Source organism: Xenopus laevis, chromosome 1S (genome assembly GCF_017654675.1).
Source record: "Xenopus laevis strain J_2021 chromosome 1S, Xenopus_laevis_v10.1, whole genome shotgun sequence".
In the NCBI taxonomy this organism is placed as follows: Eukaryota; Metazoa; Chordata; class Amphibia; order Anura; family Pipidae; genus Xenopus; species Xenopus laevis.
Genome location: NC_054372.1, coordinates 169123501 through 169267679, shown reverse-complemented (window position 1 = coordinate 169267679; position 144179 = coordinate 169123501). Strand labels below are relative to the sequence as shown.

General features: G+C 39.7%; 1 protein-coding gene across 4 annotated transcripts; it reads left to right on the top strand.

Annotated features, from left to right (window-relative positions):
* Positions 1 to 49205: 49205 nt before the first annotated feature.
* On the top strand, positions 49206 to 141201 carry LOC108707243 (versican core protein). Of its 4 annotated transcripts, none has more exons than XM_041580485.1 (16): positions 49207 to 49655; positions 58342 to 58417; positions 77622 to 77999; positions 78102 to 78276; positions 79320 to 79447; positions 86562 to 86855; positions 93006 to 94349; positions 101707 to 105698; positions 107133 to 116250; positions 117244 to 117360; positions 117924 to 118037; positions 122610 to 122768; positions 122902 to 122984; positions 136465 to 136609; positions 136982 to 137164; positions 138028 to 141201. In XM_041580485.1, the coding sequence occupies exons 2-16, from the start codon at positions 58348 to 58350 to the stop codon at positions 138156 to 138158; spliced, it is 16431 nt and encodes a 5476-aa protein (XP_041436419.1). In that variant the 5' UTR covers positions 49207 to 49655; positions 58342 to 58347; the 3' UTR covers positions 138159 to 141201. The 4 variants fall into 4 exon arrangements, with proteins under 4 accessions (XP_041436421.1, XP_041436419.1, XP_041436420.1 ...); XM_041580486.1 differs by having other exon boundaries at positions 101707 to 111149; positions 112584 to 116250; XM_041580484.1 differs by having other exon boundaries at positions 101707 to 116250.
* The last annotated feature ends 2978 nt before the right edge of the window (positions 141202 to 144179 follow it).

Below are 144179 nucleotides of genomic sequence, written 5' to 3'. Positions count from 1 at the left end.
CACCATATACGCAACAAATATAGTACAAAACTGTGTTGCATACAATAATATTGGTGTGTGTATGGCCACCTTAAAAGACCAGTAACATAAAAAAAAACGTAAAAAAAAATTTGCTTCTACTTAATGAAAAAAACACACCACTTTAAATTCGCAAAGTCTTTATTAAGAAATGACTTACTGATTATCTGCTTGCGCTTAGGGTTGCCACCTTTTAAAAAAAAAATTACCGGCCATGGTGGGTGGCGGAAAAGAAAGGGGCGTGATGCAAAAAGGGGCGGGGCCAATGAGGGGTGTCTCAAAAGGGGCGGAGCCCTGGGGAGTAGCATCACAAAAGGGTGGGGCCACGTGGAGTAGCATCACAAAAGGGGCAGGGCCACCGCCCGAAGCCGGCGCAAATTTAAGTTTTCATCGGCAGGCAGGGGATTTTGTAAATGGTATTACAAATTACCGGCAGCTACATTGCAGGTAAATTTGTAATACCGGCCCTGGCCCTGGCAGGTGTTTTACCGGCTAGGCCGGTAAAATACCGGCCGGGTGGCAACCCTACTTGCGCTCCTCTTCAGAAACGGCGACAGGGAGACGATCCATTGTGCGGCGCTCAGGGAGGAGAAATCAAGTGCCGCACGATGGACAGGGCCTGTTTTCCCTTCATGAATACATCACTTGCTCTGCTTATCAGCACTATATTTGTGCAGGTCAGAAAGATTCGCACACTGAATATGGATAAGAGCGGAGTATTTAATTTACAAAAAAAAATTGCTTGTTTTTTTCGTACTGTGAATGTGCATAACAGCTTTTTAAATATGGCAAAAAATCACAAATTGTGAATATTTTTTCACATACATGATTGAGTTACGCCACAACTTTGGTGGAGGAGAAAATATTTGCAAAACAGTTTTGCAAATTGTGAATTAAAATTACTATCAATGCTATTTTCACCACACAGCAACCTCGCACCGTGGCCTCACTCATGCAAACACCTGTCTCATTTGCAAGCCATTTGCGAGAAAGACGGACACAGCAGTGCAATATTTTATTATTAAGGAAAACATGGACAATACAACCATTTGCAAATAAATAAATATGTGCTGCTTAAACTTTATAACTGACCTCCTTTGTGTTTTAGAGCAACTATCCAAGGAGGAAAAGATAGTTACTTAAAGGAATACTGTCATGGGAAAAAAAGAATTCAAAATGAATCAGTTAATAGTGCTGCTCCAGCAGAATTCTGCACTGAAATCCATTTCTCAAAAGAGCAAACAGATTTTTTTATATTCAATTTTGAAATCTGACATGGGGCTAGACATATTGTCCATTTCCCAGCTGCCCCAAGTCATGTGACTTGTGCTCTGATAAACTTCAATCACTCTTTACTGCTGTACTGCAAGTTGGAGTGATATCATCCCCCTCCCTTTCCCCCCCAGCAGCCAAACAAAAGAACAATGGGAAGGTAACCAGATAACAGCTCCCTAACACATGATAACAGCTGCCTGGTAGATCTAAGAACAACACTCAATAGTAAAAAACCCATGTCTCACTGAGACACATTCCATTACATTGAGAAGGAAAAACAGCAGCCTGCCAGAAAGCGTTTCTCTCCTAAAGTGCAGGCACAAGTCACATGACCAGGGGCAGCTGGGAAATTGACAAAATGTCTAGCCCCATGTCAGATTTCAAAAATGAATATAAAAAAATCTGTTTGCTCTTTTGAGAAATGGATTTCAGTGCAGAATTCTGCTGGAGTAGCACTATTAACTGATGCAACATGTTTTCCGATGACAGGATCCCTTTAAATATATCTTCTAAGTTAATCTTCCAGTAAAATGAACTCCTCCTTCTTTGAAAACCTGAGACACAGGTAACAATTCACACTAGTGTATATATGTATATATAAAGAGTTCTTCCAGTAGTTATGTGTGGGTTGAGAAAAACTCAATCCGCACCGACCTGAGCCTGCCCGCACCCACCTTCTGCCCTCTATCAATAGACCTGCACCGCCCCGCTAATTATGTCACAAAGCCACAGGGCGTAGTGGGCACTCACCTATAAAGCTGGAAGATAGAAGCCTGCAGTGTAAGGTTGGGGGCAGGGATAGCAGGCAGAAGAGCTCAACCCGAATCTTCCCGCGACCCGCAAGTGGTGTGCCAAGGTCTGCCTGAACCCGCCCAACCCGCCAGTACTGTGAGTATCAACACGAACCGCGCAACACTATCTCCTAGGTTAAGGGAGGGGAAACAGTAAGATAAAAAAAATCAAAACAATGATCCATTAGTATGGGGATTTGTTAATTAAGGGAACAAGCACATCACATAATTAGAAGAAGCCTATTTACAGTATTTGGTCCTTACTGGACATGGGGGTATATTACTCCTTGAATGAGACAGAAATGTTTAATTTGTCATTTATATCAACTACATGCCTAATTTATAACTTTAAATATTTCAATGTAACTGGCCTTTTTAATGAATATTTTATTATCCTATTTTTATGATATTTTACTCACACTTACTTAACCCTCCGTACATTGGAAATGCATAGACATGCCTCCATCAACCAAGTGAATTTACAGTGTTATTGTACATGAGCAGGGGCAATGGGGATCCTCCACCGTGGGAAACACGCTCACTGACCAAGGACTTTGCATCAAATAGAAACAGAAAATGATAACGTTGGATTCCCTTTTCATCAAGGAAACTACAGACAAGATTTCCATTAGATTTCAGTTTACAAAACACCAGACAATGTATGATTTGCTGTATGAGAAGCGAGAGGAAGACTCTGACTGTTAATCCTACACTGGAGAATCTCCTAATGACTGTTTTGAAGGTACCTTTGGCTTTGATGCTTCTGTTGTCTGTGTTGCTGTGTTTATTTTGGCCTTTGATAAGATAAAAAGCTTTCAACTCCTATAAAGCAAAAACCATAGAAAGCCATCCCGCCCAGTGCCCCACCAGCTGTATCTACACGGTAAACAGAATGATTTCATGCGAGATGACTTAACTACTACTATTGCCCAGGTGTTTGGAGGCCTTCATGAGTTTCCCACCTCCAGGAACACAAGTTGTTTTTTTATCTCTGTAAATCTCTTTCACTTGACTCTGCTTGTGTTACTAGTTAAACCTTTAAACAATGGCTTTCATGGCTTGAATTCTTCTCTGTGCAATTGCTCTAGTAAACATTGCTTTGCTGCTTAGGTAGAAAGAACTGTAACCACATTGGGCAGAAATGGAAAGGCCCAATGGTTAAACTGCTGAATATTTCAGGAAATGACCACACACATTGATGACTAAATTGCACTGATCTTATTAATCAGCCAATGAAGCAAGAACCTCAATGGAGGTGGGAGGGAAGTGAGGATCAATATCAGCCAATGGCCCAACCATGGCAAGCAACAGACCTCAGGTCTTATTTATGAATTTGCCTAGATGGACTTAAGGCTGTGCATATATTGAAGCTATTCATTAAAGGTAATATCCTCAAAATACACTGTTTACACATCTACATTGTTGCACTGAGCGCTCGTTTATTCTAGTGCACCTGTTGGCTCAATGAAGCCCTGTAGTCCCATGACCCCAACTGCATCGATTGGGAGGGGAGGGGGGAATAGAAACACATATTAAAACTGCTTTAAAACCAAAATCTAGAAGTGACACCATCCCCACTTTTTAGTTACAACATGGAATTATGGCCATTTCCATTATTCAGTGGGCAAGTAAAACCTGTCCCAATCTTTCAGCGCAACTGCACTGAGGCAATTACTCTTTTTGACAGAAGTACCTTTAGGGCAGAGACAGCCGAGAAGATTTGGGGAGATTGTCGCCAGGCAACAAATCGCCTCTTCTTCAGGTGACTAATCTCCCCAAACTGCCTCCTCGCCGGCTAGAATCTAAATCACCAGCGGGATGGTGCTCAGAGTGCTTCGTTTTCTGAAGTCGCCTGAAATTTCCTTGTGAGGCAGTTTGTGGAGATTAGTCGCCCGAAGAAGAGGCAATTTGTCACCAGACGACTAATCTCCCTGAATCTCCACCTGTGTCTCTGCCCTTAATGAATGTAATGTTTTGCAGGGATTTATGCACAACTGCAACTGTGCTAACAATCTTAAATAACTCCTTAAAATTTGTGCCTGACCAAATTGGGCATTGAAGTGGGGGTCAAACCCTTTGTGCGTGTTTTTACCTTTTTGAACCTTTCGCATTCTGAACTCTCTAGAACCAACCTTGCACCATGTTAGTAACCAGCGAAACTAATGAGATTTTGCTCTCAAAGAGGAGACCAGTAAATGCTTCTTGCTGATTCTTGCTATGGGTTACTAGACCTGATGCACACTGTGCTTTTTCTTATTACATTACCCCATCCATTGCAGGAAAAACTTAGTCCTTTTGTAAAATGTATAATGAAGCAACAGAATTCTTAATGAATCAGATAAAATTGAGCATAGGACTGGCCAGATATTGGATGACTTTGACGTAGTTGGCCAGCTTAAATATATTGCAATATATGGACAAACAATCCCTGTTTTGTTTAGGGTTAGGCTATGGACACACATGCGAATTCTCGATGCGGTCCGTGTCACGGTTTTTAAAAATCCGACAGATGCGTGTGCCATTGCCTAAGCTTGAAACCACTAGCATATTTAAGCAATGGTCGGCTTTTTTTTAAAGACCACAATGCAGACCACGACGAGACCACGGCTAGAATCCGCACGTGTGTCTGTGCACTAAGGCATTTTTTAGTAAATGTCTGAAATGTGTTGATAATGGGTTGAGTGCAGAGGACTCTTGTATTTGTCTATATGTATTTTGTGGTCACAGCCTCATTGCACCCCCGCCTAATGATTTTAAAAATTAGTGGTGAGCACAACTTTCCCTTGTTTGTTATAGTTTATATATAGTGAATAAAGTACCCTCTATTGTAAAATATAAGGATATTATAAGTCACCGAGAAGTTCCATGACCATATAAAAAGCACGAGGCTCAAGATCGAGTGCTTTTATACAGGTCATGGAACTCTGAGGTAACTTCTAATATCCTCATATTTTCCAACAAGGGGTACTTTGTTTATTATAATACACAAGTTTTAGTGAGTCACGTGATAGAAATGACATCACTACTTATAACTGATGACATCACTAGTCATCGTTTATAAGGATATAATTTACAAGATATTCATGGCTCTTGTGTTTTATATATATATATGTAACTAGCGGATAGGGATGTAGCGAACTGCCGATTTGGTGTTCGCGAACGCCGTTCGCGAACACCGGCAAAAAATGCGAACGTTCGCGAACAGTTCGCGAACTTCGAACACCCGCTAAAATCGTTCGAATCGAACGATGGAAGGATTTTAATCGTTCGATTGAACGATTTTCATTCGAATCGAACGATCGAAGCATTCGATCGAATGCTTTTCATTCGATCGAATGCTTACAATCGTTCGAACGAATGGAAATCGTTCGATTTTTAGCGGTCGAAGGAATTCGAATGGTCGAATGGTCGAACGATTTGTATTCGAATCGAACGCGAACTCAAAATGCGAACGTTGCGCGACGTTCGCGAACATTCGGCGGACGCGAACGGTCGAAGTTCGCGCGAACAAGTTCGCCAGCGAACAGTTCGCTACATCCCTACTAGCGGATGGGTTTGTCGGTGTATCTGCTCTGCTCATTAAATGCTAATTCTGGTTTGGAGTCCCACTGTTGCTTCAAATACGTGTTTAAATCCTTCTTGGAATGGGGTGACACTTTGTTGCTCCCTAAAAGCTGAAGCAGAAAAATTGAGTGGACCCCCTGTTATCCCTCATGAACCAGGTCATTAGAATTTATTTACACTTGGACATGACTTGCATTAGAAATCCTGATAGTAGGGAAAACCCTTTGAGAGCAGAGAGAGGTCTGTCAGGGATCAGATAACAGAGTTTTCATTTGAAAGATGATTATTATGAGAAATGTCATAGAAGTGTAAAGAGACTCACAAATGAATTTTCCCCTGCTAAGCTTAATGGAGTGCAGGTACAGTGATAGTGCCTACTCTAGACTAAGTCTCTTTGTTTTTATTTCTTTTATACCATGGCTACAGTACTGACCCTTGTATAAGAGAACCTTCCTTCTATGCTACGGTATTCATTTAACAATTCTATGCTTCATTATACACTATTCACTCTAAAGGCGAGCAATACAACAGTTATATACAGTCTAAAATAACTAGGATAAAGATGTAATCTGGAGCAAATTGCTTAGTGCATGTGAAAGCCAATTTTCTGATATAAAATGGTTTAATGCCAATCATGCTCAACCCATATTATAAGAATATACTCAAACAAGCTGATTTATATAAAGAAATGCTCAAAAATACCTTGCTATAGTCACACACACATCTCTCTGGTTTCCTGGAAAAAAAAGACATTATCGTACTGAGCTCCCAGTGTTCCTGCATGTAAAGCTTTTATGACTTTCATTTTTTTCCTTTTTCCTAAAGGACCTGAACCATTTCTTTGCTAATGCAATGATATCCGATATCTTAATGCTGCCTTGGATCAGAGTGCAAGCAGACAGATACTATGAGATAAATGAGCTGATAATTAGGAGGCGGCTTGAAAACCATTATTTGACTCTAAAAATGTAAAAATAGGTATACGGTTTATGATTTTTCGGTTTTGTGTCTGGTTTCTTGCTGGTGAGAGTACAGGGATCAGGCTGACTTTGCTGGGAGCTGGCAGTTGAATGAACTCTGATGCTATTTCATTGAAACAACGAGACATAGAACCTATGAATCACACATGAAATCATGGCAAGCCATTTAACAAACAGCACTCATTAGCAAAGTTTAAAATACTAAAAATGTAGTCAAAGTGCTTGTTAATTATCATCCTCTTTGCATGATATCTGATTCCTTCATTTTCTTCCCAAAGCATTTGTAATGTATTTTATCCCAAAACCTAGAATGTACACCAAGGTCCTGGTCACGGCTCACGCTTCCGTCTATGGCAGCCGCCTTTTGCTTCGGGAAGAGCCCTCCACTACTTGGATTCCACCAGGTATTATAGTAAAAGGACCAAAGGGAAATGTCAGACAAGGGAACCGAACGTGTACTAGAAGGATGGGGAACAGGAAGCATCAATGGTCAGGCCAGGTCTGTACAAATCGGGTAGATCAATTTAGAATCAGGATACTGCAACATAGTCTGGGTCACAGTCCGGGGTCAGAACCAACAGTAGCACAGTATAGAATCAGAGTCTAAAGACTGGTCAGTAAACGGGCAGAGGTCGGTACAGGCAGTGAAATAGTCAGGGACAGGCAAAGGTCAAGGAACAAGATCTGACAAGGAACTATGGAAATAGACCTATGTTGGGCAGCTTGCATTTGGCGCTCGTAGCAAACCCAGAAACTATGCAAGCATGCGTCATTTATGGATTGGCGTGTGAGGGGAGTAGACGAGGTGGCCTTCCCCACTGCACTACCACTGGACCACTAGATATTCTGACAGCATCTTCTCCAACTTGGCATGCCATGGTCTATATGAACTTCCATTTGGTAGGCCTCTGTATATGTATGTATATATAAGTATAGCATGCTGCTGAGGTTTGCAAGCTGGATCTGGTCCTTAGGCACAAGGCAGTGAATAGTACTTATGTGCAGGGTCAGGAAAAACTCAACCCGCAAAACCTTATCCGGCACCGGAACCTAATCCACAAAATGTTACCATTGTAGGTCCCATGCTCCACTGGAAACAGTGAATGAGAGTTTTTCCCCAGTCTAACTCGCAACCAATCATAAGCCACAGTGGTTTGCCAAATTTCAACCCAAACCTGCCCTACTGGTGGTCAACTCATGGGTCACTGTTGTTCTTGGGTCAACCTGCACATCACTAATGCACAGTAGGGTTCCAGCTGGAAAGTCATTTAAGATAATAATTATTATTACTATTGAAACGCCATAATTAACAGGGGGTGCAGAACAAAGGCTGGGCCATATAGTAGGGGTTGAACTACAAAAGTAGGGGTATGCTGGATTCAGTTGAATTCAAGTGCCTGGGCAAACTGAATCAGAACCCTTAAAATTGCTTGATCACATGGAATATTCGGCCCAATCGTTTGTGAAGGATTGGGTATTCATCTAAATCCTGAATTATATTTGGTGCATTTAGAAAAAAACTTGTGAAATACTATATTTACAAGTATATTTATTTATTTTTTTAATTATAACTCTATTTTACCTTTTACATTGTCACTATGAACGAGGAAAAGGCAAAAACAAGCGACAGTTTTTCCAACTGGCGGCTGAAAATAAAGTGAGAACATTAGAACATTTTCTTTTTTTTCTCGCTTCTTTTTTTAATACAATAGAAACATTTAGAGCAAATACGTGACACGCCGTTTGCTCATCTGACTTAACAAGGGTGTCAGTTGCTTACATTTAACATGGCACATTTGGTCCTGAAAAAGGGAGTGCCCACATGAGAGGACCTGTCACATTGTAAAAGTAGTGTAATCATTCAACGGGGTGGAAAACACTTAAAAGTTCCTTAATTTATTCTTTCTTTTTACATTAACCAAACACATAAAAGCTTTACTGTATCACACATAAAAAACCTGAAAGCTGAGAGAGTTTTGCTTGAAAGGAACTTCTGGGTGATCCTCTGCGGAGATTTAGGTCAAACACAATTGATTGTTTGGCTGGATGTGCAACATGCACTTGCATCACTATATTTTTTGTGGGATTTAGCCATTTCCAGAATGATAACTTCATGGTCTGGGAATCTGGGGAAAGGCCAAGGATATAAGGGAGTTAGACAATATGAGTCCAGCCCTGGATCTAGGTGGGACACAGCTGGATCATGACATGACTAAGTTGTGGTTTCTCTCGATGGGATTACATGTAAATATGGAGCAGCTGGACAGTTTCCTTGGCTTGAGACGGCAATAATATAAAAATAGGTTTCTGCAAGTAAACCTGCAAACACATAAAACAGGGAAGTCAGCTGTTTGAGGAAACAAAGGCTTTTCTTCTGACTTGTCAGGTTGAGTCACATAAACAATGTTCTCTTTTACTGGCAAGAACCAATGCCATGTGCAGGGTATATAATAATAATAATAATAATAATAATAATAATAATAATAATAATACATGAATTGGGAGAAAGTCAGCTGTTTAACAGAACAAAGAATATATTTTTTTGGAACTCAAAGCATTTACATTTTCCTTGTCGAAAAACTGCCAGATGCCTGAAGAGAAATCCTCAATTGCCCCTACAACAAGGGAACATAAACTGATTAGTTTGCTCCACTCAGTAGTTTACAGTGTGTACCTGTTTTACCACTGTCCCTGGATAAGCTCAATGTTCCCCTTTATTCTCATACTCAAACAGTTGTTCCCGGGAAGAAATGCAGGAAAATCAGATAGAACATTTTCTAATAGATGTTGTATTTGATTAAATGCAATTTACTATGACAATATAATTATACCTTTGGTACATTGGCGCAGGATCTATTCGTATGCAGCGAGTTCGGTTTAGTGCTTGCATTACATTGGTGGTCTTGATCAGATGTCTTTTAGCTGCGGAAAGTGATTGCTGGGGACATGTGTTCCTGATAAAGCATACAATTCAGTCAAACAGAAAAAAAAACCCACTCATTTAAATCTGGAACATATTTCCCTATTGTTTGCGGCCTGAATTAAGAATAATATTGTTGCCTATGCTGGATTTGCACTGCTTTGTAGAAAGGATTTGTCAGGGTTAAGAGGCTGGGGTGGTCAGTCAAGTTGTGCAGTGTCATATTTTACCACAATTTTCATTTCCAATAAACCTGTTTTGATGTGAATTTTGTGTGCATCACTAACCAATAGCGGCCATTATTTACCAACACCTTGAGCATGTGGTGCAAGGTGGCTGCTGAGTGCTTGGATATCAGTGGTGGAGTGGAGAAAACTGAAGCATGTACTGGGTGTATTCCAAACTGTGGAGCATGTATTGGGTATATTCCAAACTGTGGTGTAATTATAGAGGAAGCAGACCCCACGGGTGGGTCCAGGGAACAAGCGGGTCTGGACCATGGGTTGGACCCACTCCCTGCTGCTCTTCTTCTTTAAACAGCTCTGGACCCCTCCAAAGATATTTGTGTGCCGGGCTGCTTCAAAGTGTTATTTTTCATTCCAAATGCATCAGCAATTAACTGTAAACACAAAATGGAACATTTAACCTATATTTACCATAAGCTTTAAGCAGGGGCACAGGACCAGTTTGCATCCAATCATGTTCAAGCTCCCTTTGCACTCTAGCACAAAAAGAATTTTGCTGTATCCATTCAGCCATGCAAGTTTCAAAAATATCCTTGTCAGTCAATGAGTAAGCACCACAAATCTCAATCTATGTGACCATGACATTACACTTCATCATATAGAGCAAAGTGGCCTTCTTCTCAAACCTCACCCTACCTGGATTTTAGGCTGCTGCTATAGACGTGGCTCTGTTTCCCCCTCTGAGCCCACTGTTTTGAAACCACTAACTTAAAAGGTAGGTGTGGATTTGTATAGTTGTTGTAGTGTGCTCAGTAATATTTTTTGTAAATGGAAAACACTTTTATGGCTTAGAGATGGGACTTATTTTGTGCATTCAAATTTGTGATCAATGCTGATTTCTTTCTTTGGAGGGACACCCATAGACTAGTAGTTTTGTGTGTATAATGCAGGTGCCCACAGTTCATTTTTACTCACTATAAATAAATTCCAGGAAGTGCCTTCATCTCTGCTCTAGTCTTTCCTATCACAGCCTCACTCCACTTTCCAAACCACATCATCCAATGGGTGAAGGAACATTCTCCCAACCTTTTATGGCCCTAGATGTCATTTTGCAGGGATGAGTTAGGGGTGTCCACTGTCAATGCTATAAATACAGCAACTGCAGTTTGTAGATTTTTTTTTTAATAATCATGACAATTCCTTTTTAGGTTACTGAACCAAGGTGCCATTGTTCTGATCATGTGACCACGCGAGGGCCATTTACTCCTCAGATCTGACATGGCTGCTCCCATGCAGATATATACAGTAAATCTCCTTATGTAGAATAACTTATTCCGATGTTTTTTCATTCGTCCATGCAACATGCTGTTTAGAAGCACATGAACTACAGTTAGATATATATATAGGTAGCAGCTATTGTGAATTGTACATTACAGAGGAAAAACTGAGGTTTCTATTCCCTCCTGCCCCCGAGCTGTTCCTCAGGCTTATTGTCCCCAATTGCTAACCGTGTTCAGGGTTATACAGAGACATAACAACATGTATTTATGTAGTAAACACTGCCCTGGAGCATTTACAATTGAAACTCACTGCTAAGCAATAACACCCATGACTCATATAATGTTACGTTATCTAAGGAAGTTGGAAATGAAAATGTGATGCAGATAGCTGATGTTTCATTTAGCATTGTGCAAAGATGCGTCTGTCAACTGCTTGTCATCGCCCATTGTATGTGCTGCACACGGCTAACTCCATATATCACTGTCACCTCTTTAAAACACACGGTGCCCTCTATACCTCCAGCTAATTTTTATCAATGCCATAGTAATTGTATACGTCACTAATGACATCTGGTTATAATAAAAGAAACACTTGCTATGGCGAAATTCATGTAATCTGGTGATAGGATTAATAAAAGTGTTGATGTGTGAAATACCGGGGCTATAAGGAACGCAGAAGGGTGAGTTCATCAAAAGAACTAGCCCTGGCCTTGCTGGTTGGTACTATACTGTATTACCCATCATGCCATCTGTATACGGCGTAAGACAGTTCAAACTTTAATAAAAGGTACATAGTCAGTAAAGAGAACATTTTAATGTATTTGAATCATCATGGCTAACTATCTATTTTATTCTTATGCACAATACACCTACAAAACATACAAATACAGCAACATAAGGTACGCCACTTACATACCCCCTGGTCCATAATAGTTCCTGCAGGACCTTAGTAGTCATGTTTGCTCTAGAGCAGGGGTCCCCAAACTTTTTTACCCATGAGCCTCATTCATAAAGAGTTGGGGAGCAACACAAGCATGAAATATGTCCCTGAGGATACCACATTAGCTATTGTGATTGGCCATTTGGTAGCCCCTATGCAGATTGGCAGCCTACATTAGGCTCTGTTTAGCAGTACACCTGGTTTTATGCAACTAAAATGTGAAATATTAAAAAATTAAGCACCTGCTTTGAGGCCTCTGGGAGCAACATTCAAGGGGTTGGTGAGAAACATGTTGCTTGGGAGTCACTGGTTGGGAATCACAGCTTTAGGATTCATCACCCCTGTGTATAAGACATCTAGGTGGTGTACTGCTCAGCTTAGGGCTGGTGCCATAGGGGAAACCTGTACACAGAAATTCTGTAGAAGGGTCCTATGTAACCTACTAATACTTTACGCAAAGATAACTAACCTGCGGCCTTTATGGTGTCAGTAGACACTGGAGAGGTTGAAGTGCAGCTGGAGGGCCACATTTGGACATAATTGTTAATAGTATAGTGTTTTATATTTTATTGGTATGTGATTAAAAAGAATGCGTAGGTGCTTAGATATCAGTAATTGCTCATCTTCTTATATTTAGCATAGATTTTGTGGCCAAACAGTGGAGCAATGACAACTTTATTATACTTTTGACTTCATGCAGCTATTCCAGGCTTATGCTCGTTCTGTCAAATGGAGCAGGAGACACATGGGGATCCTGGAGCAAAATATTATTTCTACTAACTGCTAACAAGCCATTGTGGGAACGTTATTATGCCCTTTAAGTTTTAGCATATTTGGGGAGACATAGTGCCCAATATTCCTGGCAGTTGAGTGGCATTAATTACCAATTAATTAATTACCAATTAGCTGAGTGCTTCCTTATTGTTTATTAATTACTAAAAAAATGATACTAAAAATTTTTACAGTTTAAAATTTGCCATCTTTACAAAAATGGTGTGTTAAGTTCACAGAATAGATTCATTTCTATTCATATCCACAAAATCAGGTCATAGCAACAGAACTAATCGTTCCCTATACTAAGTTCCCTATACTTAGATCCCCAAAGTATTATTACATGGTAACATACAGTATTTTCAATCTACCTCACGCGGAAACTTCAGACGACTTTGGAAAATGAAGCGCTCAGAGTGCCATCCCACCGGAGATTTATATTCTAGCCCGCGAGGAGGCAGTTCGGGAGATTGGTCGCCCGAAGAATAGGCGGTTTGTGGATGGGCGAATAAATCTCCCCGAATCTTCTTGTCTGTCTCTGCCCTAAGAGAGCTTTTAATCCTATATGTGTGCAGAGAGCTGTGAATGACATCTGACCCCTGTTTATCACCACTCAAGAACCATTGTGTTTTAACTTGTATCCTACATAGTTTATCTGTTATCTGCTATGCAAAGTGGGTTAGGGTCCTACATGGCTGCCCCTGTCTTATTTATATCAATTGCAGGCAGGTTTATAATCATACAATTACATGTTTTCTTACTAAGCAGCAATGGTGGTTACCACAAAGTAAAAAAATTATATTCGCAAAAAACGGTTACTGTGACATACATTTCAGACTGCTGGAAATCCATCCAAATTCACCACTTCTAATTTCCATAACTCTGCTCTTCAGCTTATTCAAGGGCAGTGTTTTTACATTTTAATATGTAATACAATTGTCATGTATTTTGGGGTTATTAGCCCTTTAATAAATGCTCTTCAATCTACAATTCATGGACAGGGATAGACAATGTGCGTGTCCCTCCACTAAATCAGGCTTACTGAGACATGGCAATTTATTATCCGTTCTTCCCATTACATGTTCTTCACACTGTTCTTGCCAGCAACTTCTTCTCTGTCTGATTCCCAGCCTTCTTCTATCTGTATACAGGAAACATCTTTTCTTGCCTTGTTCTTGTACAAATGAAATTTATGAGTAGTGCTGAGGGTCACAGAATCACATGACACTTCTTAGCATTCTCTTTATCACTTGTTCTGCAGTGCAGATCAGAAGAAACAATAAATATCTAGACCACCTACTCTGGTTTCTAGATCCTTGTTTAGTGACATTGGTGCATCACTAGCAAATAGCGTAGTCCATTAAACTACATTTGGGTTATAGAGCTGAACTTTATACTGAAACATATTTAAGACTTTAATGTCACAATGATTTCTCCTTTGGTTGTCCCCAACACTCATTTCTACACTTTCCCTCTTTCTGTCTTCACTATGCACATGCTCGGCTCTTTCACATTATTACTGTGGCCCCTTGACAGCTAAAAATGGGCCAACTCGACTACAGAAATGAATCAAGATACATACTTATGGGCACATTACATTTCTCTAGTTGTAAATGCTTTCCCCCTTACAGTGATGCAAGGATTGACTGATTTCAGTCTGCCCTTTGGGTCTGTACCCAATGGAGAAGACATGAGTGCTAAACACAGAAAGGTTTTTGGTTTTGCTCAAGATTTTGCTGCATTTGGCATTGTTTTTTCCTTTGTCAGGGCTACAGACCCAATAAGCAGACTGAAATATATGACAGAAATAGAGCAGAGTCATGTATTTTCTATAGAAATTAAGTCTTCCTATTGTAAAACCTACCATCACTATCATATTTCTCTGATATAACTCATTCCTGTTGCTTTAACCTTTATTTTAAAATATAAACATCTACTATGGCTTTGGACGTCATTTGTAGCAAAAGGGAAAGTTGTGCTCACCACTAAACAATTTTAATCTTTTAGGCGGGTGTGCAATGAGGGTGTCACCACAAAATGCCTACAGGCAAAGTCAAGAAAGCTTTTGCACTCATCCATATCAATACATTTTGGAAATTAAGATATTTTATAAAGCTACTAAAAGTCCCCTCGTCTTGAAACAGAACATGGACTGTTTTTCAATATATTTGAAGAGTAACAGGTAGAAGCAAATATTTCTGTGGGGCTCTTCCTCACACACTGCAGTTATTGTTTCCAAGTCTTTTAGGCTTCCTCATGGGTGCTCCAAGCCATTGCACACAGCATTCCCTCAGTCACTACCCACTAGTGTCCCTACACATGGCCAATACCACCTGGGGAACTACCTCACACTATCCGATGTCCTTAGCAGAGCACAGGTTGATCTTTCCAGCTATCCTGTTTATCTAACCTCTTATAGGATCTGCTTTCCACTATCTATACTTTGTTCACAGGTGTTCCATTTCTCTGACATCTCTAAGGTTCATCCTTTCCTTAGGGAACAGGGGTTCTTACTGTGACCTTATGCTCCAAGCTCCCCAGCAACATCCACCCTTTCTTGAATCAGAGTCTGAAAAGGATGAGTCATGACCTCCCCCCATTACTTAAATAAATGATGAAAAGAAACAATTCACACTAACCCTGTGACTATAGAACCCACCCCTCCTCCAGGGCATAGGTTACTACTAGGCTACTGGGATTTCCTGAGCCAATATGGGAAATAACTCATTCTCTCTTCCTGGACTCCATCCTAGCAGGAGGTGGATTTACAAGAAGGTCTGAGGTGGAGGTGGAAGGCCTTAGTAGAGGAGACCAATTCAAGTTTAAGGTAGTCTAGTCATTAGATAAGTTGGAAAACATGAACCCTCCGGACAATGTAAATGCAGTACATAGTAGATTATGCCTTGGCACACTCCTGGAAGTTAAGTAGGTCATCTAGCAATAGCAACATCTGCTCCACTGATGTAGCTCTCCCAGGTGACTAAGGGACATTTTTCTGGAAAGGGACTATTTCTACTTCCTGCTACTGGTGATCTTACGCCTTTGCAAGTTCTATCTCCTTACAGGTAAAGGTGATTAACCCTCTAATTGCTTAACTGATACCATTTAATATTTCCACTATTTGTTGTACTCAAGGCAGTACCCATGTTTTGTTCAATAAATCCGCTTGATGGGTAAGAATCTCCTGTGTCTATTCAATTTCTGAAGCAATTTTATTTGAAAGTTACAGCTTCCATCATCCTTCCTCCAACACCATTGTTAATAGCCAGCTGAGGGTGGCTACAGGCCGGCGTCTAAGATAAAAGAAGGGAAGTTATTTGACACTCCCCCAACCCCCCCCCCTTTTTTTTTTTTACATATTGCACTATATTCAAGCTGGCCAACTACATCAAAGTCAATATAAAACAGGAGAATTCATAATAAATCAGATGTAAGTGTAGGACTGGTCAGACAAGGGATAACTTTGAAACAGTTATCCAGTTTGAATATATTAAAATATATGGAGAAACCATTTCTATTTTGTTTAAAGGGGAGGGCATTTTAGTGGCTTTATGCACAAAATGTTTTAATGTCCTAGATATATTGATATGGGTCACTGGAGTCACTTCATTGACATTGTTCCTAATTTGCACATAAATGAGAGCTAGAATGCCATAGTAAGAATTCCTATACAGGTGTAGCTTTGTTTTGTGGAGTTTATTTAAAAGAACAGTAACACCAAAAAATGAAAGTGTTTTAAAGTAATGAAAATATCATGTAGTGTTGCCCTGCACTGGTAAAACTGATCAGTTTGCTTCAGAAACACTACTATAGTTCATATAAACAAGCTGCTGTGGAGCAATGGTGGAAATTGAAAAATGGCTATATGGCACAGGTTAACTAATGGATAACAGATAACACCATTAGACAGACAGAGCTTATCTGCTATCTGCTGTGTAACCTGAACCTTTTCTTCTTTGAATGGCTGCCCCCATTGCCACACAGCAGCTTATTTATATAAACAATAGTAGTGTTTCTTAAGCAAACACAGCAGTTTTACCAGTGCAGGGAAACACTGCATTATATTTTCATTACTTCAAAACACTTTTATTTTTTGACGTTACTGTTCCTTTAAGAAAGTAAACATTCTCTCAATGGGGGTCCCTTATAATATGAAGGTTACCATTGTTTGAATTCTCACCTACAATATTCCCTGGAACAGTAGGCAAGTATTATGGTAGAGCCTTACGTATGACATGTTTTGGCCAACCTAATCAATGTATTGGATATGTGCATTTACATAAGTTCTTTTTAACATTGTATTAATATTAATCAGTATAGTTAATATTATATTATTGACCAATAGGAGAATTGGGGCAGCTGGGAAATTGACAAAATGTCTAGCCCCATGTCACATTTTAAAATTGAATATAAAAAAATCTCTTTGCTCTTTTGAGAAATGGATTTGAGTGCAGAATTCTGCCGGAGTAGCACTATTAACTGATGCGTTATGAAAATTTTGATGACAGGATCCCTTTAAGGAATGTTGGCCTGGAACATAGTATTTGTACCTGGATAGAGAACTGGCTAAAAGATAGACTACAAAGAGTGGTGGTAAATGGAACATTTTCTAATTGGACCAGTGTTGTTAGTGGAGTACCGCAGGGCTCTGTACTAGGTCCCTTGCTTTTCAACTTGTTTATTAATGACCTGGAGGTGGGCATTGAAAGTACTGTTTCTATTTTTGCAGATGATACTAAATTGTGCAGAACTATAGGTTCCATGCAGGATGCTGCCGCTTTGCACAGTGATTTGTCTAAACTGGAAAACTGGGCAGCAAACTGGAAAATGAGGTTCAATGTTGATAAATGCAGGTTATGCACTTTGGCAAAAATAATATAAATGCAAGTTATACACTAAATGGCAGTGTGTTGGGAGTTTCCTTAAATGAAAAGGATCTAGGGATTTTTGTAGATAACAAGTTGTCTAATTCTGGGCAGTGTCATTCTGTGACTACTAAAGCAAATAAAGTTCTGTCTTGCATAAAAAAGGGCATTAACTCAAGGGATGAAAACATAATTATGCCTCTTTATAGGTCCCTGGTGAGGCCTCATCTGGAGTATGCAGTGCAGTTTTGGACTCCAGTCCTTAAGAGGGATATAAATGAGCTGAAGAGAGTGCAGAGACTAAGTGCAACTAAATTGGTTAGAGGGACGGAAGACTTAAATTATGAGGGTAGACTGTCAAGGTTGGGGTTGTTTTCTCTGGAAATAAGGCGCTTGCGAGGGGACATGATTACACTTTACAAGTAAATTAGAGGACATTATAGACAAATAGCAGGGGAACTTTTTATCCATAAAGAAGATCACTGTACCAGAGGCCACCCCTTTAGACTAGAAGAAAAGAACTTTCATTTGAAGCAACGTAGGGGGTTCTTCACAGTCAGGACAGTGAGGTTGTGGAATGCACTGCCGGGTGATGTTGTGATGCTGATTCAGTTAATGACTATAAGAATGACTTGGATGATTTTTTGGACAGACATAATATCAAAGGCTATTGTGATACTAAGCTCTATAGTTAGTATAGGTATGGGTATATAGAATTTAATCAAAAGTAGGGAGGGGTATGTGTATGGATGCTGGGTTTTCATTTGGAGGGGTTGAACTTGATGGACTTTGTCTTTTTTCAACCCAATTTAACTATGTAACTATGTAACTATATATTGCGCAGTGGTAGTGTGTCCAGTTCCACATGGCTATTTAAAAAAAGCTTGTGACATCAAAGTCACTATTAGGGCCAAGTGGCCTTCTGGTTTGTAAATGGAAGATAAACTTCATGATATATAAAGAGGCTTATCCTCATGGAGCCCTTGGCTAGATCAACAGCTTCTGGAAGAAAATGGAAAACATTTTTTTTCAAAACGCATCAGTTAATAGTGTTGGTCCAGCAGAAATCTGAAACCAGTTGTTCAAAAGAGCAAACAGATTTCTTTATATTTAATTTAAAATTTAACATGGTGCTAGACCAGTTTATGTTACCTATAAGTGTAATTGTTTAGCTGTCATTTTTTGAAAAAAAGACACACATCCATCAAGTTCATCCTTTATAGTCTACTATATACTGTATAAACTGCATAACTGATCCAGAGAAAGGCAAAAAAAATTGCCTTAGAGGGGGGGGGGGAGAAAGATTCCTTCCTGACTCCAAGATTGGACTAGTCCCTGGATCAACTTGGACTATGAGCTATCTCCCATAACCCTGTATTCCCTCACTTGCTAAAAAGCCATCCAACCCCTTCTTAAAGCTATCTAATGTATCAGCCTGTACAACTGATTCAGGGAGAGAATTCCACACCTTCACAGCTCTCACTGTAAAAAACCCTTCTGAATATTTAGATGGAACCTCTTTTCTTCTAATCGGAATGTGTCAGCTGGAAAGACCTACTGGTATATAAAGCATTAGAGAGATTATTATATGATCCCCTTATATATTTATACATAGCTATCATACCATTGTTACTATTTCATCAATCAGCACCTTAATCTACATATTTTACAAATTAATTTACAATTAATCTACATATTTTCTGCACATTTTTACATTATGCATTATTACTATTTATGGTAGGGCTTGCATTTACAGATTTACAAATACAGATGTAAAATCTTACAAATGGTTGAAATATAATTCTAATGGCTGTGGCATTAGCATTACTACCGACATCAGAACAGCATATCAATGGGTTATCCCCCAATTTCTTTCTGTATTGGGAACTTAACTCTGGACTTGTCGTATTGTGTATCAGTCTCACCTTGTCACTTTCATATTTCAAGAAGGCTGCAGTGCTATAAATAATGGGATTTTACCCAGAGTCCCACCTAAGAACAGTCTAGGCTTAGAAAGGTTAATAGAATGACCAAAGAATTCCAGTACCTCACCCATAACTTGATGTTTGGCATGGAGAGCTGGAATGAACTACATATAAATGAATCAGATCTACAAATTGTCTGGCTGTTATGACGCTATGAATCAGCCTTTACTTTCATATCCTTTTTCAGTAGAGTTTCCCAAAACAATTTACTACCATACCCTTTAATCATGTTATTTTAGGCTTACAGATATACAGCGGATATCAAAGTTTCACAACCATCAGCTGATAAAAGACCAGATGCAACTGGAGCTGCACAGAGAAGAGAGGAATTTTCCAACCATGATCCATTTCACATAAAATAGCATATGAAGTATAGTAAGGTCTGTGGCAATTACAATGTAGCTTTTGCCTCTATGTATTCATTTGCTTTGTTCTGGTGCCACAGCTCCGCAATTATCACAGTTTAATATGAAATCATACGGATTCATATAGCAAACTTGTGCAAATATATTGATTTATGTCATGTGCTTAACCCAATGAGCATTAAAGGGACACTAATGGGGTTATGTAATAAAAGGCACTAAGGCTGCCCATGTGCAGTAGCATATAGTAACCAATCAGCATGCAGAATTTACTGGTAATCTGTGTAAATACAAACATTTTATTAGTTGCTATGGATTATTGCTCCTGAGCATACTTTGTGCCATGTATTTCATATTGGGGTAAGGGGCAAATGAATCAAAATTTGCACTAGGAAACATCATAGATTCCTGGTAGTTTGAATTATCACATACAGTGGCTGAACTATAGAGGAAGCAGACCTCGTGGTCAGAGAGGGGCCGGACCATAGGGTCCACTACCTCTATATTAACACTGCCGAAAATATGCAACACAAAAATGTTGTGCACACTGGGCCCCTCTGAACGGTTTTCTGCAAGGGGGAGCTTTATAGTTATGCCCTGATAACAGAAATCAACATTTCCCCAACTAAGGAAGGTGTATTAATAAACTGATACTTTTTCAAACCTTTTTAAATGTGCCATATTGAATAATGAATACATTTATTCAACCGCTTTGAGCAGTTCTTCTCTATAGGGTGTTATTGTTGAGCAGCTGCACTGAACTCTAACACCAAATGAGTCCTTGACAAAACCCTGGCATTACTTTAAATTATAGGCAATGTCTTGTTCTGGATTCTCTTGCTTAAAAAACGATACCTTTACCTCTCTTTATCTAAAGACTGACAAATAGTTAATGAGGGAACTGGTGATAGAGCAAAAAAGGTGCAAATGCTAAGTACGAATTGTCCCCCTTGATCAAAAATGACAAAAAAAAAGAACCATCAGGCCCCAAACTGGCAGATGCTTTACCACATTTCCCTAACCTAAACTATTTAAAGACACAAAGCAAACAAGTGTTTGTGGAATGGTTATAAGCCCACCTGCTGTCATTGTGTAGATGCACTGTGACATTGAATTACTTGTTGCATTCAAATACATTGCTTGTCAGGGCCACACAACCTTTCAGATCTTGAAATTAGGATTTAGGAGAAAGTCTAATACACAGGCCAAAGTCCAATAGTGAGGAATCTGAAAGGTTAACAAAAGCTTGAGGTCTATATGTAGGAACAGGTCAGGGCAGGCGGCAATCAGAGTGGTCAAGAACAAGCAAGTAGTCAGGAACCATGAAAATATAATTTATTGCACCAAGAAAATTTAATTTTGTGCGACAAGGCAGTGCCATGAAGTCAGAAGCTTCACACCAAAGGTGTATTGATTTCACTAGTTAGGATGATTAAAACAGTATCTCAAAACTTCATTAATCAGGTACCATACAGTACAATACAACACTATTTCCTCAGACTCACAAAATCCAGAAATTCCAGTTGAAAATCAGACAAGTGTCAGGCTTCGAAGCATCGCTTGCTGCACATGATGGAGTTGGGGAAGGAGGAAGTCGTGCGGAACAGATTCTGTGCGGTTATCTAGGCCCCCAGAAAGAGATTCACACAGAAATGTATATAAATATTTACGTTTCCTCCCAAGAGGATGTTAAATGAATCAGCTGCTTCTCTAGTATGAATTGCTAGTGAATGGGTCTCATATGGTGTATGCAGAGAACGGTCACACAGACATTGAGGCTTATTTATAAATCTGAGGAATAGGCAGCCAATAAATGTAATTTTCTGCTTTGCGTTCTGCAGAGCCCATTGGCATATAATGGCTCATGCTCATTCACAGGTGCAGTTGCATGTAAAAACTTTTGTGATTGTGTCAAAATGCGCTCCTTGCACTTCCTAATAGTTGTGCTCAGCACCGCTCACACCTTGCTGCCTTCTGTACCAAAGCTAGCACTGCTCCGCCAATTAATGCAGGGAAAGCCTGGAGCTACCGCAACACCTCCTTCATGCCCAGCGTCAATAGGTGCAAAGACACTTGAAATCTGGGGAAAATGCTGCATTGTGGGATAAAAACATGGCTATTATGCTCAAAGTTTTGCGCAGTGCACTTGTGCACATACACGTGCCCTATAGAATGTGGTATATTCAAGAACTTTTAATCAGCTGCTCAAGTCTAGCAAATTAGATTTAAACCAACATAGTTGGTAGATTTTCATAGAATCCATGATTACTTAACTTGCACTTTTTTTCCCTAAAAGCTGTAGTGGACTTTACCAAGTCACTTCCCATACATATATGACATCTTCAAAAAATATCCCACTGTTTACAGTGTCTTCCGTCTCTAAAACTATCTGAATGCCTTTGTCATTCTCAATCATGAACCACCTGCAATTCTTCAGCTGCTTCAACAGAAAGAATTCTATTGGCAGCCTCCCAAATAAAAAAAAATGCATTCTCCTACACTGACTACTGCTTTATCATCAGGGATGTAGCGAACTGCCGATTTGGTGTTCGCGAACGCCGTTCGCGAACACCGGCAAAAAATGCGAACGTTCGCGGACAGTTCGCGAACTTCGAACACCCGCTAAAATCGTTCGATTCGAACGATCGAAGGATTTTAATCATTCGATCGAAGGATTTTCATTCGAATCGAACGATCGAAGCCATTCGATCGAATGCTTTTCATTCGATCGAATGCTTACAATCGTTCGAACGAATGGAAATCGTTCGATTTTTAGCGGTCGAAGGAATTCGAATGGTCGAACGCGAACTCAAAATGCGAACGTTCCCAAACGTTCGCGAACATTCGGCGGACGCGAACGGTCGAAGTTTGCGCGAACTAGTTCGCAGCAGAACAGTTCGCTACATCCCTATTTATCATTTCCAGTATTAAAGGAAAACTATACCCCCAAATGAACACTTAAGCAGCAGATAGTTCATATCATATTAAGTGGCATATTAAAGAATCTTACCAAACTGGAATATATATTTAAGTAAATATTGCCCTTTTACATCTCTTGCCTTGAGCCACCATTTCGTGATGGTCTGTGTGCTGCCTCAGAGATCACCTGACCAGAAATACTTCAATTCTAACTGTAACAGGAAGAAGTGAGGAAGCAAAAGACACAACTCTGTCTGTTAATTGGCTCATGTGACCTAACATGTATGGTTTGTTGGTATGTTTGTGAGTACAGTGAATCCTACGTTCCCAGGGGGCGGCCCTTATTTTTTAAAATGGCAATTTTCTATTTATGATTACCCAATGGCACATACTACTAGAAAAGTATATTATTATGAAAATGGTTTATTTACATGAAGCAGGGTTTTACATATGAGCTGTTTTATGCAATATCTTTTTATAGAGACCTACATTGTTTGGGGGTATAGTTTTCCTTTAAATGGAAAACAGGGATGTCCAGTCATGTGCCTGTGGGCTGCAGGAGGTCTTCCAAAATGGTTATCAAGCCACCTACAGAATTTCATAGACTTCTAATTTGGTGGTTTGGTTTTAGTTGGATTTGGCCCACACGCATCAGGACCTTGTTTAGAGTCAGCCCTCTGTATGAAGAATATTATCACTCACATACCTACAAAGTCTTGCATGATTTGAAACAAGTGACTGTAACAAACGAGATCCAGGTCCAATAGCATTCACAAGTTTCATGGTCCACACACTGGGCATTGTCTGTAACACAGGCTTAACTTCAGACCGTTCCATCTATTGATCCACATAGTGATTGGTGTGACATCTGTGCACTGTGGTCACATGTGGATATCTTGATACATGAGATCTCAAGCCAGGTGCCAGATTGCTAAACAGATGTGCAATTCCAGTTTTTGCTGGCTTTTGGCATATCTGAGGAGCCCTCTGCAGTAACTTTAGAACAAATTTTTGGGGAAATAATTGTTTAGGTGCCATCCCGGTAATTTTGATGAATGGTTTTCATGCCATTTGTGAATCTGTGGCTGCCTGTAGCTCAATGTGTAAATATGTTTTACCTGTGAAAATGCATTATGGGTCATTAAAGTCTAATCTGTTCATATTAGTATTTAGGATAAAAAGGCAAATTGGTTGTTAAATCTTCTTAAGATGGTCACCCCAATTACCGATTAGTTAAAAAGATTGCAAATCTTCTAGACCAATCTTTTTTACACATGAGCCACATTCAAATGTAAAAAGAGTTGGGGTGCAACACAAGCATTAGAAAAGATCAAAATAAGGGCTGCAAAATAAGGGCTGTTATTGGCTATTTTATAGACCCTATGTGGACTGGCAGCCTACAGGAGGCTCTGTTTGGCAGTACATCCGCTTTTTATTCAACCAATACTTGCCTCCATGACTGGATTTCAAAAATAAGCACCTGCTTTGAGGCCACTGGGAGCAACACCTAAGGGGTTTTTGAGAACATGTTGCTCACATGCCACAGGTTGGGGATCACTGTTCTAGACTAATTTAAAGCAGTTCTTTTATTTTTCAATGGATTTGTATATAACCTGGGCCTGGGATTATGGCCTTTAGGTAATACTAAATAGAAATTGCCATTTTAAGAACTAAGGGCCACCCCCTGGGATCATACAATTCACAGAGCACACACACAGGGAGACCGGCAAAGCGGCGCATGTGCAGTTGGAGCAATTTGCCTGTTTGCAACAACTACGTATGCGCCGAAATGGACGGAAATTGCCGAAACGCCAGAAGAAGACATGAAGACCCGGAAGATGGCTGTGGTGAACTCTGATGCCTGAATTTGCACCAATGGCTAAGGAAATAGTTGGGCCATTTTCCCAGGGGGGCAGTTAGGATGGGGATAGGATGAGGAGGGGGGGGTTTACATTGGGTGGGGGTAGGGTTTATTTGGTAAAGTGTTGAATTTTCCATTAAGTATTCATTCTGGGGATATAGTTTTGATTAGAAACCATAAGTGTAACGTGGTTGGCTTAATAGAATTGTTTCATTGTAAAACAACACAGTTCCGGAGTCTTTAGAGCAGTGATCCCCAACCAGTAGCTCGTGAGCAACATGTTGCTCTCCAACCCCTTGGATGTTGCTCCCAGTGGCCTCAAAGCAGGAGCTTATTTTCGAATTCCAGGCTTGGAGACAAGTTTTGGTTGTATAAAAACCAGTTGCACTGCCAAACAGAGCCTCAATGTAGGTTGACAATCCACATAGGGGCTACCAAATGGCCAATCACAGCACTTATTTGGCACCCCAAGAACATTTTTCATGCTTGTGTTGCTCTCCAATGCCTTTTACTTCTGAATGTTGCTCACGGGTTCCAAAGGTTGGGGATCCCTGCTTTAGAGGGAGTAACAGTTCAGTAAGAAACCAAACTGCTGGAGTTAATTCTCCTTATTATCTGTGTCACTAAGGGGCTTGCAAGTGACTTCCCATTTGCATTAATAATATTTAGCCCATTGTGTGCAGAGTACTGTGGGAGTGAGTGATCATCTACATGTCTTTTCTCCAGGCCAAAAATGCACACTCTCCCACATGCTGGGAAATACATGCTTTTGTCAAATGGAGTAGAAAATCTGTAACGAATTAACTAGAACAAGCTGAAGTCCAGTCGGAGCATTAGACCATTTGTAAGTCTTGGCGGTCTTTACATGTTACTATGGCAATTAGAGTAAATTGGAGCCATTTATATATTTCACAAACTGCCAATTACTTTCTTTCTAGTACAGAATAAAGCCTATCAGATTAATGACTGAAAATTTAAAGGCAAATGAAAAGGAAAGGGGAACAGTCAAGGAGAATTGCTTTGGCCCTAGGCTGGAATGAGATAGAAGGTGCAGGTCAGTTCCCAGAATACTAATGAAATACAATAACAGTAACACCGTGTGATATTACAGGTACAGTTTCATATAAAATATATTTATATATTTCCCAACTATCTATCTATCTATCTATCTATCTATCTATCTATTATCTATCTATCTATCTATTTATCTTTCTATCTATCTATCTATCTATCTATCTATCTATCTATCTATCTATCTATCTATCATCTATCTATCTATCTATCTATCTATCTATCTATCTATCTATCTATCTATCTATCTATCTATCATCTATCTATCTATCTATCTATCTATCTATCTATCTATCTATCTATCTATCTATCTTGCACCAGAGAAGCAGAAGTTACAGGCAATGTTGTCCGAATGATACTAAATTTGCCCAATGAGCCAAAAAAATAAATAAATAAATAATAAAAAAATATATATATATATTACCTTATATTTTTCTAGATTTTACACCATCTTTTCTTGGTCTATCCTTACATTTTCTCAGACTTTATGCCATGTAAGCATGGTTTCCCGGAAAAGGTAAAATTGGGGTTCTACTGCATATAAATTGATATATACAGGTATTGGATTCGTTATCCGGAAACCCATAATTCAGAAAGCTCAAGATTGCAGGAAGGCCATCTTTCACAGACTCCATTTTAATCAAATAATTAACATTTTTAAAAATGATTTACTTACTCTGTGTACTAATAAAACAGTACCTTGCATTTGATCCTGCTTAAGATACAATTAAGCCTTATTTGAGGCAAAACAATCCTATTAGTTTAATTTCATATTTAAAATATTTTCAGCAGACTTGAAGTATGGAGATCCAAATTATGGAAAGACCCCCAGGTCCAGAGCATTCTGGATAACAGGGCCCATACTTGCATAGGGAATATTGTGCTCCTACTGAAAAATATAGACATCATAAGTCAATGAGGAGTTCCATGACCATATAAAGGCAGAGGGTGAAAGGGGTGCTTTTATACAGTTCATGGAACTGCTAAAAATCATTAAAACATTAAATAAACCCGATTGGATATTTTTGCCACCAAAATGGATTCAGGCAGCTTAGTTACCAGCTTAGTTACTGTTTTATTATTACAGCGAAAAAGGAAATCATTTTTATTAATTAGAATTAATGGGGCGACCTTTTGCTCTGGCGAATGGACGTTACGCCGCAAATTCACTAAAATGCGGATTTTACTGAACGTTAGCTCTTTCGCACAGTTGCCTTCGCCACCGCAGACCAGGCAAAGTGCTAAAAAGAAGCAAGATCTTTCTCAATCTTATGTCACTTACATTATATTCTGTGTGCTGAAAATGCATTAAAGTTCAAAAAACGCTGGCGACTTTTCCTTTTTTAAAGCGGGATTGCCTGCAAAAGTCCTGACTTACTTTTTTGGGTAAGCGGTTTTCTCCACAAATTTTATAACATATGGAACATTTATTTTACAGGGGGCTCATGTATAGGACATTATATTAACTCTCTTGTCTTTATTAAGGTTCTCTGGACATGTGTAATATAAACCGGTAACAAACCATTTGCAGCAACATTTATAGTAAAGACGTCCATACTAGGGATGTAGCGAACGTCGGAAAAAAAGTTCGCGAACATATTCGCGAACTTGCGTCAAAAATGCGAACGGTTCGCGAACGTCGCGAACCCCATAGACTTCAATGGGAAGGCGAATTTTAAAAGCTAGAAAAGACATTTCTGGCCAGAAAAATGATTTTAAAGTTGTTTAAAGGGTGCAACGACCTGGACAGTGCCATGCCAGAGGGGGATCAAGGGCAAAAATGTTTCTAAAAAATCCATTGTTGACACAGCGCTGCGTTTTGTGCTGTAAAGGGCAGAAATCACACTACATTTCTAAACCTGTGTAATAAAATGCTTTAAAACGTCCGGCGTCTACATGCCAATCAAGTCGTGTAAAAGTTACAGCCTGTTCACACGCAAAGACGAAACGCGGTGCTTACTGCAACGCAAAAAGACGCAAAGAGCTTTAATGAATGATACCGTCAAGTGAGCAAATAATAGTTTTTAATTACTAGTTGCTTGTCACCTCCAGGATGTTCGTCCTGTTGGTGGCAATATTTCTGTAGTGGTGTGTTTAGCAGTCACCGTGCTTGTGCGCACGTGTACGGTCAGGCAGAGGTAATTCAATGTACAGTGAAGCGAACCAAAAAACACTGATTCTGCAGTGTGGGCCCAGTTTTGGTCTACTTTATTGATCACCTGCGGTGACCATAAAAGATGCGATTTTGCCACTGTTGCAGAACCCTGAAAAATTAGGCATGTGTACTTTCCTGAAAAATTATGTTTTTTTGTCGCAGCCACTGAACCAGAAGTCCAGAAACAATATGCCATATAAATGCTGAAAATATTATTTTTTTTTTGTGGCAGCCACTGCAGCACAGAGGCCAGAAAAAATATGCCATATAAATGCAAACAATATAAATTTTTTTTTGTCGCAGCCACTGCAGCACAGAGGCCAGGAAAAATATGCCATATAAATGCTAACAATATAAATTTTTTTGGTCGCAGCCACTGAAGCACAGAGGCCATGAAAAATATGCCATATAAATGCTGAAAATATTCTGTTTTTTTGGTCGCAGCCACTGAAGCACAGAGGCCAGGAAAAATATGCCATATAAATGCTGAAAATATTCTGTTTTTTTTAGTCGCAGCCACTGAAGCACAGAGGCCAGAAAAAATATGCCATATAAATGCTGAAAATATTCATTTTTTTGTCACAGCCACTGAAGCACAGAGGCCAGAAAAAATATGCCATATAAATGCTGAAAATATTCATTTATTTTTGTCGCAGCCACTGAAGCACAGAGGCCAGAAAAAATATGCCATATAAATGCTGAAAATATTCAATTTTTTTGGTCGCAGCCACTGAAGCACAGAGGCCAGGAAAAATATGCCATATAAATGCTGAAAATATTCTGGTTTTTTTAGTCGCAGCCACTGAAGCACAGAGGCCAGAAAAAATATGCCATTTAAATGCTGAAAATATTCAATTTTTTTGGTCGCAGCCACTGAAGCACAGAGGCCAGGAAAAATATGCCATATAAATGCTGAAAATATAAAATTTTTTTGGTCGCAGCCACTGAAGCACAGAGGCCAGGAAAAATATGCCATATAAATGCTGAAAATATTCTGTTTTTTTTAGTCGCAGCCACTGAAGCACAGAGGCCAGAAAAAATATGCCATATAAATGCTGAAAATATTCAATTTTTTTGGTCGCAGCCACTGAAGCACAGAGGCCAGGAAAAATATGCCATATAAATGCTGAAAATATTCTGTTTTTTTTGGTCGCAGCCACTGAAGCACAGAGGCCAGAAAAAATATGCCATATAAATGCTGAAAATATTCTGTTTTTTTTGGTCGCAGCCACTGAAGCACAGAGGCCAGAAAAACTCAGGATTTACCTGGATTCAAATTAAACCAGTAGGGTTTGCACCCTAGTTTGTAACGGTGGTGGAGGGAGGAGGACGCTAAAGGACAGCTGTATGTGGAGTCATGAGGCGTGCAGAGAAGGACAGCTGCATGGGGAGTCAGAATCAGAAACTCAGAACAAGTCTTCCGGCGTGCAGTAACCCTCCGAGATCCACCCCTCATTCATTTTAATAAAGGTCAGGTAATCCACACTTTTGTGACCTAGGCGAGTTCTCTTCTCAGTTACAATCCCTCCTGCTGCACTGAAGGTCCTTTCTGAGAGGACACTTGAGGCGGGGCAAGACAAGAGGTTCATGGCAAATTGTGACAGCTCTGGCCACAGATCAAGCCTGCGCACCCAGTAGTCCAGGGGTTCATCGCTCCTCAGAGTGTCGATATCTGCAGTTAATGCCAGGTAGTCCGCTACCTGCCGGTCGAGGCGTTCTTTGAGGGTGGATCCCGAAGGGTTCTGTCGCTGCCTTGGGCTGAAAAACATTTGCATGTCTGACGTTACAGAGTGGCCAAAGTGCTTTGTCCTTGCAGGTGCGCTCGTGGCAGGATTACTGGCACCTCTGCCCCTGGAATGTTGATGAGTTCCTGAAGTGACATCACCCTTAAAAGCATTGTACAACATGTTTTGCAGGCTGGTTTGTAAATGCAGCATCCTTTCAGACTTGTGGTATGTTGGTAACATTTCTGCCACTTTATGCTTGTACCGAGGGTCTAGTAGAGTCGCGACCCAGTACAGGTCCTTCTCCTTAAGCCTCTTGATACGGGGGTCCTTCAACAGGCATGACAGCATGAAAGACCCCATTCTCACAAGGTTGGATGCAGAGGTATCCATCTCCGCTTCCTCGTTATCAAGGACTGCATCATCCACGGTCTCCTCCCCCCAGCCACGTACAAGACCAGGGGTCCCCAAAAGGTCACCACCAGCCCCCTGGGAAGCCTGCTCCTGTTGGTCCTCCTCCTCCACAAAGCCACCTTCCTCCTCTGACTCCACTTCTGACACCTCTCCCTGCGTTGCAGCAGGTGCCTGGGTTCGTTCTGGTGATTCCGACCAGAAATCGTGCGCTTCCTGCTCCTCGTCACGCTGGTCTACAGCCTCATCTGTCACTCGTCGCACGGCACGCTCCAGGAAGAAAGCAAAGGGTATTAGGTCGCTGATGGTGCCTTCGGTGCGACTGACCATATTTGTAACCTCTTCAAAAGGGCGCATGAGCCTGCAGGCATTGCGCATAAGCACCCAGTAACGGGGTAAAAAAATCCCCAGCTCTGCAGATCCAGTCCTACCACCCAGTTCAAACAGGTATTCGTTGACGGCTCTTTGTTGTTGCAGCAGACGTTCCAACATGAGGAGCGTTGAATTCCAGCGAGTCTGGCTGTCGCAAATCAAACGCCTGACTGGCATGTTGTACCGCTGCTGAATGTCAGCAAGGCGTGCCATGGCTCTATTGGAACGTCTGAAATGGGCCGACACCTTCCTGGACTGCCTGAGAACGTCCTGGAATCCTGGGTACTTTGAGACAAAACGTTGTACTATTAAATTCAGAACATGTGCCATGCAGGGCACATGTGTTAAATTGCCCAGTCTCAGTGCTGCCAACAGATTGCTTCCATTGTCACACACCACTTTTCCGATCTTCAGTTGGTGTGGGGTCAGCCACCGATCGGCCTGTGACTGCAGAGATGACAGGAGTACAGATCCGGTATGGTTTTTGCTTTCCAGGCACGTCATCCCCAAGACAGCATGACAACGGCGTACCTGGCACGTCGAATAGCCTAGGGGGAGCTGGGGGTGCACAGGTGTGGAGGAGGAGGAGGACCCAGCAGCAGAGGACGAAGAAGAGGAAGAAGACGAGGTAGAGAGCGAAGGAGGAGTAGAGGTGGTGGCAGAACCGCGTGCAATCCGTGGCGGTGACACCAACTCCACTGTCGTTGTTGAGCCACACATTTCCTGCTTCCCAGCCATGACCAAGTTCACCCAGTGGGCAGTGTAGGTGACATACCTGCCCTGACCATGCTTGGAGGACCATGCGTCAGTAGTCATATGGACCTTTGGCCCAACACTAAGTGACAGAGATGCAGTGACTTGGCTCTGCACATGGTGGTACAGGTGTGGTATTCCCTTTTTTGAAAAAAAATTGCGGCTGGGTACCTTCCACTGCGGTGTCCCAATTGCTACAAATTTGCGGAAGGCCTCAGAGTCCACCAGCTGGTATGGTAAAAGCTGGCGGGCTAAGAGTGCAGACAAGCCAGCTGTCAGACGCCGGGCAAGGGGGTGACTCGCAGAAATTGGCTTCTTACGCTCAAACATGGCCCTCACAGAAACTTGGCTGGGGGCAGATGACTGGGAATGGGAACTGGTGGTCAAGGTGGAAGGCGGAGTGGAGGGTGGTTCAGACGGGTCAAGGACAGCAGAGGTAGAGCAGTAAGATGCTGGACCAGAAGGAGGGTGGCTTTTAGTTTGCCTGTTGCCTTTGAGGTGTTGCTCCCAAAGTGCTTTGTGCTTGCCGTTCATGTGCCTTCGCATAGAAGTTGTACCTATGTGGCTGTTGGGCTTCCCAAGACTCAGTTTCTGACTGCACTCATTGCAAATTACAACGCTTTTGTCAGAGGCACACACATTAAAAAATCCCACACTGCTGACCTTTTTGAGGCTGGCAATCTGGGGGTAAAAGTAGAAGTCGGCGGCGTTGGCGGGTGCGTTGGCCGGCTGACCACAGGTGCCGATACATGTTGTTGCCCTACTGTTCCCTGCGAGCTGTCCTCCCTGCTTCTTCTAAGTCTTATTCTCCTCCTGCCTCTCTGACTCTCCGTCTCTCCATCTGAACTATCCTCCTCTTGCTCTCTTCTACTGGGCACCCACAAAACATCAATCTCCTCATCATCATTCTCCTCAGATGCATCAATTTCTTGCTCACAGAAGGAAGCAGCAGCGGGGACCTCCTCGTCATCACTCATTATGTCCATCTCTGTTGTGTTCTCTGCCAGAATTAAATCTGGTGTAACGTCCTCATCTCCTTCATCTTCTTCTGCCAATAATGGTTGCGCATCACTCAGTTCAAGAAACTCATGTGAAAATAACTCCTCTGACTCCAGTGAAGAAGGGGCGCCGGTGGTGGAGGAAGTGTTACGTGGGGTGCCCATAGCAGTGGAGGATGAGGATGTTGTGGTAAAGTTAGAAACGGTAGAGGATGGGGTGTGCTGTGTAAGCCAGTCAACTACCTCTTCAGCATTTTGGGAGTTCAGGGTCATTGCCTTTTTAAAACTGGGCAATTTCCTAGGGCCACAGGATAGCATAGCAGCACGGCCCCTAGTGCCTCTGCGTGGCGGCCTGCCTTTGCCTGGCATTATTTTTAAAACAAAAACAACAACAACTCAGGTGGTGTTTCTGGAGACGGTATTATTATTGATATTTAGACAAAATGTGAACAAGCTCACACAGCTAGATGGGAGTTGTTTGAAAATGAAGAAGAAGAAGAACACACTGGGAAAACAAGGCCTACAAGGTCAACGTATACACTACAGCAGTGGTGGATACGGAATATATTATTGCTGCTTGAAAAACGTCACTCGGGTGGTGTTTCTAGAGACGGTATTATTATTGATATTTAGACAAAATGTGAACAAGCTCACACAGCTAGATGGGAGTTGTTTGAAAATGAAGAAGAAGAAGAACACACTGGGCAAACAAGGCCTACAAGGTCAACGTATACACTACTACAGCAGTGGATACGGAATATATTATTGCTGCCTGAAAAACGTCACTCAGGTGGTGTTTCTGGAGACGGTATTATTATTGATATTTAGACAGAATGTGAAAAAGCTCACACAGCTAAGTGGCAGTGGTTTGAAAATGAAGAACACACTGGGCAAATAATGCCTACAAGGTCAACGTATACACTACAGCAGTGGTGGATACGGAATATATTATTGCTGCTTGAAAAACGTCACTCAGGTGGTGTTTCTGGAGACGGTATTATTATTGATATTTAGACAGAATGTGAACAAGCTCACACAGCTAAGTGGCAGTGGTTTGAAAATGAAGAACACACTGGGCAAATAATGCCTACAAGGTCAACGTATACACTACAGCAGTGGTGGATACGGAATATATTATTGCTGCTTGAAAAACGTCACTCAGGTGGTGTTTCTGGAGACGGTATTATTATTGATATTTAGACAGAATGTGAACAAGCTCACACAGCTAAGTGGCAGTGGTTTGAAAATGAAGAACACACTGGGCAAATAATGCCTACAAGGTCAACGTATACACTACAGCAGTGGTGGATACGGAATATATTATTGCTGCTTGAAAAACGTCACTCAGGTGGTGTTTCTGGAGACGGTATTATTATTGATATTTAGACAGAATGTGAACAAGCTCACACAGCTAAGTGGCAGTGGTTTGAAAATGAAGAACACACTGGGCAAATAATGCCTACAAGGTCAACGTATACACTACAGCAGTGGTGGATACGGAATATATTATTGCTGCTTGAAAAACGTCACTCAGGTGGTGTTTCTGGAGACGGTATTATTATTGATATTTAGACAGAATGTGAAAAAGCTCACACAGCTAAGTGGCAGTGGTTTGAAAATGAAGAACACACTGGGCAAATAATGCCTACAAGGTCAACGTATACACTACAGCAGTGGTGGATACGGAATATATTATTGCTGCTTGAAAAACGTCACTCAGGTGGTGTTTCTGGAGACGGTATTATTATTGATATTTAGACAGAATGTGAACAAGCTCACACAGCTAGATGGCCACTGGGCAAATAATGCCTGCAAGTGCACTACTATTGGTGCACTACTATGAAGAACAGCAAACAGCACTGGACACCTTAAAGAACAGTAAGATAAGTAAAATAAAAAAAAAATTATATGTATATTAAAAAAAAATATATTCTCGGGTTGGTGCTGCTGAACTACTAGGAGCAGCACAGTAGCACACCAGTCCCACTCCCCAACACTGCTAGACTAATAGCACTTGGCTGTTAAAGTAGCAAAGTAAAACAACAAAAAAGAAAACAAAAGCAGTCCTTACAAGGACTATTGGGTTATTACAGCAGTCAGCAGATGAGATCAGAAGAGATCAGTGCCCACAGCAGGCAGCTACATACAGAGCACTGCAGTAGAAGGTAGATTACTAGCCAGCAAAGCTACCCTAAAATGTCCCTCAAATCCCTGCAGACTTCTGTCCCTCCAATACAGAGCAGTATCAAGTAGATTACTAGCCAGCAAACTTACTATCAACTGTCCCTCAAATCAGTGAAATCACTAGCAGCTCTCTCCCTACACTAGCTCTTCCAAGCACACACAGGCAGAATGAAAAAACGCTGCAGGGCTTCAGTTTATATATGGAAGGGGAGTGGTCCAGGGGGTGTGGGGGTGGTCCAGGAGGGAGAGCTTCCTGATTGGCTGCCATGTATCTGCTGGTCTGGGGTGAGAGGTCAAAAAAAAGCGCCAGGTAAGGCGAACCCAAAATGGCGAACGTCGCGCGACGTTCGCGAACTTGCGGCGGACGCGAACAGCCGATGTTCGCGCGAACAAGTTCGCCGGCGAACAGTCCGCGACATCCCTAGTCCATACAACTTTAAATTTCACACCCTATGCAAATTGACCTAAGCGCAAGATCACTAGCGAATTTTCACTAGGCACAAATGAATGCTAGCGCATCTGCTCGCACAGCCGAAGTAACGCTATCGAAAAGTCATCAGCATTCGACGCCTGGGTCGAATCTTCTCATTTTAGTGAATTAACGTATTCCTAGTATATTTGCGCCTGACAAAGTGGTCCAATGGGTGCGTCGCTTACTCTGGCGACAATTCGCCCTTTAGTGAATCTGCCCCATGGGAGATGTCCTTCCTGTAATTCTGAGATATCTGGATAATGACTTTGCAGAAAAGGGATTCCATATCTATTGCCTCTCATGCACTCACATCTCAAAACTGCACAAGTTCATATGTTAATATTAAAGGGATCCTGTCACCAGAAAACATGTTTTTTTCAAAACGCATCAGTTAATAGTGCTTCTCCAGCAGACTTCTGCACTGAAATCCATTTCTCAAAAGAACAGATTTTTTTATATTCAATTTTGAAATCTGACATGGGGCTAGACATTTTGTCAATTTCCCAGCTGCCCTTGGTCATGTGACTTGTGCCTGCACTTTAGGAGAGAAATGCTTTCCTTCTCAATGTAACTGAATGTGTCTCAGTGGGACATGGGTTTTTACTATTGAGTGTTGTTCTTAGATCTACCAGGCAGCTGTTATTTTGTGTTAGGGAGCTGCTATCTGGTTACCTTCCCATTGTTCTTTTGTTTGGCTGCTTGGGGGAAAAGGGAGGGGGTGATATCACTCCAACTTGCAGTACAGCAGTAAAGAGTGATTGAAGTTTATCAGAGCACAAGTCACATGACTTGGGGCAGCTGGGAAATTGACAATATGTCTAGCCCCATGTCAGATTTCAAAACTGAATATAAAAAAAATCTGTTTGCTCTTTTGAGAAATGGATTTCAGTGTGGAATTCTGCTGGAGCAGCACTATTAACTGATTCATTTTGGAAATTTTTTTTTTTCCCATGACAGTATCCCTTTAAGAAACTGTAGGTTTCTGTTCCTTATCTCTGAGAGGCATCCTTACAAAGAACTAGAATGTATAGCCCAGTCAGTTCCAACAAATACATTTTTGTTTTGCATAATCAATGGAATATGTTGCTGTGTTAATTTTGAGGGAGACTTCCTGGTCTTTGTTGCAAAAAATACACACGTTGCTAAGTGGAGCTGATACGTAAAATGACCCTTCTTTGAACAAAACTTGAAATAATGACTTAGGCTGGAAGTCTTATTTGTATATTGCCATGGTAACAGAAAATAATCTGATGACATTCTTCACAATGCATCTTTTTTCTCTATCCAGCCATGGAAATGTGTAGAGTTCAGGAAAGTCTTTACTATCACACAGATGATAACAAGTTGCCTGTATGTAATCAGAATCACACTAAGGGTCCTGTTTATAAAAATTCAACATTTTTACTGTGAAAATTGTCAAAAAAAGTGCAGTCTTTAAGTTTTTCAAATTCAAGTTGTCTGAACTTCAATTTTTAAGATAAAAAAAACACTTCAAGAATTCAAGTGAAAAAATTTGGGAAAAAAACCTGGCAAATGTGTGCAACAGTTTTCCTGTTTTATTTTGTAAATATGCACGAGATCGAGAAATGTAGTCATTTTTGAATTTGAGGGTTTTTTTTTTAATGATTCTGCCTCTCAAAAAGTTGTGCAAAAAAGCTCAAATGGAGTTGCAAAGACTGCTCTAGGCCTGACAGCTGACCACTAAATGTTATCTGCTCATTAGTTGCTATGCGTTACTAGACCTTAAGGCCACTGGGAGACAAGGTTGGACTGGCCACTGGAATATTGGAAAAAATCCCGGTGGGCCCCAATTGGACCTGTGTGTCTACCCACAAGCCAGCCAACTTCAGCAAGAATCAAACAAAATCAAAGATGGAACAAACAGTCATCTTTAATTCCTCCATGGAGATGTGGCTTGATTCACATTTGGAAGTAAGTAGCTGCACAGTGGAGTGGTGGAACAGAAAGGAGAATGAACTGTACAGGTAGGGGTGGGGATTCAGTGTGGCGGCTATATGATGGCCCCTAAACTTAGGTACCTGGTAAAAGGTATGGAAAATCTCATCTATGAGGAAAGACTGGCCTGTTCACACTGGAGAAGAGGCGCTTAAGGGGTGATATGATAACTATGTATAAATATATAAGGGGATCATATAATAATCTCTCTAATGCTTTATTTACCAGCTTTCCAGCTGACGCCCATTCCGATTAGAAGAAAAGAGGTTCTGCCTAAATATTTGGAAAGGGTTTTTTTACAGTGAGAGCTGTGAAGATGTGGAAATCTCTCCCTGAATCAGTGGTACAGGCTGATACATTAGATAGCTTTAAGAAGGGGTTGGATAGCTTTTTAACAAGTGAGGGAATACAGGGTTATGGGAGATAGCTCATAGTACAAGTTGATCCAGGGACTGGTCCGAATAGACTTGAAAGCTTTTTTTAGACATTCTCAAATCTACTGCTGAAATTCTGATACATTTTCCTGAAACAATTACAACCTTTTTCCAGAATTAATTTGGCTCATTCCTATTTCTTTTTTCTCCATGTTCCCCTTTTTTTTTTCATCCTCCTCCTCTGATCAGTCCCACAATATTTCATCTATTTTATCTCTTATGTTGTTAGTTAATCTTTCAGGCCAAAAAAACTTCCAAGTATGTTCCAAATCCAATTACCTAAGCAGAAAAGAAAGGAAACCCCCCACTTTTTAGTGCAAGTGGGGCATTTATCCGATACAAGCCTATGGGGAATATCAGCATCCCAGTAAAAAAAATTTTCTCTTGGCAACAATGACGAATACAGGAACATTTCCTGACAACTCAATTTTCCCTAGGGATAGAAAGTAAAAAGAAAGGGATCCTATTCCCAGCCTGTGATAAATCTGCCCCAGGAGTGTATTATACTCTATAAATCCCTTAGTGAAATTGGCACATGGTTAGATTTACTGAGTGACTGCACATTTCATTTTAGGCATATAAAGCTGAAGAGGGAAAGGGAAATGTTAATATGTTGCTGTTGCAATTGCAATCTGTTGCATGTGCTTGTTACTTAATACAGTATAAAGTGTTACCGTATTTTATTCACATACGTGCTCAGTCACAAGCAAAATAACAGCTAGTTCCATTTATCTGATATTCTTTGAAGGTTTATAAATCTGTTATTCTCAATATTGTTCACATACCTGTTTAACCATTATTTCATGAATATCATTTGCTTGTTTCTCATCCAAAGTTCCTTGTAACCAGCATATCCTACAACTCTTTGCCTTCTTCTTCTTCTTCTTCTGACTCTTTCCATCTTTCAAATGGGGGTTAGTGACCCCATCTAAAAACAAAAGCACATTTATTTTTATTGCTGCTTTTTGTTACTCATCTTTCTGTTCATATTTACGGTAGATCAGATTTTGGATTGGATTTGGATCCTAGCAAATTATCTCAGAATATCATTCTCTAGTCTACATCATACTAAAAGTTAACTCAAAGATGAACAAACCCTTTAAGTTAAGGTTCAACCAAGCAGTTTGAAATAAGGAACCAGGTCACCAACTCTGCATGGCCAGGGTGTGTCTATCTAATACAGTTAGATGAAAATCAGATGAAAAGCCTCTATACATCACATTTTATATTAGAAACGTTTTTTTTTTAATTTTGCACAGACTATCTATTTAAACAGTTTTTACACTGAACAATTCCTTTAACATTAATGTGGCCATATATGCAGAGACAGCAACTTTTTATTCACAGATCCGAACACACACAATTTTATTCAATGGGGAAAGTGCCCCTTCTTTTATTTGTTTATATCTCCACCAACATCAATTTTTCGGGGGGTACAACCCTTCATCAGGATTATTCCTGATGATATATCCTGGGGATACATTTGAGGGCTCATTTACAAACATTACCCAGTATGCAAGTGCAAAATAAGGCTGTAATTTGGCATTTTTTCCATTTTGCACACTGCCATTTTCCATTTTGTGCCCTGTTTTTGTAGTGCAGGGACCTGAGGCTCCTTTATTCCAGCACTGATTGTGTTAGTTATTGCTGTATTTTTGAGGGGGAGGCGCCTAGGCACATCAGGGCCCTGTCATAAAGCTGCACCTCTTGATGTTGCTCTATGCAACAAACGCTAGAGTTTTGTTCCAGCAAAGAGCAGAACCCTTAGGGCACAAGTAAAAATGGACCAGCCATTTCATTCATAACGTCTTGCTATTCTAATATACTTTGAACCTATTCTTAAAATACTCTCTTGCTGCCAATACATTCCTAACCTCAATATCAAACAAAGCCGCATTCTTGCCTCCTGCAAGACTACAACCTCAGCAAATCACAAGCTCAGTAATGTGGCTCAGAATACTTGGGCCCTGGCTGCAAGCTTCATTGTACAATCTGCCAATTCCCCTCCTTCCGTGAGTCCGACAAAATTGCAGTATGTAGCAGCTCAGCCATTTCTAAATGCACCGTGTGTTATAAGACATTGTCCACAGAAGCGAATTGTATTTAATCAGCCAAAATAAATAGCTGAAATATAAACAAATCACAAGGTAGGAAACAAATATATGTTAAGTAGAATTACCGACATAAAACAAACGGGAAAGAGGTCCTACTGCTCTGCCTGTAATAAAGATTGAGGTGAGCTTGCGTGCTAACTGCATATCTCCCAACATTTTGTAAATAAAAAGAGGGACAAAAAAGTTGCCACACATAGTGCAGGGGAATTTTTTGACTACGCACATTTTGTGGCCACACCCCCTAATTACCATGTTCATTTTACAAAATTTGTCAGGTTATGAAAGTTTGAACATATTTCTGTGTTTTTTTTTCCAGTTTTTTCCAGTTACAGTTTTAGTAATGAAGGTGAATTGGCCTTTAAGCTGTGAGTCTAACTTTTCCCAAGGGACCTGTTATCTTATATTGTTACAATTACTTATATCAAAATTGTTACAAAAGTATCTTATATGCTGCTCTGGCTGTTCTGGGTTCTCAGCCAAAAGCCAATTAAGTAAGAAACTTTGTTTCTTTTTATAGCTGTTCAGTGCAGAGAAAAATGAGGGACTGCAGGTTGAGCTGTCAAAAGAGGTACGGTCCCTCTAAAAACAGGACAGTTGGGAGGTATGGTTAACTGTGCATGTATATTTTTTTTAGTCTACTCAAATGTATTTTGATTTTAAAAAAAAACCATAATTTAGAACCTGTGTGTAATTTACTCAACCTGAACCAGCAAGTGTATTTTTTTTAGTTGTAATATTGGTGTGTGGGAACATCTCAGGTCATTTTTCCTGGTCATGTGCTTTCAGAAAGAGTGAGCACTGCTTTCTGGCAGGCGGTTGTTTCTCCTACTCAATTTAACTGAATGTGTTGTAGTGGGACCTGGATTTTACTATTGAGTTCTGTTCTTAGATCTACCAAGCAGCTGTTATCTTGTGTTAGGGAGCTGCTATCTGGTTACCTTCCCATTGTTTTGTTGTTAGGCTGATGGGGGGATATGGGAGGGGGTGATATCACTCCAACTTGCGGTACAGCAGTAAAAAGCACGTCACATGACTGGGGGCAGCTGAGAAACTGACAATATGTCTAGCCCCATGTCAGATTTTAAAATTTTATTTAAAAACATATGTTTGCTCTTTTGAGAAGTGGATTTCAGTGAAGAATTCTGCTGGAGCAGCATTATTAACTGATGCGTTTTGAAAAAATTATTCCCCATGACTGTATCCCTTTAATGCATGTGCATTACATATGGGTGCCTCCCTGGCATTTCACATTACGAATGGGCTTTGGTTCCTACACAGAGAAGGAAAGCACTTTATTAGTGCCTGTAGGCATTGCATAGTTCCAAAGTAAGGCAGACTTTATAAGTTGGTTCTGCCTTAATACAGCACTGCTGAACCATGCAGCACTGTATTCATTAGAAAGGAGTGCAAAGACATGCCCCTATGGGTGCTAAGCACAGGGCAGAGTGAAATGTGCAATGTGATGGTTTAATGATGTAGTTCAGACCAAAATAATGTATTCAGGTACAGGCACAATGTATCGCAGAGAAGCAGTGGACAAGTAGGTTATTGGCCTGTATTTCTTAAAGGCCAAGATCTGCCCCGTCTGGCCCTAGCCCAAAGCCTTGCCCCATCACTTCCCCATCAATTCTATCAGCCAAATACAACGGCAGATGAAACTATAGTTAGGGCAATTTTAGATGTAGCACTTTGTTGCCTGAGGGAGATTACTTCCAGGGGGGGGGGTGACAAAACATGTGAAAATACACTGTAATCCAGAAGAATGATAATCACGACATGTAAACCACTTTACCTGCGGTCATCTGGCTAAATTGTAAGAACACTCCTTCACCTGAGGGCAACAAAGCATTATGTCTGACATTGTCCTAAAACTGTCATTTACAAACTGGAAGGCAGGGAGTAAAGTTCATAAAATATCTGCAATCTGCCACTTTGCCTTGTCCTTCCAGCTTCAATAAATTTGTGCAGGTCTCTACACTTAGTATCACAGCACATAGACCTGTGAACACCCCCCTATAATACAGCACTGCCTGTGTTCAATAACACTGTATTCATGAGAGGGGGACTTATAGGTTTCCCGCCTCCTACAGATCTCCTAACTTGCCAGGGAAAGAATTAGATTATTAGTACACAACCTCATTACTACCCCTTAGTTGTGACTGTTTCGTAAGCAGAAGTCTGATATGCAGGGGGATTAGATATTCATGGATTATTTTATTACATACTGAGCACAGACCAAAAGCAGAGTAGCTTCAATTTCCCAATTTGCCCTGTTTATATCAAAAAACAACTAAAGCCATTAAAACAAAAAGATATGTTCAGCAGAAGGCAATTCACTAAACTCATCATATTAAACTAGGGAATATACTGTCCCTTTGAACAATAAAGCACTATGCCACAGAATAGTTAATGAAAAGCAATGATGTATGCATTAAATAGAATTGTGCCAAGTGAGAAGCGTTTGTAGCACACAGTGAAGTGGCGGTTACCAATAACACTGCATTGCTGATGAAGCCTGAACTGCTATACCGTAAAGATAACGATATCTGTATTTGTAGTTTAATTTCTGAGCAGTTATCTCATCTCCTGCCTATCTGACCTGGCTCCACACAAAAGCAAAACTGCTAATTGGCCTTGAACTCTTTTCCATGGAAATGATGAAAAAGCAGAGTCACTACAGTGAAGCATCAAACCTTATGACTGATCTTGGCCGGGCTCTTTGGATCTTTGTTTCACTGAGTCAGAAGACTAAATGATTCTCACTTCTTTCCTGCCCCGTGTCTCTCAACTTATACTCCCTTATTTATGGGTTATTGTGAAGCATTAACTCATAGAACATATCCCTAGAGATCTGTGCGGGTATTTTAGAGAGTATAATAGAGTTTCTGTGGACTAGGATCCTGTCGTCCAGCTTACAGTACAGTATGGTTACAATAATGTGTGTTTAGTAGATAGAGGAATACAGATCTATGGTAGATTAGTATCCAAATGAAGCATTTCAGTGTTACTGTAACTGTTCATTTCTCTTTATATAAAATGCCAATATAGAACAACTGAGAACAGGGGTTTGCTTCCTCTATACAACTATAGAGGACTTGTGTCTGTAAGTTACCCTCCCATTAAAGCTGGCAAAAGATGTAAAGATTTTTAAAAAGATCTTTTCATTATCGTGAGACCACAATTATCTCTAAACGATCGTTTAAATGTACGATCAACTAAAAAGACCATTTCAAGCAATATTGCCAGGAAAACTAAGGGGAGCTGCCTGCTTGGCCCTGCAAACATAGATAGATTGCACTGGGACAGATCATTTTTTAACCTGGCTGATCAATTTTCCGACAGATGTTGGACGAAAAATCGTAAGAAGGATGCATGATCATTTGATTCCCACTTCCTCACGAAAATGTGACGGATTGGTTGGATTGCACTGCAATAGATCGTTCACCAACGAAAAATCTTTGTGTCTCTGGGGACCTTTAGACTGTGAGCCCTACGGGGTAGGGTCTTCCATCCTCTTGTCTCCTTGACACGGAGCACTTAATCTGTATTGTAATTATATTTTATATTTACATGTTTTGTATTTCTAATAATGCACTTATGATTGCAGTGACCCCTTGGTTGTTACTACTTATTTATTATTCTGCTTTACAGTGCTTTGCACTCAAGGAGCACTATACAAATAAAAATATACATACAACTGCTATGGGCTCCAGGAGGTATAATCACCGACTGATGAGCACTCTCAATATTTGTTTAGGAAAAATACCCTACTCCCAAAGCTTGAAGGTGGAGTCTGCTGTAAATTTCTGTACTTTTAGTTAAGCCACTGTTTGTAGCACTTAATAGCATGATATGAAACCCCTTGTTTTGTTCCTTTGTTCCTCTGCAGTTACATGGCTCAATTTTTTACTGTAATATAGAAAATCAAAGCAAAACCATACAAGTATGTAGATATATCTAACTAGAAATCTCTCGCTCTATATATATTGTCAGGGATTAAGTAGCTGGGATCAGCCTTCTGAGGGTAAAGCAGCCACGGCACAATCACAACTCAGGAGAGTGTAATCTCTTTTCTGCAGTTTATTTTCACTTTCAGCAAATAAACAAAATAAACAGTTCAAAATGATGGTTGATCCCAATGTTATCAATAGGGGAAAAAAGAGATAAATATATAGGAAGGTTGGTATTTTTTTCAAGAAAAGGTGGCAACCCTACCTCTAAGGGTAGAACTTCATGGATGTTTTTGGCTCGATCCAACACAATGCGACAAAACGCCAGCGTCAAATCGCATGCGACGGAAATAAGGTAAGTGAATGCATTGTCAGTTGGTGTCGCAGTGTTGATCCGACGCGACACGACTGTTCGGATACAGAGGCCTGCGTCTGCATCTGATTGTCGGATTGCGCCAAAAACATCCGTGTAGTTCTACCCTTAGTGATCTTTCCCCAGACTGGAGCTCTTCCCACTCTGTCTTGAGCTGCCTTCTTAATTATTCACCCGATATGCCTCAGGACACCACAAAACATCCGGGCTGGACAAGCAGTCCCGGAACCATTCTATTAGGAACCTGGGACATAAATAAGCTCTGTCCTGGACTTTCCCAGGTATCCTAGTAGTGACCCAACCACAATATATATATATATATACAGTTAGCATAAATTGACACATTGGGAGACATAGGAGGAAGGTGGCGCATCAGACTTCGCAGATTTGACCCTATTTGTTATTGAAAGTAGCACTATGCTTTTCAGTTGCTGATGCAGTAGGAATGCTAGCACACCTGATATTTTCAAGGGACAACAAGTTGGCCATAAGTGTTACTGTCCCCATTTTTATACAAACATCAACCCATAAATTAGGTAGTTATGACCTTGTTAACCTCACAACCAGTGGCTGTTGCCATCTTGCCCTGTTACACCTACTCTCAGGTGGTCTATTTTATGCTTTTGCTGCCTTAGTTTTGACACAATATCAATTTTTTTCTCCCAACCCATCTAGGTCCATTCTAGCACTTCCCAGAATTGTCAGCTTTGCAAAATAAACATTAAAAGGGTTGTTCACCTTTAAATAAAAATCTAGGGGCAAATTTACTAACCTCCGAAAATTCGCTAGCAACGGCTTTGCTCACATTGCAACACTACGCCAGGCGTAGATTCGCCAGGGCAACGCTAATTCCCTAAAATCCAAAGTTGCGTCCAGGGCGCCCAATGCTGGCGAAGTAGCGCTAGCGTTACTGCGGCAAGTGAAGCGAAGTTGTGCTAGCATTGGCTAATTTGCATACGGCGTCAAGTTAAAGTTGAATGTACATATATGTTGCAGAAAATACATTACATTACACAAGCCCGGGAAACCTTAATAAAATAAAAAAGAGTTGTTATATTGCCCTATACAGTGTATAGTTTATGTGCTATATGTTAAGAAATGTAGGGGGGAAGCCGGGTACCCCAGAAAAAAATTACGATCTTTTGCAGCTTTTACGTTCAGTAAAATGTGCACCTTAGTGAATTTGCGAAATAACGCTCTTTTGCCAGAGTGAATCTTTGCCTGGTGTAAGAGTGCAAAGTAGCACTAGAGTCTATCTCCTTCGCTAGCGAAGTTACGAAGTAACGAAATGACGTCACGCTGACGAATTTTCTCTAACGTTAGTCACTTCACCCTTTAGTGAATTTGACCCTTAGTATGATATATAGAGGGATATTCAAGAACATTTGCAAGTCTTTTTCATTTTTTATTATTTGTGGTTTGCGGAGTTATTTAGTGTTTTACTCAGCAGCTCTCCAGTTTGCAACTGTCCAATTTACCCTAGTAACCATTCACTGATTTGAATAAGAGACTGGAATATGAATAGGAGAGGGTCCAAATAGATAAATGAATAATAAAAAGCAGCAATAACAATAAATGTGTAGCTTTACAGCATTTTGTTTTTTTTTAGTGTGTACATGGACATATCAATTTATGCCACCCTAGAGATTGTACTGTAACAGTATGATGTGCAACTTATCACTCTGTATTCTGTACTGGCCAAAGAGTGAAACCATAAAAAGTGCATTTTGTTTAAGCAGAAACAGCTGAGAAAAGAAATCAGCGAGCTATGCTGAGTGTTAGTGCAGCCCTGCGCTCTGGGGAATGAGCTTTCTGTTTTAAGATCTCTGCTGCTTCCTTGTGTTCAAAGCAGAAGCGCTCTCAGCTCTCCCTGCTGCTCACCCATAAACCAGCAGCCTCTGCAGCAACCAACCCACAGAGCCAAAATACAGAGATCATTTTGCCAATTCCCAGTGGGAAACAAGAGCAGGGGACTCCATAGAAATGTCTTTACAGACAAGTAGTGGACTTGCAACAGTATCCCCTCTGCAGTAGCTTTATATTGATCACTATAATTAAGAAAGGTTGATGATAACTCACACTGGTATTCATCAGCAGCAGATATCCAATATACGGGTACAAAATATGCAGAAGAGAGAGAGAGAGAGATACAGGAGAGAATGAGAGAGAGAGAGAGAGAGAGAGAGAGAGAGAGAGAGAGAGAGAGAGAGAGAGAGAGAGAGAGAGAGAGAGAGAGAGAGAGAGAGAGAGAAGAAACAAATGGATGGACAGAGCGATGGTCCAGGTTAGGAATAACTGGCCAAGAAACTTTTTAGAACAAACTAAAAGGAAGAGAAATCTCAGGAATAACTAAAAGTCTTTAACAACTGCTTATGATTTGTAACTGGTGTCATTGCACCCTTGGGTGTCATAACATAAACACCCATGCCAGACTGGGAGATAAATCACTTTCACTTAAGCAGCATTTCTACATAGTCCAGGACCCCTGAGCCCCCTGCTGTCCTTTCTCAATTTCCCATTGAATGAGATTGTGTGTGAGCCAATGCTGTAGGTGGTCTGACGTTCAGTCTGCTATCACAGTTGGTTGCCCTCAGTCCACATGGGTGGCTATTGTTATATGTCTTTCAGTAGCTCAGTGTCTGGCATCTGACAAAATCGTCTTCTCAGCCTTGTTATGAGCAAGTTATGAGCACTAATACACGTGTGAGTGTGTCCCTGGGGAAGGCCATTCAAGGTAACAGAAACGTTGCAGTCATAAGAAATATCATGCAGATGCTTTGCAATCAGTCGGAATAACCACAGGCCCCTCTCCATGGCAGGGTATTGTTTCATGGGAAAGTGAGCCGTGTTTTCTTTCTTCCAAACAACTAACTTGTAATTGGCTTGTGGTTAATGATTGCCTGGCATGGGGCACCCTGAGCATAACTTCATCAGCATGTGGTGTCTATACACAATCATTCTCCCCCTATAGTGGAATGAGGGAAGCGATGCCACAATGTAGTTGATATGCAGCCTGTATAATGATGCATTGTATCCCAGGTACCCAGGGAAGGGATATTTATCTCCCTGCTAGAACATGATCACAACTGCTTGCTTAACCTCTGGGTGCACCTTCCCATTCCAGCCCAGTCTTCTGGGAAAGGACAAAGGGACTGACACTGTAAAGCTTTTATGACTCTGTGAAAAAAAGAAGAATGTGTTGGACAGAATACACAGTGGCTACTAAATCAATTTACTTGTTTACAGTTTTTATATCCACCCTTCACAAGGTGTGAGTACAATTACTGGATATTATCAGTCAGTTGTATAGAGACAGGCCAAGGGGGCTCCCCATGAATAATATAACCCTAAAGCAAACAAGCAGTCCTTATCTCTGCCTTCTCTCTGGCCAGGAGAGAGCTTTTCTACACTTTCCATCTGACTTGTCTCTCATGAATGAATCCAAGGCGATTACAGGAGGATCCTGGCTCCCTTCCCAGTCCTTCTCTTTGTGGTTACACAAAACTCTTCTTTTTTTCTTACTACAAGCACATGGCTTATCTAGGTGACAGCTGAAAAGAATCATATTTCATTAAAACCACATTAGGTGGACAGGCAAAAAAAAAAACTTTTTTTTCTCATTCATCCTTTCATTCATAAGCAAAGGTGTTAAAAATAACATAAATAAAAAAATAAAATATGTAAAGTGTCAGAGAGGGCAAGCAGAGCCATCATAGGAAGCTCCAACTCCTGAACCATTATCTTACCAATAAGGCAAAGTTGTCAGTTAATAGTGCTGCTCCAACAGACTTCTGCACTGAAATCCATTTCTCAAAACAGCAAACAGGTTTTTTTTATATTAAATTTCGAAATCTGACATGGGGCTAGACATATTGCCAGTTTCCCAGCTACCCCCAGTCATGTGACTTGTGCTCTGATAAATTTATAATTCCACTTTACTGCTGTTCTGCAGTGATATCACCTGTTATATTGTAGAGTGAATTATTTGCAGCGTAAACAGTGTAATTAGAAATAAAAACTACATCATAAAAATCCACACAGAATCCTTTTAAGCTCTGGAAGAGGATGAGCAGGGACAAGAATTTGGCTAGAGCTGAGCCTTCCCCAGGCTTTAGTTGGACAATGCTTCTACAATTGATGATCAGGGATTCCCAACCGCTCCACTGAGTCATAGGCTTACTATAAAGAAGTTCCAACGGCCACCTGTTGTTGAACTATATATCTCAACAGACAACCCACACATCACTTATGACTGGGGGTGCTGCCAGTTGCAGCACAACAACAGCTGGGGGGGGGACGCAGGGAGGATATTGATTTTCTGTAGAGAGCAGAGAAAGTTCCCCACGAAAGAGTGATAACACTATGGGGGATGCTGGGAGTTGAACAGTAGTAGTAGTCTTTAAGAGCCGAAGTTCCGGGTTTTAACCCGGAAATTCGGCTCCACTAGTACAGAGAGCGCCATTGCGTTTACTGAACTAGCGATACTGCCCCCTTAGACCCGCTACTACGCTAATTTTTAAGCGCGGAGCCCCAGAATCGGCGCTGGTAGTAGTAGAACAACTGCTGTAGTCAAATGATTTTATGGATTAGCCAGAGGTATTGTCTAGAGTCTAGTGCAGTGATCCCCAACCAGTGGCTCGGGAGCAACATGTTCTCACCAACCTCTTGGCTGTTGCTCTCGGGGGCCTCAAAGCAGGATCTTATTTTTTAATTCCAGGCTTGGAGGCAAGTTGTGGTTGCAGAAAACCAGATTTACTGCCAAACAGAGACTCATATAGACTGCTAGTTCACATTGGAGCTACCACAGCCCTTATTTGGTACCAACTCTTTTTAAAACTGAATGTGGCTCACAAGTAAAAAAGGTTGGGGACCCCTGCTCTAGTAAATATGTAGCATGGGGGGAATGGTAATAGGATAATAAGTAGCCCTGGCTGAATGTAGCTAATAAATTGTTTATTTTTATGTATTTGTCACATTTCTGAATAAAAGCAAGTGAAGCCCCTGATGGGCATCCATTTCTGGCACCATGTGTGTCCAAAGAGGAAAGGGTGAATTGATAAAGCCCTATACACTAGAGAGAGAGTGAGAGAGACACAGGAAAGAGAGGGAGAGAGACACAGGAGAGAGAGAGGGAGAGAGACACAGGAGAGAAAGAAAGAGAGAGAGAGAGAGAGAGAGAGATACAGGAGAGAATGAGAGAGAGAGAGAGAGAGAGAGTCAGGAGAGAGAGATACAGGAGAGAATGAGAGAGAGAGATACAGGAGAGAATGAGAGAGAGAGAGAGAGAGAGAGAGAGAGAGAGAGAGAGAGAGAGAGAGAGAGAGAGAGAGGAGAGAATGAGAGAGAGAGATACAGGAGAGAATGAGAGAGAGAGAGAGAGAGAGAGAGAGAGAGGGGAGAGAGATTGTAAGAGACAGAGAGAGAGAGAGAGAGAGAGAGAGAGAGAGAGAGAGAGGACAGGAGATAGAGAAAGAGCTGTGAGCGGACTTATTGGGCCACTCGTTATCTGACAAGGTGAGAAGCGAGTGGTCCTGGTGCCGATGTCCTTAGCTCTCTATTTGGAAGCTCTAGTTCCTTGGCGTGAGGGAGGGTCGCTGAGCCCTCCTCTTGCTTTGCAGCCGCCCCTCCTTCCCTGCCCGCTGACGGTATAATGATATAATCATGAGGGGTGTCACATCCCGCATTTGAACTTGCAGCCAAACGGGCTCACTGATTCCTCCTGCACAAGACTCAGCAGAGACACAAGACTCAGCACAGACACAAGGACTCAACACAGACACTTCTGGGAATCAGGTGCCCTTGTACCACTGGGACTTTGTATAGAGCTGGGGCAAGAGCCTGCGGAGAGGATCCCCCCTCAAAAAGCATCCCCCCTCCAGTCTGGGAATATTACTCCATCAGCCGCAAGCAAGTCTGGGGGAGATTTCTGTATGTGGATTGGATGCAGCTGCACCGCTAGGTCACCTTAAAAGGTAAATTCATTGTATTTCACTTGTCCGGCAACTCTGTGCTTGGTACCCAGGGGCACCACAATGTGCAATTCATTCACGCACATTTTATCATGAAAAAACTCACAAAATATAAAATATGAGAAAAAGTCACCTGGGCACAGGTTCTGAATGAATGATCTGCTCTGTCTAATAGTTGGTCGGGAAGGAGCGCACGATGTGGCTGATTGTTGTGCCATTGTGAGTGAGGGACAGTGTAACAATCATATTGTAATAAAGAGGCAGTGAGTGAGGGACAGTGTAACAATCATATTGTAATAAAGAGGCAGTGAGTGAGGGACAGTGTAACAATCATATTGTAATAAAGAGGCAGTGAGTGAGGGACAGTGTAACAATCATATTGTAATAAAGAGGCAGTGAGTGAGGGACAGTGTAACAATCATATAGTAATAAAGAGGCAGTGAGTGAGGGACAGTGTAACAATCGTATTGTAATAAAGAGGCAGTGAGTGAGGGAGGGAGTGAGGGCTGGGAGAGGCGATGACATGTCTCTGTGCTGTTCCCCATCAGATAACAGGCAAGAGATTTGTGTTCTTGGAAAGCGCTTTCCTTTCTCTGTCTCTGCGCAAAGCTGCGCTCACATTGCTTTTGTCCAACTGCTCTGGGGAGCACAAGGCTGATCTGCAGCCACAAGGAGCCTGGCATTGGCACAGCTAAACCTCAATGTTAGATGTCCCTTAATTGAGCACAGCTAAACCTCAATAGCAATATTAGTGTACCCTATAAGTTTTGGGGGATGGGGGCGATGCCCTCTTCAACCCACACCATTCAGTTTATTTTCCATTGGCATTTATGTCCTGTGTTTGGGAGGCTGGAAAATACAAAACATCTTATTTATTTATTTATTTGATATTCACGTTCCTAGCTAACGAATTTTCCAAGACAAGGCAGGTATTAACTGTTTATTGTGCCAAGGGCAGAAGCAGTTGATCATAATCAGGGAACTAGCGCACAAAGTAACGTTTGAGCCTTGGTTATAAGGTGACTTTGCCCTTTGTGCGCTATTGGACCGTGCGCAGCAGGCTGCGTATTTGCGCGGCCACAGAACTTCCCAAATGCCCAACACTTTTACCAAGTTGGAAATCCCCCCCCCCAGCTGCAGAAATTGAAGGCATTGTCCATCCATCTCGTTAGATGCTCCTAATTAACATGCAGGGGCTTGTGTACATGATGTACAGCTGGGGGGTCACTATTCACTTGGATTTCAGCGCAAACTCAAACAAGTGAGTGATTTATAGGGGGGTTAATGGTTTACACCAGACAAGCAGAAAAAAAAATAAGATAGGGAAAAAATCATAAACTGCGACAGGATTGAATGGGTTGATTGCTGCAAACCAACCTCCTGCTGTTGCTGCTGCTTCGTTCTCTTTCCGTCTAATCACCGATATCTCGAGCAATGTGTTTTATGGGAGTCACAGAACGGATGTATTGTTCTCCCTCACTCACACCCCTGCTAATAGGATGTCTAGGAATGCGCGTTGCGAGACGTTACACACTGCGACCTCTACCGGCCACGCGCGGGATCGCTTCTGCTGCATCGCCTCCTGCCCGTCAGGTTTCTCTTTACAGCGCACGAGGTTCGCTACACAGTCACACCCCCCTTTTGTGTCGTATCGTGTTGCACATCATTCACGTGTTCCATCGGGCGATGAGGAAGGGGACCCCTCCATACTTTCACATAAATTATATATATATACACATACCTTTACTAACTATAGAGTTTAGTATCACAATAGCCTTTGATATTATGTCTGTCCAAGAAATCATCCAAGCAGCGCCGATTCATACCTAAGCGCCGCCTGAGGCGGCTCCTGCAATGCCGCCCCCCCTCGCTGACTTACTTGTCGGGAGGGGAGGCAGGAACACTAATGCGGAGAGCGCAATTGCGCTCTCTCGCATTAGTAAAGCCGAATTTCCGGTTTAAAAACCGGAAATTCGGCTCTTAAAGGTGCAGGAGCGGCTTTTTGCCGCCCCTAGAAACCGCTTTGGCGTTGCCGCCTGAGGCGAGCGTCTCAGCTCGCCTCATTGGCGGCGCGCCCCTGCATCCAAGCCATTCTTAAAGGTATTAACTGAATCAGCATCACAACATCACCCGGCAGTGCATTCCACAACCTCACTGTTCTGACTGTGAAGAACCCCTGCCAGGTCCGGACTGAGAATTAAAATAGGCCCTGGCATTTCAGGTACACAGAGGCCCAATCAGCCCACAAAGAAGCCCAAACAGCCCCCACCATGCAGCCCACAAATAGTGACTTTCTATGGCACCTTATAGCAGCCCCTCTAGCATTTGCCAGAACCCATAGATTGCCAGTCCGGACCTGCCACCTATGTTGCTTCAAATGAAAGTTCTTTTCTTCTAGTCTAAAGGGGTGGCCTCTGGTACAGTGATCCACTTTATGGGTAAAAAGGTCCCCTGCTATTTGTCTATAATGTCCTCTAATGTACTTGTAAAGTGTAATCATGTCCCCTCGCAAGCGATAAAACAACCCCAACCCTCATAATTTAAGTCTTCCATCCCTCTAACCAATTTAGTTGCACTTAGTCTCTGCACTCTCTCCAGCTCATTTATATCCCTCTTAAGGACTGGAGTCCAAAACTGAACTGCATACTCCAGATGAGGCCTCACCAGGGACCTATAAAGAGGCATAATTATGTTTTCAACCCTTGAGTTAATGCCCTTTTTTATGCAAGACAGAACTTTATTTGCTTTAGTAGCCACAGAATGACACTTTCAACATATATTGTTATGTTGTGGGCCCTAAAATTAATTTGCTGTCGGGCCCCGGAGCATCTAGCTATTCCACTATATAACAAAACCAGGCAATACACTAATAAAGGAAAAAATATAGCAAGGAGAAGTTCAACTTGAGATGAGCGGAATGGGCAGGGCAGCCCATGGGCGGGGACCCCCATTATTCAAAATGCATTGTCCAACCCTCCAGCTGCTGTGGGCTTTATTCACTGATAATGCTTGCAACTGCAACAGATACTTACCTGTCCCTTGAATCAAAACCCGCCTACAATGAGTGGGTCGCCTCCAGCAGTGCCATGTCTGTGCCTCGAACCAGCTGCCATTCACCTAAAGATCCCTATCCATATGGCAGGAGAGGCAGGCACTTCAGCTTGGCCTCTAGGCCAGTGGAGTAACTAGATCTTACTGGGCCCCACAGAAAATTAATTTAAGGGCCCCTAACATGTCCAGAGGTTGTCTTTTTTACCAATATAGGTTGAAATTTGGCCTCATGGGGCTCCGTACCCCCCTGCATCTGCAGGGTCCACTTCCTCTGTAGTTATGCCCCTGCTCTAGGCTATCACTTAGTTTGTTTTAAGTGTAAGGGTCAGGGCACACAGGCAGATTCGGGGAGATTAGTTGCCCGGCGTCAAATCTGTTCTTTTTCGGGGCGAAAATATAAATTGCTGGTGGGATGGCACTCGGAGCGATTCATTTACCGAAGTTCAGGGGGATTAGTCGCCCCGAAGAAGGGGAGATCTGTCGTCGGGCGACTAATCTCCCCGAATCTGCCTGTGTGCCCTGACCCTTAGAGAACATTTGGGTTTAAGATGGGGTCAGTGACCCCCATTTGAAAGCTGTAAAGAAAAAAAAAGAAGGCAAATAATTTAAAAACTATTTAAAAAAAATGTGTGTGTGTTGCCTAGGTAACTGGGACCCTAGCAACCAGACTGATGAAATTGCAAACTCGAAAGTTGCTGAAAAAAAAGCTAAATAACTCAAAAACGATAAGTAATAAAACATGAAAACCAGTTGCAATTAGTCTAAGAATACTACTCTCTACAGTCTACTAAACGTTAATGTAAAGGTGAACAACTCCTTTAATGCATCAGGAAACCAGTTCCCATTTGCGCAGAGAGACTGGCTCCGGTTTCAGGGGATTATATCCCATGTCAGCCTATTACTTATGTCATTATTATTAGATTATGTCAGGCGGGGGCACTGGCAGCAGAGGCGAGGGGTGGTCCAGTGGGTTGGCGGGCGAGTCCTGAGTGAGAACGATAGTCACCTCCCCCACCAGACATGATCCAACTGAGTGTGAGTGGATGGATCTAAGAGCAGTGCAGAACAAACTCACAGAACTCCGGCTTTGCCTCTCAGCTCTGAGCTCAGCGGCGTCTCCCCCTCTCCGCTGGGGCTCAAATAACAAAAGCCAGCTGTTTCTATGAGCCACGGCAAGGGCGGTAACTGCAAACTCACTTGGGAGGGAGGCTACAGTCTATAAAAGCTACGGATAACGGCCAGGGAAAATCCGCTGTATTATCCATCGCCACGTGTACTGCGAGAGCTGCCGGAGCCAACAGCCCTGTGTAGAATCCACATTTAGGGAGAATAACCCGATGGATCGACTCTTTACTCAGTTACAAGCGTGTGTCTTACGCCCTCCTGCCTTGATTTTATTCCCAATACCTCTAACAAGTTCTTTCTACCTTGTTAACCTGAAAAGTGTACCCACGTGATCAGCAGAGAGTCTGCTATTGGCACAATGTCCAGACATCCAGGAAGGGCATTGGCCCTGGTCCCCAGTATCCCTTGTGAGGTGAAAAGGTAGACAATAGTCAAAGGATAGCACAAGCAGTATATCCAGCATCCCTCACAGGAATACTACAATTGCAGTTACACAACTGGAAGTACTGTTTGTTGGACACCCCTAATTTATATCCCCACCTGACATATGGGGGCCCCTACAGCAGACGAAATGTAATACTGCTCCCCCTAATTATAGACTTGGTTTCTGGCAGCATTTCTGTATCCCATGCCACTGCCTAAACATGTCACTTTCCTTCTGAAGAGAGACATGAATAAAACTCCTTCTAGGAGACCTTTTTTTATTACCACCCGCTCAGAGGAAATGGCAAAGTCTGACAACTGATTATTGTTAGAGAGCAGATCCCACCATTCCCAGAGGGGGGGGGGATTGGATGTGAAGACTGGAGCAGAGGAGGGTGTCATTACCAGCTAAAGAAGGGATCAGAGATCTCCTCGCCAGCTCTATTGATTATAACTAGTGATGCAGCACTAGGCAATTCTCCTGAGCCATTGAATCAAATAGCTGCCCAAATTGCTTTCCTGTTGGATCAGCACCAAAAACAAATCAAATGTTTGTGTTTTTCTAAACAAATGTGTCTGATACCATCTGAGCACTCTGTGTAAGTGATTGCGGGTTACTAGGTCACTGATAAAATTTACTCCGCTACATCATATCACAATACACAATGAGAAAGAATAAAATTCTTTTTATGCAGATTCCCCTGGGATTCCCCCCTGACTTGAATGGATTCAGTTCTCAAGCTAGCCTGGTCATATCACCTTGACCTTGAGAAAAAACCATCTTATTGGAATTTGAGCAGTTCCTTGTTTTTCTGTGATATCTCTATGCTCTCACAATGGTACCACCCTTTTACACCCATAAGTCCTTAAGCATACCTCCCAACTGTTCCGTTCCGTGGGACAGTTCCGATTTGGACAGCTCAGCCTGCAGTCCCAGATTGATACTGAAATGTCCCGACTTTCTCTTTGATCTCCTGCTCTGAACAGCCAGAAAAAGATCAACATTTCTAAAACTTAATTGGATTTTGGCAGAGAGCCAAGAATACGTGGCAGGTGCACTTGGATAATTTTGTAACAATTTGAGATAAACATAGAAACAATTGTAACAATTTAAGATAAGCAGGTCTCTTGGGGAAATGGTGACTTGCAGCTTAAAGGGAAATTCACCTTCATTAGCAAAAACACATTAAAACCACAGAAATGTGTTCAAACTTTCATAACCTGCCAAATTTTTTAAAATTAACATGGTAATTAGGGGGTGTGGTCACAAAAATGGGTATGGTCAAAATAATTTCACTGCTCCTCTTTCTATTTGTATGTATTTATGTATGTATAACTTTATTTGTAAAGCGCTGTAAGGAGCCACAGCACTGTACAGTGCATAAAAGTACAATATATATACTTGGGAGAGACAAATCACATAATAAATATATACAGAATCATAGGACAAACAGCGTAAGTGCTATGTGATAAGAGACATAGTGGGAAGGAGGTCCCTGTCCTGTAGAGCTTACAGTCTAAGTGGATGGGAGGCTAACATACAGGTACAAATTGGAGATAAAAAAGTGCACAAGGTAAGGCATAGTCAGTAGGGACAGGACTATGCTAATGTTCTAGTGGTCTAAAAGGTAGACTTTTTTCTTGAAGAGATTAAGAGAGGATTCCTTACGGAGGAATTCAGGGATGGAATTCCAGGTAAGGAGCAGCAAGATAGAAGGGTTTGAGACGAGAGGTGGCAATGGATGTGGATGGTGTGAAGAGAAGGTGACTCTGAGAAGAGCAGAGATGACAACCAGAAACGTATAGTGAGACAAGAGAAGAAATATAGTGAGGAGCAGAGGAGTGAAGGGCTTTGAATGTTAGTAGAAGGGTTTTACATGCTATCCTTTGCTTAACAGGATTTTAGTTGGGGTTGAGCAGGTTCCATTTTAGGGGAGAGCAGAATGATCCTGGTAGCAGAGTTTAAGATTGATTGGAGGGGAGATAGATGGGAGTCAGGAAGACCAGTTAGGAGGTGATTGCAATAGTCTAAACTGGACAAGATAAGGGCATGGATTAGTGTTTTGGCTGTTGTTTGTGAAAGAAACGGGCGTATCTTGGCTACTTTGCTGAGGAAGAAATGACAGGTTTTAGCAGTATTATAAATATGATTAGAGAAGGAGAGGGACTGGTCAAAAACCCCTAAGCAGTGTGCTGAGTTAACCGGGTTAATAGTCATGCCATCAATAGTAATGGTGAAAGGAAGAAAAGGGCTTGGTTTGGGTGGAAAGACCGTGAGCTCAGTCTTGGCCAAGTTGAACTTGAGGTGGCCAGGAAGAGATAGCTACTAGGCAGTCTGCTATCTGGGTTTGAACGTCAGAGGTTAGTGAGGGAGTGTCTAAATATATCTGAATGTCATCAGCATGCAGGAGGTGATATTTAAGGCCAAATGAAGATATTTCCAAAATGTTGGGTGGTATCTTAATACCCCATTAAAGGCGGCTTTGGAAAACAAAGAGCTCCGATTGCCATCCCACCGGTGGGATTTTTTTTCATTCTAGCTGGCAGGAAGGCAGTTTGGGGAATTAGTTGCCCCAAAGAAGAGGAGACTTGTCGCCGGGCAACTAATCTCCCCGAATCTGACCGTTTGTCTTTTCCCTTAGATGCCATTTTCACTCAAAGGATTTCCTCTACCCCCACCTTGACCTATCTACCTTTTTTCTTCTGTTCTTCCCACATCCCTTCTCCCCTCCCCCTTTCTTAACTTTTATTTCTCTTATGCTCTCCATTCCTTTCACATCCCATATATTTTACATCCAACACCACTCCCCATTTCCTTTTATGTCCTCTCATTCCTTACATAATGCGGCAGATTTATCAAGGGTTGATGCTTTTTTTGGGTCAAAACTCTCAAATTCGAATTGTGAATTATCCAAACTCAATTTCGAGATTTATCATACTCTGGCCCTTTAAGAACTCGAAATCGACTATTACATATTAATCCAACATTTGCATATAGATGGCACACATTTGATTGCATGAAGGTTCCTTACCTACAATGTGCAATGTAGTTCCAAGTTCCAACTTGAATCTCCCTACTGTGGATCAGGGATTCCCATATTTCTTTACCCGTGAGTCACATTCAAATGTAAAAGTTGGAGAGCAACACAAGCATGCAAACATTTCCTGGAGGTGACAATTATGGTCAGTGTTTGACTATTGGTAGCCTCTATGTGGACCGACAGCCTACAGGAGGCTCTGTTTGGCAGTACACCAAACTTGCCTCCAAGCCAGGAATTCAAAAACCTGCATTGAGACCACTGAGAACAACATTCAAGGGGTTGGTAAATAACATGTTGCTTGTAAACCACTGGTTGGGGATATCTATTGTACAGTTATATGGTGAAATATAAGTGATTAATTCACCAATAAATTTTCCATTGTCAAAATAGCTCCCACCTGCAAGAACAAGATAGAGGTGATGTATCAATGCAAAATCCTGTGGAATTTGGAAAATGACTATGCTGGATTGGGAAACAGTTGGCCATTTTTACAGCTCATCGGTATTACTGCCTGGGTCTCACGCTTCAAGTGAAATAAAAATACACAGGCCTGTTTTTTGCACACTTGTACTTCCCACACAAACGTTTTTACAACCTTAACACTTCACAGCTTTGTTTTGACAGTTACATTTGAAAGAAGACACCTAAAATGTTAAGCCACTAAATACTTGAAGTGTCAGAAGAGGCACTTGATCATGAATTTTCTGGCAACACTCAACCATTTGTTTAGTTTGTATGTTAAATTATAAAACACTTAAACCCTATTAGCAAAGGTGCTTTTACTCATACACACTACTTACAACTTGATGCAGTGCCGTGCGCTATTTCAGCAAGCTCTGATTTAATGAGCGCAAGTGCAAAGTGCATGGACGCAAGGTACCTTGGAATTAAATTTAGCATTGAGCTCTTTCACTAAAGCTAAGCAGAAATTCCAGGAAAAAAATGTTGCATTGTGGAGAAAAAACATTTATCATTTGCAACTGTTGTTCTGACACTTGTTTGTAATACAGTATATGCTAATACATTGGTCCATATTTGTTTTATTCTAGGTCAAGATGTTACTAGAAATAAAATATATATTTTGGATATGCTCAGCATTTTCCCTTACAAATGCATTCCGTGCAGGTGAGTAATGAAAATTCCATTATTATATAGATGTTCCGTCTAAATAAATGGAAGGGTTTTTTTATAGTGAGAGCTGTGAAGATGTGGAATTCTCTCCCTGAATCAGTTGTACAGGCTGATACATTAGATAGCTTTAAGAAGGGGTTGGATGGCTTTTTAGCACGTGAAGGAATACAGGGTTATGGGAAATAGCTCATAGTACAAGTTGATCCAGGGACTGGTCCGATTGCCATTTTGGAGTCAGGAAGGAATTTTTTCCCCCCTTTGAGGCAAATTGGAGAGGCTTCAGATGGTTTTTTTTTTTTGCCTTCCTCTGGATCAACTGGCAGTTAGGCAGGTTAAAGAAAGTTAAAAGGTTGAACTTGATCGACGTGTGTCTTTTTTCAACCTAACTGACTATGTTACTATGATGGAAGGGATTGGTGGAGTTACCTTTTATGGCCATGGATTTTTTTAGGCGAAATCACAGCAAAGATCTGTGTTTGACATACAGAATGCTGAGGGCAGCATACATCTCAGCTACATACAATAAACCCCACAGTAACCTAGGCCTGTTCTTCCTTTTATTTTATATTATATATAGTCAGTTAAATATAACTGCATTGCTTCTTTTGTGCCCAGACTATCTATTCGCTACAAATGAATATGTAATTTATATTTAGAAATGAGAAGTGCCTTATGCAATGGCCTAAAGCCAACTACTAAACATGTTTGCTGCAGTGAGCATTCCTCTAAACCTTGGGGGTAATATAATAATTAATGACTTGCTAATTTTTTTTTATAACTCATAATAACCAATCAAAGCAAGCTATGTACTTGTTCGTACTCCACTGGGAAGGGGGGGGGGGCAATTAAGGGCCTGGAAGTGGTTAGTGGCATAAGTTCAGGGGCCCAGTCCCCTTTAAAAAAAATTTGTGGCAACAATTAAATTGCAGATTACCCACAATCCCTCTGTGCATTCTGTAAGGTATGTATCACCAGGGTGCAAAACACTGGTACAGGTATGGGATCCGTTATCCAGAAACTCATTATCCAGAAAGCTCAGAATTACGGAAAGGCCATCTCCCATAGACTCCATTATAATGAGACAATCCACATTTTTTAAAATTATTTTCTTTTTCTCTGTCATAATAAAACAGTAACTTGTACTAGATCCAAATCAACGTGAAATCAATCCTTATTGAAAGCAATACCGGTTTATTGGGTTTATTTAATGTTTACATGATTTTCCAGTAGACTAGACTGAAGATCCAAATGATGGAAATATCCGTTATCCAGAAAACCTCAGGCCCGAGCATTCTGGATAACAGGTTCCATATCTGTATTATTCATTTTAACCCTGTGTAAGCATAATGTATACTATTTTGCACCGATAATAAACGCCACTTTCCAAGAATCACGCTATTGAACGGAGCACCAGTGACAAATTCCCAAAATATATAAAATGAATTATACTTTATTGTCCATTTAAAAAACACGAATATGGATTTGGATGTTCACTGGAAGTTTGGTGTATGTTTAGCACAGGTTTAAGCCTCAGCCAGTAAGTTGCTCTCACGTATTTTATAGGTTGTTGCTTTCCAAGAATCGCTAGCAGCAGCAGAGTGATGTCTTGAAAATGATTTAAGAAACAGAATGGGGTGTAGACTTCTATAGAAATGGACAATTAGCCACTGGTTCAATTGCTGGAGTCTCAGCAATTACCAACTGCTTTTAAGTTATTGCCAGGAAAAGCTCTGGCATTCTCTGGCCTTTGGAAATGAAAGGAATTGTCTGAGACTAAGGTAGCAGGCATATTATCGCTTGTTTCAAACCTTTCATACTTTTTCCATCCTTCATTACACACTCAGCAGGTCAAAAGGATTAGTTTTGGCTCCATATGTGAAGGACATGGCAGAAAATGCGAAGAACCATAAAACTTTTAAAGATACCGTTTGAAAGTGTACCTGTCCAAGCTTGGGTGATTCTGCAACAATTAAAAACATTATTGGTGGCTAGGAGAAATGCTAGAGTGTCAGCTCAGTGAACCAGAAAATGATAGCAAGAATGATATTGCAGTAATCGACACACTATGCCGTCTCCTTTAATATATATTTTGTATATTCAGTTACCACATTTTATAACATTGTTTGTATCTTCACTGACCATGTAACCTGCACATAGTGAGGGGGAATCTACCCTAATAAATCATAGATTTTAGGCCAGTGCCGGATGTGTCACCTTTTTGCTACAAGAAATCTGGGTCTCGTTTTCTTATTGCTGCTGCCAAATGGATGAGTTCCAGCTGAGGTACTGGCTCATGAATACCATTGGCATTGTTCCCCAAAAACATTTAGTTGTGGCTAGGAAAGTGCTGAGCTGGCACCATCAGTTCCTGGCTTAAGGCCAAATATGTACAGTATATTGGCCAGAATGGGATATAGTTTTGTATGTAAGAGAGGCCCTCTCTGAACTTTATTGGGGCAGGAGCTTGCCTGCAGAAATGCCTGTCCAGCTCCTCACTAGAGTGTAACCTACCAAATAGACCCTGTAGCTAGGTAACTGTTTCGGAACATTTTTTTTAGGACCCCTTCATGTATGGAGTTTAAGTTAAGGTTAAATTTGTCCTTTAGATATTACACATATTTTATGGTTAAATACCTTGTGAAAAATAAAATAAAGTAATGCTGTCTGCATTAGCGGTAGATCCTGCTGTGGGTGGCCATGTTTTGTTACGCACATGTGTTTAATGAGAGAGTCTACCAGTTGACATCACATGCGTGCACATCATATGCAATCTATGGGCATATTTATTATGCTGTGTAAAACAAAACAAAAAGTACTACAACTTCGAATTTACTTTGACTATTCGATCATTCGATAATCGAAGTACTGTCTCTTTAAAAAAACTTTGACTTCAATACTTCGCCAACTTAAACCTGCCGAAGTGCTATGTTAGCCTATGGGGACCTGCCAAAGCATATTTCTAAGTTTTTGGATTGCAAAAGAAAATCGTACGATAAAATCACTTTTCGAAATACGATTCGTATGATCGTGCTACGATCGGAATACAATCATACGATGAATAAAATCCTCCGACTTCGAATTCGAATGTCGGAGGATTCTATTCGATGGTCGAATTTCGATGTATTTTCCACTTCGAAATTCGACCTTTGATAAATCTGCCCCTAAGTCAACAATATTATTTCTTAAGTTTATTTCTCAGTGTCTGTGCAGCAACCTTTCCCATTCCCAAAAAAGCAACTTAATGTGTTAATTTTTTCTTTAATCCATATATAATGACGTTGCTTCTATGTGCTTTGCTTTCACTAATGGACAATACGCAAAGCTGCAGACATTAACATGAATAGATGTTAAGAGGTGATAATGGACATTACATTAGTGAGTCTTTTCTCTTTGTGTTGTGCTGCTAAGCCCTGTCTGTTCTCCATCACGATGGACCCTATCTGTCTTTTATGTCATTTGATATCTGTTATAGTTAAACAATGCTTTTGAGTATGCTGTGTGGATTTACTATGGCACTTAATTTGGGGGAAGCGCCATCAGTTGAAAAGGCAGACGTTAGTTGAAGAAAAGCTCCTTTCAACCCAAATTTGAAACACTTGCCCTCCTTGAAACCTCTCTTCCAAATGCAAATACCCAGACAAGGAGTTTTTTTTTATTATCTTATAGTATATTTATGTTTGCTCAAAATTATTTGCTTTAATTACATTTTTCTGTTGGTTAAAAAAAAGAACATTTTATGTTCTTGTATGCTCAATTCATTCATGTAGATATCTTTTGTCTAGGACGATCTATGAAGATTTTCATTCAGTCCAGTTGCTTTAGACTTAATTCTACTAGATACTGTTTGCATAGGACTGTCAGTGGTCATTTTTGGATAGAATTATTCTTCTAGTTGTTTGTTGGATAAAAAGTTAGCTTAAGGGGTAAAGTTCCATTACGCAGATACCCCTGTGCTCCACAAAATGAATAAATTAATCCCAGGGAACCATATTGTGTTGATCTCCATCATGGACTATGGGAATCACCATAATTTGTCAACACTATTATTCACAGAAAGGATTTTTCCACTTGTGACATTTCCCATAACAATAAGGGACACCAGCCATCTCACTGTAACTATCCATCTCCCCAAAAGTGAGCTATAGAAAATGTTGCGTTAATGCCAAATCAATGCATTATTGCCAGTATCTGGGCACTGGTGGGTCCAAGCTATTCTTGGTTCTATCTTATGTCAGTGGGAAACAATCTGTTTTCATGTAGCGCCTAAAATTCCTGTTAACCCTTAGGGATTAGTGATTCCAATTTAACTAGACTGAGCGAGATAAGAGTAGGAAACCAAATAAACAAAATGACATTATTGGGAAGTCTGCAGTATTCATGTCAACACTGCCCTCTAATAAAAGCTCTTGTTTAGCCCAATGGGAGGTCTGGTCACCTTACACTGTGCCCACCTGCCTCTAGGAAACAGAAAGTTATACAACATAATTTATGGTTGGGTAGAAAGTAATGGTTTATAACATTTGCTTTCTTGTATGAACCTGTAATGGTAACTATTCATACTCTACTTTATTGGAGATAGAATAATAATATACTCTGGTTTAAAGAGCATTTTTCTGCAGAAACATGATTTTGTCTATTACAGGTTTTATATCAAACAGCCTCCAAAATAGAAGCATTGTTAATCCCTACAGTAGCAATTCAGCAGATATCACTCCAGGACTAGTTATGAGTGGTAAAGTTAAGATGAGGTGTGCAGATGGAATTTCAATTAGCTTGCTATTCAATGATTTACAGAGAGCCAGCATCAAGTAATTGATCCCTCAGTACCTAATGCCTGCTTAACATGCTCCTCCTTACTGTATAGTAGCCTTCACCACAATCCATCTGGTAAAAAACAGTGAGGCTTTGTTCAATTTATTACCTACAACACCAAACCCCAGTTATGCTCTTGTTGGAAGAACTCTTTCAAAGAGAAAATGACAGAATAGAACATTTTGAAGTGTGAACATTCACTTTCGAGTTGCTTTATAAGAGTGAATGGCTGTGGTTTTTTTTTTTGGTTAGAGACTAGGGATGTCGCGGACTGTTCGCCCGCGAACTAATTCGCGCGAACATCGACCGTTCGCGTCCGCCGAATGTTCGCGAACGTCGCGCGACGTTCGCCAATTTGGGTTCGCCTTAGCTGGCGCTTATTTTTGCCCTCTCACCCCAGAGCAGCAGATACATGGCAGCCAATCAGGAAGCTCTCCCTCCTGGACCCCCCCCACACCCCCTGGACCACTCCCCTTCCATATATAAACTGAAGCCCTGCAGCGTTTTTTCATTCTGCCTGTGTGTGCTTGGAAGAGATAGTGTAGGGAGAGAGCTGTTAAGTGATTTGAGGGACAGTTGATAGTAACTTTGCTGGCTAGTAATCTACTTGATACTGCTCTGTATTGTAGGGACAGAACTCTGCAGGGATTTGAGGGACAGTGAGTTTAGGTTAGTTAGCTTTGCTGACTAGTAATCTACCTTCTATTGCAGTGCTCTGTATGTAGCTGCTGTGGGCACTGCTTCTGATCTCTCATCTGCTGACTGCTGTAATAACCCAATAGTCCTTGTAAGGACTGCTTTTATTTTCTTTTTTGTTTTTTTTACTTTGCTACTGTAAGAGCCCAGTGCTATTAGTCTAGCTGTGTTGGGGAGTGGGACTGGTGTGCTGCTCCTCCTAGTAGTTCACCACTACCAGCACCAACCAGAGTCAAAATTGTTACAAAGTATCTTATTTGCACCTGTTAGCTGTTCTGAGCTCTCTGCGAAAAGCTAATTAAGTTAGAAACTGTTTTTTTTCTGGCTGTTCAGTTCAGAGAAAAGAGGGACTGGTGTGCTGCTCCTCCTAGTAGTTCACCACCACCAGCACCAACCAGAGTCAAAATTGTTACAAAGTATCTTATTTGCACCTGTTAGCTGTTCTGAGCTCTCTGCCAAAAGCTAATTAAGTTAGAAACTGTTTTTTTTCTGGCTGTTCAGTTCAGAGAAAAGAGGGACTTTCCAGTACAAAAGAGGGACAGGGGGTTGAGTGGTCAAAAGAGGGACAGTTGGGAGGTATGCAAGTGCCACCTAGCTGTGTGAGCTTTTTCACATTCTGTCTAAATAACAATAATAATTCCGTGTCCGTAAACATCACCTGAGTGATGTTTTTACAGCAGCAATAATAATATATTCCGTACCCACTACTGTATACGTTGCCCTTGCAGGCATTGTTTGCCCAGTCTTTAACCAAGTGCCACCTAGCTGTGTGAGCTTTTTCACATTCCGTGTCCAGAAACATCACCTGAGTGACGTAGTGTGATTTCTGCCCTTTACAGCACAAAACGCAGCGCTGTGTCAACAATGTATTTTTCAGATACATTTTTGCCCTTGATCCCCCTCTGGCATGCCACTGTCCAGGTCGTTGCACCCTTTAAACAACTTTAAAATAATTTTTCTGGCCAGAAATGTCTTTTCTAGCTTTTAAAATTCGCCTTCCCATTGAAGTCTATGGGGTTCGCGACGTTCGCGAACCGTTCGCATTTTTGACGCAAGTTCGCGAATATGTTCGCGAACATTTTTTCCGCCGTTCGCTACATCCCTATTAGAGACAATGGTTCTTAGACTGAAACTGCATGTTTTCTTTTGTTAGCTTGTATGTTAGATTGTGTTGTATTTGTGATTGTATTTTTATATAGCGCCACAAGTGGTTAAAACATCTGCAACAATTTGGTTTTCTGAAGTTGCCTGAAGTTTCTTGCAAGGACAAATTCGGGCAACTTTGCGCTGGCGATTTAAATGTTAGCTGGTAGGTAGGAAAGTTTTAGTTAACAGAGATGTGCAACTTTGAGTTTTGTTCGTCAGGTTGAAACTTGTTAAAGCACACAAAAGCCAGAGGTTAACAGACTATTTTGTGAACCTTGCTGTCTGGATCCTTCCAGAGACACTAAGGAGCAAATTTACTAAAGGGCAAAAGTAACGCGGGTGTCATTTAGGTACTTTGCCGATTTACTAACGGTCCCTGGCGTAACTTCGCTAGCAAAAGGAAATAGATTCAAGCGGTACTTCACTCCCTAAACCTGGAAAAGTTGCGCTCTGGTGAATGGACGCAACTACGCAAATTCACTAAGATGCGGATTTTACTGAACGTTACCTCTTGCGCCAGACTTGCCTTCACCACCTCGGACCAGGCGAAGTGCAATAGTTGAAAGTTGAACATTTTTGTAAGTCCCAAAAAACGGCACCGTCTTTTCCTTTTTCGGGGTGATAGGCTGAAAAATAGCGTTACATTTTTTGGGGTAACTTGCTTCCCCCCTACATTTCCTAACATATGGCACATAAACTATATAGGGGCTCTTGTGTAGGGCAATATAACAACTTTATTTTATTAAGGTTTCCCGGGTTTGTGTAGTGTAATGCATTTGCTGCAACATATACGTCCATTGAACTTTAACTTCCCGCCGTATGCAAATTAGCCAACACTAGCGCAACTTTGCTTTGCTTGCCGCAGTAACACTAGCTCAACTTCGCCAGCATTTGGTGCCCTGGACGCAATTTCGAATTTTAGAGAATTAGCATTGACCTGGCGAAGTGTTGCGATGTGATTGAAGCCGTCGCTGGCAAATTTTCGGAGGTTAGTAAATTTGCCCCTATGGGGGTTATTTATCAAAATCAGAATTTATCCTCATAGGTTATTTCCTCTTGTTTATCAATACATTTTCCCCGAAAAATTCCCAGTTGAGAATAAACTCCAAGAATTTTTAAAAACGTCCAAAAATTCAAATCGTACAATTTATTTTGGATTTTCCGCTGGAAAAATTATATTTTTTCAGATTTTTGTCCGAAAACTACGAAATTTTCTGATTTTTACACGAAACCCAGCACAGATCAAGATATCTTCAGTACTTCTCCCATTGACTTATATACAACCAAGGCAGGTCTGAGATGCCGGATTTTTGGATTCTGTCTTTTTCCATCTTCGGGGTATAATACAAAATTCAAGGGTTTTTTTCACTAAAAATTTGGATTTTATAGTAAAAACAAACTCGAATTTTTCCAGTTTTTGGCATTCGGACTTTAATAAATAGTCCCCTAACTATCCATTGGGTATAACATATGGCTAACTTACTCTTGGCTCCTCTGTTGGCTACATAGAGGGCCTCACTGCTTGCAATTTATTTGTGAGCTACCAGCCTAATAGACTGCCCCCTTTAGCTTCTCTCTGCCACTGTCACACCTTATGCATATGCCAAGGCAATACTTGCAGCTTGTTTTAACCTCAGAATTAAGAAATATTTCCATATTAACATATTCAACAAAATCATACATTTATCCAAAAATCATACATTTATAACCTTTTGATTTCTATCATAACCCCTCCCAAATGCGGCTGCGAAAAGTCTACCTACAGAACAGCAGCCCTATTAGTTTCCTATACCCTAGCTCATAAACAGAATTAAGAAACCTGAAAAAGTAAACATTTTAATTGTAATTGGCAAATATGTATACAGTACATATTTATTTCAGTCTCCAACAATCCTCTATATGTAAAATTATTTGTATAACCATAGTAATACTTACAATTGCATAGTTCAGTGGGAAATACTTGGCCAGCTAACTTCTGGGCTTGCTTCCAAGTCTGCTCAGTAAGCATGCTACTCAACACCCTCAAATTAAATTACAAGCTGATCTCAAAGGTTGAAAATGTTGATACCCATCAGAGCATCCAAGTGAGCCACACTAAGAAAAGGGACCAGATAACTTCAGATATTTTAATCGCTTTATGACTGATTGCAAAAGAGCTCTTAAAGGCTACGTTTGATTTTTGTATCTAAGACTTGACACAGTTCTGTTGTCCTAGGAAATACATAGCTGGCAGGTTAGTGGTATGGTATGGTGTGATAATTTCACAATGCTGCATGATAACTATACTGTAAAGGGTATTATTCTATTATTTTAGCATTTAACTTTCTCGACTTGAGGAAACCAGTACCATGCTCTGAAGCTTACCCGGTATATACCCACATATATAAATAAAAAATGAAAGGATATTATAATTATATTAAAATTATTTCAGTAAGGGATTTGCTTAAGTAGTCTGCTCGAGTGAGGAGAAAGGTGCATAGATGTTTAGCTTAGCAGCATTTTGTTGGGGTAGAGCGGTGGCTTAGAAAAGGACAAGACCTCAGCATGTTAGCAGCTCATCAAGTGTTCCATTAAATATCGGGCATACTAATTCTCAGTGCTACTGGAGTATGGGAAGGGTATAATATGTGTCAAAAAACAGATATGCTCATGCTGAGATCTGATCAAACAGTTGTATCTCACCTTGTATGATCAGCTGGGAGTAGACAGACAGTAAAGTGCTCTCATTTAGCATATAGAGAATGTGTCAAATGTAATCAGCAGTCTAACATCAACAGTCTCAAAAGCAGTGTGAAGATCCTTGAACAGAGAAGTATTCATTGGACATGGGGTTTTTTTTCCTTAGAGTAATTTTTGTGCAATTTAGGGGGTGAAGGACAGATTTAAGAAGTTCAAGTAGAGAATTAATGAAAGCAAAGTGAGATAGCTGCTTGTATAAAAGGTACGTATAGAGTTTAGAGTCAGTAGGAAATAAAGAGTGGAGGTGGCAATTATAAGGAGAAGAAGGGTCAAGGGATGGTTTCTTTGGAATGGGAATGATTAGAACAGGAAAAAAGACAGAAGCAATTTTGCCAGATGTTGCTGGGAAGTAAAAGAGGAGAGTTAATTTTAGTGTTATGTGGCCTGAGGGAGAGTAATTTGAGAAATGGCGCTACAATAAAAACCTCACACGTATTATGAATTCATCAAATGTTAATTTTTTACGTTTATTTTCCTCTGGTTTGGGGTAATAACAGTGCAGTATTATTATTTCACAGTAGATGTTTGTGGGGCCTTTCTGGCTAATCTGTTGGTCATTTTGTAGATCCCTTCCAAGTCTAGGTTGACAGATGCCCCCTTTTCTCATATATAATCATAATACATTGTATCGATTGTATTGATCATTTAAAGATCAGACTATTAATAAAACATGTATTTTGTTTCATTATTATTCTTAGATCCATTCTTTTACATTCCCTGTGCAGTTTGGCCTTTTTCTTTGCAGCAGCATTGTAATATTAATTTGTTATAGAGAAGTAATGACTCATTTAATAGCTCTGTTGAGCACTAAATGAGCCTTTTAAGCCCACTTCATTGGTATTCACATTGGTATACCAGCTGCGTGACTTACTTTTTATGGAAGCAACGACTGCTGTACCAACAGTCCATATATATGCAGAGTTTGCCGTCTCCAGGGAAGTCCAATTATGGCCTCTACGTTGCCAGTAAGTGCCTTTAATGCCTGGGAATTTCTATCAGACCACTGTCACTGGAAAGTGATTTACAAGCTGGTTTCATTGCAGAAAAAAACCTAAACCTCTCAGTTCAAAGGAATTTTGTATTTCATTAACTTTATCGAACAATAGCACGTTTTTGCTTCCAGCAAGCTCGAACTTTAAACATTTAATTTTCCTAAATTTGTTTCATGCTTATTTTTTTTTTTTTACTGAAGCCATGGTTAAATTACAGGGGTGAAAGCTTCAGATAAGCATAATGATACAAATGGTAGAAAATCAAAGCTTTTTATGTGGCTTTTGTTAAGGTTTTCGTTTGGTTCCAAGTGATTCAAAAAAAGGGATTTGTTGGTGGTATTATTTAGCAAACTGTAGCTGAAAAGGTTACTTCAGGGTGAGAATATCTTTCACTACTGAGACTCCCTAAGTGCCATGATGACAGGCTCTATTATCAGCGGCCATTTGCAGATAGTGTTCCCCATGTCACTCTTGTAGGAGGATTTGATTGATGGGAGGAAAATGGCTCTTTAATTTTCTTAATGATATTTCTCTAGAGAGGATGAATTGAAGTGTTCCTTCCGCTAATAATCCTTCCTAGCCTGGGTGGTGTATAACTAGGAGGAGACTGACCTCTTCCTCAGGAGATTTGCAGATTACAATAGAATTATACTGAGAATAATTTTCCTAGCATTTAAACAGAACATTTTCCTTCCTTATTTATTTATACAGGTAATTTGGAACCTCCATATTTCTTGCCTCTACACAGAGGCATCTCTCATGCATGAGAACAAAAACACTTATTTTGCTTTGGGATTTTTCTTTCCAAAGTCATTGCATTTTCGAATGGGAAATGAAACGTGAACATAAAATTGTTGTTAATCCTCTCTGATTTGTCCTAATGTTTTTCAAAGAAGCTGCATGATTAAGTTAGCCAATCAGAAACACATGCTGCCTCTTGGACTGCTTTGTAATATGTAATATGTAATTAGGTTTTATGTATCAAGCTCCTGCTAAAGTCTATCAGCAGTTACTCAATTCCTTACTTTCATGTAATGTGGTTTTGGTAGTCTGTTGCCAAGCTGTAGGCACAGGGAGGAAATGGAGATAGCCGTGTAATATCTAATGCAATATATGCTGGGGATGTGGTAAAGGGATTCGTATCCCCATATCCATGAAGCTGATAAAAACAAAGAGGGGGAGAGGTGACGATTGCCATTTCTGGGTGATCCTTCAGTCAATTCTACTGTTTTATTTCTAACTTCAATGTCATACCTGTAGCACAGTTCCAGCTATGGCTCTATTCTATTGCAGCTCTGATAAGAATAAGCCTGGTTTATAAACTTGAAGAATAATAGGTACAGAAACAAAAATAATTTTACTTATTATTCAATGAATTTGATTAATGAGTTCAATAACTTTGGAATAAAACATCTCCTTAAAGGGGATCTATTGTGAAAATGAAATCTCACTGACACACAACACTTTTTAAATACAATCAATTAAAAATTCTGTGCTGTACAAGAAATAATCAAGTTACTCCTCACTGTCTCACTCTCCACAACCTGTCATTCTTCATGCTGTCTTAAAGGGGAAGGAAACCTCGTCGGCGCTAACCCCCCTCCCCCCTCCCGTGTATTGCCCCCCCTCCCTCCTCCCCCCTGGCCTACCCCTCCCGCTGGGCAAATGCCCCTAACTTGTTACTTACCCTTCTGCGCAGGTCCAGTCCAGGGAGTTCACAGGCGACATCTTCTTCCACGCGATCTTCTTCCTCCTTTGACCGGCGTTTTGGCGCATGCGCAGTAGGAGCATTTCGCCGGTACGGATCTACTGCGCATGCGCCAAAAGTCACGCGCATGCGCAGTAGATCGTACCGGCGAAACGATCCTACTGCGCATGCGCCGGTCAAAGGAGGAAGAAGATCGCGTGGAAGAAGATGTCGGCTGTGAACTCCCTGGACTGGACCTGCGCAGAAGGGTAAGTAACAAGTTAGGGGCATTTGCCCAGCGGGAGGGGTAGGCCAGGGGGGAGGAGGGAGGGGGGCAATACACGGGAGGGGGGGAGGGGGGTTAGCGCCGACGAGGTTTCCTTCCCCTTTAATGCTGAGGTCTGATTTTGATTGACAGGTAGGTCTAATACATCTTTTAGGGGGGGGGCTTCCTTTCTTAGCAGTATAACTCAAATAACCAGCACAAACAAAAGGTAACAAAATAACAGACTCTGGCTAACATTCTGCACGCAGAGAAATAGGTTTCCATCAGAGCCGGTTATTTTTAAAGCACCTAGGTTAAGGGTGCAACCTCCCAAAAGGATATATTAGACCTAACTGTCAATCAAATACTAGCTCCACCTACTGCATGAAGACAGAATGAAGAGACACAGGTTGCTCAGAGAGGGAGAGTGAAGAGTAACTTAATTATTTCATAAATGGTACAGCATTTTTAATTGATTATATATATAAAGTTTCTTATTTCAGCAAGATGAAGCTGATATTACATTTTAATTTTCACGATAGAGCCCCTTTAAAAATATCAGACCCATAGGCTAAAGGGACTAAAACAATATCAGTACTGAGAAGGAAACTGTAAGGGTAATTAACCTATTCAGTGCTGTGTGCCAAGTGCAATTTTCAGATGCAATTTAGAATATTTTTTTTAATCTGCAATGCAACATTTTCCCCACACAATTCCAGAATACCTGGGGAATTGTTATACAGGTATGGGATTCGTTATCCGAAAACCCTTTTTCCATAAAGCCCTGAATTACAAAAAGGCCATCTCCCATAGACTCTGTAATAATAAAAGGATACCTTTTAATCAATCCCAACTAAACATAATTAAGCATTTTTGGAAGCAAACCCAGCCTGTTGGGTTTATTTCTTTTTACATAATTTTTTAGTAGACTTAAGGCTCTAAATTACAGAAAGATCCATTATCCAGAAAGCTCCCAGCCTCTGAGCACTTTGGACAACAGGTCCCAAAAAAAAGCTGATATATGAATACTGAATTACAGTATCACAAAGCACAACCACATCCAGCTGACTATTAGCAGAGAGAGAGATATGACTACTTATCTTTAATCTTCCAGACTGAGTGTAGGGATTAAGCACACCAGCTTTATTCTGGCTAGTGATTAGTGCGAACTTATGCGATTCGCCGCGGCAAATAAATTTGCGAAATTCACCGGCGTCAAAAAAAATGGTCGCTTTGCCGTTTAGCATTCGCTAATTTCCTGCGAAATTCACAAAATGGCGCAAATTCGCCCATCACTAATTCTGGCAAATTTGCCTTAAAGGAAAACGATACCCGCAAAATGAATACTTAAGCAACAGATAGTTTATATCAAATTGAATGACATATTAAAGAATCTTACCAAACTGGAATATATATTTACATAAATATTGCCCTTTTACATCTCTTGCCTTGAACCACCATTTCGTGACTCTATCTGTGCTGCCTCAGAGATCACCTGACCAGAAATACTACAACACTAACTGTAACAGGAAGAAGTGAGGAAGCAAAAGGCAGAACTCTGTCTGTTAATTGGCTCATGTGACCTTACATGTGGTTTGTATGTGTACACAGTGAATCTTACGATCTCACGGGGCGGCCCTTATTTTTTAAAATGGCAATTTTCTATTTATGATTACCAATGGCACATACTACTAAAAAAGTATATTATTATGATAATGGTTCATTTACATGAAGCAGGGTTTTACACATGAGCTGTTTTACTCAGTATCTTTTAATAGAGACCTACATTGTTTGGGGGATACAGTTTTCCTTTAATCATATTTAATTGCAGAAATTCAAATCACAAGCTTTCGGGGACCAACCCCTTCTTCAGGGGTTGCACCTGTGGAAGGGGTTGGCCCCAGAAAGCTTGTGATTTGAATTTCTGCAATAAATGTGATTAAGGCAGATTTGCCGGAATAAAGCTGATGTGCCTACACGCAATCTGCAAGGTACGTTTGACTTGGAAGCAGTCTGGGATTTGAATGCACCCTGCATGAATAAGTAAGTGGTGTGCAACAGAAAGTATTGTTGTTGGAGTTTAATGTACTTATTTTTAATCACAGTTAACGGATAAGGTGCTAAGTATCCCCAAAATAAATGTGGGCAACCAATCAAATTCCACGGCCAATTGCATTTTGACTGGTCAGTTTGGTTTGAGTATCCATACAATGGTCACATCTGCAGGTGTATATGTTCATTACTTTCAGTTTAGATCTAATTGTCCCCCATTGTACATGTAATTAAAGTGTTCACAGATCTAGTCCCTGAGCAGTTAGGAACAAGAACTACATTTTTGGACTTCAAGACAACTGCTTTCCACTGGATTGATTCTCTTTGAAATCAGTGTTAAGTGCCCTCCTGAATCCAAATTTATCTGCTAAAAGCGTAGTGATTGTTTTTCTCACCCTAAGGGTTAGTCCACACGAGGAGATTCGGGGAGATTTAGTCGCCTGCCGACTAATCGCCTCTTCATCTAGGCGACAATCTCCCTGAACTGCCTTCGCGTGTCTTCCCATCCGCTATAATGAAAAGTCACCTGCGCTAAAGCACACGCGGCACTTCGTTTTCCGAACTTCGGAAAACGAAGTGCTGTGTGTGCTTTAGCGAATTGAACGAATTGAAGTCAATGGACATCAAAATGTTGCGGGCGGCGAAATGCGAAAATTCGCTCCATATCCATGACTGATGAATTTATTTGCCTATTACTATTCACCAGTAAGTTGTGGACCTGTCCCCTACTGGAATTACCAGCTGTATTGGCAATAGCATGTCAGGAGATTTGCTTCCTCTCGGGAATCCACGCGTGACAAATCTCCTAAAAATGCCTTTACTATAGTTGAAATGTATTTTTTCCAGGATTACCCCTGATAACATAATGAAAAGTGGTTTTATATGTGGTGATCCCCATGTTAGTTAAGTGAAAGTTATTTTCAGAAGATTTGTCATCTACAAGTAGTGCAGATTCAAGACAAATCTCCACAATCTCCTACAGGTATGGGTTCTGTTATCCAGAATGCTTGGACCTGGAGTCTGGATAAAGGCTCTATCTCTAATTTAGATTTCCATACATTAATTCCGCTAACAGTTACCTTTAATGTTAGAGAGACACAAAGGAAATGAAAAATACCAATTTTGTTTCAACAAAAATAAATCAGGGCAGCCAGTCTGAAGCAAAAACATCCTAAAACCCACAGCAGAAAAGAAGGTGGAGGTCGGCTACTAAACTTTGACTGGTTCTTTAATGTAAATTTTTACTATGGAAAATAGGTAGAAATTAAGTGCAGGGTTCGCCTAAGGATATTGGAACATATTTCCTAATAAATGTTTGCAGCTGGATATGAATGTAAAACGCTTGACATAAAAAGTTGAAGTTAGTGGAGGAGAGCAAGTTTGCTTCACATTAATATTGGCAGAAGCTTTGTTCTCTGTACCAACTACTGTAAATCCCGAGGCTACCAAGGAAATCATGTAAACAAAGTTATTTGAGAGACAATAACTATTATTGTTTCACTAATGATGGTTGTTTCAGGCTATTATATAATGAGCAAAACTGTGTATGAATTACTGGCTAGTTACGTGTGCATCCTTAATCTGTATATATCATATCCTGAAAATGAATTACATTTTAGATTTTTACATGATACCCAAAAGCATTTTCTTAAGATCCAAAACCAAATGCCATGAAAATGGGGCTCTTTCCCAGGGGGTGGGGGTGGGGGGGTAGGAAGGAAGCTTATACCCGGTACTGTGCTATGCCAGGGCTGCTCAGTTTTTACACCTGGGCATAAGTGGTATAATTATGCATAGGTGTAAAGAAAATGGGCACACATATGCTGGTGATATATGATATATGATATATTATATATAAGATATAAGTCAGACTTCTTATTCATATTTCAAATTATACAGAAAAGAAGTCTGGAAGGAAGAAAGAACCATATAAAATATACTAAATATACTAAAATGACATTGGCAGACTTAGTCCAGCTGGTTCAAGGGCCAATCAAAATCAAATATACTATAATAAATATTGGGACAGATTTGCCAAAGGGCGAAGTGACGAAAATTCGCCAGCATGACATCATTTCGGCACTTCGCCGATTTACTAATGGGTGCAGGCATAACTTCGCTAGAAAAACAGACACTAGCAATAATTTGCCAGACGAATTTCCTTCACAATAGGAGTGCATAGGACTTCCACTATTTTTAGTGCAAAAATTTTCTAAGTCCCAAAAAACACTGGCATCTTTTCCTTTTTCAGAGTGATAGCCTGCAAAAGTCTGTAAACATTTTTTTGGGTACCCGGGTTCCCCCCTACGTGTTGCTATGGCTGCAAAGCCGTTGCTGGCGCATTTTTGCCGGTTAGAGCATTTGCCCCATGGAGACTTCCCTGTATGGCCTAGAACAAGCATTTAAAAAAAAAAAAATCAAAGCAGTTACTCAAAAAAAGCTTTATATTTACCAGAAAATTGCGCCTCCCATTTTATCACCCTTATTGAGGACCACACACCGTTTGTATAACATTTGTAGCCGTTTAATGCCCTGCAGTTTCTCATTGATTCCTAGGAGGGATGGTGTGATTGTTTAAATGCGTGACAGTTCAGGAAGTGTAAGGAACTGTAACATTAAAAGGAAAGTGTATACACAAACGTAGTTTGTTTGATTGTCTCTGTAAACGAAGTTGTCTAGTGGGTAGGATTTCTGCACCGCTGTGTTAGATTGACAGCTAATAGCTGCCCGTGTGGCCTTGCGCATAGGCATACAAATGCAATGCAAACACTGAGCACAACTACATCTGACACCCCAAAGGCCACCCTTGTAACGAAATACAGCATATTGGATGGTTAACATTTGTACTCTTGCTTTTTAGGCTGTGTATTTTGGCCAGGCTGCACAGTGCAGATGTTTGTTACAAATGTGTCCAGATGTTACTGGATAGAATAAGCCTTTGTATGAACATCCATCATTATCTGCATCATTCTGCCTTTGGCTTCTGCCTATAAGAAATACACTAGTAGTCTAAAGCAGTTTCTGATAGAAGGTTTAATGCAATGTTGCTACCATGCTTTACATTTTATTGTCCTTTTATTGGGCTAGATAGGTCTGCAGTAGTTTGGAGATGTGTGATCTTGCTCACTTTGTTTGTTTACCTTCCTTGCTTTTTACGCTTACTCCCAATAGTATTGGGAATTTGGAGTGTATGCAAATCTGCATATTTGTCTTGCTTGTTTCTTTTTTTACTGTAAATGTGAGCTATTATTTTCGTTATTTTAGGGAGCCGCATGATTTAACTCTTTGTGGAAGAACGTCTTACCACTAACACTTAACCCATGAATTATTTTGAGTCTGTCTGAACCTTTTGTCTGTTATGACTCAGCAGACACTATAGACTGCCCAATTTCAATGGCTAGTGTCTCTCTGTTCATTACCCTTTAAGGCATATGAGGGCAAATCTTTAAAGGTTAAAGGGATACTGTCATGGGGAAATTTTTTTTTTTTCAAAATGAATCAGTTAATAGTGCTGCACCAGCAGAATTCTGCACTGAAATCCATTTCTCAAAAGAGCAAACAGATTTTTTTTTTATATTCAATTTTGCAATCTGAAATGGGGCTAGACATATTGTCAATTTCCCAGCTGCCCCAAGTCATGCGACTTGTACTCTGATAAACTTCAATCACTCTTTACTGCTGTACTGCAAGTTGGAGTGATATCACCCCCTCCCTTTTCCCCCCAGCAGCTAAACAAAAGAACAATGGGAAGGTAACCAGATAGCAGCTCCCTAACACAAGATAACAGCTGCCTGGTAGATCTAAGAACAGCACTCAATAGTAAAAACCCATGTCCCACTGACACACATTCAGTTACATTGAGAAGGAAAAACAGCAGCCTGCCAGAAAGCATTTCTCTCCTAAAGTGCATGCACAAGTCACATGACCAGGGGCAGCTGGGAAATTGACTATATGTCTAGCCCAATTTCAGATTTCAAAATTGAATATAAAAAAATCTGTTTGCTCTTTTGAGAAATGGATTTCAGTGCAGAATTCTGCTGGAGTAGCACTATTAACTGATGCGTTTTGAAAAAAAACATGTTTTCCGATGACAGGATCCCTTTAAGGTTACCAGATTATTTGATAACAGAGTTTCTAAAATTGTGCATGTAGCAGGGCTGCATTAAATGTAGTCAGTTTGCATGCCCCCTTTTGTGCCTGCAGGGTCTGTGGTGGAAGACAAGTGTAGTTTCCAGGTCTTTGCACTAGAACAATGAGGTTGCTTACATGCCTGGAACACAGCACTTGAGTGACTTTCTGCCCTCTCAGCATGAAAGCAGATGGGCAGGTCTAAATGCTTTATGGCCACACTAACTCTCTGATACTTGATAGGACTTTGAGGGTGTTTTGGACACATTGACTTTTCCTGGGGAAAGTTACTGCAATAAGATTCCAAGAGCTGAACATACAGCTAGTATTGAGCAATAATCACTGGAAACTTGATGAAATCAAATGTATCCTTTCTACCAGAAATTTAACCATTCTCTAATCCAAAGAATTCAATAGCTGAAGGTCATTACACGTGACAAAATTATTCATATTCTCCAACTTTTATCTGTCCTAAGTACCTGGAGCTGTGCAAGACTAATTGAATATCTGACTAATCACTTTAGTGTTTATTGGGTGCCCTTGCAATGCAGTGGCATCATCTAGTTGTACCTAATTTGCAAAACCCTTGGTTAATCGGTACTCTTCTATGCAGCTGTGTTGTTTACATGCAAAGTCACCAACTCTGAAATAATCAGTTGTTTTTTTCCTTTCGTTTCAAAGTTACATTGGAAAAAAGTCCCCCAGTGAAGGGTTCGTTATCTGGAAGAGTGAATCTGCCATGTTTTTTTTCAACCATGCCCACATTGCCTCCCAGCTACAATATTACAAATGAGTTTCTGCGAATCAAATGGACCAAAATTGTTCAGAGCAGAGATGGAAAGGACCCAAAGGAAACTACAGTTTTGGTGGCCCAAAGTGGAAGTATCAAAATTGGACAACAATATAGAGGTAGAGTGTCTGTGCCGAGCCATCCTGAGGATATTGGGGATGCATCTTTAACCTTAGTTAAGCTACGTGCCAGCGATGCTGGTGTTTACCGATGTGAGGTCTTGTTTGGGATTGAGGATACCCAAGACACCATTTCCTTGGATGTTTCAGGTAAGGTTTATTTAAGACTTCTCTTATTTTTTTAAGCAGACAAATGCTAATTATTAAAAAAAAACAAATATGCTTTATTTAAATGGCCATATGATTCCACAGGAGTTGTGTTCCACTATCGAGCCTCTACTGACAAATACACTTTGGACTTTGAGGCTGCTCAGAGGGCATGCATAGACAACGGCGCCAAAATTGCAACTCCTGGACAACTGAGAGCAGCCTATGAAGATGGGTTTGAGCAATGTGATGCTGGATGGCTTTCTGACCAGAGTGTTAGGTAAGATTGTATAAATATATATATATAGTATATATGGTATATATTCCTAATGGATGTATCTATTCCCTGACCCATAGAGCAAACACTTTAAATTTGGCACCGTAGAAGCTGGGAAATAATATTGCTTGATCTAATATGCCATTCTTCCTGTGTAGGCCATCTTGATGAGAAACAACACAATTGAAACATTGCTTCTCTGTAATGGACAGTGACTTAAAGGGATACTGTCATGGGGAAAAAATTTTTTTTCAAAATGAATCAGTTAATAGTGCTGCTCCAGCAGAATTCTGCTCTGAAATCTATTTCTCAAAAGAGCAAACAGATTTTTTTATATTCAATTTTGAAATCTGACATGGGGCTAGACATATTGTCAATTTCCCAGCTGCCCCAAGTCATGTGACTTGTGCTCTGATAAACTTCAATCACTCTTTACTGCTGTACTGCAAGTTGGAGTGATATCACCCCCCTCCCTTTCCCCCCCAGCAGCCAAACAAAAGAACAATGGGAAGGTAACCAGATAGCATCTCCCTAACACAAGATAACAGCTGCCTGGTAGATCTAAGAACAACACTCAATAGTAAAAACCAATGTCCCACTGAGACTCCTTCCGTTACATTGAGAAGGAAAAACAGCAGCCTGCCAGAAAGCATTTCTCTCCTAAAGAGCAGGCACAAGTCACATGACCAGGGGCAGCTATTTTACATCATTCCCATGATCTTATAATCAAAGGTTCCTGTCACATTCATACACATTAGGGTCACTTTTATCAGGAGCCAGTTAATGTACCTGTTTTTTGCATGTGTGAGGATACTGAAGTACCTAGAGAAAACCTAGACAAGAATAGGAATAACATACATACTCCTTGCCTCAACTGAAATCAAGCCTGAGACCTCTAGGGTAATGATAGAGTAAAATACTGTGTTATTTTTTTAGCAACAATATGTAGATCTTCTACTTCTTATTAAGGTTGACAACTGTAAGCAACATATAAGACATTCTGTAAAATGGATGGGATTGAACATTTTTTCATTCATTTCTGTTAGATACCCAATCCGCTCCCCTAGAGCAGGCTGCTTTGGTGATAAAATGGCAAAGGAAGGAATTCGCACCTATGGAAGACGCCCTGTTTTTGAGAGATATGATGTGTATTGTTTTGTGGATGAACTGGAAGGTGAGTTTCCTAAAGACATTTGCTCCATAGGCTTCAAATTAATGAGAGGTTGTTGCTGCAATCAAGTTGTTAGAAATGTGTCCATTATTTCTCAATGCCTGGTTTAGACAGGTGATTTATAATGGTGTCCTTTGTCAAGGGATTTGGCTTTCCATATCTTTCTTGTCTGGGTTGATCTCTTTGGAATTGAAATGCACTTACTCATGCCCCTTCCAATTTACTAAATTCTGTTATGCTAGTCACTTTGTGGCTACCTTGCTAGCTAATCTAGAAAAATATAGATCAGTAATAGAAAACAGAATTATTATTAATTGTGCCTGACCTTTATAAGAATGCAGCAATTTATTAATTATAAGTGTGTGGGTTTACATACAATATATGTTCTGTTAAGGGACAACAGCTTTTCTGGATTGTCAAGGCAGTGAGAAATTTAGGGGTTGTTGGAGTCTCTACTTTGCTCGATTGGCTGCTTTCCACTGGGCATGTTTGTGGTCCTTTAAGTTAGTCCAACCTATGGTTAAGTGGTGAGCAAGGTATCAATTAAAGCAGTTCTGAGCAAAGTTTTACATGTAGTGGGATAATTATGTTTCATTACACATGCTCAGTGTCAGATTATAGTCAAATAAGGAACTCAATGGACAGGGGGCTTTAAAAGCCTTTGAGGGGCACAAACAGCCTTTAGTCCTCTACTTGGACAGCCCTGAACCAAAGTATTATTTGGAAGCAGAATTGTTGTTTCAGGGATATTCTGGTTTGTTGGCATTGCCAATGCAAGTGTGATTGTAGTGTGTGTTTTTGCCTGGAGTGTGTGTTTGATCTGTGTGTTAGAGGGTTGGCTGGGGCAGATGCTACACATAGCTCCTCCATACCCTACTCGCTTTACTTTCCTGGACATGATTCTATTCTAAGCTTTCTGAGCTGTAACGTGTGAATCTAACACATTATTTGCTTAACTCTTTCTGGCACCCTTGGGATGATTAGTAGAATAAATAACGCTCGGGGCACACCATTTCTAAACTCAAGCAAAGTGGAGGTTAAGTGAAATTGTATAGTTATATTTTATATAAAAGCAATAATGGAAATAACAAAGTCTTCAGGGACACAGCAATTTAATGCTGGAGTCCATATGAAGTCTGAAAGCTTACAAATCTATCTAATATCCATTGTAACATAACATGAGTCTGGAAATTCTGGCAAGAAAGTCATGTTTTTTACTGCTCATGACAGCTAGGCTTTTTGCTTAACTGTCACATTATACTGAATAATTCACTGACGTGTTATCAGGAGTACAGAGTGGGCGAGTATTCCGCAGCTAGACTTGGGATTTTATTGCTTGGCATGGCTTCTTTTCGGGCATCACTGGTATAATTCCACAACTCAGCTCACTATTCTCTGAACCAATATGCAACTATAAGTAGGAACAGCCTACATTGCACTTATATGAAATCCACCAAACAATTAACTGATCAAATTGTGCCTTATGGGTCTTTAGCTAGAGCAACTGGCACACCAACTCTTAATTAGAAAAAATATTAGAACCTATTTTGTTTGGTTCATTATTGGATCTTCTCATGTGGGTACAGAATCACAGCCAACAATTAGATCAATGAGAAGATGCAATGGCTTATAATGCTTTACAGTATGGCTACTTGGGGGTTTGTGGGTAATAGAAATTAGTATTTACCCTCTCCTTGCTTTTACTAAAGCTGCAAAGGTGGTTTTGCCACGGAGGCTCTACAATAACTTGAAATATGCCCCTTTAATACTATTATGGGCCTGGTGCCTTTGCACTAGCTTCACACAACACATAGTTCTGTTCTTATGGCAGGCTGAAGTTTCTGGTTTGCCTTTTGTAAACCTTAGCAATATTTATTTTATGTTGTAAACCGCAGTTGTGATTTGGCATCAATATAGAGGGCTGCTGTGACAGGTGGGAAATATTAATCAGGAAATATGAAGGCATAATTTATCTCTAAACGCGTGCAATTTGACAAGCTAATAAGAGAGTATCTACGACTTTCCGCGGAGAAGATTTTGAATCAGCCTTTGTCTGGAAAAGAAAGCCTGGCTCATAAGTCTAGCCTGCGGTATTTCACGGCCATAAAAAGGAACCTTAAATAGTCAGGTGTTTTTCTTTCTATGCTAAAGTGCAAATACACAGTACAGGAAAATCCCAGCAATCTCATACTGCTTACTCCATCCAGGTTTTATTTTCTGGAGAAGGCTGCCAAAGGTAACACACACACAGCATTATTGTCTGTATGTAACATAAACACTGTCATGGTTTCCATTTTCACTTTTTCAGTGACAGGGTTATAACATGCCGTTCTGTTTAATGCCTTCGTTTGCAGTAATGATTTTGGTGAGAATTTTCTCACTTTCGCTGCAGCTATGAAAACACCCAGCATACCCCTACTCATGTATTACAGCGATAACGGTGACATCATGATGTTCCAAAGAATGCATGGAATCATTTCAGATACACCCTTCATACAGTATTTCTTCGATTAAAGGGATACTGTCATGAGAAAACATGTTTTTTTTTAAAAAAAAAAAAACGCATCAGTTAATAGTGCTGCTCCAGCAGAATTCTGCACTGAAATCCATTTTTCAAAAGAGCAAACAGATTTGTTATATTCAACTTTGAAATCTTACATGGGGTTAGACATATTGTCAGTTTCCCAGCTGCCCCCAGTCATCAGACTTGTGCTCGGATAAACTTCAGTCACTCTTTACTGCTGTACTGCAAGTTGGAGTGATATCACCCCCTCCCTTTCTCCCCCCTCCCCCCAACAGCCTAAAAAAAGAACAATGGGAAGGTAACCAGATAGCAGCTCCCTAACACAAGATAACAGCTGCCTGGTAGATCTAAGAACAACACTCAATAATAAAAGCCAAGTCCCACTGAGACTGATTCAGTTACATTAAGTAGGAGAAATAACAGCCTGCCAGAAAGTAGTTCCATCCTTAAGTGCAGGCACAAGTCACATGACTGGGGCAGCTAGGAAACTGACAGTATGTCTAGCCCCATGTCATATTTCAAAATTGAATATAAAAAAATCCGTTTGCTCTTTTGAGAAATAGATTTCAGTGCAGAATTCTGCTGGAGCAGCACTATTAACTGATGCTTTTGGAAAAAACATGTTTCCCCATGAAAGTAACAGAAAAGTACCTTTACTGATGACCTAACATAGTGGTTGAAGGGCAGCGTTATTTCTTATAGCAGGGCCGGTGACTTTGGTAAAGAAAAGACTATGGCATGTAGTGCCTTTCTTCAGGCTGGTACCACCGAGCAGATAAAGACATATTAATTATTAAATGTAATCTTAAAAGACAACATGAATCACAATTACTTTTCAGTGTCCTGCTAGAACTCTCTGAGAGTAATATGGTACGGAAAATTCCCTGCGTGCCCACATGACAATTCAAATAGTAGATACAGTACATACAGTAGAGTAGTGGCTACAGCAGATTGTAGCCTAGCCCTATGGTATGATGTCTCTGGTTTCCATGGTCAATCTTGGCCTTTCTTGCTCATATCTATATTATTGACAAATAAAACAATAGGAGGAATATAGTAGAAGGATCCATAAACTTGTCAACCACATGGCATTCTGGAAGTAAAACGAAATGTGGAACTGGTAGCAACAAAGTCGTTTTTATTGGAAATGACTGGGCCCTCTATAATGCTTTGTCCCGAGTAGTGGAAGAAATGGAAACATTTGGCCATTGATAGTAGCAGTAGCAGACTAAACTTATGTATAAGCATGTATCTTTCTCCTACTGGAGATCAGCTTGACCAACAGGTTCCATGATTTCCTATTTATCCCCACACAGGTAGAAACGGAATGCTGATACCTGTTTTATCACTATCACAGTAAGCTCATCATTGTGCCTCAGTCACGTTTGTACCCATACGTATGGTACAGGTAGCTGATTCATTTGCTATTGCTGCATGCTTCTATTTATAAAGATTAAACCATAAATACAGAAAGCACGCCAGTAGCATGCCAGATCCTATTTTTATATAAATGCATGTAACCAGAGTGATAATGTTCCAGCTATGCCCTCATGTTAAGGAAAATTAACAGAAGAGAATTTGTCTTTAGAAGAAGGCTAAAATTTCTCTTTATCAAGGACTTTTTTGTACTTTTTCATGTGCCTTTCCTGCCTCTGTGCTGCTGACTTTAGTTAAGCCATTAAACTTGTAAACAGAGAAAAATAGACATCTGACAAAGACAGCCTGTATCATGTGATAGTGGTCAATGGTATTTTATAACCACACACCCCTTTGCATTCATTCCAGTACATTGCTGTATATGTAAAGAAGGACCCAAGAACAAACTCTACTAAAGATGCCCCAATATTTGGGGAAGACCATATATTGATACTGCTCAGAAGCCAGGACCCCATTGGGCTCTTTTTACTTCTGTGCACCACTCAGTTCAAGGCCACTTCTGTAATGAGGCAAGGTAAGAACCTGGTCTCAGGTGGCACTTTACTAGGTGTGTCAACAAGCCATTTTCATGTAAGACACTAATTTTAACTAGAGGTTGGGATCTATTAGTGTAAAGACAGTGTTGGACAGGCCCACCGGGATACCAGGAAAAGTCACGGTGAGCCCAGATGTTAGTGGGCCCTCTTGCCTCTAACTATTTGGCCTATTTCATGGTCGTTCCCTGTTTCTTTATGGGGAAAAAGGCTTAAAAATGGAAGAATAGAATATAGTTAATAGATATAAAAGACTAGGAGAATAAAGAGGTTGAGTGAGGAGGGGAAGAATAATAGTTTGGAAAGTGGACCCACGGTCTAAGGTTTTCTGGTGGGCTCCTGGCATCCCAGTCCGACACTGTATATAGAACACAGTCAAATTCTCTGTACTAGTACTCCTGCCCTCTCATAAAACTGCAGAATAGGCAGCACTAAGGGGTGGCAGCACTTGCTCAGCAGCCTCAATAACAGGTGGAATAGAAGCAACCCGAAAGCAGCTGCTTGTAGGCCATTATGCTCCTGCTTATACCCCACTGCCATTGCATGAAAATTCAAGTAAATGGTTTCACTTTTAGCATGGCTAATTTGGGTTGAATAAGACAAAAGCCAAGTTCAGCAATGGTATATGGTGCACAAGCACTTTGATTGTCACAACTGCTAAAGTTACTTAATGAGCAGCAGTGTGTGTGTAAAGCACAAGGACCGGTGACAGACAATAGTCACAAGTAGTGATGGGCGAATTTATTCGCCAAGCGCAAATTTGCACAATTTGCAAAACGGGTGCGAAAATTCGCTGGTGAAAATTCGCTGTGTCAAGAAAAAATTTACATCGACATCCGTTCTTTGGACGCCAGCGCATTTTCGCCAAATATGGACGCTGGCATAAAAAAAACGTACGCCAGCGTAAAAAATGAGACGCTGGCACCATTTCGCGAATTTTCCGCCATTTCACAAATTTCATGCAAAATTTTCGGTGAAGCAAAACCGCGCAAATTTGCCCATCATTAGTTCCGAGTGTGTCACATATGGCGCTTCCCATTCGGTAACATTAGCAGGGGTGACAAGCAGAGGAAATTCGACTACCACCTGAGGTGACCAAGGAGTGCTGCAAACTCTGTAATTCATAAAGAACTAGAGAAGTAGAGGTTGTGTGCATGTAGATGGGCTCTAAATGTAATGGTTCTCAGCCCTTCGGGGGGAATTCCCAAGATCCCACTGTTGGTTTTTCCGTGGTTGGAGCGAGGATTTGTTCCAAAGCAGCAGTTATTTGAGTGATTAAAGGCTGTGGCCATGCGGGTCTAACAGCAGGAGATGCAATTTTTTCTCTTTCCTTTTTCTCGACTTCAAGACTTTTAGATTTCTAAGAAAAATGAGATTCTTCTGTCCCGGGTTGCCAAGGAAGACCAATTGTGAAGCTGTAATTGCCATTCTTTTTCCATGTAAATACAGTTATATTAAAGGATTTATCATCCCAGCGACGTGAGATACTAGGAGTTCACTAACAGCAGGATGACTGCAGATGGGACACCCCTATGTTTAGGCTAAAAGAACTGTTGCTACACAGTATGTCTTTTTCTACATTTCTCCCAATGGGCCCCTGTAATACTGGGGACCCAGAGCAAACACTCTTTCTGCCCTACTTGGACTATAACTTGATATAGAGAGTCCTGGGCTTTAAAAATATTGATGTAAAACAGTTTGTATATGTTAAAATGTTAAAATCTGCTTGTGCCTCCCTTGTCTCATGCCTAGTACCAATGTAATGTTTGTGCCTTTTATTGTGAATGAGGTGCTAAGTACAGGTATTCCTGCATATAACACTTACCATTGGCCAGGCATAAATTATAGGTTCGCGATAGAGTGTTCTTGATGGCAGTCACACAGAAAGGGATTGCCCCAGAATGTTTATATATAAATTAACTATATCATACCCTTAGCTCAGCTGAGGGTTTAACTGCTGAAGAACTGCAACATTGCATTAGATTTTTGCAGCAATAATTCAGGAGCATGTAAATCCATAAGAATTTCATTTCAGGCACAATTGTTCAAGGTTTATTAACCACCACCAATATACCGTATATACTCGAGTATAAGCCGTCCCGTGTATAAGCCGAGGTACCTAATTTTACCTCCAAAAACTGGGAAAGCTTATTAACTCGAGTAAATTTCAATCTCGTTTTTGGATGACTATTCTTAGGCGCCGGCGAATATTCTAAGGCGCCGACGAATATTGCTAGGCGCCGGCTACTATTCTAAGGCGCCGGCGAATATTTTTAGGCGCCGGCGACCGTTTTTGCGCTTGACCCGAGTATAAGCCGAGGTAGAGTTTTTCAGCATATTTTGGGGGCTGAAAAACTCGGCTTATACTCGAGTATATACGGTATTTGTGCCTGAATATCTTGCACTGGTGTTATAGTAATTGAGGCCCTTTATCCATTTATAAGAATGACACAGTATACATAACGTACAACATATATACAAGTCTTACTTAGCATCCTCAGCATTTCCACAATGGGCTGTTTCCCGGTCTGTAGTCTTGGCTAGTAGGGTATCGTTTTCAGCACGATAAAATAAATCCAAGAATACTGTATGCCATTGATATTTCTTTCTGAATTGCTTGCAGGTGACCTGTTCCACACGACTGTTAACAATAAGTTCACCTTTGAAGAAGCCAAGCAGGAGTGTGAGAAGAAGAATGCCGCTCTTGCCACTGTGGGAGATCTGTATGCGGCCTGGAGAAAGGGATTTGACCAGTGTGATTATGGTTGGCTGGCTGATGGCAGCGTTCGTTACCCAGTATCATTGGCCAGGCCCCAGTGCGGAGGAGGTTTGCTTGGGGTTCGGACTAAATACCGCTTCAGTAACCAGACTTATTTCCCTAATTCACAGGAGCGACATGATGCATATTGTATCCAAAGTGAGTACACACTAACATGCATCCTTATGCATTGCTGTTTTTTAAAAAAAAATAATTGCATATTGAGAACAAGGATACACCTTCTGCTTTTCCTCAATCACTGTAGGCTCAGTCACGTTTTCATGTCTCCCTCTGCTCCTTGCAGTGGCAAAAAGTACCCCCAGCCCCTCTGGGAGTTCCAAACACAGACAGGTAACCTTCCTACTCTGTGTCCAGCTCAGAGAGGCCTTCCTAACATTTTCACTATGATTAAATACAATTCCACAGACAGCCTTCCTGTAGAAAGTGAGCTCCAACAAGCGAACTGGACCACTGGATTGGATTGCCTGCTCCTTCCAGAACACTGTAACTTCCAGGACCAGACAGCGAAATCCTTTAAACCCTTCTCTCATTAGTAACACCTCCCTTGGAGCTTCCATCTCCTATTGGGAGAGATTAAAGGCAAAAATTCACCTTTTGACACATTTCTTTGACCACTCTACGACGTTATATACATATATACTATATACTAAAACTTCGAATCAAACTTTTGTAAAGGGAATAAGAAACTATAATCCATCACTATAATAATAATAATAATAATGTGGCTGCCCAGATCATGGTGCATCATTAACTTACTATAAGAAGTGGTGGAAATATCTCCAAGACAAACACATGTCAACAAGATGTAGGATGAAAGGGTTCAATCACACTGCATCTGCCTGTGGTCCTGATGGGAACCCCTACTGCACGTTGCACTTTATTAAAGTCTCTTTGATCTCAGTGCAATGCTTTGAGTTGCTCAAGTGTGCAAGTAGCAATACTGGTGCTACGGAATGTGGGGAAAATATTTTCCTTGATAAATTCAAAAGCCTTTTTTATATCCATTTGGTATACTCATACAGTATATATGTTTTGTGTGTGGTGAGCAGTATAAATATCAGCTTCAGGATTAGGTGTTAACTATAATAGATTTGGCTGCCATTCAGGCATATTGAGTGTATTAAATAAATCAAATGCTGGTGATGGATGGTATAAATCAATGCTGTCCAACAAAGCACTAATGGGCGCAAGATCTTAGAGCATTTGTGTTAGCACCTTTCTTAATGTGGGAAAGATGTCCCCAAAAAGGTGACTTTGCCCTTTAAATATAATATCTTCTATTGAATCTGCATTTCCCTTTAGTCCCTATTGTCTGAATGGCTTCATGCCAGGAGTACAGCTGTTGTCCCTTCGGTGGGAAAGCTCAATGTGTATCAGTGAGTACAGTTTCTATGGACCCTCCTCTAGGCACACACCAAGCCTGGGTCATTCTCTCCTACTCCCAAAGTGTTAGGGGCTTTAACAAGGAAACTATGTGATCTTTCCTCCACATGTACACTAAAGCTAGAGGAATCTTTAAACATGTGTTTCTCATTTTCACATAAAGACTCTATTCCAACTTAAAAAAACCCTGAACAGCTTTAGAACAAATGTTTCAGCACCAAAAGTCTTATAAAAAATTAAACATGTTTTTATGGAAGAGAGAGTGTAAAAAAAAATGATGCCCCTTTTCCAGGCTGTTCCTCTGTGGCATCAGTGAAAAAGGGGCATTTTTTGAAGCATTGCGATGGTGGTGGCGGCACACCCTTCACTACAATTTAATGCATTGTAATCAGTGGCTGACATCACTCACATCTGGATTTCTGCAGGGAAAATTGATGCTGGCGAAAGCGGCCAGCAATAAGCAATGAGAGCCGCGTGTAGATTGTGTTGTTTTTGGTGTTGTCACATGTTTTTATATGATAATAAGAATGCACAGAAAAAAGGTCGGAGGATATTTCATAAGCCGTTTAATGACGTGAAGAAGGTAATATGAGTCATGAACAGCTAATGATTTGTTTAAAGACAGGGAGGTGCACACAGACGCCCCGAGCAAATTGTAGATTCGACTTTGAATAGACCCCCCATGGCTGGACCCCCTTGACAGACAGTTTGTCCATATGTGGACTCTGTTATAAGTGAGCTGCCTGATCAAACTCAGTAGTTGATCTGATGATGGGCCAAAACTGAAGACTGGAAAGCATATAGCATATAACATCTGACCAGGTATTTATAAAACTGTACAATGCCTAGGATCAGATCAGCCTAGCAGGTCTGTCAACTCAATATCTCAAATGTTGACATGGGTAAAGCCATCTATGAGATTTTTAACTTTTTAACTCCAAGCAGTTCGGATAACAAAGCGCACCAATTGCCATCCCGCCAGCAATTTACATTCTAGCCGACGGGAGGCGGTTTGGGGAGATTAGTCGGCAATTAGCCTAAGCGTGTGTCTCTGCCCTTAGTGTACCCAAAGCAAGCTGAGGTTTCGGTTGTCCCTGTGAAGTAGGCAGTAATTATACTAATATTCAGGATGTATGAGTATAGCGGAGCTCACCATTAGCCGTGCAGTCTCTCCATGTGGATCGCAGCTCTTGCGGGACCCGGCCACTTCCATCCGGTATACCTGTATTGAGATGAAACCCGCTATCCGGCGCTGATCCAAGTATCGTGGAGAATCGTTTTTTGAAAAATGTGGCTTTATTCAAAAACACAGTGCGAGGTACATGGCAGTGGGTACGTGCAGAAACTAAGCGTTTGCACTGTGCACTGTGTTTTTGAATAAAGCCACATTTTTCAAAAAACGATTCTCCACGATACTTGGATCAGCGCCGGATAGCGGGTTTCATCTCAATACAAGTAATTATACTACATAACTCATAAACTTGTAAAATTGGCATAACATAGCCCATGATAGGGGCAGAAAAAAAGCAAATAGGTGTGTTATGTGATCATAGTCTGGCACATTATGGTTTTAACTGAAATACTTTAAAGGAAAACTATACCCCCAAAATGAATACTTAAGCAACAGATAGTTTATATCAAATTGAATGACATATTATGAATATTACCAAACTGGAATATATATTTACATAAATATTGCCCTTTTACATCTCTTGCCTTGAACCACCATTTCGTGACTCTATCTGTGCTGCCTCAGAGATCACCTGACCAGAAATACTACAACACTAACTGTAACAGGAAGAAGTGAGGAAGCAAAAGGCAGAACTCTGTCTGTTAATTGGCTCATGTGACCTTGCATGTGGTTTGTATGTGTGCACAGTGAATCTTACGATCTCAGGGGGTGGCCCTTATTTTTTAAAATGGCAATTTTCTATTTATGATTACCCAATGGCACATACTACTAAAAAAGTATATTATTATGATAATGGTTCATTTACATGAAGCAGGGTTTTACACATGAGCTGTTTTACTCAGTATCTTTTAATAGAGACCTACATTGTTTGGGGGGTATAGTTTTCCTTTAAGAGACCTGTCTTAACAGGGAGTGCAAATAGAGTTGAAAGGAAAGGTAAAAGTTGGTGGATAGAGGATAGTAGGTATAGCAAAGCAAGCCATAATACAAGGCTAAGATGGTCAGGAGTCCTATGAATTGTGTTTCAATATAGGCTGGACTGCACTCATTTCTTTATATAAATGTATATAATGGGTCCTAGTTCCTGTCAGAAATAAATACTTCCGTGTGAGGAGGATTATCTGAAAGCTGTGAGCAGGTTTAGCACAACCCTGACCTCAAACAAAAAGACTCACCAATGTACTCCCTCACCATTCTGCAGCGAGGATTAATAATTTAAATAACTGGGTCACAGTCATGAGAAATGTAAAGAAAACCTAAGCCAGCTAGACTCCAGTGGTATGAAACATGTAACGATATACAAGCGACTATAGTTGCAACATAGATCTCTGTTCGGCTTGTGTTACAGAAAGGATGCCAAACTCAAGGCTCTCCAGGTGCTTTGGATTACAGTTCCCCAGGATCCCCTAAAAGCTGGAGGATGTAGCCACAGTTGGGAGCATCCCTGAAAAGAACACAGCATTACACATACAAAAGCACACTGCAGTGTAATAAGGGCAAACTACTACATGCGTAAGGCAAACCACGATACAAAGTGTTTACTACAACTCACAAAATCCATGCAGCAAAGCAAAAAGGATCTTGTAATAAGCACTGGTCTAATGGCAAAACTAAATTCAAGCTATGATACACAAAACACATCACATTCGTGTTCCCATTAGTGTTTATATGAAGGCTTGACGTGAACTCACTTAAAGGAGAGCAAATCACATCCTCCAAATCCCATTAATTAAACACACAAGGGATGACTGCTTAATAAGGCAGGTTATGGGTTATACTACACTGATTTATTTAGAGCAGATGTGAAACGTGTGATGTTACTCAAGGTTCACATCCCCCCCTTTTTAATTCCAGAAGTTGAAATGAATGGGTGAAAAGTAAAATGGTTTGTGACTCATGATTTCTTCCCACTTATTAATGCGGTAAAGAGTTACTATTATTAAAATAAGATACTGATGTACAGAGTCCCTTATGATGAGCTCCGTAAAGCATTAGTTTTAGATCTGCTGCTTTCTATCAGGGGCTGAGGATGAGAGGATGTCAGTTGCATCTCCCAGCATGCCCTGGCAGCCCTCATCATCAGAGGATTCTGGGATTTCAAGTTTAGACCATTGACATAAGTAAAACCGTTTCCACGAAAGGTTATTTTTTAGCTTTCTTATTACACACACATTACACACAGCCCTGGACTGGTTGTCATAGTTATGTGTTTGATATCATAGGTGATGTTCAAAAGATAATTAAAGATGTTTGAGGGAGCTTGAGTTATAGGCCAGTGAAAGTCCACTCCTGGAATGAGTGTTTTTTTTATTTGTGAAGGCTACTTGGGCCTGGAATGTCATAATGCAGATGAGTTTGATTACCAATAGTGATGGGCAAATCTGTCCCGTTTCACTTCGCCAAAAAATTCGCAAAATTTCGGAAAAATTTGAAAAAAATGCATTGAAGTAAATGGGTGTCAAAATTATTTTGATGCACGGCAATTTTTACACGAGTATCAATTTTTACATTCATGACTTTTTCCTCCAAATGCATTAAAGTCAATGGACGTCAAGATAATTTTGATGCACAACAATGTTTACGTGCGCGTCAATTTTTACACATGTGACTTTTTTGTCCAAATGCATTTAAGTCAATGGGCCCCAAATTATTTTGATGTGCGACAATTTTTACACAAGCAACTTTCTTGTTGCATCAAAATTTTGCTGCAAAATGCAGAAATTCACTGCGAATCCATGCCTGGCGAATAAATTCACCCATCCCTAATTTGCAATGACTACAAAGATTTCTTAATGTATATTATAAAAAAACATATTGCAGGTACTACATTAAATTAGTCAATTTTCCCATTCAAGATACTTCCCTTTTAATTAACGTGTTGCAAACCATGTTAGAATGAAAATAATGATATTTGTCTGTAAGTATTTATAACACGTTTTGAGACAATTTGCAGGAACAGGAAATTAATGTTTAAAGGGCATGTAAAGTCTAAAATAGAATAAGGCTGGAAATGCTGTATTTTGTATACTTAATATTAACATGAACTTACTGCACCAGAAGCCTAATCAAACAAATAATTTATGCTTTCAAAGTCGGCTACAGGGGGTCACCATCTTAACTTTGTTAAACATCTTTGCAAGACTAAGACTTTGCACATGCTCAGTGTGGTCTGGGCTGCTTAGGGATCGTCATAAACAAAGCTGCTTGAGTTCCGCATGGCTGGGAAGTAAGGCGGGGGCTCCCCCTGCTGTTCATAAGTATGATTGTTTCCCTGCTCAGCAGTTAGGGACCGTCTGACAATTCCTATCCACAGCAGTAAATGAAGGGAGAATTTCACTGCACACAGTCAGGTTTCTTATAAAAACGGTACACATTTTTTAATTAAAGTATATTGGAGATAGGTTTTTTTTTCATTAAAGAAAGTAAAAATGGGATTTTATTTTTTTTGCCTTTACATGCCCTTTAAAAGCAAGTACTGGAGCATAAAAGTATAATTGTTTTGGTACTTTATTCCCAAGAATAAGGCAAGCATTAAATGTTATATGGCTTTTTTTCTGAACAGAATATTTTGGCAAGAAGTGTTTACAAGCTTCTGAAAAAAATATTATAAACCACATCTTCATTACAATTTTATTGTAACATTTTCCATGAAGATGAAGTCACCTGTCAATAGAATTGTAACTGGATTTCTGCTTCCATTTTTTTTGTTGCAGGCAAAAGAAATATAACTGAATCTGTATCAGTTTGGTTGATATTACCAACTGAAGCTTCAACCACCAGTATGATAAAGACAGTGGAAAAATTGCCTGAAAAGATAACCATAAAGCCTGTTTATTCTGATGGACGTCAACCTGCAACAGAAAGCATTTCGCATTTGAAAGCAGAAACAAATGTTACGCCTGATACCAAGCAGAAAGAAATAGTAGGTCCAACAGATCCATCCCCTCTTTCATTTCAAGTAGAGGGAACTTTGGCTTCTAAATTGGAAAGTAGCCAAGATGCCATAGAACCTTCTGCTTATCAGACCGAGAAAATTGGTGTAGAGAGTAGGATCACTGAAAGCCCAACAGATTCTCCAATGGAGCAACAATATTCTGTAACTGATACTTCTATAAAACTGACAAAAGAGGTTCTATATCAAAGTTCACAACCCCCCAGAGGGTCAATGGAAGCCAAAACTGAAGAAATTATCCCAACGGTTATAATACATCGTGATAAAGACATTATTACCAGCCTGACAGAAACAGGAACAGGATCTAAGGAAGCATTTGATAATAGTGTGGTGACTGTGAGTAGTTTAAAACAACATTCTGATGCTTCAAGCACACAACCTAATTTGGATGTATTTACAGTGTACAAAACATCCACCTCTATGCGTCCAGGAGTAACTTCAGGCATTGATACATCTGAAGAAGGAAGCCAGCCAACTGTGTCTTCAGAATCAATAACTACAAAAGAAAAACATGTAGTTAGTATAGCTACAGACCATAAAGATGAGCCCATAGATGAAGTCACTAGACCTGTCCAGGAAAGTACAGCATTGCCTGAAAGGACTGTCACTGAGGATGTAATTATAGAATCTGAGGATAGTTATGGAGTTGCTAAAGATGAAACTACTTTGCAGCCAAGCCAGCCATCACCTTCAGACAGTCCAGCAAGAGTCACACCTCCAGTATTGGGTGTTACTGAAGCCTCCTCCACAAGCAAAAAACCAAAACCAACTGATACAATGGAAAAAGTTCCTGAAACACAAATCTCTCATAAAGAGACCGTGGAACAAATAACAGATGTGGAACCTGGGGAGGAAACCAGCAAGGGAACAATAGTGATTGATGAGTCTGTTTCTCGCCTAAAAGTTACAACTGAATCTGATATGACTGGCAAACAGGAGGATGAGATCGACTCAGAATACCTGACAAGTGGAACTTCTGCTAAACAACCCACCCATGAGCCTGAATGTGAGGACACCTCAGAGGAGGCTCCAACAAATGACGCAGATTTTCAGATTCCTTCATTGATCAATGTGATCCTTGTGACGCTTCATGACAATGAGACAGGTACACTTTCTTTTTTTTCTTTTGCTGTGAAGATGGATATTGAGTTAACTGTCCTGTTGTACCAATGTCATTCCTTCTATAATGTGCATTTATGCTCTAATCTGACCTTCAGGGAGTTCGAGATGTCTATAGTCTGTGTTACACCCAAGGACACCTATTGGTTATTGTGGCTTTTTGTTGAATATTTTTCCAATATAGGATTTGGCTGTTGGATTTTTAACCAGGTAAACAAAAAAATATGGATAAACTAGGATGATGTCTCAAATCTGGTGCCCACATTAAATGCTCGCCTTCAATTAAATCTTAGCTTCACCTGCTTCTTTTTAGCAAAGAACTTTCCAAGACATTATATCGCTATACTACAAGTAGTTCTCCTGTAGCAATTTGCTATAAGTAGCTTCATTAATAGATTGACATCGATCTATGACTTTATTAATTTGATTCCGACAAATACATTTTGCTTGTTAGTGGAGTGAAAGCATTATATTCCTCGTGCTAATGAGGGCGAAGATCTTGCTGGTTATCGTATATTTCATAGGTTTGTATCTTGGGTTTGTTTGAAAACTTTATGATCCTCTTCAGGTTCCAGCAACCAATGCTTAATGTATTTTTCCAATATATATTTACAAGCTTAGCATTTGATTGTAGACAATGAATTCAGGTGCAAATATTAATTGGTGCAATAAATGACAAACTTTCCAAAAAAGCACTAGTAGCAGGTGCACAATTTAAGACAAGGCATGGCATTATAAACCACCAATTACATGGATAAACACCAAGGAATAGAAGAGATAACACAAAGTAAAGCACCCAGTCTCATAGGGGATACAAGGTTAGTTTAATGTGTGAAAATAAGTGTGAGTACAAATGTTAACAATTGTCATGTGGTAATGCGTTTTAATTTGCTAGAAATGTGATGTCATGAGAGGTACTTAAGAAGTTTTAAGGGAATCTTAAGGAATTTGCACACCTGCTTTGGTGGAAGATATCTGTGCCAGCAAGTTCACTTGTTTTGATGCAGAAAGAAAAGGAATATGATTTGAAGTTAAAAACCAAAAAAGGATTAATGGTCAGCTGTAGATTCCAAAGTAAAGTATAAATAATCCAAATAAATAATCCATGTTTACGTTAGTAACACAAGTAAAAGTCTTATTAAAGAAGAATATGACTATGAAGAATTTGACTATGAAGATTTTCATTCATCCAGGTCATGGTATATCTAGTATAGGTCAATCTAAAAACAACTGGAGTAAATGGATTACTTAGTAAGTCCAGTTGTTTTTAGATTGACCTGTACTAGATATTAAAGAAGAATTTAAGCATTACAAAGAAGTAGGCTAGAAATGCTGGACATTATGTTTTGTTCAAGGAAACCACAGCCCTTTAGCAGGGAAGATCTTTGTCTCTTACAGTGCCCCCAGTATCTCCCCGTCTTCTTTTTTACTATTTCTGATTCCAAACCCATGCTCTGTGCTGCTGTCAGTTACTTAAACTTAGTAGCTGAGTGCTGACAATATACTGTATATTCATGGAAAAGTCAAAATGCAAGGCTCATTAGTAATAAATTTAGTTTCTCATTACAAAGCAGCTCAAAAATCAGTGCAATTAATATCAGAATGGTATCATTAGCCCTAAAGCATCAGCTTTTTTTGACATGTAAGTTTCTTTTTTTTTCCTTAATGATTTGCAACAACCCCTTAGCTTAGCTTCACAACAGCTGATGTTTACCCTCTGTGTGAAGGCCTTGATCATTACTGTTGTAGAGAATTTAGGCTAATGCAGTATATTCTGTATATAAATTACTGCATTTATGACCATATTTTGTCTTTAAGGATCTCAGGAGTATCACCGTATGCCTTATAAATATATCCCGTTTAGCTTCCACTTATTTTCCTTTATATGTAGAGGAGATTACTAGGTTCTCAAATTAATGCATACAAAACATTCACATACGAAAATTGCATAGAATTCGCAAAGAATTTGCACACAAGCCAATAGTCTGGTCAAAAAATCTAGCCTACTAATGGTTAGAACATGCATACTTCCCTTGTAAAGTTATGGGATCCGTTATCCGGAAACCCATTATCCAGAAATTTCCGAATTACGGAAAGGCTGTCTCCCATAGACTCCATTATAATCAAATAATCCAATTTTTTAAAAATGATTTTCTTTTTATTTATAATAATAAAACAGTAGCTTGTACTTGATCCAAACTAAGATATATTTAATCCTTATTGGAAGTAGAATGAGCCAATTGGGTTTATTTAATGTTTACATGATTTTCTAGTAGTCTTAAGGTGTGAAGATCCAAATTACTGAAAGACCCATTATCCGGAAAGCCCCAGGTCCCGAGCATTCTGGATAATAGGTCCCATAGCTGTACTTAAACTAAATACATTACATTTCTCTATATTTTTAATCAGCACTGCTTTTGCTGGGTATAAGTTCCAAGCACCCACTACCCTTTCAGTGAAGTAGCACTTCCTGACATACCTCAGCTGTGTGCTATAGGCCATGGTTTTTTTTTTCTATCTTTGCTGTTAGCAGTTGCATACTTCAGGATAACCCTAATATAAACACTCCCTGCAACCTCAGCTACTTCATATGGGCATTGGAACATTAGGCAAATAACATTACGGTTTATAGGGCAGAATGCCTTTTATGGGGCTTCAGTTTTATTGGGATGCCTTATGCAGTCTTGGTGTCTACCCAGTATTTAGCAGCTTGTCAGTGCTGAATTTTATGGACTCTCTTTCTGAACAAGAGGTCTCAATAGAAATCCTGCATAGGATTTACAACTTATAAAACTTTCATCAAATAGCCTGAATAGACTAATTCTCTGTGCTGCTTTGTTGAAAGGAGAGTGCCTAACAAGCTGAATTCTCTATTATGAGATCACCCAACTGCATTCCCACAATTTAAGCGTTTCATTGAGTTGGCCTCTCATTTTCTACCATCCATTGTAGGCTTCCTTAGATACAAGGATGTGTTGCCATCATATTACATACAGTTCTCAGAAAATATACACATTCCCTTCTGTCTTGTGCTTGTTGCCAAGGAAACATCACAGTCTCCAATACAATGATTACACACTTGAAGTATTCTTTAGTCCTTTGTCTACTCAGGACATATATATGGCCATTACTTCAATCTATTTCACTAAACACTTATTTTTAAATACAGTTGAGGTCATTCATTCAAAGCGAGGGTTAAGTGACTCTGTAGGCCACAAGCTAGGAAATAGTAGTGTTTTATGGCCGCATTAAGGTTCTTGTCTGTGCAGTTAAGTTATAAGGCCATGTTTACACAATTCACAGATGTAATCTGTAAATTACTGAGGTCAATGCCACTTGAGCAACTTATAAGCATTTTGTTGCTGCAACTGTCTCCTGGATCCCTTGGCAATGCAGACTGTGGGAATCTCAGACAGTATTGGTCCTATGCTTAGTGGTCAGCAGAAAAAATGTCAGTCCTTGATTTCAGCCTTAGATTGTACAGATGCATCCTGAAGGCATGTCTGAAGGCCCATGCTGTCTATTGTGCCCCTCCGATGTCCATTTGGGTGCGCATCACTAGTACAGGTGCAATAATACTCTCTGCAGCAGAAGAGCTCAGTTTTCAGTTTAAAAAACCTGAATTCCTACTTACTGGGGGTGCACATAGCTGCCCGAAGCAAGATTTTCACCTTGCTTCATGGCAGGAGTGGCACTGGATGTTATTAGCATAATAATTCTTATTGCCCCAAATGGCATGGAGTTGCAGACCACACCCTCATATTATAAGCCTCAAAAAGCTGTGGAGAAAAGCATAGACAATCACTATGTCTGAACTACCTCTCCTTCTTACTTAGACAGCTTAATCCACGTGGCAGTACATATTGTAAGTGAACAGCTGTTAGAATATATTTCCTTTTGTGGTGCTGCTGAGCTCTCATATGTCCAGAACTAGTGGCAGGACGAGGCATTAGCCTGAGTCATGTTGGAGATGTCTCAGTAATTGAACATACCTGCATGATGTTAAGGCAATTATGTGAACATTTCCACATCCCAAGCCTTAGCTCAGAGGAAGGGAAATACAGATGTGTGCTTTGCTTTGAAATCAAACAGTTGTGAGAGTAGGGTCTGAGTGCCATTTGCTTTGTAATTCTAACGCATGCCACAATTTGCTAAAAAGCTCACCGTGTTTATTAGATGCTGTTGTACAAGTATTACAGTATTCATTTTGAAATTAACCTGAAAGGTGAAATTACATGGAAACATTTGTAAGCAAGCTATAGTTAACTGCAAGCCATTACTATATGAAAGAAGATTTTTAACGTTCTCAAATGTTCTTTGCCATTCCATTTTTTTTTTCACTACATTATGAACAATTTGTGAACTGTCTTTTGCTAAGAAAGAACTAAGAATTTGAGGAACCATTAAAAGAAATTGCTTCCTTTAGTAACCAACCTAAAACTCACAGCAGTTCTCAGACTCATTAGTATTCATCATAGCTTTCTGAACGGCAGATCATGTCAAACAAATAGCCTGGCTTTTGAATAGCAAGGAAGGGAACAAGGACAGTATGTATAAATTAGAAATTATATGGTATGGGATCCGTTATCTTGAAACCCATTATCCAGAAAGTTCTGAATTACGGAATGGCCATCTCCCATAGACTTCATTTTATCGAAATAATGCAATTTTTTAAAAATGACTTCCTTTTTCTCTGCCATAATAAAACATTACCTTGTACTTGACCCAAACTAAGATATAATTAATGCGTATTGGAAGCAAAACCAGCCTATTGGGTTTATTTAATGTTTACATGATTTTCTAGTAGACTTAAGATATGAAGATCAAAATGACAGAAAGATCCGTTATCCAAAAAACACCAGGTCCCGAGCATTCTGGATAACAGGTCCCATACCTGTACTCGGATTTTGAAAGAGCCAAAGTGCAGCACATGTACATGGATAGAAAACTAGCTAAGTACAGCTTTGTTGGCCTTGTTGTTAGTGGTGCATCTAACTGTAGTAGGGTTTTTAATAGCGTACTGTGTGGCTCTGTATTGGCTTCACCAATTAGTTCAATGTTGGACTGGGATGCCTGGGGCCCACCAGAAAACCTTGACCATAGGCACACTCCCCATGTATTTTTCATCTTCTCCTTACATAGTTTCCTTAAGGTGGCCATAGACGTAGAGGTCTGCTCTTTTGGCGATGTCCACATTGAGGTGGGCGATATCGGGCTGATCCAATCGTGGGCCCTATGATCTGATAATACGGGCAGTCAGATTGCGGGACCGCATAAACGCACGGATGTGGCCGCGATCCGACGGAATTTTTTAACCTGCCCGATCCAGATCTGCCCGACTTTTGACCAGATACTGATTGGGGAAGCCCGTCGGATGGCCCCACACATGGGCCAATAAACTGCCGACTCAGAGTGTCAGCAGCTTTTATTGGTCAGATTTTGGGGGCCTTTAGTCTTTTCTATTTGTTCTCATACAGACAAGATAAATGAAAAAATATAGGCTTCAATGCAAAATTTTGGGTGTGCAGGAGGGTCCACAGTCCACACAATACTATGCAGATCCTCACAGGCTGATCAGGATTCAGGATGTAAATGTAGCTAATTGGCAGGTGAAATAAATGTAAGGCTACACAAGCCTCTTATATCCTTAATGGGAATTACTTGACGGAAAAGGACTCAAATGTTTTTGTGGATAGCATATAGTACTTAGCTGTAGCAGGCAATGGCCATCAAAATGATATCATGAATAATAGGTCATGCATACTTGCATGGGTATAGTCAACAATTTACACCAAAACATTATTTTACAGGTTGTATAACGCTAAGAAAAAAACAGATGTCTTAATGCGCAACATTTACTTACCCAGGTGTTTCTGTCCAAGTCAGCAATCTATTCAGTGCTTGTGGGAATAGTCTCATGTGAACAAACTGTCTGAGAGTAGGGCATGTTTTGTAGAGATTCGAATGCAGCTGCAAGAAAATGTACCCTTGTGTTTTTCTGATTACCCCTAGTTTTTATGATTTGTGTTTTTACTTTTAAATGCACATCCAGGCATATTTATGGTTCATTATTCTACAATATTTGCCATTATTTCTAAAAAGGACCTTAAAAATCACTTATTCCAAAAATACATGCTAGAAATGGGACTTTGCAATTTAGAAGTTATGGTAGTGAATCAGCCCCAGGAAATTTAAATTAGTCTTATTTCAGTGGGATTCTTACATTAGAGGTAAAGTTATAAATCTTGTTGCTGATTTGTCTTTTCCATATTGCCTTAATTCTTAATAGCAGCAAAACACGACCCCTGGGCATTTGACCATAACCCCTGCTGAATGTTTATAAGATTGTTATTACACTAGAACAAGGGTCTCTGTTTTTTAACTGTGAGCAACTTTAGCAAAAAAACATTCCTGGTTGTGCCAAATATGAGTTGGGATTAGTTATTGGGTAGCTCCTATGTTGCATTGAAGCTTACAAGTGGATCTGTTTTGCAGGTTTTAAGCTACTAAAGTTTTATTTCAAGCTAATAATTTAAAAATAAGCACCTGTTTTGAGGCCACAGGTTGATGAGCAACATGTTGCTTATGAGTGACTGTACTAGAGAAGGAGCAATGGAGATTTGTGTGCAAAGCAAACTAATTAAGTAGCCAGTAATACCTTTGTAGATTAGCTACGGAAAACTCTGCAAAGCATTATATAGTCTGGTTGTGCTAACGGCAAGAATTGAGATGCATGAGATTTCCTTATTCTTTATAATTTTTTGTTAAAAATGCAGTGTATGAGAAATCTATGAGGTTCTCCTATTCACGAGGTAGAATGTAACATTGTTAGATTCTTATTTGTCAGATGGTACAGATGTTGAACGTTGATATTATGTGAATTCAAATGTATGCATTACTCTGGTTATTGTTTATCTGAATTTATAATGAACTTTTCCACAGGGAACACTCTTAAAAGGTTATTTTCAAGATGGAAATATGTACAAATATGATCAATGTCTGATCTTCATGGTTGCTGTCAGATATTCATTAAACTCAACTTAGCACAGTCTTTGATAGTTTAAAGCTGGGTAAATAACCCAAAGTTGATGGCTGCAGCAGCTTTTGTCATACAGTTTGATAATGTTGTCAGCTATGCCACATTGTCTTCATCTATCATGTTCATTTGTAAGATAAGATCATTTCTTATGGCTATATTAACTAGGCTGCTCCTATTTTATTTGCCTCCTCATAGCAAACAATATAATCTTACTCATTAATGAAACCATTTGACATTGTCATCTGTGTGCAAACATTAACATATTTACAAACTAAATGTTATACATGGCTTTGTTTTCCATCAGACCCAGTTGACTCACTTATTCATGTACTGGATCCAGGAAGACTTCAATTCCCCGAACATAATGAGTCCAGTGAAGAGAATGGCTTCCCACTAATAATAGATGTTATACAATTAGTTCCACACGATAGTGATGAGGAATTAGATTGTGACAATACTACTGATGTTTCAACACCCCCTTCATTGCAATTTATCAATGGCAAACAAGAGATCACAACTGCACCAAGAGATTCCAAAGCTGAGGAAGCTAGACAGGATCAAATTGAAAGTGCCACGCCATCTGAAAATGTTTCATTTACTCAAATCAGTGAGGTTACAGAACAAGTAATATTGCAGACAGATGTCCCTAGCATTGCAACTTCAGTAGTTGTAGACATTGGGGACAGCATTACACATGCAAAGATACAAGAACCTGAATTCAGTGGGGATACAGAGATTTATGCTGAGACTCCAACAACACAGCAAACTGAGTTGCCACCCACACCAAGTATACTTTCGCTTAATAGATCAGTGCATTTATTTACACTGGAATCCTTAGAAGATACAGATTCTAAAGTTTTGAGCACTACTGAATTAGTTTCTGAAGAGAACAGAATTCATCCTGAACATGTGACAGATGCACCCTCAACCCAACTGATATCTCAAATACCCACCCATGCAAGTAAACAAACATTACCAAAAACAGAAGAAACACCTAAACCAACAGAGGAAGATACAAAGGAGACAGAGGAACCATCAATTGTCACTGGAGCTTCCATTGTTTATGCTGAGCCTGAAGATTCCGTAACTGCTTCTGTACAAAGTTTGGATGAAATCAAGAGTTCTCCAACAAAAGTTATTGTAAAAGCTGATAGCCCATTGCCTACATCATTCCCTGGTATAGATTTGTCATCTGAAGAAATAAAGTCTGTTACATCAGTATATGAGCAGGTGACAAACGTCACAGCCACGAGCAAAGAAGAAAATGAGGAAAGTATACTTACTGTAGATCCAACAAAAAGTTTTGGATTGTTTGAAGAAGAAGCAGGGTCAGCTATGGAAGGTGTCATTTTAGATCAGCAAACTGCCATAAGTAGCAGTCTATATGCTACAGAAACCATATCTACAGTAACAGACTCATCTCAAGTAAAGCCTACTGATTCCATATCTTCTTCTGCTTCTGATGCAATATCTACTCATGATATAAGCAAAACTGTAACTACTTCTGACATTTCTTCCCACAGTTCAGTAACTCATGTAGTCACTGTAGGCTCCCTGTTGATACAGGAAGGTTCAGGAGATACAGACGATGCATATAAATATGTTTCAAGCACTGTATCACAAGAGAAACATGGACTTGAAATGTTGTCTACAGATTCAGCTAAAACTGCTGACACAATGTTGAAAATTGCTGTTAAAGAAGAAACCACCATTCTGACAACAGATGGTTCACAGAAAGAAGGAGTTTATGTACCTACTGACATTCCAGATAAACAAACATACAAATATGATTCAGCTACAGCATTGACAGAAAAGATTACCACAACTGAAAAAGAAGAATTTGTTGTATCTGAGCCTGGTGATACTGAATCAACTTCAGAAAAATTACAGGCTAGCACAGTGCAAAGTCCATTGACAGACTTGGATTCAAAACAAGAAGTAATCATTTATTCAACTCATTTTCCACCAGAAGCAGATTATAGAGATTTAGATCATTTACGTTCCTCTCCATTACCAGTCTTGGCATCTACAGCCTCTAGCAGTATAGACATAGCCAGTCCAGATGAAACATCTCTCATGAAAACCAGCACCGTTTTACCATTCTTGGGTGAGGGTTCAGCTGATGGTGATTTGGAGACTATTCTTACTCCTAAACCATCTTTAGATTCCATAAAACCAGATACTGAAGCCGTTACAGTATTTTCAATCTTTTCAGAGGATAAAACAGTTGAAGCTGGCACGACTCACAGTTTGACACCAAGTAAATTGAGCTCAGGCTTACCATTAGTAGATCAAGGTTCTGGAGATCTTAGCTCTGAAACAGAATTTGAAATAACAACTGCAAAAGACTTTGTTACTGTTTCTACCATAGAACTTACAGAGAGTACAGATACTACAGCATTTTTAGGGGGAACAGAAGTGAAACAATTGGGTGCAGAACCTGAGACAGTGCAATCTAAATTCACCTTCAGCACAGAAACACCAATATCACTGGAACACATTACAACATTGAAACCCCCAAAAACAATTTTTACTGACTCATTATTTACTGATACTGGTTCAGGTGACCCAGATAATGTAGTCACAGTTTTCCCTACCTTGACTTCACAAACCCAAAGACAACATGAAACTGAAACCATTAGCACTGTTCTTACACCAGCTGAACAGTCCACAGTGGGTCTGGAAATGGAAACGGAAACAGAATCAGACCTTAAAGAAGCACAGACAATTGAATCAGAAATAACTCATGATAAAGATAAGCATCAGTTGCAAACAACAAGCATAACATCACAGCCCACTAGCGAACAATTTACACAAGCTTCTCTCAAATACATACTAAGCACTGACTACCCAGTAAGTGAAGGATCAGGAGATGAGCATCAATCTGCCGAATCTACACCCAAAACTATAGAACATGGGACTTCAAGCATTATAACAGCACAGACTGAGGACAAACATAGTACAAAAATAGTTTTTGAGGGTTCAGGAGATGAGGGCACCATGGCAGGTACCTCAATATATGTTACTAAAACGAAATCACAAAGCGAAGACATCAGTTCACTATTTCCAACTGAGGAGTCAAGAGTGAGTTTAGAAGTTGACACGGTTAAAATAGACCTTCATTTAGAAAACCATACCAAAGAAGCAGATGCTGTGGAGTCTTATGCTGGTGTGAGTGTAGATACAGATGCAATGTCTGAGACTGGAATACAATCAACACACAGCACACCAGTACATCCAACTAGTGGGCATATTTCTTTGCATACAGTGCAAGAAACAGCCAGTGCTCACTCACCTGTTATAATTGAAAGCTCAGGAGACACAGAAGACATTTCCACAGCTACGGAAACATATGCAACCAAAACAGACATAGAAGACATCAGCACAGCATTCCCACTGGAAAAAACCTCATTGAGTCCAGCTAGAGAAACAAGTTTTGACTTGAAAATTGATACCAAAGATGCAGCAACAGTTGAAAATGAAACAAGTTTCAGTACAGCATCACAAGAAATATCAAAGGTTGTGACCCAAGCAACTGTCATAGTACCAGGAGATTCAGCTACCAAAGAAAGTATAATGACAGATTCAACTACTTATGAAAGCTCAGGTGACATTGATATTTTTATTGGCACCACAACATATGCATCTGCAACTAAACTGGACAGTGAAATCATCAGCACATCGCCCACAACTAAAGAACACACAGAAATTGTGGAAGCAGAAACTGGTTTTGAGTTAGGTGATATCAAAGGAAAAGAAACAGTTGCAATGGATACAGTCATTAGTACAGATCAACAAGAAGTGTCTACGTTTAATACACAAGCATCTTCCACTATGTACTATTCACCTACTGAGGATATCTCTAAAACACCAGTCAGCACTGTTTTAACAGATGAGAGCTCAGGAGATGGTTTCTCAGCTACTGAAACATACACAATTAAAATGCATAGTGAAGCTATCAGCACAATAATTACAACTGAACAACCCAAAATTAGTCTATCAGTAGAAACAAGTGAAGCAAGTTTTGTGTTAGAAACTAGCACTAAAGAAATAAAAATGGAATCCGAAATAGATATCAGTACAGATGCACACCAACTGTCTGTAGCTGGAACACAAGCATCTGTCACTATAAATGTACCCCCAGCTGTCACTGTTTTTTCCGAGGATAGCTCAGGGGACTATGCAGATATTTTTACAGACACATACCCAACTAAAACTAAAGTGGAAAGCAAGGCTGTCAGCACAGATTTCCCAGCCAAGGAAGCAACAGTGGGCTTTGCAGTTGAAACAAGTAAAATAGGTCTAGGATTTGAAACAGAAGCAGCAGAATCTAAAACATTGGTCAGTGGAGCTGCAGAGACAAAATTTGAGACAACAGACATCTTTCCATCACATACAACTAGTGAGTCCACTCCATCTCTTCCAGTCAAAGAAATAATCAGCACAGATGAAAGTTCAGGAGATGATGGCTTCTTACTGACATTGACTAAAGCCTATGCAACTGAAACTGAACCTGTCAGCAGCACGGGTTTCCCTACTAAAGGACCTGAAGTGAGTTTAGAAGTGGAAACAAGTGAAACAGGCCTTAAGTTAGAAAGTTCTACCAAGGATGATGAAACAGCTGCATCTGAAGCAGGTATTAAAGCAGATATGCTAGAAACATCAAAGGTTGTAACACAAGCAACTGGAATATCATCACATTCAACTGGAGAGCCTATTACATCAAGCCCAGTTACAAAGCATTTTAGCACTGATTCAGTATTTCTTGATCAAGGCTCAGGAGACCAGACTCAGGATGATTTACTAGAGGTTGCTTCTACCAAGACTTCTGAAATAAAAACTGAGGGGACTACTGAAGCTATTGGTACACATTCTTTAGCTACAGAGTCCTGGTTGAGCACAGAAATAGAAACATCATTAAAACCTGAATTGGGTTCATCTGTAGATATGCAGGAAATATCAAAAGCACAAACACCAAGTGCCACATTAACACCTGAAATCAAAGAAAGTTCTACCAAGTATGATGAAGCAGCTGAATCTGAAGCAGGTATTAAAGCAGATATGCTACAAACATTAAAGGTTGTAACACAAGCAATGGGAATATCATCACATTCAACTGGAGAGCCTATTACATCAAGCCCAGTTACAAAGCATTTTAGCACTGATTCAGTATTTCTTGATCAAGGCTCAGGAGACCAGACTCAGGATGATTTACTAGAGGTTGCTTCTACCAAGACTTCTGAAATAAAAACTGAGGGGACTACTGAAGCTATTGGTACACATTCTTTAGCTACAGAGTCCTGGTTGAGCACAGAAATAGAAACATCATTAAAACCTGAATTGGGTTCATCTGTAGATATGCAGGAAATATCAAAAGCACAAACACCAAGTGCCACATTAACACCTGAAATCAAAGAAAGTTCTACCAAGTATGATGAAGCAGCTGAATCTGAAGCAGGTATTAAAGCAGATATGCTACAAACATTAAAGGTTGTAACACAAGCAATGGGAATATCATCACATTCAACTGGAGAGCCTATTACATCAAGCCCAGTTACAAAGCATTTTAGCACTGATTCAGTATTTCTTGATCAAGGCTCAGGAGACCAGACTCAGGATGATTTACTAGAGGTTGCTTCTACCGAGACTTCTGAAATAAAAACTGAAGGTGCTACTGAAGCCATTGGTACACAGAAAGCAACAGTGGGCTTTGCAGTTAAAACAAGTAAAATAGGTCTAGGATTGGAAACAGAAGCAACAGAATCTATAACATTGGTCAGTGGAGCTGCAGAGACAAAATCTGAGACAACAGACATCTTACCATCACATTCAACTAGTGAGGCCACTCCATCTCTTCCAGTCAAAGAAATATTCAGCACAGATGAAAGTTCAGGAGATGATGGCTTCTTACTGACTTTGACTAAAGCCTATGCAACTGAAACTGAACCTGTCAGCAGCACGGGTTTCCCTACTAAAGTATCTGAAGTGAGTTTAGAAGTGGAAACAAGTGAAACAGGCCTTAAGTTAGAAAGTTCTACCAAGGATGATGAAACAGCTGCATCTGAAGCAGGTATTAAAGCAGATATGCTAGAAACATCGAAGGTTGTAACACAAGCAACTGGAATATCATCACATTCAACTGGAGAGCCTATTACATCAAGCCCATTTACAAAGCATTTTAGCACTGATTCAGTATTTCTTGATCAAGGCTCAGGAGACCAGTCTCAGGATGATTTACTAGAGGTTGCTTCTACCAAGACTTCTGAAATAAAAACTGAGGGAACTACTGAAGCTATTGGTACACATTCTTTAGTTACAGAGTCCTGGTTGAGCACAGAAATAGAAACATCATTAAAACCTGAATTGGGTTCATCTGTAGATATGCAGGAAATATCAAAAGCACAAACACCAAGTGCCACATTAACACCTGAAATCAAAGAAAGTTCTACCAAGTATGATGAAGCAGCTGAATCTGAAGCAGGTATTAAAGCAGATATGCTAGAAACATTAAAGGTTGTAACACAAGCAATGGGAATATCATCACATTCAACTGGAGAGCCTATTACATCAAGCCCAGTTACAAAGCATTTTAGCACTGATTCAGTATTTCTTGATCAAGGCTCAGGAGACCAGACTCAGGATGATTTACTAGAGGTTGCTTCTACCGAGACTTCTGAAATAAAAACTGAAGGTGCTACTGAAGCCATTGGTACACAGGAAGCAACAGTGGGCTTTGCAGTTGAAACAAGTAAAATAGGTCTAGGATTGGAAACAGAATCAGCAGAATCTATAACATTGGTCAGTGGAGCTGCAGAGACAAAATTTGAGACAACAGACATCTTACCATCACATTCAACTAGTGAGGCCACTCCATCTCTTCCAGTCAAAGAAATATTCAGCACAGATGAAAGTTCAGGAGATGATGGCTTCTTACTGACATTGACTAAAGCCTATGCAACTGAAACTGAACCTGTCAGCAGCACGGGTTTCCCTACTAAAGGACCTGAAGTGAGTTTAGAAGTGGAAACAAGTGAAACAGGCCTTAAGTTAGAAAGTTCTAGCAAGGATGATGAAACAGCTGCATCTGAAGCAGGTATTAAAGCAGATATGCTAGAAACATCGAAGGTTGTAACACAAGCAACTGGAATATCATCACATTCAACTGGAGAGCCTATTACATCAAGCCCATTTACAAAGCATTTTAGCACTGATTCAGTATTTCTTGATCAAGGCTCGGGAGACCAGTCTCAGGATGATTTACTAGAGGTTGCTTCTACCAAGACTTCTGAAATAAAAACCGAGGGAACTACTGAAGCTATTGGTACACATTCTTTAGCTACAGAGTCCTGGTTGAGCACAGAAATAGAAACATCATTAAAACCTGAATTGGGTTCATCTGTAGATATGCAGGAAATATCAAAAGCACAAACACCCAGTGCCACATTAACACCTGAAATCAAAGAAAGTTCTACCAAGTATGATGAAACAGCTGAATCTGAAGCAGGTATTAAAGCAGATATGCTAGAAACATTAAAGGTTGTAACACAAGCATCTGGAATATCATTGCATTCAACTGGAGAGCCTATTACATCAAGCCCAGTTACAAAGCATTTTAGCACTGATTCAGTATTTCTTGATCAAGGCTCAGGAGACCAGACACAGGATGATTTACTAGAGGTTGCTTCTACCGAGACTTCTGAAATAAAAACTGAAGGTGCTACTGAAGCCATTGGTACACAGGAAGCAACAGTGGGCTTTGCAGTTGAAACAAGTAAAATAGTTCTAGGATTGGAAACAGAAGCAGCAGAATCTATAACATTGGTCAGTGGAGCTGCAGAGACAAAATCTGAGACAACAGACATCTTACCATCACATTCAACTAGTGAGGCCACTCCATCTCTTCCAGTCAAAGAAATATTCAGCACAGATGAAAGTTCAGGAGATGATGGCTTCTTACTGACATTGACTAAAGCCTATGCAACTGAAACTGAACCTATCAGAAGCACGGGTTTCCCTACTAAAGGACCTGAAGTAAGTTTAGAAGTGGAAACAAGTGAAACAGGCCTTAAGTTAGAAAGTTCTACCAAGGATGATGAAACAGCTGCATCTGAAGCAGGTATTAAAGCAGATATGCTAGAAACATCGAAGGTTGTAACACAAGCAACTGGAATATCATCACATTCAACTGGAGAGCCTATTACATCAAGCCCATTTACAAAGCATTTTAGCACTGATTCAGTATTTCTTGATCAAGGCTCAGGAGACCAGTCTCAGGATGATTTACTAGAGGTTGCTTCTACCAAGACTTCTGAAATAAAAACCGAGGGAACTACTGAAGCTATTGGTACACATTCTTTAGCTACAGAGTCCTGGTTGACCACAGAAATAGAAACATCATTAAAACCTGAATTGGGTTCATCTGTAGATATGCAGGAAATATCAAAAGCACAAACACCCAGTGCCACATTAACACCTGAAATCAAAGAAAGTTCTACCAAGTATGATGAAACAGCTGAATCTGAAGCAGGTATTAAAGCAGATATGCTAGAAACATTAAAGGTTGTAACACAAGCATCTGGAATATCATCGCATTCAACTGGAGAGCCTATTACATCAAGCCCAGTTACAAAGCATTTTAGCACTGATTCAGTATTTCTTGATCAAGGCTCAGGAGACCAGACACAGGATGATTTACTAGAGGTTGCTTCTACCGAGACTTCTGAAATAAAAACTGAAGGTGCTACTGAAGCCATTGGTACACAGGAAGCAACAGTGGGCTTTGCAGTTGAAACAAGTAAAATAGTTCTAGGATTGGAAACAGAAGCAGCAGAATCTATAACATTGGTCAGTGGAGCTGCAGAGACAAAATTTGAGACAACAGACATCTTACCATCACATTCAACTAGTGAGGCCACTCCATCTCTTCCAGTCAAAGAAATATTCAGCACAGATGAAAGTTCAGGAGATGATGGCTTCTTACTGACATTGACTAAAGCCTATGCAACTGAAACTGAACCTGTCAGCAGCACGGGTTTCCCTACTAAAGGACCTGAAATGAGTTTAGAAGTGGAAACAAGTGAAACAGGCCTTAAGTTAGAAAGTTCTACCAAGGATGATGAAACAGTTGCATCTGAAGCAGGTATTAAAGCAGATATCCTGGAAACATTGAAGGTTGTAACACAAGCAACTGGAATATCATCACATTCAACTGGAGAGCCTATTACATCAAGCCCATTTACAAAGCATTTTAGCACTGATTCAGTATTTCTTGATCAAGGCTCAGGAGACCAGTCTCAGGATGATTTACTAGAGGTTGCTTCTACCAAGACTTCTGAAATAAAAACTGAGGGAACTACTGAAGCTATTGGTACACATTCTTTAGCTACAGAGTCCTGGTTGAGCACAGAAATAGAAACATCATTAAAACCTGAAATGGGTTCATCTGTAGATATGCAGGAAATATCAAAAGCACAAACACCCAGTGCCACATTAACACCTGAAATCAAAGAAAGTTCTACCAAGTATGATGAAGCAGCTGAATCTGAAGCAGGTATTAAAGCAGATATGATAGAAACATTAAAGGTTGTAACACAAGCAATGGGAATATCATCACATTCAACTGGAGAGCCTATTACATCAAGCCCAGTTACAAAGCATTTTAGCACTGATTCAGTATTTCTTGATCAAGGCTCAGGAGACCAGACTCAGGATGATTTACTAGAGGTTGCTTCTACCGAGACTTCTGAAATAAAAACTGAAGGTGCTACTGAAGCCATTGGTACACAGGAAGCAACAGTGGGCTTTGCAGTTGAAACAAGTAAAATAGGTCTAGGATTGGAAACAGAATCAGCAGAATCTATAACATTGGTCAGTGGAGCTGCAGAGACAAAATTTGAGACAACAGACATCTTACCATCACATTCAACTAGTGAGGCCACTCCATCTCTTCCAGTCAAAGAAATATTCAGCACAGATGAAAGTTCAGGAGATGATGGCTTCTTACTGACATTGACTAAAGCCTATGCAACTGAAACTGAACCTGTCAGCAGCACGGGTTTCCCTACTAAAGGACCTGAAATGAGTTTAGAAGTGGAAACAAGTGAAACAGGCCTTAAGTTAGAAAGTTCTAGCAAGGATGATGAAACAGCTGCATCTGAAGCAGGTATTAAAGCAGATATGCTAGAAACTTCAAAGGCTGGAACACAAGCAACTGGAATATCATCACATTCAACTGGAGAGCCTATTACATCAAGTCCAGTTAGAAAGCATTTTAGCACTGATTCAGTATTTCTTGATCAAGGCTCAGGAGACCAGACTCAGGATGATTTACTAGAGGTTGCTTCTACCGAGACTTCTGAAATAAAAACTGAGGGTGCTACTGAAGCCATTGTTACACATTCTTCAGCTACAGAGTCCTGGCTAAGCACAGAAATAGATACATCAATAAAACCTGAATTGAGTTCATCTGTAGACATGCAGAGAATATCAAAAGTACAAACACCCAGTGCCACACTAACACCTAAAATTAAAGAAAGTTCTACCAAGGACGATGAAGCAGCTGCATCTGAAACAAGTATTAAAGCAGATATGCTAGAAACACCAAAGGCTATAACACAAACATCTGGAATATCATCACATTCAACTGGAGAGCCTATTACATCAAGCCCAGTCACAAAGCATTTTAGCACTGATTCAGTATTTCTTGATCAAGGCTCAGGAGACCAGACTCAGGATGATTTACTAGAGGTTGCTTCTACCAAGACTTCTGAAATAAAAACTGAAGGTGCTACTGAAGCCATTGGTACACATTCTTCAGCTACAGAGTCCTGGCTAAGCACAGAAATAGATACATCAATAAAACCTGAATTGGGTTCATCTGTAGACATGCAGGGAATATCAAAAGTACAAACACCCAGTGCCACACTAACACCAGAAATTAAAGAAAGTTCTACCAAGGACGATGAAGCAGCTGCATCTGAAACAGGTATTAAAGCAGATATGCTAGAAACACCAAAGGCTATAACACAAGCATCTGGAATATCATCACATTCAACTGGAGAGCCTATTACATCAAGCCCAGTCACAAAGCATTTTAGCACTGATTCAGTATTTCTTGATCAAGGCTCAGGAGACCAGACTCAGGATGATTTACTAGAGGTTGTTTCTACCGAGACTTCTGAAAAAAAAACTGATGGTGCTACTGAAGCCATTGTTACACATTCTTCAGCTACAGAGTCCTGGCTAAGCACAGAAATAGATACATCAATAAAACCTGAATTGGGTTCATCTGTAGACATGCAGGGAATATCAAAAGCACAAACACCCAGTGCCACACTAACACCTGAAATTAAAGAAAGTTCTACCAAGGATGATGAAGTAGCAGAATCTGAAACAAGTATTAAAGCAGATATGCTAGAAACACCAAAGGCTATAACACAAGGATCTGGAATATCATTACATTCAACTGGAGAGCCTATTACATCAAGCCCAGATACAAAGCATTTTAGCACTGATTCAGTATTTCTTGATCAAGGCTCAGGAGACCAGACTCAGGATGATTTACTAGAGGTTGCTTCTACCAAGACTTCTGAAATAAAAACTGATGGTGCTACTGAAGCCATTGGTACACATGCTTCAGCTACAGAGTCCTGGCTGAGCACAGAAATAAAAACGTCATTAAAACCTGAGTTGGATTCATCTGTAGACATGCAGGAAATATTAAAAGCACAAACACCCAGTGCCACACTAACACCTGAAATGAGCCAGTATATTACAGATGCCCCACATAAAGAGATAATTAGCACTAAATCAGAATTTTTAGATGTAGGTTCAGGAACTGATGAAGTCATGTTCCAAGATGTATCTACACCTGTTCCAATAACAGAATCCAAGTCATCAGAAAGTAGATATGTAAGCATTGTTCAGCCAACTACAGAGTATATTGCACAACGAAGCACAATTAAAGATGATGATACAGAAAAACCAAGGGAATATATTGTCGGTACAAAATCCACAGATAGTGATGTAGGTTCAGGTGATCACTATGAAAGTGTTGAAGTAGGAACAAGTGAGGTAATAACCTCTACTGAAGACACAAGGACATTAAAACCACAATTCATTTTTAGTACCGATGCACCTGAAAAAGCTACAGATGGTGTGACAGCATATTCGAGCAGTAGCATTATGAGTGAAGTTTCTGAAATCCCTCTAATTGAGCAAGGGTCTGGAGATAAAAGCCAACAGGCCACAGGAATAGATGAACAGATCAATACTGAAAGTCAGTTTGAAGATCAGGCTGAAACTATTACAAAAGTGTTCCCAGTCACAGAATATACAGAGACACTGGAGTTCAAGAATGTTACAATAGACAGGGACACAGAAATTGCTACCAAGGAAACGAAAACACCAGAGCCCAAGATAAGTGTTAGCACTAGTACTGAGGCGATATTACCTGAAGTAACATCAACACAAGATGTTCCAATATCACACACTCAGTCTAGGACAGAATTTACAATAGGCTTGGAAGATGAAGTTACTAGCAAACCACCGGTATTAATTTTTGAAGAAAGCTCAGTCAGCACAATATGGGTGGGGACAGAAAAAAATGAAACTATTAGTGAAGTCATTAGTGCATCTCCTTCAGCAACTGAATTTATTCTTGATGACAAAACAAGCAAACAGATTTCTGAAGACTTTGAATTATCAACTATAGTGGAACTTAAATCAACACCTGCAACAATCCTGGAGACCACAGAGTCCCTGTCCACTGAAAAAACATTTTTGTATGAGGAAGGATCTGGAGACAGCAAAGACATTTCTGAAAAAACTAAGCCAATATATAGAGGTGTTACTGTATCTTCTGTAGAAGATTATGAGGCACTTGCCAGTACAAGTGGTACTAAATATTTAACTGAACTAGAGACAGATATACCCCAAGAAACAAGTTCAGATATTAGTGAACATTATTTACTATCCACACAGCAACCGCAAATTAGTACAGAAACACTCTATGCAATTTCTAAAGACATTTTCGAAACATCAAAAATCACTGAGACATCAATTAAACCAATTAAAGAAGAGTCAACATATATAACAACAAGGCCCACTACACCACCAGAGATAATAGATACTGCTTTTGAATTATTTTCAGGACAAGGTTCAGGAGACATTTCATATGAACCAGTTACTCCTTCTGCTTCAATAAAAATAGATTATGATTCTTTTAGCACAACTCTAGAAAAACATAGCAAGCCTTTACTTCATACAGACAAGCCACAATTGCATGAAACAGAGAGCTCTAAACCTGACACAGAAATGTATTCAAAAGCCACCTCCCAGATGTCTGTAGATTCCAGCATATTGGAGACAACTGACAAGAATGCTTTGTTTATTGAAACACAAACACTGCCATTAACGAGTGAAAGTGTTCCTGCAAAGGAGGAATCAGAATCGGAACGAGAACTTATTGGAGGCAGTCCATCCACAGTTATTGGAACCAGTAGGCCTGACACTGAAGAGACAGTTACAACTTTACCTATTATTCCAGAGAGTCCACATGAGGGTGGTCCTGAAGTAACTTCTGAGGAGGTAGTGACTCCTAAAGAATATGTTTTACCAATTATGACTAGTGCATTTCCACAAGAAGATCGTGTTTCTACAGAAAAAAAATTTGAAGCCAGGGTAACCAGCAGACCAAGTATGTTTGTTGACAAGGAATATCATGAAACTGTACCTTCAGACCTAGTTACCCTTTCATCTGAAATAGATAGCACAACAGATGGCAATAAGGTTAGTGACATAGACCAATCAGCTGAAACACCTGAAGAAATATTATTGACAACAGAGTTAACCTTTACAACGAAAACCATAAAGTCTGAGGTTGAAGGAGACAAGGTTATGCCAAGTTTGGAAGATTCAAGCAAAGTGTATGGGACTTCAGACTTAATACATTTTAAGACGGTTACATCCCAGGCTTTACTTTTGGGGAAACATAGTGAAATTGATTTGATCACTACAAAAGAGACATTTGAAACTGATTATGTATCAAAGGAAGAAGGGGATGGTACAATAACAATTAGCCCTGCGGAGGAGCATATCACATTTGGTGACAGCAAACCTGAATATGTCACTGAAGATACAAAATTAATAGACAAGCCTATAGCAAGCACACATACTTACATTCACAAAGATGAGGATGTAAGTAAGGTAACAGAAGAGACCACCGTGGTGACTCAGGAAGGAAGTCCAAAATATCCTGTGACTGTTATTCTTGTCAATGGGGCTTCTGACTATACAGGAAAAATGATCCCCAGTACTTTGCCATCTGCTGGTTCAGGTACTGATCATGTTGTCTCAGAGCAAGAGGTTAGTGCAGATATTGCTGCTACCTATAAGCCAGAGGATGTACATTTATTAGATCACTCTGAAAAAACAGATATTTTGGATGAATCTGTTTCATTCTCTAGTGATCATAAGGAAGATACCACCTCTTCACAGCAGTATGTTGTAGAAGACATCGACCACATACCTAAACATACCTCGCCTACAGTGGAACCAAGTATAAATTCAGATAATCACAAATTTGAGGAATCATTTACTCCATTTCCACAATATTCATATGAAAAGGTGGAAACTCAGTCAGCCTTAGTTGTACAGAAAGAATTGTCAACAGTTTCATACAATATAGCTGAGCCAGTTGATGAAAATAAAATGGACTCTGCAGTTCCAGAAGAAGAAGCCATTACTACAGTACCTGTAACATCTGAACCTGATATGGAAGTAACTGATGGAATTGATATCCACATTTCCACTAGTCATAATGTTGATGGAGCTGAACTTCACATTGCAAGTAAGACCTAAATTTACTTACATTTTATGCTTTTTTTATACCGTGTAAATATTTATGCCATTATTCATCTTCATACATATCTTTGTATTACATTTGCCCAATCTCACTTTTCATTAGAAGTCCCATTAGTAGCTTCTATATTATATTGCATGTAACTAACATTGTAGCTGATATGTGTTCCACCATTTCCCACTGTGCTTATGCTTTTTTTGTGTTTAATATTGTGTTAATAAATTCATATAGGCTTTGATAATAACATCAATATGGTAGATTAAATGATAGACTAAATGATCTGTCTAGATTGTAGAAGTACCAATGTCATAACCCTTATTCATTTATATAGTCGAACAATGGGGGTTTTGGTAGAAAACCTGTTAGCACTATCTATCAGTGTATCTATACATGTTTCTGTTTACCTATCACTCTGTCGTAATTGTGTATGAAAATAAGACTTTGATGAATAGTGATTGATAGTTACAAAACAGACTTTACTTGAAGTGTTTTGATATGGCAAATTGTTAATACTGTTACCCAATGGTAGAGGTGTAATGTGAGAATCATTATGGGTTAATGTTTATTTTTTAATTGCAAGCTTTGAAGATTACTGAACTAGTTCTTAGGTTCTTCCATTGGGCATGATGTATTAATCCATGATGTACTGTATATATTCTCTAAGGGATTGCTTCTTTTTATATATAGAATAAATATTGTGGGTTCTTTCATCAATATATGTTCTTCCATAGAAACATGTTTTGGTTCCATGGAAAATCCTGTGGATAAGATCAAAATGCACGGATGGAAATATTATGGTTGCCGGTTTATCTGGGGGAGCAACCTCACCCTTTCTTTGTTATCTAATTTGGCAGATTGGTGGCTACCTCCAGTTTTAACAAATGAATTAGGATACATTTTACAGTTGATGAAAAGTTTACGCTGAACTCCTGGAAAAGACTGAATCGGTGCTTATAATATTATATTAATGCCTTATTTCAGATCAAGATCCATGTAAAGTAAATCCATGCCAAGGTGGAGGGACCTGTTACACTCGCAGTGGTACAACCTTTGTCTGTACGTGTATGCCAGGTTTCAGCGGAGATCAATGTGAAATTGGTAAATAAAGAAATTTCCATCTTAATAAAAAAACAAAGTTATAAACATGTGTCCCGTGATATTGGCATGAAGGAAACCTATTGCCCCTACATGATCATATAACATGGGAATATGATCACATTAGCATGCTCTTTTGTTATGTGCGGGTCAAATAAAACTCAATCTGCCTGCACCCAACCCTAACCTGGTGCATTCCTTTATTTATATACCCATGCAGACACTTCTATTTGCAATCCACAATATATGCACAAATATTTAAATTATCTTTAAAAATTACTTTTCTTATCATATAAAGGGGATTATGCAATAAAAGGTGCAATGTTTTCTTCAGGTCTAATTAACTATAGCAACTAATCATCAGGCAGGGCATCATGTGAAGGGATAGTATTTTAATTTAGTACTGACAAAAAGCTATAAAATTATTCTTTGTAGTTGTGTATTTACCCGAAGCTCACAAATTAATTTCTGCTGTAGTCATGTAGCCCTGTACCATTGTCTTAAGAAATATTATTTACCAAAATTGTATATTTTCCCATACTAACAATGGCTGTCTACTTAATCAGATACAGATGAATGTCAGTCAAATCCTTGCCGGAATGGAGCAGCATGTGTTGATGGCATAAACTCCTTTAAGTGTATCTGTCTTCCTAGCTACACTGGATCACTTTGTGATCAAGGTAAGTCTCTAATGAATTAATCATTCCTTAAATAGTGAATATTCAGCTGCATTTAAGGTCCTGTTCCATACATACAGTGCTATCATGTTTCTGTTTAAACTGAGGGTGGAATTTGGAAAATTCGATTGTATGTTGTAAAGCCTGATTCACTTCGGGATGGTTGTAGCATTGCCCACTTCAAGGTTGGACATATGCAGATGAAACAGCAGTATATATACAACCAAATAATAAATACTGACACTCTGCATAATGAAAGATAATATCATTTTTCAACAAACATTCCAACCTACTTTAAAGGAGCACTAAACTCGGAAAATGAAATGCTACTCCAGCAGAAATACTGAAATCCATTTCTCAAAAGAGCAAACAGATTTTTTATATTCAATTTTGAAATCTGACATGGGGGTAGTCATTTTGTCAATTTCCCAGTTGCCCCCAGTCATGTGACTTGTGCCTGTACTTTAGGAGAGAAATGCTTTCTGGCAGGCTGCTGTTTTTCCTTCTCAATGTAACTGAATGTGTCTCAGTGGGACATGGGATTTTACTATTGAGTGTTGTTCTTAGATCTACCAGGCAGCTATCTTGTGTTAGGGAGCTGTTATCTGGTTACCTTCCCATTGTTCTTTTGTTTGGCTGCTGGGGGGGGAGGGGGTTGATATCACTCCAACTTGCAGCACAGCAGTAAAGAGTGATCCAAGTTTATCAGCACAAGTCACATGACTTGGGGCAGCTGGGAAATTGACAATATGTCTAGCCCCATGTCAGATTTCAAAATTGAATATAAAAAAATCTGTTTGCTCTTTTGAGAAATGGATTTCAGTGCAGAATTCTGCTGGAGCAGCACTATTAACTGATGCGCTTTTAACCCATGACAGTATCCCTTTAAGCAATTGATACAAGGCTGATTATTAAAGGGGTAGTTCACTTTTAAGGTAACTTTTAGTATGTTATAGAATGGCCAATTCTAAGCAACTTTTCAATTGGTTTTCATTTTATATCTTATTGTTTTATAGTTGTTTGCCTTTTTCTTCTAACTCTGTGCAGCTTTCAAATGGGCGTCCCTGACCCCTTTTATAAAGCAAACGTTCTGTAAGGCTAGAAATGCATTATTATTGCTAATTTTTATTACTCATCTTTATATTCAGACCTCTTCTATTCATATTCCAGTCTCTTATTCAAATCAATACATGGTTCCTAGGGCAATTCGGACTCTAGTTACCAGATTGCTTAAAATGCAAATTTAAGAGCTGCTGAATAAAAATCTGAGCAACTCAAAAACCTTAAATAATAAAAAATGAAAACCAATTACAAATTGAACTGGTTCTGTACAATCAAATTTCCCTATTCTTGTGAGACATAAATACAGATATGGGACCTGTTATCCAGAATGTTTGGGAACTAGGGTTGCCCAGATAACGGATCTTTCCCTAACTTGGATCTTGATACCTAACGTCTACTAAAAAATCATGTAAACATTAAATAAACCCAATAGGCTGGTTTTGCTTCCAATAAGGATTAATTATACAGAGTTAACCTGTACAACGGAGTCTATAACAAGGTTTACTGTCACCAGATGCTCCTCCACAGGGCTAATTGTTATTGTACCATCCCCTTCTTCCTTTGATACGTAATCAGTTTCAAATGTCTCTTTTGTAGTGATCAAATCAATTTCACTATGTTCCCTCAACAGCAAAGCCTGGAATGTAACCGTCTCAAAATGTACTGAGTCTGAAGTCCCATACACTTTGCTTGAATCTTGGGTTAAACTTGTCTCCTTCAACCTCAGACTTTATGGTTTTCATTGTATAGGAGTCTATGGAAGACGCCTTTCCGTAATTCGGAGCTTTCTGGATAACGGGTTTCTGGATAACAGATCCCAGATTGGGTTAAACTTGTCTCCTTCAACCTCAGACTTTATGGTTTTCATTGTATAGGAGTCTATGGGAGACGCCTTTCCGTAATTCGGAGCTTTCTGGATAACGGGTTTCTGGATAACAGATCCCATACCTGTATATGTATAAAGTCGCGCACTGTTAAATATCTTCACAATATCATCTTATGCTCTGACCACCTAATTCTATTCTTACCTGAAACATTTACATTATCCATTCTATTAACACACATGCACTTTGCAGAGGTGTCCAGACTTTTTGCGAAGGCCCCTTTGTTTCTATAAAACAAAGTTACATAAACATACAAGTATAGGACCTGTTTTCTGGAATGCTCTGGACCTGGCATTTTCTGGATAACGGATATTTCTGTAATTTGGATCTCCATACCATGTCTACTAGAAAATTATGTAAACATTAAATAAACCCAATAGGCTGGTTCTGCTTCCAATAAGGATTAATTCTATCTTAGTTTGGATCAAGTACAAGCTACTGTTTTATTATTACAGAGAAAAGGGAAATCATTTTTAAAAATTAGCAATATTTGATTATGGGAGATGGGCTTCCTGGATAATGGGTTTCTGGGTAACGGATCCCATACCTGTATTTTTATATAATCTTCACTCACTGTCACTAATGTAAATGACATGGTTCATCTTGAACTACATCTGCTCTGCTGCTATACTTAATTTAAAGTGGACCTGTCACCCAGACATAAAAATCTGTATAATAAAAGTCCTTAGGCATAGAGGCGGGGCAAGCAATCACTTTCACTTTCCATTCAGCACTTCCTAGATGTCACCGCTCTCCCTACATTCCCCCAGCGCTCTTAATGATTTAATTATGTAACCAGGGCATGGGGATGGACATTGGGTGCCTGTCCCCTGGTGCACAAACAAGATTCTGAGATGATACAAGGCTTGTCTTAATAACAGTGTCCACAAAATGGCTCCTTCCTGGTTGCTATAATTATGAGTTCCCAGACTGATGGAAACAAGATTCAAATAATTTATACAGTGTAATTAAAGTTCATTTTGCTTGACTAACATGATAAAATAGGATTTGTTTGGGTGACGGGTCCCCTTTAATTAAAGAAGCACTTACCCCTAAGGGTCAGGGCACACAGGCAGATTCGGGGAGATTAGTTGCCTGGCGACAATTCTCCTCTTCTTCGGGGCAACTAATCTCCCCGAACTGCCTCCCCTGCATTTCCGCAGGCTATGGTGGGATGGCACTCGGAGCAATTCGTTTTCCAAAGTCGCACAAACTTTCCTCATGAAGTTTCTCCACTTTTTTTAGCAGCTAAAATGTTTCCTTCCTTATCATCTACTAGCACCATTTATTTTTCCTTTAAATGTAGAGCTCGGCAGTGGTTTGGGAACTGAGAAAAGCAACCGTTGCCAAATTTCCATTCTGCCAGACAAAATAAAACTTTAAGAGATGTGGACGCATTTGTCTGGCGTGGGACTCATTTGTGCCGCGTCAGTGTTAGGTTCATGGGACATTAGGAACAGCCAAGCAGACTAATGATGCACCAGGTTGTACCACCGGATGGGTGTGGGCTACTTGTCAGATTAAATTTTACTACTTGTAGTTTCTTGGATACAGTATGTGTTATACCTTTAGAGATATTTGTTTCCCCTGTTAAGTAACTATCACAGGTCTTCAAGGATGTGTCTTGTAACAATATAAATATAACGCAGCAGGGGGTTTTTGTGCACATTTGTAGGAATAACAGAAATCTTTGCATTGCGACAGTCATTATGCAAAATGACAATTGCATGATTCTGTATACACATGTGCAGGATAGCATTTAATTTTATTAATAGAATGATACTGCTACCTTTCAGAGTGTAACTACTTTTATCTAATATGCAGGTATTGTAACAGCTTGATGTATTACTAGTAAATTGTTGAGCAGGCCATTATTATGTATGAGATTTAAAATACATAAAGCAAAGCTACTGCTATTGATTTGGATGGTTCCATCCTCTAAGATAGATAGATAATATTATTTTCTTTTTGTGCTGTACAAGGTAGGCAGTGAGTGTCAGAGCAATCAGAGCTGTCATGTTTCTCAGCCCTATCTCTGGCATGTTGGGTGAGATGTGTGATTGAAGCCAGATAGTCGGTTAGAAATCTGGAATCCGCTTCCAGAATTAGAATGTTCTTTTTAAAGAACTCATCAGCCATTGTTCCAAGCCTTCCACACACCCATAGGTCAGTGCACACAGGCAGATTCGGGGAGATTAGTCGCCCCTGCGTCAAATCTCCTCTTCTTCGTGCGATTTGGACGAGATTCGTTTTCTGAAGTTGTCCGAAATTGCCTGACAAGGACTTTGGAAAACAAATCGCTTTGAGTGCCATCCCGCCGACGGGAAGGCAGAGGAGGCAGTTCGGGGGGAATTAGTTGCCCCGAAGAAGAGGAGATTTGTCGTCGGGCGACTAATATCTCCGAATCTGCCTGTGTGCCGTGACCCTATAAACACATCATGATCAGCAGCCAGCTACCTTGCTCAATGTTACTGTTATATACACGATACTACAAATTACTGCAAACCTACATATTCCAGCCCCTTTGTTTGATCACATATCATTTAGCGGATACATTTTCGCTCCTGTGACTCCTCCTACTAATATGATAAAGGGAATAAAGTCATGTATTTTATTCTGTCTGTTTCAGACACTGAAGTCTGTGACTATGGCTGGCACAAATTCCAAGGTCACTGTTACAAATATTTCGCCCATCGGCGCACCTGGGACGCAGCTGAGCGAGAGTGCCGGGTACAAGGAGGTCACCTGACAAGTATTATGTCCAATGACGAGCAGACTTTTGTCAACCGTAAGTCTTTTTCTGTTCTTTTTGGCATCCTTTAAAGCATGTTCTTATTACTGTAGTGGGATCATGGTTATATATGCCACTCTTTCACTAGTTTGTGCTTATATTTAAGTATATTTTTCTCCTTCTCTAAAAGGTTTAGGGCATGATTACCAGTGGATTGGGCTCAATGATAAGATGTTTGAGAATGATTTCCGATGGACTGATGGAAGCACAGCGGTAAGTCTGATGTGCTCATTAATATGTTGTCCACCACCAGTTCTAAACCAGTACAGGTATGGGATCCGGAAACCTGTTATCCATAAAGCTCCGAATTACTGAAAGGCAGTCTCCCATAGACTCCATTTTATCCAAATAATCCACATTTTTAAAAACGATTTTCTTTTTCTCTGTAATAATAAAGCAGTACCTTGTACTTGATCTCCAGCTAGATACTTCCTTGTTGGAAGCAAAACCAACCTATTGGGTTTATTTAATGTTTACATCATTTTCTAGTTGACTTAAGGTATGAAGATCCAAATTATGGAAAGATCCATTATCCGGAAAACCCCAGGTCCCGAGCATTCTGCATAACATGTCTAATACCTGTATTATAAAGGCACAACCCTGTAATAAAAAAACATGTATTATTCCGCTTGTGGCCAACAACTCTGCAGTTTGCAATTTCACAGCAATTAGGTTGCTAGGGTCCAATTTTCACTAGTAGCCAGGCAGTTTAGAATGATCATTTTTAAAAATGAATAATAACAATAGTTATGTGTGAGAGTGCTGTCAGGGTCTATGTAAATGCTGGAAAAAGCTAATAAGATTTCTGTTGTTTTTCCGATGGGGATTGCAGAACCAGGTAAGGGTTGGGGAGCAGGTTCCACTGAGCAGAGACAGATGTAAAAAGGAGGTAAATTTTCCCTTTAAAAAAAAAGAACCCATAACCATTGCAATAAAATAACTCTTTGCAAATGTTATTTAATGACGATTATTACAAAGTTGCTTAGAATTATCTTTGGTTGGGAAAAGATAATGTGTCTGTCTATCTACCAGTATTTGTGTACACAACGCATTCATTAGATAGGTACATATTTTTCTGGAGAAGTGGATTTTATGTAATAAGTCTGTAATTTGTGCAAAACAGAGACTATCCCAGCTGGAAAACCTCAAGAGTGTGCTGGCAAATAACTCTCAGTGAGATCACTTCATTTGCACTGTGGTTTCAGCCTCTCCAGGGCCAAATGCCACTTTTCCATAAACAAAGGACATGGCATATCCTGATTATTTCATTATCCTGAACTCCTACAGGGCTTTGGGTATGAGCAGACGAGTGCCAGGGTACAAGGATCTGGCAGTAGCAGCCCATTGTGCCACTTTATCTGATTGCTCGGCACAGATTAGCATTTTGTGCAAGTATTAGATCCAGGCACTCTGCCATTTTGTCAAAGTCACTTAGAAACCAAACTCTAGATATTTGGAAGAGACAGAAAGCAGAGGTTTGGAAAGGCTTCAGTTTAATGATTTGCCTAGCTACAGCTAAAGTTACTCTGCATCACTAAAAAAACAGAAGGTTTTGTCCAACACAAGAGCCATTTACCTTCAATCTCGTCCATTAAGCGTTGCAGATGATAACCTTTGTTTTGTGCTTGTCTGGATAATGTGGCACATTTTGCTCTGGACTCACTGCATGTGAAAATAGATTTAATTACTGTAACACTGATAGTTTCTCAGCTTGAACAAATATTAAAGGAAGTAGAAAAATCCTGTCTTTGTGCAGTGTCATGCCATGAAACACAATATTATCACTAGAACCACTAGGTATTCATCAAAGGAAAAAATGAGAGAAATAGAAAGTGAGAAAGAAAAAGAGGAGATATCCATTTACCCTTCATTTGCAAATATTTTATTTTCTTTCTATGGTTTTCCCAACAGTCTATGGCTATTTTTGTTGTGCCTGTTGTACAGGGCTGGGTAGGTGGGCCAACATATTCATTAGCGCTTACTGAAAAATACTAATGAGGTCAAAGAAAGCTTTGCTTGATATAATATTGTTTTATTCCTCTTTGCGTTATTTTTAACAATAATTGTCACATAGACCACTTTTTCTACAATGAGTCGCTTAATTGGTAAGTCAAACTGGTGGGATTGCAAATTTATCGCAATATTTGGCCCAACTGGGTAATCACTGGACTACCTGTAACTAAAGGTGGCCATTGACACACAGATAATATCGTACAAAACAAATTTTCAAACGATATTAGGTGTGTGTATGGTGGGAAAAGAGCCGACCAATATCGGCAGAAAACTTGGCTATGGGTCAGCTCGTCCATTGGGCTGGAGGGAAAATTTTGATTGGCTGCCTTTGTAGGCACCCAAACATCGGCCATTGTTAGTGCTGAATCGTCAGATACAGGTAGAATTCTATTGTTTCTAACTGTATATCTGACGATTCCGCTCTACACGTGTGTATTGAAACGAATGATCTTTTCAAGAAAGATCATGATTGATATGTCTATGGCCACCTTTAGTGGACCAAATATTGCAATCAGGCCACCCACATGCACAGATTGGGTTTCAGTGACGCTAGTTGGCCAGAGTCTATGGGGCAAATTCACTAAGATTCGTAGTTGCGCCAGGCTTAACTTCGCCGCACTTCGCCGCACTTCGCCACACTTCGCCAGGCGTAGTTTTGCCAGCGCTTCGCAAATTCACTAAAATCCGAAGTTGCGCTCGGGTAGCGTAAGGCTGCGAAGTTGCGCTAGCGTTGATTCGCTAAGTGAAGCGAAGTTACGCTAGCGAAGGCTAATTTGCATAGGGCGCCAAATTCAAATTTCAATGGAGGAATACGTATCAGCACTACAAATGGCTAGAAAACCTTCAAAACCTCAAATAAAATTTTTATTTTGCCCTACACATGTGCCCACTGTCTAGGTAAGTTGCCATGAGTCAGGAAATGTAGGGGGGAAGGAGGGGAGCCCCAAAAATTTTTTCGATCTTTTTCAGCCTATCACCCATAATGTAGAAAACATGCCAGCGTTTTTTGGGACTTAGAAAAATTTTTGACTTTTTTTGAAGCAATCCCTATCTACTCTATTGCGATTCGCCTGGTCTGAGGTGGCGAAGGAAGTCTAGCGTAAAAGGTAGCGTTGAGTACACTGCGCGCGTTAGTGAATTTGCGTAGTTACGTCGCTAGTGAAACTTCGCCAGGCGTAAGGGTGCGAAGTAACACTAGCGCAGTAACGAAAATGCCAAACGCTAGCGAAGTAACGCTTGTCAGTATATTCACTTGTCAGTATATTCCACTTGTAAGCAAGGAACGTCGTTGCAAAGCAAAACCTTTTTGGTTCAATAGAAGCGTTGGTGTTGAGGTGAGTAAGAAAAGACGTGCTTTTAAGGCTTTCAAGTTAGCTGGTACAGCCGAAACATTTATAAGGTACAAGGAGGCCAATAAATCATGCAATGAAGCTATAAGGCAAGCTAAAATTGCTATAGAAAAGGATATTGCAGCAAGCAGTAAAAAAAATCCAAAATTATTTTTTAAATATGTCAATAGTAAAAAAATGAAGCAGGAAGGGGTGGGACCCTTACTATCAGAGGGGGGTCAGCTGGTTGATGAAAACAAAATAAAAGCGCAGATTCTGAACTCGTATTTTTCATCTGTCTACACAAATGAAGAACCAGTAAGTGAAGGTTTCCTTCTTAACACTCCCAATTCTAGTAATACAACTAATGATGCATGGTTCACACATGAAGAAATTCAAAAGAGACTTGAACATGTTAAGATTAACAAAGGTCCAGGGCCAGATGGTATTCATCCCAGGGTAATTAGCGAGCTTAGCTCTGTGATTGCCAAACCTCTTTACTTAATTTTTCAGGATTCATTGAGATCTGGCATAGTGCCGAGAGACTGGCGAATTGCTAATGTGGTGCCTCTATTCAAAAAAGGATCCCGTTCTCAGCCTCAAAACTATAGGCCAGTTAGTCTGACGTCAGTACTAGGAAAGCTTTTCGAAGGGTTAATAAAGGATAAGATACTGGACTTCATAGCAAATCATAATACTATGAGTTTGTGCCAGCATGGTTTTATGCGTAATAGATCTTGCCAGACTAACTTAATTTCTTTTTACGATAATGTAAGTAGAGACCTCGATTCTGGGATGGCAGTGGATGTGATTTACTTAGACTTTGCTAAAGCATTTGATACAGTGCCACACAAAAGGTTACTGGTTAAATTAAGGAATGTTGGCCTGGAACATAGTATTTGTACCTGGATAGAGAACTGGCTAAAAGATAGACTACAAAGAGTGGTGGTAAATGGAACATTTTCTAATTGGACCAGTGTTGTTAGTGGAGTACCGCAGGGCTCTGTACTATGTCCCTTGCTTTTCAACTTGTTTATTAATGACCTGGAGGTGGGCATTGAAAGTACTGTTTCTATTTTTGCAGATGATACTAAATTGTGCAGAACTATAGGTTCCATGCAGGATGCTGCCACTTTGCAAAGTGATCTGTCTAAACTGGAAAACTGGGCAGCAAACTGGAAAATGAGGTTCAATGTTGATAAATGCAAGGTTATGCACTTTGGCAAAAATAATATAAATGCAAGTTATACACTAAATGGCAGTGTGTTGGGAGTTTCCTTAAATGAGAAGGATCTAGGGGTCTTTGTAGATAACACGTTGTCTAATTCTGGGCAGTGTCATTCTGTGACTACTAAAGCAAATAAAGTTCTGTCTTGCATAAAAAAGGGCATTAACTCAAGGGATGAAAACATAATTATGCCTCTTTATAGGTCCCTGGTAAGGCCTCATCTGGAGTATGCAGTTCAGTTTTGGACTCCAGTCCTTAAGAGGGATATAAATGAGCTGGAGAGAGTGCAGAGACGTGCAACTAAATTGGTTAGAGGGACGGAAGACTTAAATTATGAGGGTAGACTGTCAAGGTTGGGGTTGTTTTCGCTGGAAAAAAGGCGCTTGCGAGGGGACATGATTACACTTTACAAGTACATTAGAGGACATTATAGACAAATGGCAGGGGACCTTTTTACCCATAAAGTGGATCACCGTACCAGAGGCCACCCCTTTAGACTAGAAGAAAAGAACTTTCATTTCAAGCAACGTAGAGGGTTCTTTACAGTCAGGACAGTGAGGTTGTGGAATGCACTGCCGGGTGATGTTGTGATGGCTGATTCAGTTAATGCCTTTAAGAATGGCTTGGATGATTTTTTGGACAGACATAATATTAAAGGCTATTGTGATACTAAACTCTATAGTTAATATAGGTATGGGTATATAGAATTTTAATTAAAAGTAGGGAGGGGTGTGTGTATGGATGCTGGGTTTTCATTTGGAGGGGTTGAACTTGATGGACTTTGTCTTTTTTCAACCCAATTTAACTATGTAACTATGTAACTATGTAACGCTAGCGTTCGGCGCTTAGTGAATTTGCCCATATATGTTCTCCTTTTACCTTCTGCCTGGGCGCTTTTCTTTTCTCCTACATCTCAGTAACATACTGGAAGCTCCCCTTAATTTCTGTTGCAGAGACATTAGAATGAAAACTCTGCATATGTTGGGGCTATAAATAAAGGATGATATTCGGGACTATAGATATTAATAGGAGAGTGCTTTCTGGCAAGGAAGGATATAAAAATATATTCATATTCAAGACATACATAATTGCATGGCACAGGAGCCTTCAGTAATGCAGCTCATACAGAGTGCTCTTCCTTGTAACAGAAAGCTCTTTGTATCATGCCATTCACGTACATTATGTCAAGAACAGTGGTGGGTAACGTCAGTACTCATGACCCCCTACTGTTCATGGTTTCCAGATCTCACATTCTGAGCACAGGTGGTTGTGTCATTAGTACAGTACATCTGTCAGAGAGTCGGGAACGCTGGTTACTGCACCTGTACTCAGCCAGGGAGATTTCTCAGTCACATGCACTGCTGGGAGTCCCTACAGCCAACTGAGTGAGATACAAACAGTTACGGATATTCTGGCTTTTCATAATAATAATAATAATAATAATAATAACCTTTCATTGTCTGAGTCAATTAAAACTGCCTGCCTGGCCAGCATAGCAACATGGAAAATCACTTTATTCGAAATTCTCAACCATTTTAAGGAGAGGTGAAAGCCGATTACTGAACTTTTGCTTGAAAATAATCATAATATATTTGCACTGGGTTCTAGTAAATAGTCAAAAAAAAAAAAAAGGTTTATTTTGTTGGCCCAAAGCTGAAAGTCCTAGAATTATATAAAACTAATTTAAACTAGAAAACTAGAGGTGATGCTTGAACTTCAAAAAATTATGTCACAGGGAGTTACAGAAACAATACTAACTGCCATGGAGACCAGCAGAATAAACAAATAATGTCCTCCGCACTGCCTTTTCAATCTTTTTTTTTAGGAATGCATCGATCCTCGCTTGGGTAAACCGCTATCCCAACCAGTGACAAATTTTCAAAAATGAGGAGAGCACTTCTCAATAGCAAAATCGCTGTGGTTGTATTTATTTAAAGGCTACTACACGACATGTTTCGGGTTATTACATACCCTTTCTGCCATGGAGACCAGCACTCAGAATGTTTATAATCTTCAAAATCTAGGCTTAGCTGCTTTAATCATTAATAATATTAAAATTATCCGTACATGTTTGTAACTCATACCGCTCTGCGTTCAGTGTTTATTCCATATCACCACCATGTGGTCAAATGAGGAATTGTAACCTTGGTAAATGATTTACTTCTCAATATTCTGTATATACTGCTAAAGTGTTGCCATATCTTTTAGTGAAACTGATGACAGAATTTGATACATAATCAAACAAAAACAATGACCCCTTATCTAATTTATTTATCCTGCGGTAGAAGCAGAGGTCTGACCTTAGTCAGTAAGGACTGTTAAATAAATGAGAAGAAAAAAGTACCCCACATGCTTCAAACTCGCTCAGCAGTCTCAAGTTAATTTCCAACTACCTAATAAATATACCCTCAGTTGAGTGCAAAGTTACTAATCAATTAGTGATAATCAAATGATTTAAGAAAAAGTGCTTATGCTATAATTTAAATGATTAAATACCAATTAATTTAAAAATGGATTTTAATTAAATATATTTACAAATGTAATATAGTTCATTCAATGTATATAGAGGTTTTTTTTAAAAAAAATTCATGACAATATGATCGTAGCTACAACCAATTATATTGCACACGAATGTGTATCCTTATACACCAAGGTAAGTTAATCTACAAGTTACTAATAACCCCCTCCAGTCAATTTAATTTACAATACTTTTAAAGTGCTTGAGTGCTTTAAATAATTAATAATGACTGGTAATCAGCATAAATTAATTCAAAGCTTAACAATTAATTCGTAAAGTTTAAAGTGCTTGTTGATAGTGCTTTGCAATAAATTAAGGTAATTATTACATTAATTTATTGCAAAGCACTATCAAGCACTTTAAACGTTACGAATTAATTGTTAAGTTTTGAATTAATTTATACTGATTACCAGTCATTATTAATTATTTAAAGCACTCAAGCACTTTAAAAGTATTGTAAATGATATCCTTATATATCCTTATTTCCCATCAAATGCTCCTAAATCGTGTTATATATATTTTGGAACCAGGATATTATTTCTAAGGGCCATGTTAATGCAATTCAGAATGCTGTTTGTGCTGATCCAATATGCCTCTGACTTGCCTAAATATGTCAATAGTTTAAGTACTAATATAAATAGATTTTTATTTTTGTGTACGGTTTCCTTATAGCTTTCTAGTGAGACAGTAATAACTGTGAAAATAAAGCAGAGGTACACATGAGGTACACTCGCAGAGCTGAACGGCACATGTTTTGCTTCCTATAAGCGTCTTGAAGCGTTTTATCCCACCTTTAGTTTAATGTCACCTTTGCATTATGACATGATGTCTTTAAAACAAGCAGAACATTAATGCGGTGTTTAAATGAGCCCAATGCAGTCTAATATCTCCAGCTGAACTGGAATTCCCTTATAAGGCATTTGCAATATAACCATGTCCAAGCTACTATTTATAAAACCCTTTTAAAAAGAGCTCAGCGCCCGTGAGATCAGAGTATACAAAGGGATATCCTCATAAACTGACTTTCTTGTCTACATCTCAGCACTATTTATTGCCATTAAAGCAAACTCACCCCAGGTGACATTTGCGTTTTAGCATTTCATTATTTATGCTGTACATGGGTTATAAACCTTTCCCCTAAGCACTTTTGCAAGCAGCTTTGTTTTTTTGTAGTACCCAACTTTAGATTTTACAGGTTTAAAATCCAGAGGGCTTCCTTTATAAATTCTGACTATGCGATCAGGAGAGGACTTGAAACACATTTAATTTTCTGAGGTGTTAAAAGCCCTGAAGAAACAACAGGGTTTTTAGGGTGATGACACAATCAGCAATTTCATGCATTGATACAGAAATGAGTTGGGACAGGGGACTGGATTCTCAAAGCTGACAGAGCAAACAGATTTTTAATATTCAATTTTGAAATCTGACATGGGGCTAGACATATTGTCAATTTCCCAGCTGCCCCAAGTCGTGAATTGTGCTCTGATAAACTTCACTCTTTACTGCTGTACTGCAAGTTGGAGTGATATCATCCCCCTCCCTTTTCCCCCCAGCAGCCAAACAAAAGAACAATGGGAAGGTAACCAGATAACAGCTCCCTAACACAAGATAACAGCTGCCTGGTAGATCTAAGAACAACATTCAATAGTAAAAACCCATGTCCCACTGAGACACATTCGGTTACATTGAGAAGGAAAATCAGCAGCCTGCCAGAAAGCATTTCTCTCCTAAAGTGCAGGCACAAGTCACATGACCAGGGGCAGCTGGGAAACTGACAAAATGTCTAGCCCCGTGTCAGATTTCAAAATTGAATATAAAAAAATATGTTTGCTCTTTTGAGAAATGGATTTCAGTGCAGAATTCTGCTGGAGCAGCACTATTAACTGATTCATTTTGTAAAAAAAAGTTTTTTCCCATGACAGTATCCCTTTAATGTCAAACTTCTCCAAGTAAAAGTTGTCCAGGTGCTATAGAAGTCAGTGGGATCTGCGCTGATCCTATTGGACCATTTTTAAACCAGAATCAAAATTTAAATCAGAATTTTATAGGTTTTTTCATTTTTTCAACTAAGAATTGACCAAAAACTTTTTTAGAGGTTTGCAAGGTATTAGTGTTTTTTTTTAGATCATTTGGATCTGTTATTTGTTTGTATTTTTTATAATAAGAACTTTTAATAAGTTCAATGGCAATCGGGGTTTTAGAGTTTGTGACTGTAGTTGTGGTTTCAAAACCATGATTGTGGCATTGCCGCATGCCAAGTGAAAGCCCACGTGGTTGTATGCAATTGCCATACAAGTGAATGGAGGCACTTTGCAAGTATTTAATCCCCTGCCCAGGGAACTACTAATCCCTCCAGGGACAAAACGTCCTGCGTTTCATTACACTTAGACAAGAGCGGGGAATAAGAAAATATTCACAGAATGCAGAATCCAAAATGGAATTTATTATTTTGCTATTATTTATTTCCTTTCTGCATTTCCAGCTTAAGATATACAAGCTTGTGTTTGTGTTCTCTACATGGAAAATGCATTTTGGTTACTGCTGTGGTTTACTAATGCACACCTTCTGTGCCAAAGCAAACACAGTGTTTTTTCGTATTGGGCATAAGCATTGGTATTAATGGCACCGAGCAGTCGGCCCCTAGGGACTGAGGTGTAAGTCTGCTGTACTTTCTTTGGATGGTTGGAGCCCAGACTTCACACAGACTCACATAACTGCTGGAATGAAACAAGCAGCTAAAATTTTCAAACTTAACTACCTAAGGAGGCCCTCTGCTATAATCTGTTTGAATCAAAAAGAAGCTCAAAATTAACCCTTTTTTCTACTATTTGTTAAAATTTCCAATGAATGAGTCTGTTCATTTGCAAATTGCATGAATTGGCACCACATTGCCGATCAAGTGGAGGACCTTATAGCAGCACTTATGATGAGCCCATCATTTTGACAAAGACAAGAGGTCCTTTGCATTCAACACATTATCAATCTATATACATATCTTTATACATGCACGTTAAAGGGTTCATTTTCAAAATGAATCAGTTAACAGTGCTGCTCCAGCAGAATTCTGCATTGAAATTCATTTCTCAAAAGAGCAAACAGATTTTTTTATATTCAGTTTTGAAATCTGACATGGGGCTAGACATATTGTCACTTTCCCAGCTGCCCCAAGTCATGTGACTAGTGCTCTGATAAACTTCAATCACTCTTTACTGCTGTACTGCAAGTTGGAGTGATATCACCCCCTCCCTTTTTCCCCCCAGCAGCCAAACAAAAGAACAATGGGAAGGAAACCAGATAACAGCTCCCTAACACAAGATAACAGCTGCCTGGTAGATCTGAGAACAACACTCAATAGTAAAAACCCATTTCTCACTGAGACACATTCAGTTACATTGAGAAGGAAAACCAGCAGCCTGCCAGAAAGCATTTCTCTCCTAAAGTGCAGGCACAAGTCACATGACCAGGGGCAGCTGGGAAATTCACAAATGTCTAGCTCCATGTCAGATTTCAAAATTGAATATAAAAAAAATCTGTTTGCTCTTTTGAAAAATGGATTTCAGTGCAGTGCTGGAGTAGCACTATTAACTGATGCGTTTTGGAAAAAAAAAAACATGTTTTCTGATGACAGGATCCCTTTAAGGTTAAAGCTCCCAAATGGTTTCCCTTTTATTGAGCACCACCACTGGGATCACCTGACTGTAGCTGGAAAGGGTGGTAACTACAATATGGAGCTGGCCACTGCTTCTCAATAAACTGTACTCACCAAAGATTTCTTAATTCATTAGGCAGGGGAGCAATGAGGCTGTGACCATAAAATTCAAACTACAGACAATTACAAGAGTTCCTCAGCACTTAACCCCATAATTTTGGCTCAATCATTTTTTACGGGTCCCTTGAGCACCCCAAGGATCAGTTGAAGTTATTTTTGTATTGTAATATCTTTTGAATGAACCAACTTCCAGAAACGGTGGTCCCTTTACCCCTAATGGCAGATAATCTATTGATTATAGTTCTCTGGCTAGGAAGTCTGTGCATCCCTCCCATCAGAAAGTATAAACTAAGCAAGCTCAAACTTGAGCCAGTTGGCCTGGAGCTGTTTAGATTCTATCTGATGCACAAATAAAGAGGAAATGTGATCCTTAATTCAACTGATGAGAATTTGCTTGGTTGACTTAGCTCTGTATACACAATTAATTCCTTGGCTTTACTAAAGAAAACATTAGTGGGTATGTGCACTCAATGGCTCTACAGTGAACAAAAGGAGAAAAGCTTTAGACTGTGGAGAAGGATTTAGGCCAGGCATGTCCAAAGTGCAGCCAGGGGGCCAATTGCGGCCGTTTTCAAATTTACACTGGCCCTCAGCCTACATCATGAAATTAATAATAATGAGGCCCCCAAGCACAGTGCAACCAGGAATCCCATAGCAGTAATATTAAGGCAGATTATTGAAATGATCTGCCACTTGGTCTGTACTGCTGCCTGTGTGCTGAAGGTTTTAGTAATAGACACGTAATGGCACATAGTGATGCACTGTTTTTGTATACTTATTTAGTGCTGACGGTGTCAATAGACTTACTGACGTGCCAGTACAGTGAACTAAAGAAGTATGGCGTCACTACGTTCCAATACGTGTCTATTACTAACACCTTCAGCACACAGGCAGCTGTATAGTCCAAGTGACAGATCATTTCACTAATGTGCCCAAATATTACTGCAACGATTACTCGATTCCTGTAATTTAATGTTAATCTGGCTCTCATTGCAAAAGGTTTGGGCACCCCGATTTAGGCTATTTGCATTGCTTATTTTCTTCCCCTTATATGTGTCTATTTTTTTTATCTGAATTTTAACAAAGGAAAAAGAATGTTTTGAAAAATCTTGGACTGTTAGAAAGTAGTCAAACAGCCCCCCGACCATGAACCCAACTTTCAACCAGCAAGACAACCACCTCCCCCAATTTCCTTACCTATGCTACAGGGAAATATGGCTTTCTGTATCCATTTTGACTTATCAGAACAATTTTATGACGTGCAAATTATTCTATAAACAACAAACATACAGTATCTGAAGTTCTGCATGAGTCACAAAACCAACACTAGCCTAATCACTCAGCTGTAAAGCTGTTTATTATTCTTTTGCGTAAAATGAAATTCAACCCATATATTTATATTATCATCTTCAAAATCAGAGCTAAATATCGTAGCAGGAAAGCTGCCAACGTGTTGACAGGAGATTAAAAAGGAGCATAAAGTGAATCTGTTCTGTTAAAGCTGTTTGGCATTAACCTTGGGAAAAACTAAAGCGGTAAAGCTGAGAGGTGTTCTGTGATGTAATCAGATGTGAAGCCATAAAGTGTCAGGCATCAAGTTGTGGAACAAACTAGCTGAAAAAACCCCAACATTCATGAATCCTCAAAGAATCAACAGAAAAAGAGTAATTGGAGGAAATAAAAAGGGGGTTACATTTTGCAGAATTAGTTGGTGGGTCAATGAATTTCAGTTCTTCCATTTATTGTTTGTCAGTGGGTTTCTTGGTTTAGTAAAACCTTGACGTCAAACATTTGGTCAGGGCCCCCCTTAACTCATAACTTTGTTACAGATATAGGAAATGGCTTCTCTAACCCAGATAATGAAAGCACCACACTCACAATAATGAATTGAATATGTCTATCCCATACAAGACCAAGGTTTATGAAGACGTTTTGGTGTAGTTTAGCCTATTATGTTGTTTTGTCTATTTTCCACAAACTTGATGTAAGCAGAACATAAATTGTGTTTAAAAAAAAAAAAAAATTCATCAACTTCAAAATTTATATCTGGCTAAATTCTGTCTAACTGCTAATAGATGCTAGAAAACCTGAATCTAAAGTCTACAAATTGCCTCCCAGTGAGAAAAAAAATTCCTGACTCCATAAGAGCAGTTGGACCAGTCCCTGGATCAAATTACACTAAGGGGGTTATTTATTAAAGTCCGAATGTTGAAAACTTGAAAAAAAGCAAGGTTTTTTTTACTATACAATCCAAACTTTTAGTGGAAATTTCTAGATTTATTATGGATGGAGGATGGAAAAAGTCAGAATCTGAAAATCCGCCATCTCAACCTTGCAGAGGTTGTATATATGTCAATGGGAGAGGTCCCTATCCTATATTTAAGTTTCTGTGGTCTGCCCTATTTCTGACTTTTCGGGCAAAAAATCTGAAAAAGTTGGGCTTTTTTTGAAAAAGCCCAAAAAACCGAGTGATTCAGGAAAAAACTACAGTTCCAATTTTGCTTGATTTTGTTTGTTCCCGATCCGATTAAATCTTGCTTTTTAAATAATAGGTCAAATCGTGGATTCTAGTTTGGTCTGACTTTTTTTATTTAAATGCTTTTTTATTTAAATTCGGATAAGGCCCTAAATGTCAGCCTTGTTTGAGCTGTGCAATGTCAGTTGTATTTGTGATTAGAATATATACAGGATTGGTAAGTCATAATGATGTTTAACAATAAAATCTCAAATGAACAGCATTACATCTTCAAGTGGATCTGGTGGGCAATGTTGCGAAATGTGAAAACCTGCTAAGGGGGCCGATTAATCTAAATATCATACCCCATCTCTCCTTCCAGCAATATGAAAACTGGAGGCCAAACCAACCAGACAGTTTCTTCTCTGCTGGCGAAGATTGTGTCGTTATTATATGGCATGAAAATGGCCAGTGGAATGATGTACCATGCAACTACCATCTTACTTACACCTGCAAAAAGGGAACAGGTACAGTATTCCCATTCATTTGTCTTTAGCAAATTCATGAATGAATGACCTATACTTCACCAATCATTATACAGTATCTCTGTTTCTAATAGCCTCTTCAACATTAGTAAAACTGTTCTCCTCAGAGGAAGCCAACTATAAGCAATCTCTGAAGTTTGGCTTTTGTCCTCCTGAGATAAAGTATCAGAACCATAACCAATGCTTTATCATGAATAATTTGTGCTTAGCACCTTGTTAGGGACCTGGCCCTACACTTTGGGAATCTCTTTAGTACTACAGCTAAAATACTGCAGTTTAAATGTACTGTTATATTTGAATGTATATTTTTATGTTATATTTTTCATATAATGTATTATGTTTGGAATGTTTTAGTTGCTTGTGGACAGCCTCCTTTGGTAGAAAATGCCAAGACCTTTGGAAAGGCTAAACCTCGCTATGAGATAAACTCTATGGTCAGATACCACTGCAAAGAAGGCTTTGTACAGCGCCATTTGCCAATGATAAGATGCAGAGGTGACGGACGATGGGATTTGCCTAAAGTGTCATGTCTGAAATGTAAGTACCTTTTACTCATATCAGTACTGAAATGATGAGAATGCCCGAATACGTGCATATTTGCATTATGTTCTGTATAGCCAATCCTCATTGGTGGATTATATTTATATTGAATAATTATTTTTATGCAAGGGGAACATGTTTTATGTTGTTGCCTTATACTGAACTTGTTAGGCTGTTTCATGAAGGGGAAACACTGCTGTTTTTCATTTATGTCGACTTGATCTAGGTTGGAGGTCTCCAATCTTTTTTTTTTTTACCATTGAGCAACATTCTGATGAGTTGGGAAGCAACACGAGAATGAAAAATGTCCTGGGTGGTGCAAAATAAGGGCTGTTATTAGCTATTTGGTAGTCCCTGTGTTCTGGAAGCCTATAAGAGACTCTGTTTGGCAGTACACTGGGTTTTCATGCAACCAAAACTTGCCTTCAAGCCAGGAATTCAAAAATAAGCACCTGCTTTGGGGCCACTGGGAGCAACATCCAAGGGTTTGGTGAGCAACATGTTGCTCATGAGCTACTGGTTGGGGATCATTGATCTAGGTCTTCTCAGCCCACTTCCTTGTTTCTTGGGATATTTTCTGCTGCCTTGGATGGTGCATATGTGCTGTAGAGCAAACATTTGCCTTTTTGTGTTTTGATCTTACTCTACTGCACATGCGCAGAACCCAGGGCAGCTGCAGAGGATCCCTGGGACAAACGAGAAGATAGTGGTGTGCACTTACTAGAATACTAGATGCAGCCTTTACTTCTTCGTTAATTGAGCCATTGCCATTAGCTAACAATTTATCAATTACTTAGTCTTATATTACACATATATGAACTGTCTATTGTCTGATATATATTTTTTCTTTAACATTTCAGCTTCCAATTTCCAAAGGACTTATTCTAAGAAATATTATTATAAGTTTACTCCACCAGAGATGAGGACTTCCATGAATTCTCCAAAACACCACCACAGCTGGAGCAGGACTTGGCAAGATTCCCCACGCTGAACAACCCTAACCTACCATCAGCAGACACCTTGACTGCCAAAGTCCTCATTTATAGTGCCTTTCACAAGAGTTCTGAGGAGTAATATCTTAGACTTGGACTATGGCGACGAATAAAAATAAGACACTTTGACCTTAAATCTTTTTATAGGGACTAAACCTGATGTAAGCAAAAAAAATGAAACCATTACCTGTCCAGCCTACTAGAACCATTAGTTAATGTATTTCATCACAACGGGAACAGATTTATTGCATTGATACAAGCTTCCTTTAAATATTTAAGCATCTTGACCTTAGCGGAGATGCTTTTGTAAATAAGATGATCTAAATATGTTTTCTAATCATGTATATAAAATGAACTAGTGAGACTAAAGTCGGACTTATTTAATGAGCGCTATATGAGTCAGAGAGTATGCCACTTGTGCACCGGAGGTCTTATTGAAATGCAGTTGCTTCTGGTGCACAAGTACTGGTGTAAATTGAGCTTAGTACATTAAGGCTGGAGATTGAGTGTGTGGCAGAAAACTTTGTGCCAGACTAAGAACAATGATGAAATTATGTGCCATACAATATGTAAATGTTATGTGTCAGGTAATACAATGAAGGAGATCTACTTTATCACCTGCAATAATGGAAACATTGTCTTGTTCGTCCAGGACCACTTTTGTAACAGATGAAAGGGGTCATTTATGATCAGCAAGGTAGGGTGCAAAGCACAAAAAAGGGGGATAAAGTCTTCCATGATTTTGCACTTGGCACTCTGCCCTACATACTAAATTCATTGCTACAAAAAATGGAGCACAGAAACCTGCCACCATTACGATGAATACAGCATTGCCTGTGTTTCAGAGTGCTGTATTCATGAGGGGCTGGAGGGGGAGGCATGTAGGTGTCATCCCTTCCCTACCATTCCCCATCTTGCATGTCATTCAGACGTGCAAGTTAGGGAGTGGTTGCAGGTTCAGACTGCAATAGGACCTTTATGGGTCCGAGGATAAGGACTGCTCTGCATCTGAACCCACTGTGCTTTTCACCTTGAGCCAGATTTTCAGTCTGCCACAAGAGCACTGCCTGTGCTGCAAGTCAAGTGCGATGAGCACCTAGGGGCATGGTTTTGTGCCCTTTAGCGCTCATGGATCAGTTGTAAATGACCCCTGAATTGTCTTTCATTGTACTTTCAATAGATGTAAATTGCTAATTCACCCGGGAGTCATTTATAAATGATTACTGAAGCAAAATCAGACCTAGACCAGATGTACCATATTTGCATCAAATTGTATGTTGCATCACTTTTTTGATGCCAGTGTTTCGACTGCTGCATGAATAGATGCAATACCAATAACCCAAGCTGAGTCAGTTTTGATTTTGCTTTGTATCTTTCGCACATAGGAAAAAAGGCTCCAGTCCAGTGTTGCTGTCTTTCAACAACTAACCATTGCAAGGGTGCATTTTACAATGTTTTATTAAAAAAATAGAACAAAAAAAGTGAAAAATTTTGTACATATAGTAATTTTTTAGGTCTTTTTTAATGAGAAAATGAATGTGTAGTGATGAATGCGGCAGCTGTGAAGCAAATATGAACAAATGTAGAAAGCCGTTCTGATTTCACTTATGGAAGGCTCATTGCCATGGGTTCTTTTTTCTTTTATTCCTCCATTTGTGAAAAACCAACCATAATATTTTATTGAGTTTACAAATGTTGGAATGAAATTGCTGGAAGATCATTACTATAGCTTTTACACCATTATCTTCGAGAAAGCCCTATAGACACCAAATCCACTGGGACAGCTCCAGGGTAACATCCTACAAATATAGTTATTTTCTAGTAAACAATGAAATTATTCATGAATAGTGATAGGTGAAGAAATTCGGCAGGCGCGAATTTCCGCTTTTCGACATCGGCAATTAAATTTGCGAAACTGCGGAGAAAATTTGCCGGCAAAAAAATCAACTGAGTCAAAATTTGGTGGCACATCAGAATAGTAGCAATAAAGTCAATGGGTGTCCGACTAATTTTGACGCACAAAAATTTTTAAGCACGTCAAAATAAGTCGGACACCCATTGACTTTATTGCGTTTGAACAAAATAGGTGGGTGTATAAAAATTGTTGCGGCCATCAAAATTGACGCACGTCAGAATAATTTTGACGCCCATTGACTTCAATATTTCGCCATTTTGCAAATTTCGTGGGAAATTCATGAATTTACCCAGCGAAACGGGACAAATTCGCCCATCACTATTCTTGAAAAAAATTGCCCTGTATTAGTAGAGAAGGGTTCATAATGTATCCCTGAAATATTAGAGTAGGACGATATTAACAAAAGCAGAAAAGATGCTCTGCAATTATGTTGGTTATTATTAAACTGAACCGTCTAAAAGGGGACTGGAAGTGAAGTAATAATTTAAAGCTGGTCACTCACTGGCTGTTGTGGCCATGAATCTGGGCAAGTGTTTTGTGCAATCAAACATTTGGTTTAATTATTTCAGCCAAACCAACCTAAGACTCAAAACATTGGCTTGTTGGCCAAGCTAGAATTGTGTGGGGGCTGCACTTCTTTGCATGGATCTGATTGGCCAGATAACTGTGATCATCATTCACCTTTGTAGCCAGCTCAAGTAGTTCCCGGAATCCAAGACTTGGCACCTATTCCCAAAGTGTTATTTTATTATATCATTTTATTTGATGGAATCCAATGAACAAAGTATATTTATTGCAATCGGCCTACTGTCATGGCAGCCATTGAAGCTGGAAGAGAGCCACTCCATGAAATGAAACAGATATGGATTTTTAACCAAGTGCTAATAACTGAGAGTGTGATTGATGCATTCCTTTCTGACTGCTGCACCTTGCCTAATCATATTTTGTACTTGACAACAATGCACCATAGTGTTGACCTGTATGTTTTTTTTCTATTACAATGCACATAATACCTTCTCCCCCCCCCCTGTATTTATATTATAACTTGTATAGTATATAATGTGAACCTTTGGGTATTTGTGAATGAAATGCTTCTGTTTCACCAAAGAAACTTTTTTGGTTTGCTAGTCTTTGGTTCCTAGTGTTTTTATTTATTCTTTTTTTTTTTAATTATTTTTTAACAGAAGAATGTGTAATTATAGATCAAATTAATAAACACTCAAATGTTTATTTGACTAATCCAGGTTTGCTGAGGAGGTCCCATTATCTGAAATATTATTCATTCTAAACTTTTGTTTTTCCACCAGGGAATGTTTGCTTCTAAGTCCCTTTTTATAGCAGACACATCCCGAACGAAGCGCTGCACAATGTCTGGAAAACACTCTGGCCATAACTTACAAAGGGTTCAAGGGTTGAAAGATACATTACACTAGAGGGCAAATGTATTAAAACTTGAATTCAAGTTTTTGCCCCAGTGTGAGGAAATCGCTGCAAAATAAATGACAAATTCTAATATTTTCACATTAGATTTACATGTAATATGTAAAAAATTTGAGCAAGCATTCAAGCTATTTTAGATTTTAAAAAAAAAATAGTTACATTTTTAAAAATGAATGGAATAATGAGATTTTCATGGTGATCAAGTTTTTTTTTCCCCTAGTAAATTAAGATGCAAGTTTTTGAATATAAAATTTTTTTTGGGTTTTAGAAAAAACTCAGTATAGTAAAGTCAGTCAAAAACTAGTAAAACCGGCTTCAAACAAGAGAGGCTTAAAGGAATCGTTCAGTGTAAAAATAAAAACTGGTTAAATAGATAGGCTGTGCAAAATAAAAAATGTTTCTAATATAGTTAGTTAGCCAAAAATGTAATATATAAAGGCTGGAGTGATTTGATGTATAACATGTCAGTCAGGACACTACTTCCTACTTTTCAGCTCTCTTGGTTTACACTGACTGGTTACCCTGGCTACCAGGCAGTAACCAATCAGAGACTTGAGGGGGGGCCACATGGGTCATATCTGTTGCTTTTGAATCTGAGCTGAATGCTGAGGATCAATTACAAACTCACTGAACAGAAATGTACCATGTGGCCCCCCTTCAAGTTGCTGACTGGCTTAGAGTTATAGAGCTGAAAAGCAGGAAGTTGGATTCTGGCTGTTTTATTAGACATCCAGTCACTCCAGCCTTTATATATTACATTTTTGGCTAACTAACTATATTAGAAACATTTTTTATTTTGCACAGCCTATCTATTTACCCAGTTTTTATTTTCACACTGAACTATTCCTTTAAGTGTAGGTTTCAGATTAAGGGAGCTAACACATGAGCTAAGACGTGACGTGGCACGTGAGCTCACATATTTGTCCAAAGTGGTAGTTATAACTCATTTATAAATTAAATACACACCTTTATATGCACTGAGTTTGCCAAATGACTGGAACTATTATTATTTTTCACTATGTTTGACCATCCAGGTAAGAAGACCAAGCTAATGTAACAATTTGCCCTTGATTGAGAATCAGATTGCATTCTGAACTATTCTGAACTATTTATAGAAGTATACATCCACGGCCAATGGGATTTTACAACCACACCAATCAATATTTTGCGAGCAACCATTTTGCCTCATAAGCAGGCTACTGCCATGGTCAAGCTGAAAGGTAGTGATGGGTGAATTTATTCGCCAGGAGCGAATTCGCAGCAAATTCCCGTTAATTGCCGCCAGCAAATAAATTTGCGAAACCGACATTAAAAACGGACGACACCTTAAAAAAAGAGACGCTGGCGCCAAATTTTTCATTGTTTCACGAATTACCCGCGAAATTCGCTACTTATTTGGTGAAGCAAAACGCCGCAGATTCGCCCATCACTACTGAAAGTTCATATTTGGCTGATGTATGGCCAGTGATAGTCATTAAGAGACAATAGCCCCCATACCACAGATTACTTTTTAATTATTTACTGTTTAATTATTTATAGCAAATTTTTGTAATAGAAAGCAGATTTTATGTTTTTCAATGTTGTCCTTTGCTGGGGGAAGAATTGTATGAAGATTCTAAATAAAGGTGGTAACTTAATTACATCCTGTAGCCATCGAAGGGAGCTACTCTTATGTTGGCGCATAGTGATGAGCGAATTTGTCCCATTTCACTTCACCAAAAATATTTGTGAAAAGCATTGAAGTCAATGGGCATCAAATTTTTTTTTTTACGCACTACAATTTTTTCTCACTCCAGGGCCCATTTACTTAGCTTGAGTGAAGGAATAGAATAAAAAAAACTTCGAATTTCGAATGTATTTTTTGGCTACTTCAACCATCGAATAGGCTACTTCGACCTTCGACTTCGAATCAAACGATTCGAACTAAAAATCGTTCCAATATTCGACCATTCGATAATCGAAGTACTGTCTCTTTAAAAAAACTTCGACCCCCTACTTCGCCACCTAATACCTACCGAGGTGCAATGTTAGCCTATGGGGAAGGTATAGGCTTCCTGGCAATTTTTTGATCGAAGAAAAATCGTTCGATCAATGGAACGATTCGAAGGATTTAATCGTTCGATCAAACCATTTACGGCAAATCCTTCGACTTCGATATTCAAAGTTGAAGGATTTACATTCGGCAGTCGAATATCAAGGGTTAATTAACCCTCGATATTCGACCCTATGTAAATCTGCCCGCAAATGTCCATGGGTGTTTTTTCTTATCGCAACTTTTTTTTGCCATCAGGGATTATTATATTAAGACTGAAGTTCTTTCATTCAAGTCGAAAATAACAACAGTATTTGATATACAGTCTATAACAGATCCATAAATGGATTTTTATTTCCGACTCTTTTAATTATTAGGCCTCCAAATACAAAATAGGCTAATGGTGAGGAGCAGAAGAGATCTAAACTGAAAACTCCCCATAATCCCTGAAGGCATCACATTAGTTTTGTTTTTGGAGTTTGGGGACTTGTTTCACTAGTGGGTCACAGCCTAGTCTTAAACCAAAGTATACATATCATTTTAAAAATGGCTTGAAATATCCCCATCTTTGAGAACTTCCTGAGCTGAACTTTATGTGATTAACCATATGGAACATATACTGTATGTGTAAGT

Bases quoted from the DNA above. Each gene is read 5' to 3' on its own strand.
- LOC108707243 (XM_041580484.1), top strand. From the start codon at position 58,348: ATGTTACTAGAAATAAAATATATATTTTGGATATGCTCAGCATTTTCC. The intron at 58,418-77,621 runs GTGAGTAATGAA...TTCGTTTCAAAG, and splicing joins TACAAATGCATTCCGTGCAG to TTACATTGGAAAAAAGTCCC. The intron at 79,448-86,561 runs GTGAGTTTCCTA...AATTGCTTGCAG, and splicing joins TTTTGTGGATGAACTGGAAG to GTGACCTGTTCCACACGACT.